Source organism: Delphinapterus leucas, chromosome X, assembly GCF_059928025.1.
Source record: "Delphinapterus leucas isolate spDelLeu-1000000601 "Yukka" chromosome X, BTC_Dleu_Yukka2, whole genome shotgun sequence".
Lineage (NCBI taxonomy): Eukaryota > Metazoa > Chordata > Mammalia > Artiodactyla > Monodontidae > Delphinapterus > Delphinapterus leucas.
Genome location: NC_143150.1, coordinates 112,492,771 through 112,636,949, shown reverse-complemented (window position 1 = coordinate 112,636,949; position 144,179 = coordinate 112,492,771). Strand labels below are relative to the sequence as shown.

At 39.6% G+C, this 144,179-nt stretch overlaps 1 protein-coding gene, 1 non-coding gene and 3 pseudogenes across 7 annotated transcripts; 1 reads left to right on the top strand and 4 right to left on the bottom strand.

Annotated features, from left to right (window-relative positions):
* Window positions 1–25,881: 25,881 nt before the first annotated feature.
* On the bottom strand, window positions 25,882–25,987 carry LOC115803573 (U6 spliceosomal RNA). The gene has a single exon (XR_004024307.1). It is a non-coding gene; the product is annotated as a U6 spliceosomal RNA (small nuclear RNA).
* A 10,122-nt stretch (window positions 25,988–36,109) lies between these two features.
* ZFX (zinc finger protein X-linked) lies at window positions 36,110–101,177 on the top strand. Of its 6 annotated transcripts, none has more exons than XM_089904666.1 (8): window positions 36,110–36,418; window positions 72,022–72,110; window positions 74,856–75,425; window positions 92,915–93,064; window positions 93,285–93,428; window positions 93,893–94,045; window positions 94,585–94,725; window positions 95,571–101,177. In XM_089904666.1, the coding sequence occupies exons 2-8, from the start codon at window positions 72,050–72,052 to the stop codon at window positions 96,752–96,754; spliced, it is 2,403 nt and encodes an 800-aa protein (XP_089760792.1). In that variant the 5' UTR covers window positions 36,110–36,418; window positions 72,022–72,049; the 3' UTR covers window positions 96,755–101,177. The 6 variants fall into 6 exon arrangements, with proteins under 6 accessions (XP_089760792.1, XP_022416146.1, XP_089760796.1 ...); XM_022560438.2 differs by lacking the exon at window positions 36,110–36,418 and adding an exon at window positions 44,302–44,414; XM_089904667.1 differs by lacking the exon at window positions 36,110–36,418 and adding an exon at window positions 44,711–44,787.
* LOC149744394 (uncharacterized) lies at window positions 44,314–45,211 on the bottom strand (annotated as a pseudogene).
* On the bottom strand, window positions 53,109–53,762 carry LOC115803566 (protein tyrosine phosphatase type IVA 1 pseudogene; annotated as a pseudogene).
* A 31,075-nt stretch (window positions 101,178–132,252) lies between the features above and the next one.
* LOC111167532 (ferritin light chain pseudogene) lies at window positions 132,253–133,528 on the bottom strand (annotated as a pseudogene).
* Window positions 133,529–144,179: the final 10,651 nt, after the last annotated feature.

The following is a 144,179-nucleotide window of genomic DNA, read 5'->3' as shown; positions in this document are numbered from 1 at the left end:
ATACGTTTATTTTTTCTCTTACATCCTTGCTGGACTCACTTATAAATTCTAGGAGTTCTTTTATAGATTGTTTTTACATAGACATGCATGTCATCTGCAAATAGGGACAGTTTTATTTTTCTGTGTACAAACAAGTTGCCTTCTTTTTTTTTTGTCTTGTTGCACTGACTAGGACTTCTAGTACTATGTTGAGTAAGGTGATGAGAGCAGACGTCCTTGCCTTGTTCCTGTTCTTAGGGGGAAAGCAGTCAGTCTTTCACCAATAAGTATAATGTTAGCTATAAGTTTTTTTGTAGATTTTCTTTATCGAGTTGAAGAAGTTACCTCCTATCCCTAGTTTTCTGAGATTTTTTTATTGAGGAATGGGTGTTGACTTTTTTCAAATGCTTTTTCTGCATCAATTGATATGGTTATGTGATTTTTCCTCTTTAGCTTGTTGATGTGATTTTTGAATATTAAACTAGATTTGCATCCAGAGAATAAACCTCTTGGTCATGGTGTATGATTCTTTTTTAAAAAATTATTATGGTAAAATATTCAATACACATAGCATACAATTTACCATTTTAGCCATTTAAAAGTGTACAATTAGTTGGGTTTTTTAATGTTTTTTCTTATGCATTTTTAAAAAAATGTATTTATTTTATTTTTTTATTTTTGGCTGCATTGGGTCTTTGTTGCTGCACGTGGGCATTCTCTAGTTTCGGCGAGCGGGAGCTACTCTTCGTTGCGGTGCCCGCAGCCTTCTCATTGCGGTGGTTTCTCTTGTTGCAGAGCATGGGCTCTAGGCGCGGGCTTCAGTAGTTGTGGCTCGCGGGCTCTAGAGCACAGGCTCAGTAGTTGTGGTGCACGGGCTTAGTTGCTCCGCGGCATGTGGGATCTTCCCGGACCAGGGCTCGAACCTGTGTCCCCTGCACTGGCAGGCAGATTCTTAGCCACTGTGCCACCAGGGAAGCCCGATTAGTTGTTGCTAAGTACATTCCCAGTGTTGTGCAGCCATCACCACTGTCTAATTCCAGAATGTTTTCATCACTCAAAAGGAAACCTCATACTCATTAAACGATCTCTTCCCATTCCCATTTCCCCCAGCCCCTGGCAACCACTAATCTGCTTTTTGTTTCTATGGATTTGCCAGCTCTGCATATTTAATATAAATGGAATTATACAATATGTGGCCTTTCGTGTCTGGTTTCTTTCACTTAGCATAATGTTTTCAAGGTTCATCCATGTCATAGCATGTCAGTACTTCATTCCTTTCTATGACTGAATGATATGCCATATTTTGTTTATCCATTCATCTGTTGATGGACATTTGGGTTGTTTCCATCTTTTGGCTATTGTGAATAGTGGTACTGTGAACTTTCACGTACAAGTTTTTGTTTGGACACCTGTTTTCAGTTCTTTTGGGTATATACCTAGATGTGGAATTACTGGGTCATATGGTAATTCAACGTTTTAACTTTTTGAAGAACTGCCAAACTCTTTTCCAAAGTGGCTACACCATTTTACATTCCCACCAGGAATCTATGAGGGAGGGTCCAAGTTTCTTCACATCCTCATCAATACCTGTTATTTTATGTTTTGCTATTGTTGCTGTTATGGCCACCCTAGTAGGTGTGAAGTGGTGTCTCATTGTGGTTTTGATTTGCATTTCCTAATCATTAATGATGTTGAGCATTTTGTCATATGCTTGTTAGCCATGTGTATATCTTTTTTTTAATTACTTTATTTATTTTAATTTTGGCAGCGTTGGGTCTTCGTTGCTGTGCGCAGGCTTTCTCTAGTTGTGGCGAGCGGTGGCTACTCTTTGTTGCGGTGCACAGGCTTCTCATTGCGGTGGCTTCTTTTGTTGCAGAGCACAGGCTCTAGGCGTGGGGGCTTCAGTAGTTGTGACACGCGGGGTCAGTAGCTGTGGCTCACGGGCTTAAGAGCGCAGGCTCAGTAGTTGTGATGCACAGGCTTAGTTGCTCCGCGGCATGTGGGATCTTCCTGGACCAGGGCTCGAACCCACGTCTCCTGCATTGGCAGGCAGATTCCTAACCACTGCACCACCAGGCAAGTCCCCATGTGTATATCTTCTTCGGAGAAATGTCTATTCAAGTCCTTTGTTCATTTTTTAAGTGGGTCTTTTTGTTGTTGAGTTGTAGAAGGTTTTTAAATATACTCTGATACTAGAACCTATGTAATTCTTTTTATATATTGCTAAATATCATTAATGACTTTACATCTATATTCATGAGAGATATTGGCAGTAGTTTTCATTTTTTGTACTGTTTTAGCCAGGGAAATATTAGCTTCATAACATGAATTGGGAAGTGTTCCCTGTTCTGTTTTCTGGAAGAGATTGTATGTAGTTGATATTAAGTCTTCTTTAAAAGTTTGGTATAAGGGTTTCCCTGGTGGCGCAGTGGTTGAGAGTCCGCCTGCCAATGCAGGGGGCACAGGTTCGTGCCCCGGTCCGGGAAGATCCTACATGCCGAGGAGCGGCTGGGCCTGTGAGCCATGGCCGCTGAGCCTGCGCGTCTGGAGCCTGTGCTCCGCGACAGGAGAGGCTACACCAGTGAGAGGCCCGCATACCGCAAAAAAAAAAAAAAAAAAGTTTGGTATAATTCTCTAATCAAGGCATCTGGTCCTCAAGATTTCTTTTGGGGGGATTTTTAAGATTAAAATTTCAATTTCTTTCAGAGTTACAGGACTATTAAAATTATATATTTCATATTAGGTGCATTATGGTAGTTTTTTTTTTTTTGAGGAATTGGTGCATTTCCTCTTAGTTGTCAAGTTTTTGTGTGTAGAATTGTTTGTAGTATCCCTTATCATCCTTTCTGTGTCTCCAAGGTCTGTAGTCATATCCCGTTTCATTCCTGATACTGGTAGTTTGTGTCCTCCCTCCCTTTCCCCTCTTCGGTCGATTTCTAGAACACTGAAATGGCTTTTGTCAATTTTATCCAACTTTATGGTTGCTTTTCTGGGAAAGGATTTGTCTTCCACCTTCCCTTCTCTACTGTAGTCTTTTTTTAAAACATAACTTTCTTTTCCTAGGTTAAAGAAGTTTCCTTTTAATTCTGATTCTCTTAAGGGTTTTTATTTTGTTTTATTTTATATTATTATTTATTATTATTATTTTTCTGGTTGCACCACACAGCTTGCAGGATCTTAGCTCCCCGACTAGGGATTGAACACGGGCCACGGCAGTGAAAGCGCCGAATCCTAACCACTGGACTGCCAGGGAATTTCCTATTTTGTTTTATTTTAAGTAGGGAATAATTGTTCATCGTCTCTTCTCTATCTCATGAAATGACTATATTTTTGCCTTTAACCTATAAAATATCATATTACTAGATTTTCTGATGTTGTACTCTTCTTGATGCGTTCCTCAAAAAGTTTTACTCGGTCAGAGCACATTACTTTTTTTAATGCGCTGCTGAAATTTGGTTTGTTACTATTTTATTCAGAAGATTTGCATGCATATTAATAAGCAAGATTGATCTAAAATGTTATTTTCTTTTACTATTTTGTTGGTTTGATATCAAGTTTATGTTAGCTCATAAAATGGGCTGAGTAACTTTTCCACTTCTGTTTTATGAAATATGTTGTTTAATATAGAAAGATTATTTTTCCTTTGAAGATTTGGTAAAACGTTTTAGTGAAACTGTGGGCTTGGTATTTCTTATCATGGAAGACATTTGATTGTCAGTTCCAGTTTTGGTAATTTATATTTTTCTTGAAATCTCTCCATGTCTTCCTAGTTTTCAAATGTACTGGAATAAAGTTATTCATAGTATTATCATATGTTATTAAAAATATCTGCTGTTACTGTTTGTTATACTTCCTTTTCTGTTCCTAATATTGTTTATTTTCTCACTCACTCCTCTCTTTCTGATAAGGAGACTTCCCGGAGTTTTTTCTAGTTGAGTAGTTTTGTCAGAGAACAAGATTTTGGTTTTATTGATTACTGTTTTGTTTTCTGTTATTAATTTGTGCTCTTACATACATTTTTTCCTATTTTTTTCTTTTCTTTCTTTTTTTTTTTTTCTAGTTCCCTGACCAGGGATCGAACCCGTGCCCTTGGCAGTGAAAGCACAGAGTCCTAACCACTGGACCGCCAGGGAACTCCCCTGCTCTTTTATTTTTATACTCATTTTTCTACTTCTTTTAGGTTTACTTTCTTCACCCCAGGGTCCTGAACTGAATATGGAACTCATTTACTCTCAGGCTTTCCTATCTTTGATTTTGCAACTATTTTTTTCTTAAATCAAGCCTCTTCCCCAGGAGCAGCCCCTGGAACTGTCCTGTTCCTTGAGGCTCAGGGTGTTTATTTTATTTTTTATTGAAATATAATTCACATATTGTTAAACTCATCCACTTAAAGTGTGTGATTCAGTGGGTCTTAGTATATTCACAAAATTGTACAACCAGTATCACTATGTCATTCCCAAACCTGAAGCCCCATAACGTATACCCAGTAGGCCGTCATTCCCAGCTTCAGCCCCTGGTAACCACAATCTCCTTTCTGTTTCTATGCATTTGCCTGTTCTAGACATTTAATATATATGGAATCATATAATATATGGCCTTTTACACTTGATTTCTTTTATTTAGCGTAATGTTTTCAAGATTCACCCATGTTATAGCCTGTATCAGTACTTGTGTTAGTTTCCTAGGGCTGATATAACAAATTACCACAAAACGGATGACTTAAACAACAGAAATTTATTGTCTCACTGTTCTGGAGGCTAAAGGTCTGAGATTAGGGTGTTAGCGGGAATGGTTCCTCCAGAAGGCTGTGAGGGAGAATCTGTTCCAGGCCTCTTGCCTAGCTTCTGGTAGTTGGCTGGCAATCTTTGATGTTTCTTGGCTTGTAGGGGGAAAACATTTAATCTTTGTGCGTCAAGTATGTGTTACCTAGGTGTTCTCAGTGTGATCTCTCCATTATAAAATTTCCCTTTCACCTCTCATCTAGAGGTTTTAGCCTCTACTGATAATTGTAACGTAAATCCATAACTTCATTAGGGGTGGCAAACTGTTGATTTTCTAATTCTCTCATTCTTTTTGGCCAGTGGGGCCCCTTCACGTGACTCCTGTGCCATCCTGGTAGCATCCTTGCAAGTTGTCCCAGGTTTGCCTTGTACATTTCCTTCCCAGATTTGGAATCAGCCATTTTGGAGCTTTCCTTTTTTTTTTTTTAAATTAATCCATTTTAGGATCAAAAAGTTATCTCAAAATACTGATTTTGCCACACCCCATACATTTTAGTATGTAGTACTTAAATTCTAAATCAGCTATAAATATTTTGTAATTTTAAAATTTACTCTTATTTTTATTTATTTTATTTTATAAATTTATTTTATTTATTTACTTTTGGCTTCCTTGGGTCTTCGTTGCGGTGCGTGGGCTTCTCAATGCGGTGGCTTCTCTTGTTGCAGAGCAAGGGCTGTAGGCGTGCAGGCTTCAGTAGTTGTGACACGCGGGCTCAGTAGTTGTGGCTCATGGGCTGTAGAGCACAGGCTCAGTAGTTGTGGTGCACAGGCTTAGTTGTTCCACGGCATGTGGGATCTTCCTGGACCAGGGCTCGAGCCTGTGTCCCCTGCATTGGCAGGTGGATTCTTAACTACTGCGCCATCAGGGAAGTCCCTGTTTACTCTTTTCAAAAAAAAAAAAAAACAGCTATATGTGAGATATAGTTCACATACTCTACAATTCACCCATTTAAAATGTAATTCAGTGGTTTTTTAGTATATTCATAGAAATGTGCAACCATCATCACGGTAAATTTTAGAACGTTTAAATCATCTCAAAAAGAAGCCCCATACTCTTTAGCTATCACCCACCCACTCTCATTCCCTTGTTCTTCAACTCTCTAGCCCTAATAACTGCTAATCTACTTTCTGTCGCTATAGATTTTTCTATTCTGGACTCTCACGTGAATGGAGTTATGTGTGGTCTTTTGTGTCTGGCTTCTTTCACTTAGCATAATGTTTTTGAGATTCATCCATGTTGTAGCATGTATCAGTACTTCATTACTCTTTTAAAAACTGCTTTATCGAGATGTAATTCACGTACCTTGCAATTCACCCATTTAGAGTGTACAATTCAGTGGTTTTTAATATATTCATAGATATATGCAGTCATCACCACAGTAAATTTTAGAACCATTTCTTCACTTCAGAAAGAAACCCTGTACCCTCTAGCTATCATTCCCTCCCTCTGAAAGCCAGCCACCCCCCCCACGGCACTAAACAACCACTAATCTACTTTCAGTTCTATAGATTTCCACAATCTAAACTTTCATATGACTAGAGTCATAATATGTGGACTTTTGTGACTGACTTCTTTCATTTAGCATGCTTTCAAGGTTCATCCATGTTGTAGCATCCATCAGTAAGTACTTCATTACTCTTTATTGCTGAATAATATTCTGTCGTATGGATATACCACATTTTGTTTATCCATTCATCCATTGATGGTCATTTGGGTTTCCATCTTTTGACTATCATGAATAATGTTGCTATAAACATTTGTATGCAAGTTTTTGTGTAGACATACGTTTTTGTTTCTCTTCAGTATATAGCTAGGTATGGAATTACCGAGTCAAATGATAACTATATTGAATCATTTGAAGAGCTGCCAGGCTGTGTTCTACAGTGGTTGCACCATTTTGTATTCCTGTCAGCAATGTGTGAGGGTTCTTATTTCACCACATCTTACCAAACTTGTTATTATGACCTTTTTTCTCCTTTGGCTATATTCTTTTTATTTTACATTATTTACTCTGCAACAGTTTTTGTTTTAAACTAAAGTCCATGGTTTATGTTACGATTCATTCTTTGTGTTATACATTCTGTGGGTTTTGACAATTGTAAAATTACATATATCTGCCATTACGCTATCATACAGAATAGTTTTACTGCTCTAAAAATCCCCTTGCTCCACTACTCATATCCTTTCCTTCCCCTCCATCCCTTGGCAACCACTGATCTTTATACACTCTCCATAGTTTGCCTTTTCCAGAATGTCATAGTTGGAATTCTACAGTATGTAGCCTCTTCAGGTTAGCATCTTTCACTTCAGCAATCTGCATTGAAAGTTCCTCCACGTCATCTTGGCTTGATAGCTTATTTCTTTTTATCACTGAATAATATTCCATTGTGTGAATGAACCACTGTTTGTTTATCCATTCATCTATTGAAGGACATCTTGATTGCTTCCACATTTTGGCAATTGTGAATAAGCTGCTGTAAACATTCATGTGCCAATTTTTTGTGTGGACATAAGTTTTCAGTTCATTTGGGTAAATACCAAGGAGAGTGATTGCTGGATCACTGTTTAGTTTTGTATGAAACTGTCAAACTATCTTCCAAAGCGACTGTACGTTTTGCTTTCTCACCTGCCATGATGAGTTCCTGTTGCTTATTGTGGCTTTTTGATTCTAGCCATCCTAGTGGGTATGAAGTGGTATCCCTTTATCATTTTGATTTGCATTCCCTGATGGCTAATGCTGTTGAACTTTTTTTTTCATTTTATTCTTTATTGAGGTAACATTAGTTTATAACATTGTATGAGTTTCATGTGTACATTATATTTTGACTTTTGTTTACACTATGATGTGCTCATCACCAAAAATTTCGTTTCCTTTCATCACCATACAGTTGACCCCTTTAACCCATTTCGCCCTTACCCCCTTCCCCTCTGGTAACCACTCTTCTGTTCTCTGTATCTTTGTGTTTGTTTTTGTTTGGTTTATTCATTTTTTTAGGGTTTTTTTGTTTTTTATATTCCACATATGAGTGAAATCATACAGTATTTGTCTTTCTCCATCTGACTTATTTCATTTTACATAATACCCTCAAGGTCCATCCATGCTGTTGCACATAGCAAGATTTCATCATTTTTTATGGCTCAGTAGTATTCCGTTGTATTTATATGGGTGCATACATGTATATATCACATCTTATTTATCCATTTGTCCATTGATGAGCACTTAGGTTGTTTCCATATCTTGGCTATTGTAAATAATGCTGTGATGATCATAGGGGTTCATATATCTTTTCAAATTAGTGTTTTTGTATTCTTTGGATAAATACCCAGAAGTGGGATAGATAGATCATGTGATAGTTCTATTCTTAATTTTTTGAGCAATCTCCATACTGTTTTCCATAGTGGCAGCACCAATTTGCATTCTTACCAACAGTATATGAGGGCTCCCTTTTCTCCACATCTTTGCCAACACTTGTTGTTTCTGGCCTTTTTGATAGTTGCCATTCTGACAGGTGTGAGGTGATATCTCACAGTAGTTTTAATTTGCATTTGTCTAATAATTAGCGATGTTGAACATCTTTTCATGTGCCTGTTGGCCACCTGTATGTGTTCTTTGGAAAAATGTCTATTCAGCTCCTCTGTCCTTTTTTTTTTTTTTTTTTTTTTTTTTTTTTGCGGTACGCGGGCCTGTCACTGTTGTGGCTTCTCCCGTTGTGGAGCACAGGCTCCGGACGCGCAGGCTCAGCGGCCATGGCTCACGGGCCCAGCCGCTCCGCAGCATGTGGGATCTTCCTGGACCGGGGCACGAACCCGTGTCCCCTGCATCGGCCGGCGGACTCTCAACCACTGCGCCAACAGGGAAGCCCTGCCCATTTTTTAATGGGTCGTTTGTTGTTGAGTTGTATGTGTTCTTTCTATAGTTTGAATATTAACTGCTTATTGGATATATGAATTGAAACTATCCTCTCTCATTGGTAGGTTGTCTTTTCATTTTGCTGATGGTTTCCTTTGTTACTCAGAAGCTTTTGAGTTTGATATAGTCCCATTTGTTTATTTTGAACATCCTTTCATTTGTTTATTGGTCATTTGTATATCTTCCTTGGAGAAATGTCTATTCAAATCCTTTGCTCATTTAAAAATTGGATTGTCTTTAGAACAAACACATGGACACCAAGCGGGGAAACTGGCGGGGGTGGGGGTGGTGGTGTGATGAATTGGGAGATTGGGATTGACATGTATACACTAATATGTATAAAATAGATAACTAATAAGAACCTGCTGTATAAAAAATAAATAAATAAGATAAAAAAACAAATTGGATTGTCTTTATTGTGTTGTAATAGTTCTTTATGTAGTCTGGATACAAATCTCTTAACAGATTTATGATTGCAGATATGTTCTCCAATTCTTTGGGTTTTCTTTGCATTTTCTTTTTTATTTATTTTTTCTTTTCTATTTATTTATTTTTGTGGGGGCCACGCTGCGCAGCATGCAGGATCTTAGTTCCCCGACCAGGGATTGAACCTGTGCCCCCTGCAGTGGAAGCACGGAGTCTTAACCACTGGACTGCCAGGGAAGTCCCCTTTCTTTGCATTTTCTTGGTGGTGTCCTTTGAAACACAGAAGTTTTTCATTTTGATGAAGTCCAATTTATCTATGTTTTCTTTTGTGGCTCATGGTTTTGGTGTCATATCTAAGAATCCTTTGCCAAACCATGATTTATTGTTAAACACATGAGTTCTTTTCTTTTTTTTAATACTTATTTATTTAGGCTGTGCTGGGTCTTAGTTGCGGCACGCAGGATCTTCATTGTGGCATGCGGACTCTTACTTGTGTCATGCATGGGGGATCTAGTTCCCTGACCAGGGATCGAACCCGGGCCCCCTGCATTGGGAGCTCAGAGTCTTACCCACTGGACCACCAGGGAAGTCCCCCATGAGTTCTGTAGTAGCATTTTAGTGTTCTAAACAAGTTTTTCAGCTTTATTGGGGTATAATTGGCTAAACATTTTTTAAATTTCTTTTTATAGTTCTTTTCCACCAGAGAGTAAGGTCTGTTTAATTTTTTAAAATAAATTATTTATATTTTTGGCTGCGTTGGGCCTTCGTTGCTGCGCACAGGCTTTCTCTAGTTGGCGGCGAGTGGGGGCTACTCTTCGTTGCAGTGCATGGGCTTCTCATCATGGTGGCCTCTCGTTGCAGAGCATGGGCTCTAGGTGCATGGGCTTCAGTAGTTGTGGCATGCGGGCTCAGTACTTGTGGCTCGCAGGCTCTAGAGCACAGGCTCAGTAGTTGTGGCGCACAGGCTTAGTTGCTCCGCAGCATGTGGGATCTTCCCGGATCAGGGCTTAAACCCATGTCCCCTGCATTGGCAGGCAGATTCTTAACCACTGCTCCACCAGGGAAGTCCGAGGTCTGTTTAATATTGATTCTTTGAAATTTGTTGAGACCTCAGTTGTCACTTATATCTGGTCATTTTTTATAAATGCTCTATATATGTAACAGAGAAGAATGAACAAAACTTTTTTGTTGGTGAGTTTATCTTGTGGGTTTGCTGATCTTTATATATTTGTCTTCAAATTTGGGGAATTTTCAGCCACTATTTCTTCAAATATTTTTCCTGTGCTAATCTCTTTCTGCTCTCCTGGGACTCCAGTGGTACAAATGGTAGACCTTTTGATATTTTTTTCACAGACCTGAAGTTCTGCTAAATTTCTTCAATTTTCTTTCTTTCCATTTTTTAGATTGGATAATTTCTATTGATCTATCTTCAAGCTCACTAACTCCTCTGTCATCTGTAATGGTTAATTTTGTGTGTCAACTTGGCTAGGTTATGGTACCCAGTGTTTGGTCAAAAATTGGTTTAGATATTCCTGTGAAGATATTTTAAAATATGTGATTAACATTTAATAAGAAGACTTTGAATAAAGCAGATTTTCTCTACAATTGTGGGTGGGTCTTATCTAATCAGTTGAAGGCCTCAAGAGAAAAGACGGACCTTTCTTGAGGAAGAAAGAATTCTGCTTCTAGACTGCTTTTGGACTCAAGACTGCAACATCAATTTTTCCCTGGGTCTCCCCCCTGCTCTCCTGCCCTGAAGATTTTGGATTTGTCAGCCCCCACTATTGCCTTAAGCCAGTTCCTTAAAATCAGTCAATCAAACCCTCTCTCTGTCTCACTCTCCATATATATATTCTCTTTATCACTGACGTTTTGCAGTTTGACTCCAATGTATCAAAAAAATGTACCCACAAGCTTCCAAAATGATCCCTAGAGGGCAGTGTTGTCCCCGTTGAGCCCATAGCACTTTTGAGACAATTGTCTCTTTTGACTGAGGTTGCTTTTTGACCAGAGACTGGCTGGGTTGTAAGATCTGGGCTGTAGATCTCCAGTTTCTCATGGTCTCAAAGGCTAGACTAATCCCCTTTTTATAGACAAAATGACATGGATTCCAAAATTTTAAAGTAGGGCATGTACCTGCAATCCACATAATCCTCATTTTATATAAACATAATTCACTAGATGAGCTCAGTAGAAGTAGATATGTGATATATATATATATATATATACATATATATAATGAGGATTTTATACATATATATTTTATATATATGTATTACACATTTACTTCTATTGAGCTCATCCAGTGAATTTTTAATTTTGTATATTTATCATCTAAAATTTCCATTTGATTAGTTTTTATAGTTTCTTTATACACTGCCGAGAACTACCTTTTCATTTATTTGAACAGTGTGTTTACCTCACAGAGCATAATTATAACAGCTTTTAAAGTCTTTGTTAATTTCAACATCTGCATCATTTTGGATTTGGCATCTGTTGACTGTGTTTTCCCTTGGGAATTAGTCACATTTTCTTAATTCTTTGTATGTCAAGTAGTTTTGGATTGTATACTGGATATTTTGAACCTAAAATAAGAATCTGGGTCCTGTTAAAGTCCTCTGATGGATGAGATTTTTTTTTAAAGCAGGCAATCAACCTAGTTAGGTTCAGTCTACAAGTTCTTGCTTACCTTCTGTGTGTAGTGGCCCAGCGTCAGTTCAGTTTTCAAAGCCATTGCGCTAATACTTGGGGCTTATCCTACATATGCGCTCCTCAAGGGTTAGTTTGAGTGGTGTTTCATATAATAGCTCAGTTCTCAAAGTCTTTGCTATGTTGCTTTGGGTCTGCCCCATGCATGCTCAGCTCAGAGGTGAGCCTGGAATTTCTGCTGGTTCATACACAGAATTAATGGATTCCCTTCTCCAGCTGACTCTGTGATTCTTTCTACAGTTTCCAGCTTTCGGGGGCACATTTTCTCAGACCTCTGGCCAGAAGTCTGGGGTTCCTTGGAGTTTTTCTCCTTGTACTGCCTACAGCAGCTCTGCTAGAGACTTCTCTGATCAGTGCTGGGATAGAATGTAGATAAAAATTCGGTAAATCACCCCTGTATGAGTCACTTCTTCCAAGTTTTGACTTCCCTTCTCAATTCACCTCCTTTGCTTACTTTTCAGGATTCTCAAGTAGTTGCTTTTGGTGTTCTGTTTTTTTCCCAGAGATTTTAGTTGTTTGAAGTGGGAGAGATAGACTGTAGTGGGCTTATTCTATCTTGACTGCCAGCAGAAATCAGTACATCCACAATATTTCTTTTAGTGAGAGTCTGTGAGTGGTAAATTACTTCTTTGTATGTCTGTAAATATCTCTATTTTGCCTTTACTCTACAATGGTAATTTACCTAGGTATAAAATCCTATGTTGCGGGCTTCCCTGGTGGCGCAGTGGTTGAGAGTCCGCCTGCCGATGCAGGGACACGGGTTCGTGCCTCGGTCCGGGAAGATCCCACATGCCGCGGAGTGGCTGGGCCCGTGAGCCATGGCCGCTGAGCCTGCGCGTCCGGAGCCTGTGCTCCGCAACGGGAGAGGCCACAGCAGTGAGAGGCCCGCGTACCAAAGGAAAAAAAAAAAATCCTATGTTGCTAATAATTTCCATTTTCACTTTGAAAATATCATTCCACTGTCTTCTGGTATCAGTTGATGGTTGATGCAAAGTCTGCTGATATTCTGATTTTCATTTCTTAGTGGTAATGCCTTTTTTCTCTTGTGGCTTTCAAGATTCCCTTTATCAAAGAAAAAGTACCCACAAACTTCTAAAATTCTCCCTAGAGGGCAGTATTGTCCCTGTTGAGCCCATAGCACTTTTGAGAAAATTGTCTCTTGACTGAGGTTGTTTGACCATAGACTGGCTGGGTTGTGAGATCTGGGCTGTAGATCTCCAGTTTCTCATGGTCTCAAAGGCTAGACTAATTCCCTTTTTATAGACAAAATAACATGGATTCCAAAATTTCAAAGTAGGGGTTGTATCTGCAGACCACATAATCCTCATTTCTGGGTTTATAGCCTATTAATCCCTATTTCTTTCACTGATTCATGGAAATCTGCAGCTTTCACTTAAGATTTTGGCTAGCTTCCTTCAGTCCTTAATTGCTTTGTATTTCTTTATTCCATTTAAGGTATTTAAAGATATTTCAGAGTAACTTAAAGCCACTTAAGGCCATCTCATTGTATCATTTGCCTCCCTTCCCCCAATTATCCATTCATTTATTTAACATTAATTGAGTTAATATGCCAGTTTCTATACTAGACCAAGGGACAGAGCTAAATAAAACCCAGACCCTTTTCTCAGGGTTCCCTCAGCCTCTTCAATGCATTATTAATCCAGAGAGAAATTTCATGACGTAGAGCAGTGTTTTAGGGAACATGTGAAGCTGTGCCAGAAAAGTTTTTGATTTAAATAACTTAGGGACTTCCCTGGTGGTGCCGTGGTTAAGAATCCACCTGCCAAGGCAGGGGACACAGGTTCAAGCCCTGGTCCGGGAAGATGCCACATGCCGCAGAGCAACTGAGCCTGTGCGCCGCAACTACTGAGCTGGCGCTCTAGAGCTTGCAAGCCACAACTACTGAGCCCACATGCCACAGTTGCTGAAGTCTGTGTGCCTAGAGTCCGTGCTCCCCAACAAGGGAAGCCACTGCAGAGAGAAGCCTGTGCACCGCAACAAAGAGTAGCCCCTGCTCACCGCAACTAGAGAAAACCCGCGTGCAGCAATGAAGACCCAACACAACCATAAATAAATTAATTTTTAAAAATAAAAGTGTATTAAATAACTTAATCTCTCTCTCTCTTTTTTTTTTTTTTGGCGGTACGCGGGGCTCTCACTGTTGCAGCCTCTCCCGTTGCGGAGCACAGGCTCCGGACGCGCAGGCCCAGCGGCCATGGCTCACGGGCCCAGGCACTCCGCGGCATGTGGGATCTTTCCCGACCGGGGCACGAACCCGTGTCCCCTGCATCGGCAGGCGGACTCTCAACCACTGCGCCACCAGGGAAGCCCAACTTAATCTCTTTCTTAGTGGGTGTGATCATTTTGGTCAGAAGAAACTTGTTCCTCAAGCTTCTATAAAGCCAGTCTTGCTACTTTCTATAAAATACATTACAGTAGAACTTCCCTGGTGGTGCAGTGGTTGAGAATCTGCCTGCCAATACAGGGGACACGAGTTCGAGCCCTGGTCTGGGAAGATCCCACACACCGCGGAGCAACTAGGCCCATGAGCCACAACTACTGAGCCTGGGCGTCTGGAGCTTGTGCTCTGCAAAAAGAGAGGCCGCGACAGTGAGAGGCCCGCGCACCGCGATGAAGAGTGGCCCCCGCTCGCCGTGACTAGAGAAAGCCCTCGCACAGAAACTAAGACCCAACACAGCCAAAAATAAATAAATAAATAAATAAATAAATAAAAATACATTACAGTAATATTTATTGATCCATGTGCAGGGTGGTTGTGAGATATTTTACAATATTTACTGTCAAGTCTCATTCAGCAGAGAAATTGTTACTGGAAATAGTACTTTTCGGAAATGTTGTTTTGTCAGGCTAAATTATTTGTTCTATAATATCTTGTGTTGAACCTGAAAGTATTAATAGACAAGTATTCAAAATGAATCTGAGTTTTTTCTTTCATCAGTATTAATAATACCATTTCAAGTGGACATTTGACAACATTTAATTTTTGAGCAGAAATAATAGAAATATAAATGTACTTGTATAATTTTGAAAATTAAATATTTGTTACCAAATATTCAAAAAAAAGGTTGTGGGGACTGCTCTGGCCGTCCAGTGGTTAAGACTCCGTGCTTCCACTGCAGGGGGCACGGGTTCAATCCCTGGTGGGGTAACTAAGTTTCCTGCATGCCACGGGGCACAGCCAAAAAAAAAAATCAAAAAACAAAACAAAACAAAAACAAAGAAGTTGATGGTTTAGGTTAGGGACATCTTTATTCATCATAAGTGGTTGTTCAGAGCTTGGACTTCGAATTTCTGTTTAATATGCTAATTAAAAATATGAAGAATCAAAGTGTATTTAACTGTTAAAAATTTTTTTTGAAGCATAGATGTGCCTTGTTTGGGGAAATAGATATTGTTAGTGAGAGGCAAATAATTTGTATGATAATTTTGCCTAAATCAAATTTCTGTTAATTGAATGCTATTCCAAAAATTTATTAGAGAAACTTATACATGAACAAATTTGTTTTAAACCATGAAGTACTATATTAACAGGAAATATTACAGTTTGTAATAACAATTTAAAGGAATCCTAGGGCTAAAAGTATTATGAAGTGATTTCATAGACTTAGTTTACTTAAATGAGCAAGGCCATAGAGAAAAAAAAAGAATGAATAAATGTTCCCATTCAAAGAGAGGAAGAATGGAAAAATAGAAAGGAGGGGAGATCCCTCATTTTCAGTTTTTCATTCACAATTTGGTGTGCAGTCCTCCAGGGGATAGAACCAGTAGTTCCATTACTGGTAAAAATATTAGGATAAAATCCAAGAAATTGAAAACATTGTAATATTAAAATGGAATTGAAAATATTCATGTAAATCCATCATTAAATAGTGTACTAGTTATCTATTGCTACATAGCAATATTTCCACACACTTAGAGGCTTAACACAAGACATTTATTATATCACACTTTCTGTGGGTCAGATGTCTGGGCATAGCTTAACTAGACGCTCTGCTTCAGGGACTAACAAAGCTTCAGTCGAGGTGTCAGTCGAGGTGTCAGCCGAGGCTGGTCACATCTGCTTCCAAGCTCACATGGTTGTTGGCAGGTTTATTCATTCCTTGCAGGCTGCTGAACTGAAGGCCTCAGTTTCTTGCTGGCTGTCAGCCAGAGGCTGCTCTTAGTTCCTCGCCAAGTGGCCTTCTCCATAGGCAGCTTACAACATGGCAGTTGTCTTCTTTAAAACCAGCAAGGGAGATAGTCTCCTTGTAAGGCTGGCATTAATCATACATACTATAATCATATATATTTGTGTGTGTGTATGTGTGGAATCATATGCATCCTGTCACCTTTGGCGTATACTACTGACTAGAAGAAAGTCATAGTTCTTCCCACTTTCAGGAGGAGGGGTACACACAAAAGTATGAACACCAGAAGACAGGGCTTATGGGGGCCACCCTAAAGTCTGTCTGCCACAATATGTGTGTTTTTTTTAGCTCTGTCCATTGAAGTGACCTAAAAGCAACGTCACCTCAGTAATAATGAACACCGCCTCGTGCTCAGGTTGTGGCCTCTGAAAAGCCATTCTGCCTTAAAGGGAAGCTGGGTGCTTTTGGAGAAATAGTTTATTCCAAGGCTGGGACACAGAAAGTACAAGGAAAGCTAGGGACATTTTGTTGTGCTAGAAATCCATAAAGTTCTTGAAGATCAATGGGGTTATGTTCCACTGGCCACAGCCATGACATTTAGAACATTATAAAGACTAATGGTGGCAATTAATTGAAATAAACGGATTCTATGAAAACCCGTGATTTGATAATGATGTTCAAAATAGAGAAAGTCTGAAAAATTTTATTTGTCACCATTTGAGGCAGCTATTAAATCAACTACTTACTATGAAAATTGGTAGTTAATAGTAAATAAGTAAGCATTTTATCCTGCCTTTTCAGTGGAATCTGTGTTTCAGGTAACCAAATATCCCCAGTTGATGAGGGAAGGTCTACTTCACAGAAGAATGCCAATTAGTAAATGTAGACAAGATGATAGATTTTGAAAAACATCACAAACTTTAAAGAAATTATCAGGATCACTATCATCATCATCATGGTTATCAACTGGTGTTAAACTGAATGGATGGCACTGGATGTTTTTAAAATGCAAAAGGAAAATGGTCACTTCCTAGTTTCAGGGCAAAAATATAATTGTAAAATGGAGGGATTAAGCAGTCATCACTTTAACCGAGTAATCAATCTTAAGGTTATTAATGGATTAACCATATATTATGTGTTTCCCCTAATGCAATTCAATATGAATACCCATCGCCTATAAAGTATTCTAGCCAAAAATGTTTAATAAGACTTTTACAGAAAATAACAAATAGAAGAACAAACTAAATAGCACCAAGAGGTAGCAACTAAACAAACCCAGAAGGTGGTATGTCCTCAGAACAACTGTAGGACCATCTCTCTAATAGTCAACACTGTAACGAAAGGTACCTAATAATTATATGCTATGGGTGGTCCTTGAACAGATAGTGATTGGAGCAAACAACTGATAAGGACATTTTTGTGTTATTTGGGAAATTTTTAATATAGTCTAGGTATTTGATGAAATGGAAAGACAGAGTTTGTTGACTTAAAAAAAGCAGGTTATAAAATAGCATGTACACTGTGATCCATTCTTGTAAAAAATACATACACACACACATAATAGTATAGGAAAAGATCTCGAAGTACAGGTACTAAGGTGTTAACAATTGTGGACCTCTGTTTTGGTTGGCGGGGGAGGGGGTTGTTTATGAACATCTTATTGTTGCTGAAACAAATTACCACAGATTAGTAGCTTAAAACAATACAAATTTATTCTCTCATAGGTTTGGAGGCCAGAAGTATAAAATGAGTCTTATGGGACTAAAATCAAGGTGTCTGCGAGGCTGGTTCCTTTTGGAGTCTCAAGGGGAGAATCCATTCCTTGCCTCTTCCAGCTTCTAGAGGCTCCTAGCATTCCTTGGCTCTGACTGCACATCACTCAGTATCTGTTTCGATCACCACATCACCTTCTCTGCCTTCTGATCCTCCTGCTTCCCTTTTATAAGAACCCCTGTGATTACATTAGGCCCACATGGATCATCCAGGATTATCTCTCCATCAAGGTCCTTCATTTAGGGACTTCCCTGGTGGCACTCAGTGCAGGGGACCCGGGTTTGATCCCTGGTCAGGGAAATAGATCCCACATGCATGCTGCAACTAAGAGTTTGCATGCCACAACTAAGGAGCCCACGAGCCACAACTAAGGAGCCCATCTGCTGCAACTAAGATCTGGTGCAACCAAATAATAAATAAATACATAAATAATAATAAAAGATCGGGACTTCCCTGGTGGTGCAGTGGTTAAGAATCCGTCTGCCAATGCAGGGGACACAGGTTCGATCCCTGGACCGGGAAGATCCCACATGCCACGGAACAACTAAGCCCGTGTGCCACAACTACTGAGCCTGTGCTCTAGAGCACGCAAGCCACAACTACTGAGCCTGCGTGCCACAACTACTGAAACCCGTGCATCCTAGAGCCCACGCACTGCAACTACTGAGCCGGCATGTTGCAACTACTGCAGCCTGCATGTCTAGAGCCCATGTTCTGCAACAAGAGAAGCCACCACAATGAGAAGCCCGCACACCGGGCTGCACACAACACAGCCAAAAAGAAATAAATAAAATATAAATAAATTTATTTTTAAAAATTTTATAAAAAGATCCTTCACTTAATCACATCTTTAAAGATTTATTGGAGGTATGAACCAAGATGGCAGAGTAGAAGGACATGCTCTCACTCCCTCTTGTGAGAACACCAGAATCACAACTAGCTGCTGGACAATCATCAACAAGAAGACACTAGAACTCACCAAAAAAGATACCCCACATCCAAAGACAAAGGAGAAGCCACAATGAGACGGTAAGAGGGGCGCAATCACAGTAAAACCAAATCCCATAACTGCTGGTGGGTGACTCACAGACTGGAGAACACTTATACCACAGAAGTCCACCCACTGGAGTGAAGGTTCTGAGCCCCACATCAGGCTTCCCAACCTGGGGGTCCAGCAACGGGGGGAGGAATTCCTAGACAATCAGACTTTGAAGGCTAGTGGGATTTGATTGCAGGACTTGGACAGGACTGGGGAAAACAGAGACTCCACTCTTGGAGGGCACACACAAAGTAGTGTGCGCATTGAGTGCCAGGGGAAGGAGCAGTGACCCCAGGGGAGACTGAACTAGACCTACCTGCTAGTGTTGAAGGGTCTCCTGAGAGGTGGGGGGTGGCTGTGGCTCACCGTGGGGACAAGGACACTGGCAGCAGAAGTTCTGGGAAATACTCTGGGGCGTGAGCCTTCCCAGAGCCTGCCATTAGCTCCACCAAAGAGGCCGGGTAGGCTCCAGTGTTGGGTCGCCTCAGGCCAAACAACCAACAGGGAGGGAACCCAGCCTCACCCATCAGCAGACAAGCGGATTAAAGTTTTACTGAGCTCTGCCCACCAGAGAAACAATCAGCTCTACCCACCACCAGTCCTTCCCATCAGGAAACTTACACAAGCCTCTTAGATAGCCTCATCCACCAGAGGGCAGACAGCAGAAGCAAGAAGAACTACAGTCTTGCAGCCTGTGGAACAAAAACCACATTCACAGAAAGATAGACAAGATGAAAAGGCAGAGAGCTATGTACCAGATGAAGGAACAAGATAAAACCCCAGAAAAACTAAGTGAGGTGGAGATAGGCGATCTTCCAGAAAAAGAATTCAGAATAATGATAGTGAAGGTGATCCAGGACCTCGGAGAAAGAATGGAGGCAAAGATCGAGAAGATGCAAGAATTGTTTAACAAAGACCTAGAAGAATTAAAGAACAAACAAACAGAGATGAACAATACAATAACTGAAATGAAAACTACACTAGAAGGAATCAATAGCAGAATAACTGAGGCAGAAGAACGGATAAGTGACCTGGAAGACAGAATAGTGGAATTCACTGCTGCGGAACAGAAAAAAGAAAAAAGAATGAAAAGAAATGAAGACAGCCTAAGAGGCCTCTGGGACAACATTAAATGGAACAACATTCGCATTATAGGGGTCCCAGAAGGAGGAGAGAGAGAGAAAGGACTCGAGAAAATATTTGAAGAGATTATAGTTGAAAACTTCCCTAACATGGGAAAGGAAATAGCCACCCAAGTCCAGGAAGCTCAGCAAGTCCCATACAGGATAAACCCAAGGAGAAATATGCCGAGACACGTAGTAATCAAATTGGCAAAAATTAAAGACTAAGAAAAATTATTGAAAGCAGCAAGGGAAAAATGACAAATAACATACAAGGGAACTCCCATAAGGTTAACAGCTGATTTCTCAGCAGAAACGCTACAAGCCAGAAGGGAGTGGCATGATATACTTAAAGTGATGAAAGGGAAGAACCTACAACCAAGATTACTCTACCCAGCAAGGATCTCATTCAGATTCGATGGAGAAATCAAAAGCTTTACAGACAAGCAAAAGCTAAGAGAGTTCAGCACCACCAAACCAGCTCTACAACAAATGCTAAAGGAACTGCTCTAAGTGGTAAACACAAGAGAAGAAAAGGACCTACAAAAACAAACCCAAAACAATTAAGAAAATGGTCATAGGAACATACATTTCGATAATTACCTTAAACGTGAATGGATTAAATGCTCCAACCAAAAGACACAGGCTTGCTGAATGGATACAAAAACAAGACCCATATATATGCTGTCTACAAGAGACCCACTTCAGACCTAGGGACACATACAGACTGAAAGTGAGGGGATGGAAAAAGATATTCCATGCAAATGGAAATCAGAAGAAAGCTGGAGTAGCAATACTCATATCAGATAAAATAAACCTTAAAGAATGTTACAAGAACAAGGAAGGACACTACATAATGATCGAGGAATCAATCCAAGAAGAAGATATAACAATTATAAATATATATGCACCCAACATAGGAGCACCTCAATACATAAGACAACTGCTAACAGCTATGAAGGAGAAAATCGACAGTAACACAATAATAGTGGGGGACTTTAACACCTCACACCAATGGACAGATCATCCAAAATGAAAATAACTAAGGAAACAGAAGCTTTAAATGACACAGTAGACCAGATAGGTTTAATTGATATTTATAGGACATTCCATCCAAAAACAGCAGATTACACTTTCTTCTCAAGTGTGCACAGAACATTCTCCAGGACAGATCACATCTTGGGTCACAAATCAAGCCTCAGTAAATTTAAGAAAACTGAAATCATATCAAGCATCTTTTCTGACCACAATGCTATGAGATTAGAAATGAATTACAGGGAAAAAAACGTAAAAAACACAAACACATGGAGGCTAAACAATATGTTACTAAATCACCAAGACATCACTGAAGAAATCAAAGAGGAAATCAAAAAATACCGAAAGACCAATGACAATGAAAACATGATAATCCAAAACCTAGGGGATGCAGCAAAAGCAGTTCTAAGAAGGAAGTTTATAGCTTTACAAGTCTACCTCAAGAAACCAGAAAAATCTCAAATAAACAATCTAACCTTACACCTAAAGGAACTAGAGAAAGAAGAACAAACAAAACCCGAAGTTAGCAGAAGGAAAGAAATCATAACGATCAGAGCAGAAATAAATGAAATACAAACAAAACAATACCAAAGATCAATAAAACTAAAAGCTGGTTCTTTAAGAAGATAAGCAAAATTGATAAACCATTAGCTAGACTTATCAAGAAAAAGAGGGAGAGGACTCAAATCAATAAAATTAGAAATGAAAAAGGAGAAGTTACAACAGACACTGCAGAAATACAAAGCATCCTAAGAGACTACTACAAGCAACTCTATGCCAATAAAATGGACAACCTGGAGGAAATGGACAAATTCTTAGAAAGGTATAATCTTCTAAAACTGAAACAGGAAGAAATAGAAAATATGAACAGACCAATCACAAGTAATGACATTGAAACCGTGATTAAAAATCTTCCAACAAACAAAAGTCCAGGACCAGATGGCTTCACAGGTGAATTCTATCAAACATTTAGAGAAGAGCTAACACCCATCCTTCTCAAACTCTTCTAAAAAATTGCAGAGGAAGGAACACTCCCAAACTCATTCTATGAGGCCACCATCACCCTGATACCAAAACCAGACAAATATACAAAAAAAGAAAATTATAGACCAATATCATTGATGAATATAGATGCAAAAATCCTCAACAAAATAATAGCAAACAGAATCCAACAACACATTAGAGGGATCATACACCATGATCAAGTGGGATTTACCCCAGGGATGCAAGGATTCTTCAATATACGCAAATCAATCAATGTGATATACTATATTAACAAATTGAAAAGGAAAAACCATATGATCATCTCAATAGATGCAGAAAAAGCTTGTGACAAAATTCAACACCGATTTATGACAAAAACTCTCCAGAAAATGGGCATAGAGGGAACCTACCTCAACATAATAAAGGCCATATACGACAAACCCACAGCAAACATCATTCTCAATGGTGAAAAACTGAAAACATTTCCTCTAACATCAGGAGCAAGACAAGGATGTCCACTCTCACCACTATTATTCAACATAGTTTTGGAAGTCCTAGCCACGGCAATTACAGAAGAAAAAGAAATAAAAGGAATACAAGTTGGAAAAGAAGAAGTAAAACTGTCACTTTTTGCAGATGACATGATACTATACATAGAGAATCCTAAAGATGCCACCAGAAAACTACTAGAGCTAATCAGTGAATTTGGTAAAGTTGCAGGATACAAAATCAATGCCCAGAAATCTCTTGCATTCCTGTACACTAATGGTGAAAAATCTGAAAGAGAAATTAAGGAAACACTCCCTTTTACCACTGCAACAAAAAGAATAAAATACCTAGGAATAAACCTACCTAGGGAGACAAAAGACCTGTATGCAGAAAACTATAAGACGCTGATGAAAGAAATCAAAGATGACACAGATGGAGAGATATACCATGTCCTTGGATTGGAAGACTCAATCTTGTGAAAATGACTATACTACCCAAAGCAATCTACAGATTCAATACAATCCCTATCAAATTACTAATGGCACTTTTTATGGAACTAGAACAAAGAATCGTAAAATTTGTATGGAGACAAAAAAGGCCCCGAATAGCCAAAGCAGTCTTGAGGGAAAAAAACGGAGCTGGAGGAGTCAGACTCGTGACTTCAGACTATACTACAAAGCTACAGTAATCAAGACAATATTGTACTGGCACAAAAACAGAAATATAGATCAATGGAACAGGATAGAAAGCCCAGAGATAAACCCATGCACCTATGGTCAACTAATCTATGACAAAGGAGGCAAGGATATACAATGGAGGAAAGACAGTCTCTTCAATACGTGGTGCTGGGAAAACTGGACAGCTACATGTAAAAGAATGAGATTAGAACATCTCCTAACACCATACACAAAAATAAGCTCAAAATGGACTCGAGACCTAAATGTAAGACCGGACACTATGAAACTCTTAGAGGAAAACATAGGAAGAACCCTCTATGACATAAATCACAGCAAGACCTTTTTTGATCCACCTTCTAGAGTAATGGAAATAAAAACAAAAATAAACAAATGGGACCTAATGAAACTTAAAGTCTTTTGCAAAGCAAAGGAAACCATAAACAAGATGAAAAGACAACCTTCAGAATGGGAGAAAATATTTGCAAACGAATCAACAGACAAAGGATTAATCTCCAAAATATATAAACAGCTCATGCAGCTCAATATTAAAGAAACAAATGACCCAATCCAAAAATGGGCAGAAAACTTAAATAGACATTTCTCCAAAGAAGACCTACAGATGGCTAAGAAGCACATGAAAAGCTGCTCAACATCACTAATTATTAGAGAAATGCAAATCAAAACTACAAATGAGGTATCACCTCACACCAGTTAGAATGGGCGTCATCAGAAAATCTACAAACAACTAATGCTGGAGAGGGTGTGGGAAAAAGGGAACCTTCTTGCACTGTTGGTGGGAATATAAATTGATACAGCCACTATGGAGAACAGTGTGGAGGTTACTTAAAAAACTGAAAATAGAATTACCATATGATCCAGCAATCCCACTACTGGCCATATACCCAGAGAAAACCATAATTCAAAAAGACACATGCACCCCAATGTTCATTACAGCACTATTTACAATAGCCAGGTCATGGAAGCAACCTAAATGCCCATTGACAGACGAATGGGTAAAGAAGATGTGGTACATTTATACAGTGGAATATTACTCAGCCATAAAAAGGAACGAAATTGGGTCATTTGTTGAGACGTGGATGGATCTAGAGACTGTCATATAGAGTGAAGCAAGTCAGAAAGAGAAAAACAAATATCGTATATTAACACATGTATGTGGAACCTAGAAAAACGGTACAGATGAACCGGTTTGCAGGGCAGAATTTGAGACACAGATGTAGAGAACAAACGTATGGACACCAGGAGGGAAAGCCACAGGGGGGTGGGGATGGTGGTGTGATGAATTGGGAGATTTGGATTGAGATGTATACACTGATGTGTATAAAATTGATGACTAATAAGAACCTGCTGTATAAAAAATAAAATAAAAAGATTAATTAATTAATTATTTTATTTCTTTTTGGCTGTGTTGGGTCTTTGTTGTGGCACCCGAGATCTTCGTTGAGGCACGTGGGATCTTTCATTGTGGCTCGTGGGCTGTTCATTGTGGTGTGCGGACTTCTCTCTAGTTGTGGCGTGTGGGCTCTGTAGTTGTGGTGCGTGGGTTCCAGAGCGCATGGGCTCTGTAGTTTGCAGCACGTATGCTCTAGATGAGGCACAAGAGCTCAGTTAGTTGTGGCGCGCGGGCTTAGTTGCCCTGCTGCATGTGGGAACTTAGTTCCCTGACCAGGGATAGAGCACACGTCCCCTGAGTTGGGAGGTGGATTCTCTACCACTGGACCACCTGGGGAGTCCCTAGTCACATCTTTAGAATCCCTTTTGCCATGTAAATGGTTCCAGGGATTAGGTCATGGACATCTTTGAGGGGGGCCATTATTCTGTCTACCACAGAATATTATGTTTTTACTTTTTATTTTTGTGTCTATTTTATAATTTTATATAATGTGTATGTGTTACCTAAAATGTGTAAGTTAAAACTAGAAAAGTGTTATAGTTTAATTTCAAGTGACATGAAATGTGGTTATTTATAAACTTTACCTGGCTCCATGTGAAGCTTGAGCTTCGCATCCAGTTATTTTCTTACTTTTTTTTTTTTTTTTTTTTTTGCGGTACGCGGGCCTCTCACTGTTGTGGTCTCTCCCGTTGCGGAGTACAGGCTCCGGACGCGCAGGCTCAGCGGCCATGGCTCATGGGCCCAGCCGCTCCGCGGCATGTGGGATCTTCCCACACCAGGGCACGAACCCGTGTCCCCTGCATCGGCAGGCGGACTCTCAACCACTGCGCCACCAGGGAAGCCCTTCTTACTTTTTATTTATATTAAATCATAAAATTCAAATTCACAGTATGTTGCTAGAAATGGCAGCAAGTGTTTGGTAGCTGGGTCAGAGACTTTTGTATATTGGATCGAACAAGGACCCATGAATTGAAAAGTCATTTCTCCCATTTATTGTCTCCCCCAGCCGCTAAGGGGATGAAGTATCAGACTCAAATTCTGTAAGGATGAATGTTTCACCTTAGGAGAGGGTCTCACTGGGGGCAGTACCACCAAGGGTATGCTTTGAAAACACATGGGGCTATTTTGGTTGTTACAGTGATTGACAGGAATCCCCTGGCAGGAATCCCCTGGCAGGAATCTCCTGGCATTTAGAGGGCAGGGGCCAAGAATGTCATATGTCCTTCAATGCATGTGACATTCACAGGGATGAATTTTTCTAAACCTTACATAATTTTCAAATGTTCCCCTAGCCAGTCGTGTGTATGAGAAACCTATTTGTGATTGTCTCAGCCTAAGCCTAACCTCATTTTACATGTAAAGTCAAAGTACTTTTTTCTTTTTCTAAAATTTACTTTTAAAAATATGGGACGCTTCCACAAATGTGCATGTCATTCTGGTTCAGGGGCCATGCTAATCTTCTCTGTATAATTCCAATTTTAGTATATTGCTGCTGAAGCGAGCATAACTCAAAAGTATTTTCTGAACAGTTTTAATATCCTGGAATTTTCCAGGAACGGAACTACTGTGTAAATTGAAAGGAGTGTGTGTTGTTTTGTTTGGAACGTTACCAAGAATGGTTTAATGTTTTAGAAAATCACACCAATGACATCAATGCCATTTATGGGCTGTGCTGGATATCTTCCATTTGCCCTTCGAGATTCACTCCACCCCTCTCTACCTCCCCTGGCCCTGGGAAGGGACTGTATCAACAGGTTTCCTAGCCCTCTAGCTTCTGGGTGGGTTCACTCATTGGAAAGCACGGGCAGGAGATCTGGAAGGTAAAAGGAGAGTGAGGTATGCTACTTGAAATGACCATCAAGAACTAGGTGTTATCTGATCCATGGAAACATAAAGTTGGATGTGACAGAGGTATTCTGTTTGAAAATGATAACGTTATATATACGATTGAGTCCAAGCTAGTCAGAAGGCACAAGTAAACTGCCTGAAGAGGTGTTTTAAACTCCTCCAGTACTTGTTCCTACCGATCAACTTCTCACTTAATCCGCATTTATGGCTTCCTAGAGAGTTCTCTATGACTGGTTAACAGAGAAAAAGCACAGGCCTGGTTTTTGCACAGTTTGCTGGAACTAGATAAAGGCAGAATGTAGCTGCATTCTAGCCTCTATTTTACCACTGAAAAATAGTGGTAAAAGAAAATATTCTAGGGACAAAACTTTGGGCAGTACGTCTTATTGTTCACTTCATGTGGAAGGAGAGATGGCCTCTCTTCTCTCTGGGCATAATATTATTGGGAGATACAATCTGACACAGCCCAGAGTGGCCCTGCTTGTTCTTGTTTTATATGGCAAGAATGCAAGGCCCTGACCACTTTACCTGGCTCATTTCTCAGGGCTGTGTTTGCAGGGAGCTGTCTTGAGGGATGAGGTGATATTTCCCTCTGGGATAAAGAGCAGGCTTGCTGTAAAAGATGTGAATTTCCCAAGGCCAATATCCTGCGGCTGTGACGCAGACATGCACTGTGTCCACCTGGCCCCTCTGCATGGCCCCCTGTTGGACCTGGGGATGTGGGGAACCCACAGAAATATGCTGACGGTGCTCATACTGCTTACTGTGCTGCTGGCACCCAGGAAATAGTAACAGGCTAACTTGTTAGCTTGTAAGTAGGAGAAAATCCCGTACCCTGACAAATATTTGTTACACACTTTGTGGTTGGTTTTACAAGCCTTTTGCATATTACATGACTTGAACCTGATTTCACATTGAGGGGTGCAACTCAGAGTTCCTCCTCTGTAGTTTTGGTCCCTTAAGGAAAAATATTGCCACTTTTATGTTTGAATGGCTTATTTTTTTTCTCTATTCAGGCAAAACTCCCCTGGCAGAAGTGTCACTGCATATCTGTTGGAAAAAACAGGTAAATTTTAATGACTTCATGAAACTATTTGACGAAGTTTCATAGCAAACAATACTAAGGACTAGGGGTGGGTAACATTACATGCTCCTATTCCAATTGTTTGTAATTCTATTTTGCCCCTTTCCTTTCCATAGTAAGTTTTAATCTTCTTAGAACTGTCCTTATTTCTCACAGTTCTAAATAATGGAATTTCATCATTTAGTCTGAAAAACCACAGGCCCTTCCTAACTGCTGGTGTAAGGAATCCCAGCAACAGAATAAGAAGATATTCTGGTTTCTTAAAATGTCCTTGAAAATGTTATTTCTAACAAAGGGGACTTGTAAGCCATCTGGAACTGAGAACTTATGGCTTGTTCTGTGAATGTAACCTTGGCCTTAAAAAGCCTGTTAACTCTTTTTGTTTGTATTATTTAGTAATATGTTTCCCTGGTAATGATATTTAAATCGACATCTCCATGGCGTAAAAGCTATGAATCCCTATGATTTGTCTTTTTAATATTTATTTTATTTATTTATTTTCCTTATGTTTTTGGCTGCCTCGGGTCTTAGCTGCTGCACACCGGATCTTTTTGTTACCGCGCAGTCTCTTCGTTGCAGTGCGCGGTCTTCTCTCTAGTTGTGGCTTGCAGGTTTTCTCTCTCTAGTGGCGAATGGGCTCCAGGGCGCATGGGCTCTATAGTTTGCGACACGCGGGCTCTCCCATTGAGGCGTGCGACCTCAATAGTTGTGGCGTGCGGGCTTAGTTGCCCCGAGGCATGTGAGATCTTAGTTCTCCGGCCAGGGATCGAACCCACGTCCCTTGCGTTGGAAGGCGGATTCTTTACCACTGAACTACCAGGGAAGTCCCTTATGAGTTGTCTGTCTTTCATAGCCAAGTGAAATAAAAATTTATGTACACACAAAAACTTGTATGCAAATGTTTATAGCATCTTTATCAAAAACTGGAAACAACCAGATGTCCTTCAACAGGTGAGTGGATAAACAAACTGGTACATGCATACAATGGAATACTAGTCAGTCATAAGAAAGAAAGATCTATTGATTCACTCAATAACATGAATGAATCCTTTTTTTTAAGTAGTAAAATATACATAACATAAGCATGGACGAATCTTAAATGCATTTTGCCAAGCGAAAGAAGCTAGACCCCAAAGACCCAAAAGTATTGTATGATTCTATTCATATGGCATTTTGAAAAAGGCAAGACTAAAGATATGTGTATTAGTTTCCTATTGCTGCTATAAAAAATTACCACAAGTTTATCCTCTTACAATTCTGGAGGCCAGAAATCTGAAATCAGTTTAACTAGGCTAAATAAAGTCAAGGTTGGGCTGGTTTCTTCTTGAACCTCTAGGGGAGAATTTATTTTCCATGCCTTTTCTAGTTTCTGGAGGCCACCTGTATTCCTTAGCTTGTGACTCCTTCCTCACATCACTCCAACCTCTTGCTTCCATCCTCATGTCTCGTACTACATCCTTTGACTTTCTTGCTGCCCTCTTTAAGGACCCTTGTGATTACATTTAGGACCCACCTGGATAATCACATCTGCAAAATCCCCTTTGCCATATGATATAATATTCAACCCTTGTGGGGATTAGGACATGGCTAGCTTTCCATATCACTATTTAGTTTACAACAGGACTAGGAAAGCAGATCAGTGGTTGCCAGGGATTGGGGGAGAGGGAAGGATTGAGTATGTAATGGGCTGCACAAGGGGTAGTGGATACATGACTCTACAATTGTCAAAACCTGTAGAATGGTGCACCACCAAGCATGAACTTTATGGTATGCAAATTTTTAAAAATCACTTTGGTCGTTAATGATCTCAGAGTGTGACAAAATAATTTAATTGTGTTCAAAATGTATGACAACTTCACTAAAGAGGGTAGGGGGAAAAGTTGCTAAGAAACTGAAAAACAGTGTTTTCAAGCTCATAGGTACAGAGAACAGACTGGTGGCTCCCAGAGGCGAGGGGTGAGGAGTGGGTGAAATGGGTGAAGGGGGTCAAAAGGTATAAACTTTCAGTTACAAATAAACAAGTCACGGAGCTATAATGTACAGCATGGTGACATTTTTTAAAATTTCAAATTCTAGTGATGTATTTTCATCTTTGATTTCTCTTGATTTGCATTTGTTTTATATATTTCCACTTCATTTACATGAATCTTTTTGTTTCATTTTGTGCTTCAGTTAATAATAGTTAATACTACTATATTGCATATTTGAAAGTTGCTAAGAGAGTAGATCTTAAAAGTTCTCATAACAAGAAAAAAATCTGTAACTTTGTGTGGTGATGGATGTTAACTAGACTTATTGTGGGAATCATTTTGTAATATATACATATATCGAGTCATTATGTTATATACCTGAAACTAGTATAATGCTGTTTGGCTATTATACCCCAGTATATTAAAAAAAAAAAAGAAAGAAAAGAAAGCCTGTGTTTTGACTAGGTAATGTAAGGCTACCAACAAAAAGAACTGTACATAAATACTGTACTCTAGTTGGTAAATAGATACAGAAATGTAGGTATGTCTGTATATGTAGGGTGGTATACTTAGATATAGTTCCTGGCTCTGACTGTTGAAATGGCCTAGAAACAGTGGCACCCCAGCAGCAGTAAGCACACCTAACATCCAAATCTTTGTTTCTAAATACCTTTCTCCCATAAATGGAATCAGGGCTCCTTGAAGAAATGGCTAATTCTAGCACTGGGGCAGGAAGATACAAGATGAGTACAGAATATCTTGTGGGAAAAGAGGAAAAAAAACAATAGGAGCCTACACTTGGCCTTTCTAGACCCCTGCTATGAATCATATGCTGTGATGTATATTCTGACTTTCATACTCTTGCTATAGTGTGTCCTTTCCCTGTAATAAACTGTACATTTGTAAGTTTTGTCATTTTGGGTCCTGTGAGTCTTCTTTAGTAATTGAACCCTGTTTAAGTGCCACTGTTGGTGCAGTTGTATCCATGTATTCAATTTTTGTAAAGGTTGCATGGGCACTGAGGGGGGAAAAATGGTATATTGTCTAGTATACATGTTTCTTTCCAGGGAGCTATTAAATAGCAAGACTTATTAATGATATTATTTTTTACTGAAGTATAGTTGATTTATAATATTGTGTTAGTTTTAGGTGTATAACAAAGTGATTCAGTTATTTTTTTTCTGATTGTATTCCGTTTTAAGTTATTGCAAGGTATGGAATATGATTCCCTGTGCTATACAGTAAATCCTTGTTGCCTAGCTATTTTATGTATAGTCGTTTGTATCTGTTAATCTCATACTCCTATTTTGTCCCTCCCTCCCTCCCTCTCCCCTTTGGTAACCATAAGTTTGTTTTCTATGTCTGTGAGTCTGTTTCTGTTTTGTATATAGATTCATTTGTATTATTTTTAGATTCCACATATAAGTGATATCATATAGTATTTGTCTTTTTCTGTCTGACTTACTTCACTGAATACAATATTCTCTAGGTACATCCATGTTGCTGCAAGTGGCAATATTTCATTCTTTTCAAGGCTGAGTTATATTCCATTGTCTATAAGTACCACATCTTCTTAAGCCAGTTGTCTGTTGGTGGGCACTTGTGTTGTTTCCATGTCTTGTATGTTATAAATTGTGCTGCTGTGAACATTGGGGTGCATGTATCTTTTTGACTTAGAGTTTTCATTTTTTCCGGATATATACTCAGGATTGGGATTGCTGGATCGTATGGTAGCTCTATTTTTAGTTTTTTAAGGAAACTCCATACTGTTTTCTGTAGTGACTGCACCAGTTTACATTCCCACCAACAGTGTAGGAGGGTTCCTTCTTCTCTACACCCTCTCCAGCATTTATTATTTGTAGACTTTTTGATGATGGCCATTCTGACCAGTGTGAGGTGGTACCTCATTGTAGTTTTGATTTGCATTTCTCTAATGATTAGCGATGTTGAGCATCTTTTCATGTGCCCATTGGCCATCTCTATGTCTTTTTTGGAGAAACGTCTATTTAGGTCTTCTGCCCATTTTTTGATTGGGTTGTTTTCTTTTTTGATATTGAGATGTATGAGCTGTTTGTATATTTTAGATAGTTACCCCTTGTCAGATGCATCGTTTGCAAATATTTTCTCCCATTCCACAGGTTGCCTTTTCATTTTGTTGATGGTTTCCTTTGCTGTGCTAAAGCTTTTAAGTTTGATTAGGTCCCATTTGTTTATTTTTGCTTTTATTTCTTTTGCCTTGGGAGACAGATTTAAAAAAATACTGCTGTGATTTATGTCAGAGAAAGTTTCGCCTATTTTCTCTTCTAGGAGTTTTATGGAGTCATGTTTTATAGGTAGGTCTTTTTTTAAAAATAAATTTATTTTATTTATTTATTTTTGGCTGTGTTGGGTCTTTGTTGCTGCACGCGGGCTTTCTCTACTTGCCGCGAGTGGGGGCTACTCTTCGTTGTGGTGTGCGGGCTTCTCATTGCAGTGGCTTCTCTTGTTGCGAAGCACAGGGTCTAGGCGTGCGGGCTTCAGTAGTTGTGGCACACGGGCTCAGTAGTTGGGGCTTGCGGGCTCAGTAGTTGTGGTTCGCGGGCTCTAGAGCGCAGGCTCAGTAGTTGTGGTGCACGGGCTTAGTTGCTCCGCGGCATGTGGGATTTTCCTGGGCCAGGGCTTGAACCTGTGTCCCCTGCATTGGCAGGCGGATTCTTAACCACTGCGCCACTAGGGAAGCCCTTATATGTAGGTCTTTAAACCATTTTGAGTTTATATTTGTATATGGTATGAGGGAGTGCTCTAAGTTCATTATTTACATGTAGCTGTCCAGCTTTCCCAACACCATTTATTGAAGAGACTGTCTTTTCTCCATTGTATAATCTTGCCGTCTTTGTCATAGATTAATTGACTGTAGGTGTGTAGGTTTATTTCTGGGCTCTCTATTCTATTCCATTGGTACACGTCTGTTTTTGTTCCAAAACCACACTGTTTGATTACTGTAGCTTTGTAATATAGTCTGAAGTCTGGGAGGGTTATGCCTCCAGCTTTGTTCTTTTTCCTCAGGATTGCTTTGGCAATTCTGGGCCTTTTGTGGTTCCGTATAAATTTTAGGATTGTTTGTTCTAGTTCTGTGAAAAATGTCTTGGGTATTTTGATAGGGATTGCATTAAATCTGTAGATTGCTTGGGGTAGTATGGCCATTTTAACAGTATTAATTCTTCCAATCCAAGAGCATGGGATATCTTTCCATTTCTTTGAATCACCTTCAATTTCCTTTATCAGTGTTTTATAGTTTTCAGTGTATAGGTCTTTCACCTCCTTGGTTAAGTTTATTCCTAGGTATTTTATTTTTTTGATGTGATTTTAACTGGGATTGTTTTTTACGTTCTCTTTGACATTTCATTATTAGTGTAAAGAAATGCAGCAGATTTCTGTGTATTAATTTTGTATCCTGCTGTCTTGCTGAATTCATTTATTAGTTCTAATAGATTTTGTGTGGAGACTTTAGGGCTCTCTCTGTATATAGAGTATCGTGAAATCTGCAAATAATGATAGTTTTACCTCTTTCCTTCCAATTTGGATAGCTTTAGTTTCTTTTTCTTGTCCTATTGTTGTGGCTAGGACTTCCAGTACTATGTTGAATAGAAGCAGTAAGAGTGGGCATCCTTGTCTTGCTCCTGAACTTAGCAGAAAGGCTTTCAGCTTTTCACCATTGATTATTATGTTGGCTGTGGGTTTGTTGTAAATGGCTTTTTTTATGTTGAGCTATGTTCCCTCTATACCCATTTTGGTGAGAGTTTTTATCATGAATGGATGCTGAATTTTGTCAAATGCTTTTTCTGCATCTATTGAGCTGATTATGCGGTTTTCATCTTTCTTTTTGTTAATGTGCTGTATCACATTGACTGAGTTGCATATGTTGAACCGTCCTTGTGATCCTGGAATGAATCCAACTTGATCATGGTGTGTGATCCTTTTTATGTATTGTTGGATTCGTTTTACTAATATTTGTGAGGATTTTTGCATCTGTATTCATCAAAGATATTGGCCTGTAATTTTCTTTTTTTGTAGTGTCTTTGTCTGGTTTTGGTATCAGGGTAATAGTATCTTCATAGAATGAATTTGGGAGTGTTCCCTCCTCTTCAATTTTTTGGACTAGTTTAAGAAGGACAGGCATAAGTCATTCTTTGTATGTTTGGTAGAATTCTTCAATGAAGCTGTCTGGTCCTGGACTTTTATTTGCAGGGTAGTAATCATATTGTTAAGCGTTTTTCTATCCTTCTACGTATAAATTTCTTTATAAATTTCAATGTCTTTTTTTAATGTCAAACTCTACTAATGTAAGTATTTTCATATCTGATTTCTCTTAATTTGTATTTGTTTTATATGTTTCCCCTTCCTTTACATTAATCTTTTTGTTTCATTTTGTGCTTCATTTAAATAATATAAAATTGAATTTTAATCCAATTTGTGAATCTTAATTTTTAATAAGGGAGTAGATTCCATTTTTATTTATCATGATCACTAATACATTTGTTTTATTATTCATGTCATATTTTTCTATGCTATTTTAATGTTTCCTTATTTTTTATTTGCTTTATGATTTTTAAATTTATTTTTCTCTTTTGAGTGTTTGATTTTATCTTTGTTTCTTTGGAAGGCCTACATATTCCTTTTGATGCTGGTAACTATGACTTTTTTTTTTAGCCGCACTGCGCAGCTGTGGGATCTTAGTTCCCCGACCAGGGAGTGAACCCCAACCCTTGGCAGTGAGAGCATGGAGTTCTAACCACTGGACCACCAGGGAGTTCCCTGGTAACTATGACTTTTAACTTTTTCAAAAGCATTTTGTGGGTCTGTGGAAGGTCATGTACATAGTATTTTATTTTATTTTTATTTATTTTTGGCTGTGTTGGGTCTTCGTTGCTGTGCATGGGGCTTTCTCTAGTTGCGGTGAGTGGGGGCTACTCTTCGTTGTGGTGCACGGGCTACTCATTGTGGTGGCTTCTCTTGTTGCAGAGCACGGGCTCTAGGTGTGCGGGCTTCAGTAGTTGTGGCTCACGGGGTCTAGAGCGTAAGATCAGTAGTTGTGACGCACGGGCTTAGATGCTCTGCGGCTTGTGGGATCTTCCCAGACCAGGGCTCGAACCCGTGTCCCCTGCATTGGCAGGTGGATTCTTAACCACTGCGCCACCAGGGAAGCCCCATGGTATTTTAGTAGCAAGAAAGTCGTCTGTTACTGTTAGGTCACTTCAGAAGGACTCTGGAGGCAACTTAAAGAAGATCCCACTAGCCACAGTTGCGATAATTTTAACATCAATAAAAATAACTGCATTGGGGAATTCCCTGGCGGTCCAGTGATTAGTACTGCACGCTTTCACTGCTGGGCTCAGGTTCAATCCCTGATCAGGGAACTAAGATCCTGCAAGCCACACAACGCAGCCCCCCCAAAAAAGAAATTGCAGTGGGTCGAAACACTTTGAATATGTTTGAATCATGAGGTTATAATACTACCAAACAAACTTATTTTTTGCCAAAAAAAAGAAACCTGATTAAGGTAGCAGACTTTCAAAGTGGTGGGGCAAGGAGGTTGGGAGCTACTCTCCCCAGTGAAATAACCATTTAACTAGTGAAAATTATTCTAAAAACCCAATCATTTAAAGTCTCTGGAATTTGTTCTAAGGACATGCAGTGAATAGAGAAACATGTATTCAAGAAAATCTACTACAAACCTTAGTAGGAACAATGGGAGTCTGTGGCATTTGAGCCAAGAACTGCTTTCCATCCCCAGCTCAGTGTGATGGAACCTCTATTCTTGGAAAATACAGTCAGAAAGGTGCAGCCCCATTTCCTCACAGCTCCCCGTGTAGAGCTATGGTTTCACCCCAGGAAGGGCAGGCCATTACCATCTCTCATCACAGCCAGCTGTGTGTTGCAGAAGGTATATCCAGGCAGGTGCAGGGCAGAGGGGTGGAGCTCTCTCCCCCTGCCCAGCCTCCGCTGTAGGACAGAAGTTCTACTACACGTGCGGGAGGCTGTGTAGTACTGGGCCGTTATCACTCCAGCTGGCTCACAGGGCAAATGTTCCATAGCAGGAGAAGCAAGATGAGAAGAGCACGGGCTACTACCCCTGCCCACTTACCCTCTTATAGAGCAGATGTGTCACTCTGGGAGAAGTGGGCCACCATCCTCCCCTCCCCCCAGCTCAGGTATAGTAGTGCACAGGTCCCCTTAGAACTTAGACCTGTGCCTGCCACACAGGGTGTGTTTAATATCTGTTCCGTATTATTGTGAAAGACAATTTGGCAGAGCACGCAAATCTTTGGTTACAATCTTTTTCTCCACAAAGTCTAGCTGTTGCTCCATTTTCTTCTGAAAGCTGAGGTTGCAGAGAAGCCTGAAACCAAACTGGTCTTGTTGCCTTATAGCAGAGTGGTTAAGAGCCCGGTCAGACTGCCTCGGTTTGTGTCCTGGCTCTTCAACTCACCCTGGATGTGCGACCTTGGGCAAGTTACTCGACCTCTCTAATCCTTACTGTCGTCATCTGTAAAGTGGGGCAGCTCCTAGACCTCCCTGTCGTGGACCCTTTGCATTTGTTAGCCAAACCATCCTTCCTCTCTTTTATTTGTCTATTTTTTTCTCACTCTAATCTGTTAGTTCTGGGACTTCTAATCACAGTGTCCTCAGCCCCTGGCCAAGTATCTTCCTCCCTCCTCTTGGCCACCGCGGTGGATCCAAGGGCAAGCACAGAACATAAAGACAACCGGTGTCCTTCTGTGGTGAAATCAGAAGAGGGACCCTGCCTTTCTTCCGGGGTAACTGAGCTGGGACAACGTGAGCCCAGAGCCGCGTGTGCCGCTCTGGGGGAAGCCTGCCTGCTCCCACGTGGAGTGAGAGAGCTGAGGCAGCTGGAGAGCACAGGGATCCTGACAAGATCGTCCGAGTTTCTGAATCCAGTCCACTTAAAGGCCAGCACCGCCACTTTACTGGAATGCTCGAGGGTTAAATGAGAGCGTTCACGGAAAGCACCAAGTGGCGTGTGGAACTCAAGGTAAGCCCTCAATTAATGATGACTTGTTTTCTCCTGCCGTAACGATCACAGGGTGTTTTCCCCTTGTTAAAAGTTGTTGCCAAATGTGTCTGCGTGTAGGTAGTTCATTTTCCCTGAAGTGTGGCAAGTTCTTGCGGTCTGCAGTTACAGGTCTTCCTCAAGCTTAGGAAGACCATTTTCTCGAAGATCTTTCATTGCGTGTCTTGGCTGGGAACAGCGAGTACCTGGGTGCTGGCGCTCCCTCTCTGTTCTCCGTATCGATCGATCATCTCTCTCGTCGTTCTCTCCTCCACCTCTGCCTGATGAGTTCCTGGGGGCGTGCACGTGGGTGACAGTGTTAATCCCAAGAGCGCTTGACTCCTTCCTTGTTCTACCCCCAACCCTCCTGGGCCACAGAAGGCCTGGGAGGACGAAGCCCCTGGCTGCCATGAGGCAGCGCCTTTATCCGGAGGGGTCCCCGGGGAGATGGGCTTTGGCCATTTGCCGGGCCAGGGCCTCTCTGTCTTTCTAGCAGCAGTGCTGGCAGGTACCTGCCATACACGACTTCTCAGTGACAGACTTCAGGCAGAGTCGGGGGAGGAGCGGCAGCTCTGCAGGATCCCACAGACCACTGCTGCACAGGCCTAGCCTGGGCGCTCAGAGGAAATGCAGAATCTCAGGCCCCATTCAGGACCCACTGCATCACAAGGAGCGTTTCTCACAACATCTCCAGGCGATTTGGTGCCCATTAACCTTTGAGAAGCTCTGCTCCAGAGCACAGGCCACTTTAACCCTTTTGTTCATGATCCTTTTGTTTTTGTTTTTTTGGTCTACTCACAAACTCATTCTTTACAGCAAAAACCTTCCCAGACTTTATCACCAGACCAGATCACGTCATGTTCTCTTTATTGCTTACTTCATCTTCATGTGAATTTTCCCTTAATGTAATGCTATTATCATAAAGTGGGGGCTCCAGTGCCAGGGACTAGGAGTCTTATATGCACGGTCCACACTTCACTGAAACTTTAACTTTACTAGGTCAGATTCCTGCTGTGTCCTTGGCTCGCCTCACCTTTTGGAGAATTACGAAACTTTCCACATTTCTGCCAGATGCTTCTTCCTGTTTTGTTCTCAGTTTGGGCTGTTTGTTTCTATTTGCTTGATGTCTGTATGCAAAAACAATCAAAAAACATTTGTGGTTCATGTAAACACAGAGCACAATTCAAATTTGTTCCATATGAGATTCTCTGAAGAGGAATTCTTATGTCCGTAGTTGGTGAGAATATTTTTGCTTTAAACTTAAGGTTAAATGATCGTTTCTTTTAGCATATTTATTTAATGTATTTTGGGGTGAAAAGTAATTATGTCATTAAAAAGGAGTCTTTGTTCAAAATGTGGAAGGTTTTTCAAGAGCTGCTTTAACAAATGTTGCTAGCTGAAAGGTCATTCTGTAAGATAGCTATGTTCTTGGCAAAAATTTAAAAGCATGAGCACATCAACAGTTGGCGAAGGAATGGGGAATTGGGAATTCTCTTCTGCTGGAGGGAATGTATATTAGTACAGTCATTTTGGAAAGTAATATTGAAAATGTACCATATCCAGCAATTTTACTTCTTTATACTCCAAGAGAAAGTCTTATAAATGTGGGCAAAGAGGCACTTACCAGGATATACTAGTATTTCTTAAAGTACTGTTGGTGTGTGGGCTTGGTTAAATTGCAGATTCCTCAGCCCTATACTGTACCTACTAAAAACCAGAATTTCTAGGAATTGAGGCCCAGGAATTTTCACCTTTAGCAAGGTGTTGTTCCCTTCCAAAATTGAAAAACATTGCTGTTTTCATAATGTTGTTCTAATTTTATTTATTTTATTGCTTAATTATGCTGTTTTGAAAATAAGTGGTGTTATATGGTCCACAGAAAAGTGAGAAAGGAAGCAACTAATATCTGTAATGCTTGCCTTACTCCAAAGAGTCTTTGAAATTTGAAGATAATTTTTGCTTTGTATGTTTATTTGTGTTTGTTTTTTAAACTTACTATGGAAAATTTCAAATATATACACAAAGAGAATAATGCATCAAGCCCCCATGTGCCCATCCTACAGCGTCAACAACTGTCTGCTCAAGGGCAATCTTCTTTCATTTATATCCCCCACCCACTTAACCCTCAACCTCTTTCCCGCCCCCAGCCTCCCAGATTAGCTTGAAGGCCATCTATCGTAGTGTATCATTTTATCTGTAAATATTTTGATAATGTATCTCTAAAAGATAAGGGCTCAAAGATATAATCACACCATCTTCACACTTAAACCAGATTAACAATAATTTGTTTATATCAGCATTTATCCAGTTAGTGTTGATAGCAATCCAGTCAGTGTTCACATTTTTCTGATTGTCTCATTTTTTTTGTACTTATTTGTTTGACTCAAGTTTAAAATAAAGTTCATATACTTCAATTGATTGATATATTTTTTATGTCTTTCCTCATCTGTTGGTTTTCCCTCCAGTGTTTTTTTCCTTATAATTTATTTGTTGAAGAAAGAAGATCCCATAGTGTTTCCCACCATCTACATTTTGTCGATTACATTCCCTGTTGTTTCATTGATAAGTTTCTCTATCCTTACATTTCCTGTAAATTGGCAAAGAGCTAGGGGGTTGATCAGGCTCAGGTTTGAGTTTTTTGGCCAGTACATTGTGTACTTCAATTATGAGGCTTATGTCCGGATGCCACTCTCGTTAGCAGCTATTGATGTTTGTTGCTTAGATCCGTTGATTTATTAGTGGTTGCAAGATGGTGACATTCTAATTCTATCAAGCCTTCTTCATGTATTAGTAGGAATACTTCTATTAAAAGAGTATTCCTTTCATCAACTATAACCTGAGGTATAGTTCATACAGGATAAGTACTACTTGATCTTTCCCTTTACTAGTTTTCAAAATAATGGTTGGTTCTCTAGTATTCTCCAAAGGTGATCATTTTTTAGATATCAAGGTATAATGCGGGGAGGTAGGGAGGTGGGAGGGGGGACAAAAAAAAAGATATAAGGCACATGCTATAAAATTCACCCTTTTAAAGTATATGATTCACTAGTTTCTTATATACTCACAAAGCCGTGCAACCATCACCACTAGTTGATCATTTTTATTTACTTATTTTTAAATTTTTATTATAGTTTTAAAATATTTATTTATTTAGGCTGCTCCAGGTCTTAGTTGTGGCACGCGGGATCTTTGTTGCCGCAGGAAGGATCTTTAGTTGCAGCCTGCATGCGGGATCTATTTCCCCGACCAGGAATCTAAACCCGGGCCCCCTGCACTGGGAGCGCAGAGTCTTATCCACTGCGCCAGCAGGGAAGTCCCTAGTTGATCATTTTTATTTGTTTTTTTTCTTTGTTTGTTTGTTTTGTTGTTTTTTTTTGCGGTACGCGGGTCTCTCACTGTTGTGGCCTCTCCCGTTGCGGAGCACAGGCTCCGGACGCGCAGGCTCCGGACGCGCAGGCTCAGCGGCCATGGCTCACGGGCCCAGCCGCTCCGCGGCATGTGGGATCTTCCTGGACCGGGGCATGAACCCATGTCTCCTGCATCGGCAGGCCGACTCTCAACCACTGCGCCACCAGGGAAGCCCCCTAGTTGATCATTTTTAAAAGCCTCATTATAAACTCAGGAGCATACTTAATGTGTTTTGAACCATAGCAATTATTCTTTTAACATTCAAATTTTTTCATCTTTAGCCAACTGGAGCCTCTTTAAACTGGCTCCTGAGACCTTTTGACACTTTTTCTTTTCTTTCTGTTATGAGGAGATATTCCTGGTTCATCTTGTACTTTTCTGCTCCAGCCCAGGAATCACAGGAACCCTGATTCCTTTAGTGGAAAATTGTATATAGAGGTCCCAATCTGGGTGCCTGGGGTGCTCATTATTACTGGTTATTCTAGACCTCATATATTGATTTTCACCTCTTTAGTGGAGCTAATTTGTTTGCTGTGTCCTGTGATTTATAATCCATGAAGTAGAATTTAGCTATTGGTGATTTTCAGGAATTAAACAATGTCTTATTCAACTGATGATTCGTGTGAAAAGTACTGTTCAAAAACCACCTAATTGTCAGTCATTGTTTATTTTAAAATTATTTCCCTTGGGGAGTGTGTGTGGTTTAAAGACTCAGAGTAGAAATTCTTACTTGGCATTAATTATAGTCAGCTGAATTCCAACATGATGCAACTTGCTCATGTTAAGATAAGTATCAAGTACCAGATAAATGGTAAATTTTTATAGGGCATGCTTAGTTCAATAAAACTATGGTCTCTCTAGGGGAAAGTAAATATTTTTTTAACCTTTGGGATACAATGTAATGAATTACCACAACTTTATTCAAGAAGGTCTGTATTTCTCATAAGCTAATAATTTATTGTTTCTTATTTGGATTTCCATCAGTCAGTGATGAGGAATGAAAAGCAACAGCCTCTTTTATTCTTTTTTTAACAGCTTCTTTTCTGAATAATCTTTTTCTGGAAAAATGATTGAAAGGCCTTGTATTATTCCTGGCTCAAGGACCTATAAACATGTCAGGGATTTTTACTTAAGTTATTAAAACACTGTCAAAACCTTGAGTAGTTGCTTTTAACTATCTAATATACATTAACAGCTCTGAAGGAACAAATAAATTTTAGCACATAACCAAAATCCCTTTGGCTGCTTTGAAACCATCTATTTTGTATTCACAGCATATGCCTTTGAAATGTTCTGCTCTCAATCTCCCTAAATAAAATTTCACTTTATTGTGTGTTTATTTAGGTGAGAAAATGAAAGCACTTAAGAATGTTTGTATTCAGCCATACACAGCCTCCTTATCCTGAGTTCCCCAAGGGCAAGCACCACATCTTTTTACTCCCTCTGCTCAGAATTCTCTAGGTCCCTAATACTAAAACAAGAAAAGTATCAATGCAAGAGAGGCTGCAGTAGGTCCTTTAAGTGCAAGGTCCTTTAAGTGCAAGGTGTCAGGGGCTTAATCACTTAGTGCTTGATTACCAAATGCTTTCAGTGATTTTAGGTGTCTTCAAGGTCCTACTGTGAATATTTTCACAACCTATATTGTGTTTTATTACATCGAACAATTCCTGATCTCTGCTGTTCACACTTCCTTTGAGCCTTCACTTTTATCACACAAGAATTTTATATTAAATGTAATTCCAGTAAAATGATTTTTATCATACACTGTTTTTTACAGCCTTCCATAAATGGATTTGAAGTACAAATTATTTTCCCTTTTATAAAACGCAAAAAAAAAAGTATAGCTGACCTCATCTGTACAGTCATCTATAGAATAATCTTTGTTGGACTCCAGTAATGGTTTATTTAATATAATTAATAGAACTAGGCCATCCTTTCCTTTTTTCCCATCAAAGTTAAGTCTCTTTATGGATGAAAAGTAATGGCAAAAGGCTCTTTAAAAGTATCGATACCTAAACTACTTCTGGTTTTGTAAATTGAGCAAACATCTTTTTTGTTTATGTTCCTTGACACTTTTTTCTTAAGTGCTAGTGGACTTAGAAGTATTTGATGGTAATTATGGAAGAACTAACAAGAATGCGGAAGTATTTGATGGTAATTATGGAAGACCTAACAAGAATGCTGACATTAGGTTGTGTTCATGTTGCTTACAGTTACATGGTTGATGAGACCCCGTCCTTGACATGCCATAGCATTAAAAGGAAGCCCTTGGAAAGTACTTAAACGCTGGTTATCAATATTTTGAAATCACATTAGTGTAGGTATACAAGCTATTTCTCTTTTTTTTTACTTGAAAAAAATATTAGTTTTATTTACCTTTCTGTGAATAGTCTATATCACAGCCCAGTGGAATTTTCTATAAGTGATGAAGACATGATATTTATCATTTAATTGCTTGAAAAAAATCAAGGTTAAAGCCTTGAGAGGAAATTTACCATCAAGTACTTTCTCAGAGATTACTTCTTTTTTACTACATTTAAAAATTTATTTATTTATTTATTTATGGCTGCATTGGGTCTTCATTGTTGTGCGCGGGCTTCTTCTAGTTGCGGCGAGCGGGGGCTACTCTTCATTGCGGTGCGCGGGCTTCTCATTGCAGTGGCTTCTCTTGTTGCGGAGCACGGGCTCTAGGCGCGCGGGCTTCAGTAGTTGTGCCTCGCGGGCTTTAGAGCGCAGGCTCAGTAGTGGTGGCGCACGGGCTCAGTTGCTTCGAGGCATGTGTGATCTTCCCGGACCAGTGTTCAAACCCGTGTCCCCTGCATTGGCAGGCGGATTCTTAACCACTGGACCACCAGGGAAGTCTCTCAGAGATAATTTCTTACTGTACCTTTGCTTTTCCGTTTTGAAAGCAATTTTATAATTGTAAGAGGTGTGAGGGAAAGGACAACTCGCATTCTGGGAGTTTTAAAAAAGTTATGACAGGAAACTAAAATACAAGGCCTCTGTATTTGAAGAGATTTCACACCAATATGCTATTTGCCTTATAACTTTTGTTTTATTTACTCTTTAGAAGTATACTTATCGGACTCCCCTGGTGGTCCAGTGGTTAAGACTCCGAGCTTCCAATGCAGGGGGTGTGGGTTTGATCCCTGATGGGGGAACTAAGATCGCACATGCCGCGCAGTGCGGCCAAAGAATTAAAAAAAAAGAAATATCTTTATCTAACATTTAGTGAATTAAACGAATAAAGCATATCAGATTCGGATTAATGTAAAGGCTACACCATTTAACGTTTAACTAGTAAGTTTTAAACATAATTTGGGTTCCAAGTTCAGTATGGAAAGAGCATAAAAATTTCAGTAACGAAAATGCAAAATACACATTTTATGGGTTGATAAATGTTTTATTTACTCAAATACATATTTTTCTTTCTCTCCTAAGTCTTTTGAAACTTTGAAAGACTTAAGTAGTTTGTAAAAAACACCCAAATCCCAATTCTGCTCCTCCCTCTGTATTTATTAAAGAATGTGAAAAGTTCATTATTTATGAAACAATCACACAAGACATATTTCATAGACTCTCCTACTTTGAAATACGGTTATAGAGAAAATATACACTAAAAATTCGTGTTCATTGCAATGTGCGAAACCAGTTTCAAAACGTAACCCTTATTTTTTCCGCCGTAAACTAATAAAATCAATTAGGTTCTCTGATTGAACGCTTATTTAGAAAAAAAATTAAACGGTTTGGTAGGTGCTCTAGGATAACCCTTCTCCCCCTCCTTTTGCCCACGCACCCATTTAGACTGGCAAGCCTATTTTCATTTTATTTCAAAGATTTTTTTTTTTTAAGCGAAGGCAGGGGACGGCGGGGGTTGCTAAATTTATCTTCTTCTCCAGCCACGGGGATGAAGAAAACACATTTACTGCGGGCGGGGGTCTGAGGGCCTGCAAACAACTCGAGCAGGCGCCTCGGCCAGGACTGGCGCGGAGAGGCGGTAGGTCTCCGGGGAGGGCCTGGGGGGCGGCCGCGGCCCACGGGAGATGGTAGGGGGCGGCCGGGCCGGGTGCGGGCCGCCTGCCTCTCTGCGGGGTCGGCGGACCACGGCCCCGCGCGGGCTTTACGGCCGAGGCGGCGGCAGCGGCGCGTGTGTAGCGGCAGCGGCGGCGGCGGCGGCGGCGGCGGCGGCGGGCGGGAGCGCGGAGGAGGTGGAAAGAAGGGGGGCGCTGTCACGGAGACTCCGGCCGCCGGAGACCCCGCCGCAGCGAGGCCACTGGGCTCCCCGGTTGCAGGGCGTGAGCGCGCCGACCGGGGCACCAGGGAGACACACCGGACGAAGGAGGGGGCCTATGTACCCTTCCGCATTTTCCTGGGTCTCTCTCCCGGGCGGTGACGTGACGTACTGACGGCGGGCCCGTGCCGGGGAGCTGGGCCGCTTTTTGTCAGCTCCGAGCTCGGCCCCTCCTCCCTCCCTCCGCCCGCCCCACCAGCCGGAGCCCGGCCCAGTGCTCCAGAGAAAGGCCGGCCTGCAGCACCCGCCACCGTCGCCGACCGCCCGCACGCCCGTCCGGTGAGTTCCGGGAGCCGCCGCGGCCGCGGGGCCTAGCGCGCGCGCAGGGGCCTGGTCCCGGCCTGGTCGGCGGCTCGCGTGGCGCCCTTCCGCGCTAGGCCAGGCGGTGTGGCGCGCCGCGCCGAGCAGGCCCCAAGGAGGCCGCAGTTAGGCCCGGGGAGGAGCCCGGCTGCCCCGCGCGGCGGCGAAGCCGCGCTCCGCAAACGGGCGGGGGTTGGGGGAGGGTCGGCCGGTGGCCCGGGACGCGGCCGAGGGGCCCCGGGTCGGTGCCGCGGCCGGCCCGGGGCACTGCGCGGGGGCGAGGCCTGGCAAGGAGGCGAAGGCTGCAGGCGTGAGGTGAAGGCCGCAGGCCGGCCGGGCCGATTTTCGCTATGTAAATATCGGTGAGGGGGGGAGGGACGGGGGACAAGATGGCGGCGGCTCGGCGCCTGCTGCAGGGGACGATTGAGGGGGTTGCTGGGAGGGGGAGCCGCCATCTTGAAGGCGGCGTCTGAAGAGAAAATTCCGCTACAGCCCGTAAGGGGGGGTCGGAGAGCGGGCGGCGGCGGTGGCGGCGGCTCCGGTGACGGGTCCCGGAGGCCCGGCACGGCAGCGTGTGCGCGCGGAGGGGGCGTGCTCGCTCCCCACAGCGGCCATTGCCCTCGCCGCCATGAAGTGCGCTCGGGCTGTAGGCGCTCGGCGGCAGCGCCACCTTCCTGCCCTGCCTACCGCAGCACCCGTGACTAGCTGCTGCTTCCGCTGCATTTTAGCCGAGCTGCCGCAGGCGGCCTTCGTCGGCTTCCGGGCGCTGGGGCCATCTCGTTACTCAGCGTCCCCGGCCCCGCGCCTTTCCCCCGCGCTTGTTACAGGTCACTTGAGGGTCCGCCCAGGCATGTGGACTCACCACGGCAAGTGGGACCCCAAGACATTTTATTTTTACCCCAGCAAAGTCACACGTGAATTAGAGTGCTTTAGATGCGGTTGTTTTCCAACAGCCACTGCCTTTTCGAGTAAAGAAAGAAATAAAGGAATAAAAATTTTTAAATGGATAGGAAAGAAGTTCTCACTCTTTCACGTAGTAAGGGGAAAAGTGCAAATTGCACAGCACGGAAACGGAGAAGTAAAAATTTTACGGAGTCGTTTGAATTTCATTAATTTGGAAACAACTTTCTAGAAAAGGTGCATTTAAGCTATTAGCGATCTGTTGGTAGTATTTACTTTTTTTCAGGAGTAAGAAAAGGGCAGAAGGTTTTATTTTCTTATTGAAGGACAACGTAATGTGATGCAGTATTTATTGTTCCTGTACCTGCTATGGTATTTAGTTTCTCTATTTGATTTGAAAAATTCTGAGGTGGAATTCCACTCCTTAAAGTAGTTTTGATTGCATACTACACTACTCTGAACTCGGTGCTAGGTGCTACGTAAGATCAAAAGGTTCTTGTAATGCAGACGGTGGCTCCAAGAAGTTCGTTGTTCAGAGGCAGATGAGATGAGGTGAAATGCACTGAAGTGCTGCCGGGAAGGTACAGCCAATTATTGGGGCTTCAGAGGAAAACGAGGTTAGGTGACATTTCGAGAAGGTTACTGAAGGATGGGTGGGACTTTGTTAGACTGAGGTGGAGGTGGGGAAAGGGCATTTCAAGGGTGAAGCTTCTTCAGAAAACAGCAAGTATCTGTACTTTGGCTGGAGTAGACGGTGTAGGTAGGGGAGTGGTGGCTAAATAAGGTGGATGGAGCTTGCTTTCCAGGTGGAGGGGCTTATACTCAATGGGGGAGGCCAGGGAGCCCTCAAGTAGTAGAGTGATGACACACCTGAGCCGGCTTTATAGTCACTTAGCCCTTCCATTGGCCTAGGAAGTTTCAAAGTTGAGAGATAGAGTAACAACCAGTGTTTCACTGCAGGAATGATTATCAAGAATGTTCAGAAGTTCAGACAATTTTGCTACTTTTTCAACAATCCATATCTAGTAGGCAGCTGCTCCTTTTTTCTGTCCTGATTTCTCACTCCAAGTAACTTTTTGCTCAAGAGTTATTATAATCTTTGTAGTCAACAAATGGGGAGGGGTTTCTAGCTTTTCTTTTACCGTGGTTGAAAATTACAGGACGAGTGCTGTGGGTTACTTCACGAAAATGAGGAATGAGCCTGTAAGTATCTCCATGGTAATTTTTAAACAAGTCAGTTTTGAAAAGTAGAACAGCGATGATTAAAAAGGCAGCAGCCTTCAGGTGGTCTTTTTAGAATCCCTGTTTTTCTGTGTGGTAAGAGGAACCACCTTTTTGATTAAGAGGGTAATAACTAAGGCTGTTTACTAAGCTAAGCCTTCTCATGTTTTGATTAATATTTGAACTATTCTCGATGCACAGTTTGGGAATGTGTTTCCTAGAATTTTATGATACGTAAGTTTATAGGTAGCATAAGTATTCACCAGAAAGTTGTTTCAGTTTTTCTATTTTTCCTAAACTGCAACAGGTCAGAGCAGTGATTGCTCCATGAGGGGAAGGGAATGAACTGAATATTCTCATGTTTATCTTAAAGGGCTATGGTTTAGAAAAGTTTGAGACACAGTGCGTTCTAGGAGGCTGACTAGAAGCAAGTTGCTAAAGCACTCTGTGGTCCTTGAGATGGTAAAGGTAAACGTAAACTTGAAAGAACCAGTTGCTTTATATCTTGACAGCTGGGAAAGACATAGAATTCTAAAAGAATCGTATTGCTGCACACGCAGTGCAGCGGCAGTACATGTTCCAGTACAGCAAGAGTGGATGATTAAGATTAAGAGTTGGACTTCAGTCGTATAGTTAAGAAGACAGGAGTGTATGGTTTGGAAGGATTTCTGTCGGAAACAGTTAAAGTGCTTTTTGCCTGAAAGGGTGGTCTGGAAAACTGGTGGAACAACAACTGTCTTGGATAACAAGACAGTTAACTTGTGTATCTTTCAGATAGATGCAAGTTTCCTTTTTTAAAAACATGCTCACAATGCATTGAAGAAAAACTTTTTTCCATATTGCTTTTTGTAAATGCTTCCTCTCTCAACCTACCTGGACTTGTATCGCCACTTATGACCTTGTTTGTACTATTTGTGTTTATGCACACTGGCAGTTCCAAACTTTTTCTTTTTTACTCTTAAACTCCTCAACCTGTCCTTGAAACCCCTCAGCCTCAGCAGAGATCACCTAATCTTTTACTTAAGTCAGAAAGATAGACAGCCACCTGATCTAAGCAATTGAATTTCCTTCCTTCCACTTCATATTCTTCCTTTGTCTCTCCCTAGGCTGTCCTCCTGTTCTTCACTTGTGGGAAGAATTGGCCTCCTTCAGGCCCAGATGCTCTGCCTGTGGGATCCACTGGTCCCAAAGGATGGAGCTCTGTCAGTGTGATTCTGCCATTTGCATCATTGCCCTCTAACTCTGCTGATGCCTTTTCCTCTCCTTATAAACATTCCTAGGTTTGCTCATCTTACAAAAACCTCAGCTGTCTTATCTCTCCTTTCACCAGCGTTTTCATTTCTTTTCATTCCACTTTTCCTAGATCCGCTGTTTCCCAAATTGGGAGACTTCTACAGCATGTCAGCAGGTGTGTTATATAAAAGTGTTCTTTGTTTCAGAAACTCTATACTTTCTCTGCCTTCTGTTATGGGATTTTCCTCAAGGTCAGTTGTGTGACCTGTTCTCTTGAGTCTTCTTGCATGGTTTTGGTGCCCTTTACCATGCCCATCCTCTCTAGTTTCTCTAGCATTGCCTACTGACCACCTCCTTTCAGGTGTCTTACTGTCTCAACATGGCTGAAACCAAATTTATCTGGAACATAGTAGATGCCCAGTACTATTTATTGGGAAAAAAACTTTTTTTTTAAACGCAGAGCCCCTAAAACAGCTCCTGCTTCTAGCTTTCTTTCTGTTTATGGCACCATCATTTTTCCAGGCTCATTCTTCTGTCTCATATAACAATGTAGGTATGTTTTAATATAGCATTTAACCTTTTATATTTTAGCTGTGTATTTGTATTTTTGTTATCTTTTCTAAACTCTGGATGTAGAGACAGGTTCTCATTCATCCTTGTCCCAGAGCATTACCTGGTACATGGTAATGACAGTAATCTAAAAGCAATTCTCTCAATTTTGGGGTGCAGAGAATTTTGTGTAGTTGAATCGTTTTCAACTATTCAAGCATCTGTCTAGTCACTGTATCCTTTGAGCAAGGGGTGTGCGTAGTAAGGCATATGCCACATAAGCTGAGTAGACCCTGCCCCCAGCGCTTAAGCTTGGGGTTAATATGGCCAGTGTATACTTAGTCCTGTCAAATTAGTTTTCCAAAGAACTTTTTATAAAATCCAGGAATCTTGTAACTATATTTTACTCAAAGGGAGGTAACATTTTAAGGAAGCTACGTGGCCTTGAAGAATACAGCCATTAGGATTGAAAAAATATTTAAAATTATGAAATATTTCAGAATTACTGAAAAGCAGGTATTGCCCAGATTTAACAGATATTAATATTTTATTACATATTTGCTTCATAACTTTTTGTGTATTTAAAGAAAGAAAACCTCACAGATTGAAGAGTGCCTCCCTATCCCATTCCTGTCTTGTCTTTGCCAGAAATAACCACTGTCCTAATATGTATGTACCACAAACAATGTCAAGTACTGCTTTATGTGTTTTAACTTTACATAAATGGTATCATACTGTGTTTATCATTTTATATATATATTTTTTCACTTAGCAATGTGTTTTTGAGATTTATTTATGTTGTATGTAGATCTAGTTTAGCGGTTCTCAAGAGTGTGCTCCAGGAATTCCCAGGGATCCCTGATATTCTTCCAGCCTCATTCTTTTGTACACTGCACAAGTACTGTACAGAGCCTCCACGAAATGTGATGTCATGATAGATTGAACACAGACGCAGTTACGGGAATCCAGCTGTCGTCTATTAAGCCTGTCCTTGAAGAGATTTGCAGAAATGTAAAACAGTGCTACTCCTTTCACAATTTTTTGTTTTGAAAAATAGTTATTTTAAAATGTTCATGTTTATATACAGTGGGTTTATTTTTTATGAATACTTTTAAGGTGTCTCAGATTTAATTTCTAATATAAACATCTCTAGATAGAACCCACATAAACAAAAACTCTTTGAGGTCCTCAATTTTTGAGTGTAAAGAGGTCCTGAGTCCAAGAAGTTTGAAAACTACTGATCTGGTTCATTCATTTTACTTGTATTTTAATGTATAAATATACTGTGGTTTATTTATCTATTCTTAGGGAGGGGCCATTAGGTTGTTAGCAGTTTTCTGCAATTTCAGACAGTGTTGTTGTGAGCATCCTTATATGGGGTTCTTCTCTCTTGGGATTATAGAAGTAGAGTCGCTACATTCAAGAGTCTGTGCATTTGTCAACTTTACTGGGAATTGCCAAATGTCAAATTGTGTTCCATTCGACACGCCCATCAGCTGTGTATGAGCCTCTGTTTCTCCAGACCACTGCCAAAAGATTAGACTTTGCAGTTTTTTCCAATCTTTTAAGTATAAATGGTATCTCATTGCTGTTTTCCTTTTGCATTTCTTAGATTACTCGTGTTGTTGAGCCTTTTTTCCCACGTCTTATTAGCCATTTGAGTTTTCTGTGACTTGCTTGTGCCTATCCTTGGTCCATTTTTTATTGGACTGTTGCCTTTTTCTCATTGGTTTATGGTTATTTTTATATTCTGAATTCTAATGGCCTGTAGTTTTATACACTGAAAATACCATTTCCTAGTCTGTGGCTTATTCTTTAGCTTTGTTTATGGAATATTTTTTTGTGTAGGACTTTTTAATGTGAAAGTAGTCAGTTTCCTCAGTTCTTTTTCATTTATGGTTTATGTTTTCTTGTATATGCAAGAAATTCTTCTCCTGCCCCAAGGTCATAATGATACTGTGCTTTTTCATATTTAGGTCATTAATTCATCTGGAATTTTTTTCTCTATTGTGTGATATACGGATCTGATTTTATCTTTATTTATTTATTTATTTTTTAAAGAAGATGTTGGGAGCCTTCCTGGTGGCTCAGTGGTTGAGAGTCCGCCTGCCGATGCAGGGGATACGGGTTCGTGCCCCAGTCTGGGAAGATCCCACATGCCGCGGAGCGGCTGAGCCTGCGCGTCCGGAGCCTGTGCTCCGCAACGGGAGAGGCCACAGCAGTGAGAGACCCGCGTACCGCAAAAAAAAAAAAAAAAAAAAAAAAAAAAAAAAAAAAAGAAGATGTTGGGGGTAGGAGTTTATTAATTTATTAATTTTCTTTTTTGCTGTGTTGGGTCTTCGTTTCTCTGCAAGGGCTTTCTCTAGTTGTGGCAAGCGGGGGCCACTCTTCATCGCAGTGCGTGGGCGTCTCACTGTCGTGGCCTCTCTTGTTGCAGAGTACAGGCTCCAGACGCGCAGGCTTAGTAGTTGTGGCTCATGGGCCTAGTTGCTCTGCGGCATGTGGGATCCTCAGAGACCAGGGCTCGAACCCGTGTCCCCTGCATTAGCAGAGAGATTCTCAACCACTGTGCCACCAGGAAAGCCCCCTGATTTTATCTTTTTAATATGAATTTGCCAAGTAGTTCAGCCTTTCTCCTCACTAATTTGTAATGCAACTTGTGAAGTTTATCGTATTCTCACATATATACATCTGTTTCTACTTTCTTCTGATTTCATGGGTCTGTTTGACTATATACCTATACCACTCTGATTTAACAATGATAGCTTTATAGTTAAATCTTAGTCAGTGTTCTGTTTCTTTGGAGTTTTAAAGCTATTTTCCTTCCTTTGTTTATTTTTGGGTCAGTTTGTTGGTTTCTATGAAAAACTGTTGGATTTTTATTGTATTTGCATCATATTTATAGAATAATATGTAGATACTTATAGATGTATGCTAAGTAGTGGAGCTGGGGTCTGAATCTGGGCATATTCTACTGCTTTTCATAAAGCTCTTGCACAACTTTTGTTAGATTTTTTGCTAGAAAAAAATTTGTATAATTTTTGTTATTGTGAATAGGATTTTCTTTTAGATACTGTTTCTGTATTGATCATGTAAGCTTGCTGAACTTTCGTATTACCATATTTCATAGATTCTGAAGTACATCCCGCCCCCATTTTAATATGACAGAGGTTCATACAGATCTTCATTTGATGGTGTCCTATAATCAGTGTTGTCCAGGTAGCAGTCATGATGTAGTTATTGTTTTTACATGCACATACTTGGTCAAGACTCTTCATTTTGTCATCACTTAAATGAGTATGTGCATTGTTGTGTTTTAATTTCACACCCAACAATACAACTGAAGGCAGAAGGAATTGTGAGGTGGGTGTCTTACTGGAAAGAAAATCACATAGATAATTATGGAGCATTTTAAGAAATGCTGCATCAGCAGCACTCTTGTTGGTAGAGAACAATATTGTTAGGAAAGATTGAATAGCTTTGAGTAGAAAAGCATTCCATAGTAGGACCCTGAATGTGAAGTTTTAGGAGTACTCTACCAATTTCTTTCTTTCTTTCTTTTTTTTTTTTTTGCATTTCATCATTTATTTAATGTTTAAGCTCTCACACTAGATTTTTACAAGCTGGTGAACACTGACAAATTATTTCCCCCACAGAACTATAACCACATGTTCGCAGACAGTATAAATATATGGTTGAGCTAATGTTAATACACATCACCATTTTATCAATTACATAATAAAACAAATTGTCAATTATCCAAATATTAAGTTACACAGCTCAAAAGGCATATAAAATATTAAATGTCTGCTCAATTCATTAGCAGAAACCCTTTTTTTTTTTTCCAAGAGAGGTTGGGAATCACACTTCAAACAAAAATAAAATGGTAAACAGCTTCAGATAAGTTTGAAAAAAAATTACAAGAATTTCAGAAATTTTATGATTAAGAATTGTTTTAGCTACAATAACAAAGTATTTCCACCTTTTAAAAAATACTTACTAAGTTAAAGCACATATTCTACATGTTCTACACAAGACAAAGGCAACATTTTACTAGAAATATTTAATAGCCCCCTCCCATTCTTTTTTCAGGCCCTCCCTGTAGGTTGTACCCCAAAGTGCAAACATTGAAATTAACTGTAAGGCTTTTTTGTCTGGAGACATTAAAGACGTGCTTCTTTTACAATGTAGATTTTCAAAATGGAGGTTTTCTATAACAGCACAAAATGAGATTTATAGAAAGACATTAAATAATCACTGTAAGACTTGGTTAATTAAAACAAACCAAAATGAGCAAATCTGATGTATACTGGTATGAATGTGGAAGACCTAAACATATTGTGAGCAAATAACATTATAGGCCCTACTTTCTATGTTTGAAATGATGGAAGGAATAAACCACATAAGGTCCAGAGTTTTCTTAGTTCCTGGGATTTTAGTTCTATGTGATACTAAAAATATATAAGTATTGTGCTGGGTATTTCGGCACCTAGTCTTTCTAAATTTCTTATATATTGATAAGATTCTGGCATGGAAACAGCTTTAAAGACATGACTCAATACTGCATGATTTCAGAAAAGGTCAATTGGTACAAACGATAATAAGCACATTTTAAATGCTGAACAGCAAGAATCCTTTGCTGTGTGTCCAAGGAGGTTGATCATAACCCAGACACAGAAGTTGCAATTCTGCCAGGCTTGTGGCCTGGTAAAACTGCTTTTCGACACTCCTGTGGAAGCTTCATCAGACTTCATGAAGCCATCGTGCTGGCTAACATGTACAACAAATTCCGTCCTGTCTAGGTTCCACTTCCAAGCAATGGCATCAGGCACCCCAGTTTTATTGAAAGCAACAGTTGTTCCTATGACCATTGGAGCTTTTGAAGCGCAGCCACATTTTAGGACGATACTTCTCCAAATACAAAAGTTGTTTGCTGTTGAAAGCTCCACGCTGCTTTTGTCTTATCAACTGTACTGCATCTTCATATTTCATTCCACCTTCAATTAATGCTAGGGCGACAAGCACTGGACCTCTCCCAAGGCCTGCAACACAATGAACGGCAATACAACAACCAGGGTCTTCGTGGAAGTTAATTGTCACGAGACTTAACCAATCATCAACAGTCTGGTTAGATGGTGGTGCGCCATCATCAAAAGGCCAATCGAGAACATGGATGCCTTCTTTCTCCACAAGAGTAGTGTCATAAGTTGCTTCACATATTCTTGCTGTTGTGGTAACTCCATACTTCTTAAGTTCCTCTATAACTTTGTTTAAGGTCGCATTGGTTGGATTAAGAAATCTCATGTTCTTATAAGTGACTTCCACAGGAGCTGGGTGGTTCATTCGAGCCATGTTAATTTAGTTAAAAAAACACTCAATAGGTTTATGAAAGAATTTAAAAACCTGAATACAGGAATGATGCAAAGAAACTGAGTCTACTTCAATATACTCCACTTGAAATTCTCAGTGCTTTTGAGTATGAAGTTGAGAGTAATGGGAAATGAAATGAACCTGCTAACAAGAAGCAGCAATTCTTCAATTCAGTGATACTGAGGCAATAGAAAGGAAGTGCACTGAGCTTTACCCCATGCAGGTCAGAACTCTTGTAAAAAATGCTCTGTGGATTTCAGTTCAACACTTCTGTGTCCAGGTTAACCACTCTTATGGGGGCTTCTTGGTAGAGTAGTAATGAATTTCTACAGTTCATTTGTCTGCACGGAAGTTGTGCTGTGCCTGGCAGTAATCTCCACTGCCCTTCAGAAACTCCATAAATGTATGACCAAGAACACCACAGAACTGAGGAATATGTCTACTCATCGAAGATTGTGGCCTAATCATACAGCCGGTCCTGAGGTGGCGGTGGTGGCAGGGCCAGGGCGGCAGCTTCGCGGGCAGCCGTGGGGTCACCGGACTCCCAATTTCTTTTGCTTCTATTTTTTCTTCTATATATCCACAGGATATGATGAAAATATGTCTAAATAAGTCTAAAAGAATTGTCTTGATAAATCTAAAATGAAATTTCTAGTTAATAAAGTATAGCATCAGTTTAACTGGCAGGATATTTTTCTTAGATGTAGGTAAAACAAGGATGCATCTTAAAATTGGCAGTATTTTTAGATTCAATGAAATGTGGGAGTAATAGATTATTACAGTTTATAATTCTTGTATTTTCTAAATAGGCGTGTGTGAGTAAAGATGTTTTATTTCTTCTTTTCCATTCCTCTTTGCCTCCTCTTTCTTTTTTGTTTGTTTTCTTTTTCTTCTACTTCATTGACTAATGCCTCTAGCACAGAGTTGCATGAAAGCATTGATAACAGGCATCACTGTCCACGTGCTTTAATGGAGTGCTTCTAATATTTTACCATTAAGGATGATATTTTCGTGTTTTTTTTTTTTTGGAGGGAGGAGATATTTATTAGTTTATGTTCTCTTTTACTTAGCATTTTAGAGTTTTCGTTGATTTTTTTAATGTTTTTGCAGCATCTATTCGTGTGATGAATTGTATTCATAGATTTTGTATTTTAAACTGTCTTTGGAGTCCCTGGATATTTGCATCCTTTTGCTATTGCCATGTACTTTTTCTTTTTATGCTAACTTCTTAAGATGTGTTGCGGAATAATTCTTCTCCTTTGAAACAAGTTGTATTTCATAGATATGATCTGTTTCTGGAAGCTTATAAGTCATCTGTGAAAATGTCTTTGCCTGGTGTCTTTTTTTGTGAGTTGTTTTTTGATTAATAGTTTGTTTCATGGTGATAAGTATTTTTGGCTTTTCTCAAGTTGTTGTTATTTATACAAAATGAACAGTATTCTAGAAAAATATAAAAATTCAGGTATATTGGTATAAAATATAGGCTTCTCTAATGACTTTAAAATGTCTAATTTCATTAATTTGTTCCTTTTTTTTCTGATGAGTACTGCCAATAACTTGCCTATATTAAGGCTTTTCAGATAGTTCTTTTTATTGACCATTTCTGTTTCTGCTCCATATGGTTAATATTTCTTTCTATTTTATTTGCATTTATTCTGACATTTAAAAAATTTAAGTTGGAAGTTTAGCTCATTAGTTTTAACATGTTTATTGGAGTATAATTGCTTTACAATGGTGTGTTAGTTTCTGCTGTATAACAAAGTGAATCAGCTATACATATACATATATCCCCATATCTCTTCCCTCTTGCATCTCCCTCCCTCCCACCCTCCCTATCCCACCCCTCTAGGTGGTCACAAAGCACGGAGCTGATCTCCCTGTGCTTTGCGGCTGCTTCCCACTAGCTATCGGTTTTACATTTGGTAGTGTATATATGTCCATGCCACTCTCACTTCGTCCTAGCTTACCCTTCCCCCTCCCTGTGTCCTCAAGTCCATTCTCTACATCTGCGTCTTTATTCCTGTCCTGCCCCTAGGTTCTTCAGAACCAATTTTTTTCTTTTTAGATTCCATATATATGTGTTAGCATGCGGTATTTGTTTTTCTCTTTCTGACTTCACTCTGTATGACAGACTCTAGGTCCATCCACCTCACTACAAATAACTCAATTTCATTTCTTTTTATGGCTGGGTGATATTCCATTGTATATATGTGCCACATCTTCTTTATCCATTCATCTGTCAGTGGACACTTAGGTTGCTTCTGTGTCCTGGCTATTGTAAATAGTTTAGCTCATTAGTTTTTAATCTCTACTCTTACATGCTTTTAAAACTATAAAATTTCCTCTGAACTGTAACTGGTACTATGAATTTTATGTGAATTGATTTTTTATTATTTAGTTCTAAATATATTGTGGTTTTTATAATTTTCCTATTGCCCATTGAATTATTGAGACTTTTCCAATTCAAGGAAATTTTTTTGGGGGGGGTGTTATTACCTCAGTGACATTTATTTCTAATTTTACTACATTATAGTTGGGGGACATTGATTAATAATTTGTATTTCTCTATACTAACAACAAACAACGTGAAAATAAAATTTAAAAGCCAGTACAGTTGATTGATTGTTTTATATTTTGTTTTAAAAGCTAGTAGTACAATTTATAGTAAGATCAGTGAACATCCAGTACCTTGAAATAAACCCAACAAAGCTTACTAAGACCTTTAGTGAAAGCATTACTGAGAGAAATGAAAGAACTCATAAATGGGGAGAGATACGATGTTCATGGATAAGAAGTATCAGTGTTATAAACATGTCAGTTTTCAACGAAGTCCCAATCAAAACCCCAACAGGCTTTGCTTTTTTTTTTTTTAAAGAAGAGCACCTTTATTTATTGGATACTTATTCTGTGCCAGTCCTGATGCTATTCTTGACATATCTAGCTCGTTTCATGCTCCTGACTGCCTTAAGTGGGAAGTACTATTCTTTTTTTTTTTTTTTTTAATAAACCAGTTCTCAGATTTATATGGAAATGCAAAGGGCCTGGAATAGCAAAGGCAGTCTTGAAAAAAAAAGTTGGAAAACTTACACTACCATATATTAAAGCTTATTATAAAGATGCAATGATTAAAATAGTGGGTGCAAGGCCAGATTGATCAATGCAACAGAATAGTGCCTGAGAGTAGACCTACATGTATAAGGTCAATTGATTTACAACAAAAGTGTGTTGGGATTTTGATTGAATGTAGAGGTTAATTAAGAGAGAATTAATACTACTGATCCAATATATTCAAGAGCAAGATTGATTTCTGTGTATATTTGTATTAAAAAAATCCCACTTAGAGTTTTCAGTTACTCTTACTAATGGTATTTTACATTTTTAAGTGTTACATAAGAAAGCTTTTGTCTTTAAAATAAAAAGCTTTTGCCATCAAGTATATTAATTTTAAACCAGCACATTTTATGAATTCATTCTGATATTAAGATTTTAGTTGATTCTCTTGAATTTCCTGGATAAGTCATATATAAATAAATATAATTTCTTTCAAATAATAATTATATCTTGCATTTCATTATCTTATCTAATTGCATTGCCTATCAGTTCAGTTCCCATACAGTTTTAAATAATAATAGTGTTAGTGGGCATCCTTGTCTTAAGTTTGGCTTTAAAAGAAATACTTTCAGTGTTTCACCTTAGTTTTAATACATGTGTTTTTGTTATAAAGTGATACTGATATCATTCTCCTATCTAAAAATACATGTTGTAACATGAACTAGTTTAAGATTTGCATGTGTAGTTTTTAAACCAGCTTTACTGAGAGGAAGTTGTTACAAAATTCACACTTCAAAAGTGTACAGTTCAGTGGGATTTTTTTTTGGTAGATTCAGAGTTGTGCTACCATCACCAGTAATTTTAGAACATTTTTATCCCCCCAGAAGGAAACCCTGTACCCAATTAGCAATCACCTCCCACCCCCAGCCCCTGACAGTCTACCTTCTGTCTGTATGGATTTGCCTATTCTTCATGTTTCATATTAATGGAATCCTGTAATATGTAGCTTTTTGCATCTGGCTTCTTAGCATAAGGTTTTCAAGGGTCATCTATGTGATAGTATGTACTAAGGTTTCATTCCTATTTATTGTACTTTTTCTAACTGTTAAAAAAAATGTCTTTCTCTTCCAATTTGACTAGTTTAAGTAAAAAAAAATGTTGAATCTCAACTTTTCAGCATCTGTTGAGGCACATCAGGATTTTCCTTTTTTGACCTGTTAATTCGGGCCATTATTTGGTTCCATCCTTGAATTCTAGAATAACCATACTTTGTCAAGGTGTCTGTGTGTGTATGTGCATGCACGTGTGCGCACGTGTGTGTGTCTATATATATATTATATGATGGATCACATTTGCAAAAACTTGACTTTGGATTCATAATTAACCATGTTTGTAGTTTGCTTACATTATTTTTGTTAGGTTTTTATAAAAACGGTAAATTAGTTTTTTTATTTTAAGTTTTGAATTTTATTTTGTTTTTCTACAGCACGTTCTTATTATTTATCTGTTTTATACATATTAGCGTATATATGTCAATCCCAATTTCCCAATTCATCCCACCAGTACTACCACCCCCCTGCCACTTTCCCCGCTTGGTGTCCATACGTTTGTTCTCTACATCTGTGTGTCTGTTTCTGCCCTGCAAACCGGTTCATCTGTATCATTTTTCTAGGTTCCACATATATGCGTTAATATACGATATTTGTTTTTCTCTTTCTGACTTGCTTCACTCTGTATGACAGTCTCTAGATCCATCCACGTTTCTACAAATGACCCAATTTCGTTTCTTTTTATGGCTGGGTAATTTTCCATTGTATATATGTACCACATCTTTATCCATTTGTCTGTCGATGGGCATTTAGGTTGCTTCCATGACCTGGCTATTGTAAATAGTGCTGCAGTGAACATTGGGGTGCATGTGTCTTTTTGAATTATGGTTTTCTCTGGGTATATGCCCAGTAGTGGGATTGCTGGGTCATATGGTAAGTCTATTTTTAGTTTTTTAAGGAACCTCCATACTGTTCTCCATAGTGGCTGTATCAATTTACATTCCCACCAACACTGCAAGAGGGTTCCCTTTTCTCCACACCCTCTCCAGCATTTGTTGTTTGTAGATTTTCTGATGATGCCCATTCTACTTGGTGTGAGATGATACCTCATTGTAATTTTGATTTGCATTTCTCTAATAATTAGTGATGTTGAGCAGCTTTTCATGTGCTTCTTGGCCACCTGTATGTGTTCTTTGAAGAAATGTCTACTTAGGTCTTCTGCCCATTTTTGGATTGGGTTGTTTGTTTTTTTAATATTGAGCTGCATGAGCTGTTTATATATTTTGGAGATTAATCCTTTGTCCGTTGATTCATTTGCAAATATTTTCTCCCATTCTGAGGGTTGTCTTTTTGTCTTGTTTGTAGTTTCCTTTGCTTTGCAGAAGCTTTAAAGTTTCATTAGGTCCCATTTGTTTATTTTTATTTCCATTACTCTAGGAGGTGGATCAAAAAAGGTCTTGCTGTGATTTATGTCAAAGAGTGTTCTTCCTGTGTTTTCCTCTAAGAGTTTTACAGTGTCCGGTCTTACATTTAGGTCTCTAATCCATTTGGAGTTTTTGTGTATGGTGTTAGGGAGTGGTCTAATTTCATTCTTTTACACGTAGCTGTCCAGTTTTCCCAGCACCACTTATTGAAGAGACATTCTTTTCTCCATTGTATATCCTTGCCTCCTTTGTCATAGATTAGTTAACCATAGGTGCGTGGGTTTATCTCTGGGCTTTCTATCCTGTTCCATTGATCTATATTTCTGTTTTTGTGCCAGTACAATATTGTCTTGATTACTGTAGCTTTGTAGTATAGTCTGAAGTCACAAGTCTGACTCCTCCAGCTCCGTTTTTTTCCCTCAAGACTGCTTTGGCTATTCGGGGTCTTTTGTGTCTCCATACAGATTTTAAGATTTTTTGTTCTAGTTCTGTTAAAAAATGCCATTGGTAATTTGATAGGGATTGCATTGAATCTGTAGATTGCTTTGGGTAGTATAGTCATTTTCACAAGATTGATTCTTCCAATCCAAGAACATGGTATATCTCTCCATCTGTTTGTATCATCTTTAATTTCATTCATGAGTGTCTTACAATTTTCTGCATACAGGTCTTTTGTATACCTAGGTAGGTTTATTCCTAGGTATTTTATTCTTTTTGTTGCAGTGGTGAATGGGATTGTTTTCTTAATTGCTCTTTCTGATCGTTCGTTGTTAGTGTATAGGAATGCAAGAGATTTCTGTGCATTAATTTTGTATCCTGCAACTTTACCAAATTCATTGATTAGCTCTAGTAGTTTTCTGGTAGCATCTTTAGGATTCTCTACGTATAGTATCATGTCATCTGCAAACAGTGACAGTTTTACTTTTTCTTTCCCAATATGTATTCCTTTTTCTTCTCTGATTGCCGTGGCTAGGACTTCCAAAAATATGCTGAATAATAGTGGCGAGAGTGGACATCCTTGTCTTGTTCCTGATCTTAGAGGAAATGCCTTCAGTTTTTCACCATTGGGAATGATGTTTGCTGTGGGTTTGTCGTATATGCCTTTATTATGTTGAGGTAGGTTCCTTCTATGCCCACTTTCTGGAGAGTTTTTTATCATAAATGGGTATTGAATTTTGTCAAAAGCTTTTTCTGCGTTTATTGAGATGATCATATGGTTTTTCCTTTTCAATTTGTTAATATGGTATATCACATTGATTGATTTGCGTATATTGAAGAATCCTTGCATCCCTGGGATAAATCCCACTTGATCATGGTGTATGATCCTTCTAATGTGTTGTTGGATTCTGTTTGCTATTATTTTGTTGAGGATTTTTGCATCTATATTCATGAGTGATATTGGTCTGTAATTTTCTTTTTTTGTAGTATCTTTGGTTTTGGTATCAGGGTGATGGTGGCCTCATAGAATGAGTTTGGGAGCGTTCCTTCCTCTGCAGTTTTTTGGAAGAGGTTGAGAAGGATGGGTGTTAGCTCTTCTCTAAATGTTTGATAGAATTCACCTGTGAAGCCATCTGGTCCTGGACTTTTGTTTGTTGGAAGATTTTTAATCACGGTTTCAATTTCATTACTTGTGATTGGTCTGTTCATATTTTCTGTTTCTTCCTGGTTCAGTCTTGGAAGGTTATACCTTTCTAAGAATTTGTCCATTTCCTCCAGGTTTTCCATTTTATTGGCATAGAGTTGCTTGTAGTAGTCTCTTAGGATGCTTTGTATTTCTGCAGCGTCTGTTGTAACTTCTCCTTTTTCATTTCTAATTTTATTGATTTGAGTCCTCTCCCTCTTGATGAGTCTGGCTAAAGGTTTATCAATGTTGTTTATCTTCTCAAAGAACAAACTTTTAGTTTTATTGATATTTGCTATTGTTTTATTTGTTTCTATTTCACTTATTTCTGTTCTGATCTTTATGGTTTATTTCCTTCTACTAATTTTGGGGTTTGTTTTTTCTTCTTTGTCTAGTTCCTTTAGGTGTAAGGTTAGATTGTTTATTTGAGATTTTTCTAGTTTCTTGAGGTAGGCTTTTATTGCTATAAACCTCCCTCTTAGAACTGCTTTTGCTGCCTCCCATAGGTTTTGGATCATTGTGTTTTCAAAAAATGGTAAATTCGTATTGTAAAAAGAATTGAGGAGGCTTTCCTCCTGTGTTCAGCTAGCTTTGGGAAAAGCCTAGAGCTTATTGAAAGGGTAACAGACATCTTCCCCGCCCCCCATTTTCTGGTGATTGGGTTCTCTATCTCTTATTGAGTTAATGCTTGTAAATTAACATTTCTCTTCAGTGTGCTAGCATAGAATTATAGACTGTTTTCTTACAAGTTTTTTACTTTTCCTGTATCTATGTGTTTTTTTCTTTATTTCAAATTATGTATGTTTGTGCTTCCCCCCAGTTTCCTCCTCTCTTTTAGATTATTATCTAGTAGTAGTTTCCTATCTCCCCAAATCCCTGAAAAAAGCAGGCATGGATTTTGTTGGGGCGGGGTGGCGGGGAGTGCAATGTAAATTAGCTGATTCCCTAGCTTTGCTCCAGAGAATGATCATGGGATTAATGCTGCTGATACTCTACCTGGCGCTGATACTCAGTGGAGCATGCCCATTGTTGGTCATGTGAGAAATAGGTGGGCAGGGGAGGGGGGATTAGATGAAGGTAGTCAAAAGGTACAAACTTCCTGTTATAAATAAATACTAGAGATGTAATGTGCAGTATGATGAAGGTAATTAACACTGCTCTATGTTATATTTGAAAGTTGTTAAGAGTAAATCTTGAGAGTTCTCATTACAAGGAGAAGAATTTTTTTTCTGTTTCTTTAATGTTGTATCTATATGAGATGATGGATATTCACTAAACCTATTACGGTAGTCATTTCATGGTGTATGTAAGTTAAATCATTATGTTATACATCTTACACTTATAGAATATGGAATGTCAGTTATATCTCAGTAAAACTGGAAAAAAAAGATGAGCAAACAGAGAAAGAAAAAAAGGAGCAGGTCTGCAGGTGTATTGCAAGCCAGCCCTTTCATTGTCCAGCCTGTTCTTTTTTTGTTTGTTTTATGATTAAAGGATTTATTAAGTTATAGGTACAAAATATACTGCTAATTGTATTAGCAGAGGATCAGTGTAAAAATGCTCCATAACTTTGTAAATGTCAGTTTAAAAATTTTGTTACAGTTGTTGAAAGGCCTGATATTATATTCTTGCCAGTATTTAAAATGTACAGAAAACATTGTTAGTGTCAGCATTGAATTTACAGAGCCTAACAGACCCAAAGTGATGTATTTAGGAAGAGCAATAATAGGAAGCATGTGTGTTCATGTAGGTGAGGGAAAGTGTAGGGTATTAGGTTACTATTTTGGTGCATATATATAGAATAAAAAAAAAAAAAAGATTCTGACGAACCTAGGGGCAGGTCAGAAATAAAGACCCAGACGTAGAGAATGGACTTGAGGACACGGGGCGGGGGGGGGGCGGCGGAGGGTAAGCTGGGACGAAGTGAGAGAGTAGCATTGACATATATACATTACCAAATGTAAAATAGCTAGCTAGCTGGAAGCAGCTGCATCGCACAGGGATATCAGCTCAGTGCTGTGTGACCACTTAGTTCTAGTTGTGGCAAGCAGGGCTTCTCATTGTGGTGTCTTCTCTTGTTGCGGAGCACGGGCTCTAGGCGCGCGGGCTTCAGTAGTTGTGACTTATGGGCTCTAGAGCGCAGGCTCAGTATTTGTGGTGGACGGGCTTAGTTGCTCCGCAGAATATGGGATCTTCCCGGACCAGGGCTCAAACCCGTGTCCCCTGCACTGTCAAGTGGATTCCTAACCACTGCGCCACCAGGGAAGCCCAGAAATTAACCTTTTAAAAATTTCCCCTGACTGTTTTATTTAGTTTAACTCTTCTGTGTATTGTGTAGTTTAAATTAACCTCCATATTATGTCAAAACAGTCTCCATCCTTTGATCACATCAAGTGTTTCACAAAGTCCACTCCAGTATACCTCACCTAAAGGTGGTTATTAGAGGGAATCATGTGAGTAGGATTTCTGTTCAGAGTGTCAGCAAAAGCTGATAAACTAAACTATTTTTTTAAAACTTCAAAAAGAGTGATCCAAGGAGATTTGTTAGACATTATGATATACAGTAGAGTTTTATGTAATGAACATGGATAAGTTATTGAGTACATTAAATAGCAATATTACATAAAGGAGGCCGTACTACTTTACATAACAAAAACTAGGTAGAAAGCGTATGCACTTCTTGGGACTTCCCTGGTGGTGCAGTGGTTAAGAATCCGCCTGCCAATGCAGGGGACACAGGGTCGAGCCCTGGTCCGGGAAGATCCCACATGCCGCAGAGCAACTAAGCCCATGAGCCACAGCTACTGAGCCTGCGTGCCACAACCACTGAAGCCCGCATGCCTAGAGCCCATGCTCTGCAACAAGAGAAGCCACTGCAATGAGAAGACCGCGCACCGCAACGAAGAGTAGCCCCCACTCGCCGCAACTAGAGAAAGCCCGCGCACAGCAACGAAGACCCAATGCAACCAAAAATTAAAAAAAAAAAGTATATATAAAGAAAAAAAGGGTATGTATTTCCTAACATCAAGCTACAGTCTTAAAGACAAAGGCATTTAAAAAGTGTAGTGCTTAGTGTTTGTAGCACATCAATGCAACTAACTTCAGAGGGTGTTTTGGCAACTCTTTAAAAATTTTCTTTACATTTTTTATTTTTAAAGCACTTTGTTGAGGTATGATTGACATATAAAAGCTTTACACATTTAATGTATACATTTGATGAGTTTGGGGATAAGTATACACCTGAGAAATCATCACCACCAGCAAAGCCATAAACATTCATCACCTCACAAAGTTTACTCCCACCCTGTCATCATCGTTGTCTTCTTCTTCCTCTTCTTCCTCTTCCCCTCCTTCTCCCTCTCCTTCTCCATCTTAGTAAGAACACTTAACATAAAATGTACCCTTTTAGCAAAATTTAAGTGTGCAGTACAGTATTGTTAGCTATAGACACTATGCCATATAGAGGATCTCCAGAACTCTGTATCCTTTGAACATTATCTCTCCAACTTCTCTTCCTTTTTAACCCCTGGGAGCTACCATTCTACTCTCTGCTTCTCTGAGTTTGTTTTAGAGTCCACATATAAGTGAGGTCACGCAGAATGGTTTTTTTTTCCTGTATCTGGCTAATTTCACTTAGCATAATGTCCTCTTCCATCCATCTTGTCACAAACGATGGAATTTTAAGGCTGAATAATATCCCACTGTATGTATATATCACATTTTCTTTATCCATTCATCTGTCAATGGACATTTAGGTATTTTGGCAACTCTTAATCTGAACGTGAATAGGGGCTTTGGAAAAATAAGACTTTAAGAAGGCTTGTCATTTTAGGTCCAAATATTTTATTTCCTATTTAAAAGCTCTTTAAAAAAATTTTTATAAAATTTGAAGTATAGTTAATTTGCAATGTTGTGTTAGTTTTAGGACCAAATTGTAATAGATTTTGGAAGTTCGAACTCTTAGACTTTAAACAAACAAAACCTTGAAATTACTGATTGGCTCAAATGGTTTTATGGAAAAAACTAATCTGTAACAAAAACTTGGCATTGAATTTTTGAGCAAAGTGTACAAAAGTTCCAAGTAGGACAGGGCAAGGAAGGACGGGGCTCTGACATTTACAACAGGAAGCATTTTCTCTTCCTCTTCTTGGCACAGAGGGTGGGCAAAGTTTTTTGAAAATAAAGTATTGTATTAGGGAGTAGAATTTTAATTAAAGCTATTAACTTAATCTTATTAATTATATATATATTTCCTTATTTTTTGAATGTTTGATCTGTCAGGTGTTGATAAGAGTTGTAACTTTTCACTACTATTGATTTTTTTTCAGTTTCTATCATAGTTTTTTTGCTTTTACATATTTCCATGCTGTTTTGACATACAAATTCATAATGACTTCAAATTCAAGATAGACTAGAGAAGACATACATTTATTTTTACTTCCTTTTGAAATCACATTGAGGAAGAAGTATAAAAATTCAGAGAAAAAAGAAAACCTGAGAGGTATGCCACTTGTAGACCAGAATATGATGAATTTCTGGTTGAATAAAGCAATTGGGAATCAGTTAATGGCAAAGCCCTAGCGAGCTTAGTGAACCTGTGGCCCTATTTGGAAAGTTGGAAGGACCATCCCAAAATTGTCATTCTGTCTTTTCCCCAGTGTCAAAAGTGGGAACATCCTAGGATAAAGAGCAAGCCATGGGCACAGCCAGATCATTAAAGTTATGGAAAGCCAAGCCTTTTACTTATCAGTATAGATGTCTCTAGTGGTTTTCCTCCTGAGCTAATGCCAAAAATTTGGCTCTCTGAATTGCAAATTCATCTATAGGAAATTCCAAAGTGGGTACTGTGGGGAGAAAGTTAAGGGCAGTGCTTTAGGTAGCTTGTGGTATCCTGAGGGATATCGGACCTCCAGTACCTGCAAGATGGGCTACTCATCCACCATAAAGGAAAGCCTGGCTAGTTACATGGTTCCTTTGTCTCCCTTGACCGCATTCTAGACAGGACTCCTTTGGTCAGAACTTAGGTTCATTGCTAGGTAAACAGGGATTCTCACTTGGGCTGAGGAAATACAGCCCAGCTATCAGAATGTAACTCTAGACCTTCATCTACAAATATGAATGGACAACCTGTAAGAACCGTGCTTTTGAGGAAAACCATCAGTCTGAAAGAGAGGCACCAAATTCAACAAACTGAGTAGTGAAACAGCAGAGGAGACAGGTTAATATAGGGTACAGAATAAACTTTAAAATCCTCAGAGATATTTGAGAAGATACAGTATCCACTGAAAAAAAGATTGCTGTGAAAAAGAAACTAAGTTTATTTTGGAATTAAAACATGATCTTTTAAGTAAAAATTCAGTAGATGGAGTGAAGATCAAATTAGCTTAGAAGGAAGAGTTTAGGGATTCTGAGAATGTAATAGAAAGACAAAGAAAATACAGGAGAAGAAGTTAAAGCAATATGGAGGCTAGATTTAGGAGTTCTTACATCCTATAATGGAAATTCTAGTAAGAATGAACAGAGAAAATGGAAGCAAGTATTGAAACAGAAGAAAATTTCTTGAGTTCAAGAAGGACTCAAATCTTTTGATTGGAAGATTCCCACTGGGTTCTGGATGTAAGACCACCAGAGCTTGTTAGAGTGGTAGCAGTGAAAATAAAGGGGACATGATGAATTTAAGAGTGGATGACTGTGAGACATTTAAGGGCTGAATTGGTAAGAGAAGTGAAATAGCATTCCAGATTTGAAAATTAGATATCTGAAGAAATGATAGCTGCATTTCCCACATTGAACAATGTGGGAAAAAATTCATAGCTTAAGAGGGAAGATATTAATCAGGCTTTAAGTGTAAATTTTCACCAGTTCCAGTTTCCTTCTAAGAAAAATTCTGTTACAGGTGGATCTGCTTTTGTTTCTGTTTCCTGTAGCTTGAGCAATTCCATCTAATCTGTACGATACAGTTTGGTTTTCTGAGCATGGCTTAAGGAGAGGAACTAGAGTCAAGTCATAAAATTAAAAGGCATGGAGTTTTGGGAAGACCAAAAGCAGACAAATGATTCTTGTATGCTTATGACAAAAAGCAAAGTGAAAATATAAGCCACCTTCCCCGAGAGGGAGATCGTGAAAGTGTCTAGGCATCAAAAGATATATTATCAGCAAGGTGGTTTGTGACCACCTAGAGGGGTGGGATAGGGAGGGTGGGAGGGAGGGAGACGCAAGAGGGAAGAGATATGGGAACATACGTGTATATGTATAACTGATTCACTTTGTTATAAAGCAGAAACTAACACACCATTGTAAAGCAATTATACTCCAATAAAGATGTTAAAAAAAAACAAATTATATTCATTATCCCAGATTTAAGACAGATAAAATGCCACTGCTATAGCTATTAACTTGGCATGGTATTTTTATTGCTTTATTTTGAAGAATTGAAGACAATTATTGTGAATTTTCTGAGTTTCTCTCAAACCGGTATTTCCCTTAAAATGGTACGTTTTTCTGTTGTGAATTCTTCCATAGCATTTTTAGAATCATGACTCCTGCATCTGGGAAGGGAATATTTTACGGAGCTTAAGGTGAGAGTGACGTCCCAGAAGTATTTTGGGGGCATTTGATAATCAGACTGAACATTAGTATGTGTTCGCCCACAGCGTTAGGTTCTTGGTTCTCTGAATGGGTCTGCTTATTTGTCTTCAGATTCAACTGTTCTCTGGGCTTGGTTCTTGCAGCAAAGGAAGGGGCACTTTGCATTACATCATCAGCTTGCGCTCCCCACCCTTACTTTATGACAGTCCTGAGAACTTTCCTGAGTAGGTTCTATCCTAAGAACATTGGTTTCATTCTGGTTGTGAGAGAGATTTACTTCTAACCCCACAGGGATTACAAAGTTGAAGTATAGTCATCTCTGCTTAGAAGTTCAAAACATGTTTTTTTCTGATTTGAGTTTTTATAATGACAAAATAGAAGGAAAAATAACCAGTCAAAACTGTTTGTTGAACAACTATTGCTTACCTGAGTCAAAATAAGGTGAGTGGACACCCTCCATTTGGGCCAGAATATCTGTTAGGAAATGGGTATGATGTGAAATGTTGGGAAATAAGTGTGTTATGGTAGCTTGGGTTAATATTTTAGAGCACCCTGAATTTTGGGGAACTGCCGAAGCTTTCTGAGCAGGGGAGTGCCATGATCAAAGCAGTACTTCCGAGGATTAGTCTGCCCACAGATTGCAGCAATGCCCTGGCATTTGGCACCAGCCCTTAGTTGTAGGTTCCTGGTCATTTGTTGTGGGAGTGGCAGAAAGCGAAAGGCCAGTTGAGAGGCTATTTTTGTTCCCTGGGGATCAGGAAATATGAAGCTGAGAATGGTGACAGTGGGAGTAAAAAGGGACAGATTCCTGGGAAGTTGTGGAGAAGGGAGGGACAGTCTGACAACCTGACGGAATATAAGCAGGGAAGAAGGAAAAGGCCTTAGTGGTCATGTCAGGAGAAAGCAAGGTTTTCTCCTGATGAAAATGTTCAGCATGGGACTTCTCTGGTTGTATAGTGGTTAAGAATCTGCCTGCCAATGCAGGGGACATGGGTTCGATCCCTGGTACGGAAAGATCCCGTATGCCGTGGAGCAACTAAGCGCGTGCGCTACAACTGTTGAGCCTGCGCTCTACAGCCCTCGAACCACAACTACTGAACCCACGTGCTGCAGCGCTGAGCCCAGGCGCTGCAACTACTGAAGCCCCTGTGCTCTAGGGCCCGCGTGCAGCAGCTACTGAGCCCACGTGCTGCAACTGTTGAAGCCTGGGCGCCTAGAGCCCGTGCTCCACAACAAGAGAAGCCACTGCAGTGAGAAGCCCGCGCACTGCAACGAAGAGTAGCCCCCACTTGCCACAACTAGAGAAAGCCCGCGCACAGCAACGAAGACCCAACGCAGCACCCACCGCCAAAAAAAAAAACAAAAAAAGATGTTCAGCAGACAGTCTGGTGGAAGTGTTAGGTACTACCCTGAGTATGTGGATTTGGGGAATCATCTTTGTGTAAATGCTAGTTGAAACCCTGGAATAAAGAAAAAGAAGAGAAGAGGGCTGAGTGTCCCACCCTGGGCAGGGTTGCAGTAGTGGGAGAGGAGCAGCAGAGTAAACAGCAGTTGGGAAGATGGGAAGAGGAATAGGATGTCACTTAAACTGAGGTAGGAGAGAATTTCAAAATCGAGGGGATTATCCATCAAACTCTAGTAGAAAAGCTGAGAAAAGGAGTTATTGTGCAGGTGGAGAATTCTTAGAGTTGATGGGTTTGGGTTTATGTAGGGAAATTGGGGAGAGGAGCCTTAAATACCTTAAGGAACCCCATTTATTGCCTTCTAAATTGGCTTGATTTCATGTATACTATGCCATTATGCTTAGAAAATTAGCTTATGTTTATCATTTTGTAATTACATTTTTAAAAGGGGAGAAAGGGTTATGGCTATAGGTGATTTTGATGGGGAGAGAGCAGTGACAGCTTATTCAGAGCATGTACATTTTCCATTTTTTATAGTTGAAATTTTTTTTTGTTTTTTGGTCCTTTTGTTTGAAGCACTTTGAGTAAATAACGTCAAACATGCTCTTTCCTGAAAATGAATAGAATATGTCTCAGAGTTGACAAGCTGAAAATCTGTTTTTTATATTAACATTAATTGAGTTTCTCATGGATATTTCATTAAGGAGTATATATATGTATATAAATGCAAGTTTGGCATCTGAAAATAAGACATAAATAATCATAATTTACAGCCAACAAGTAGAGTCAGGGAAAAAAGATAAAGTGCTATAGAAATTCAGAGGGGGGAGAGATTATTTTCAGCTTTTTCTTCTTGTGTGTGTGGGGAAGGGGACTTGGGGGAAGATCCAAGCAGAGATGATAGGGGAAAGGTGTTCTGGGTAGAAGAAACCCTGAGGCAAATATAGAGTTTGGGTGTTATGTGGACATGGGGCATTTTTGTTTGGTTGAAGTGTGTTCATATGGTGGTCAGGCAAGGTGCCTGAAGGAGAGTTAGGGAAGATAATGAGAGAAAGATAGTTTGCAGCTGGAACTTAGAAGATGGCAGGAGTTTCAACTTTATTTGCAGGCAGCAGGGAGCCATTAAACATTTTTTGAACAGAGGCCTGATATCACCTGGCTGATGCTTTAGAAAAATGATTCTTGTTGTTATTTGAAATTTTAGTAAGCAGCATGCGGCACTTATATCATCAGCAAAAAATGATAAAAGTAAAAGAAAGATGCATCTAATAGAACCATTTAGGTTGGATTAGAAAGTGAGAAAGTAGAGATAAGGAAACCAGTGAGGGAGGAGGTTTATGTAATATTCGCAACATGAGTAAGCCCTAATCCCTGATGTGTGCTCTTTGAAGCAATGATTAGTACTAAGTAGTATATTATTTGATTGGGTTTTTTTGTTGTAAGTTTTTGGCTTAAGTAGAAAAGGAATCAGTAAGGTCATTGGGGTGGCTTGCAAAAACTCAAGGTAGACTGTAGCTGGACCTCAGAAAGGTCTAGAACCAGGAGCTAAAAAGCTATTATTGGTAAGCCTCCCTTCCCTGCTCCCTCTCCTCTATTTCTCAGAGCATTCACTGGATTCTTTTTTTTATTATTATTATTATTTATTATTATTATTTTTTTGCGGTATGCGGGCCTCTCACTGTTGTGGCCTCTCCCATTGCGGAGCACAGGCTCCGGACGCGCAGGCTCAGCGGCCATGGCTCACGGGCCCAGCCGCTCCGCGGCATGTGGGATCTTCCTGGACCGGGGCACGAACCCGTGTCCCCTGCATCGGCAGGCGGACTCTCAACCACTGCACCACCAGGGAAGCCCTCTTTTTATTATTTACTTGTAAACTTTATCTCACTAGTCTAAGCTGAAGTTGGAAAATGGCCTTCCTCACCTCATATGTTCCAGCCGCCAGGAGAGGAGAGGGGAGAGACAGAGACAGAGAAAGATAGACTGAGTGACCTTTGCTCGTGGTTTCGATTCTCAGGGATAGGACTTTGATTTTATTGTGCTCAAAGATGAACTTATTTTTACCGTTTTATAGTTAGTGCCAATCAACTATGGCCAGGAGAGTATAAATACACTGCAGGAATTTACTTCTCTAGATTGGGGGATTAGTTTTTTGTATTTTTTTTGTGTGTGTGGCTTATTTATTTATTAAAAAAAATATTTTTTTTTTTGGCTGCACCGGGGCTTCGTTGCTGCGTACGGGCTTTCTCTAGTTGTGGCAAGTGGGGGCTACTCTTCGTTGCTGTGCGTGGACTTCTCATTGTGGTGGCTTCTCTTGTTGCGGAGCATGGGCTCTAGGTGCATGGGATTCAGTAGTTGTGGCATGCGGCCCCAGTAGTTGTGGCCCACGGGCTCTAGAGCGTAGGCTCAGTAGTTGTGGCACACGGGCTTAGTTGCTCTGCGGCATGTGGGATCTTCCCGGACCAGGACTTGAACCTGTGTCCCCTGCATTGGCAGGCAGATTCTTAACCACTGCGCCACCAGGGAAGCCCGATTGGGGGATTAGTTGAGAGGTCATTGTAAGTTAGGCAGAAATCCCAAAGGGTGTTTACTGTAATTATGCACTTCGAATCTTTAACTGTTGTTTAGCGTATTGGTTGAAAAATAGCAGACTACATTAAATTCAGAGAAGTAATATGAAAATTGTGCAGGAATTTCCTCCCGATAAGCTACAGAGTATAAATTGAACCTTAATAAAGCCGGTTACCCTTGTGGGCGTGAGGAGTATACAGAGTGAGAGGAGACCAGAGTGCTGGGGTGCTGGAAATGTTCTCCGGCTTGATCTGGGTAGAGTAGTGATTACACAGATTTATGCATGTGTCAGAATGCATCAAGACGTTTGCAGTGTGTATGTATGTACGTATGTATGTATGATGTATGTAAGCAGTATCTCAAAAAGTCGAGGCAAAGCTGACTTATTTGATTTATCCACCTTTCCTTGTCATATAGATGCCCATGTATCATTATGTTTTTGGCAATTTAATTTTAACTTTTCCCTTTTATTTCAGATAGACACATTTTTGATAGATGTTCATCTGTCACATAATTTTTGGTGTTTCAGAAATGTAAATAGTATGATGACATTTTTTAATACATATATTAAAAAAAGTAATACTTGGTTTACTTTTTCGCCTAATTTAGGAGCTGTGACTGATGAGAATTAAAGGCCATGGATGAAGATGGACTTGAATTACAACCACAAGAGCCAAACTCATATTTTGATGCAACAGGTATAACTACTGGGGTTGTTCCACTTCCCACCTACCAGATTTGGAGTTGGTTGTCAAGTGGAAAAATTGCTAGACGCTGTCATTGATATTTACACTTAGGTATCTTGTTATCCTATCAAGCTTAGAGATGTTAAAGTGAGTATATTATTATTCCCCTCCTTAAAATTTGGCTCCCTCATAACCAACACTCATATTCTTGTCAGTAACAGCAACATTATCAAAACCTTAGTGTTTACTTCAGTCCTGTTAAAGTTCTCCCTTCGAAAATATTCCTTGCTTACATCTCTTCATTCTACTTTCTTCCACATAGACCATTACCCGGCAGGTAAAGTATAAACCTAAGGCCCTCCATATTCTGACCCCATCCTACTTTAAAATCCTCTCTCTCGCAAGTTAGCAAAAGGAGTCTTACCTCACTCCCCAAACTGTACAAGGAGAATTAAGTTTATGAAGTTCTAAAAATAGGAAAAAAGTATTCACAATTTTGGATTACTCATGGTTCCAGTTATATAACATAGTGAAGTGATTATGCTAGGTTTTGTAATATAAAATGGTTTTGTATCACACTAATTAGCTACCCTTATAAATAAAACGTTAATGAGTTTTCCATTGGACTTGAAATGACTGTATTGCATACTAAAGAAATAGCAATTAACTTTATCAGGAAATTAAATATTAGCGATTTTTAATTTTAACTCTTCTTTAATCTCTAAGTCTATTGGGGGTTTGTGTATTTTTCTTAACAATTTGGGATAGTCTTTTGACTCACATTTGGTAATTTCAGCTTGATAATGATAAATGCAAAGTTTTGATTCTTTCTTCTTTAGAACATGAAGTATAATTAATGTGCTTGAAAGAGAGACTAAGCTCTTTGGAGAAAAAAGCACACCATTTACTAGCTTAATGTTGCCACAAGCAAGCCTGGATCATGGGCTAAGGGGTAGATTGAACGGCTGTTGCATTTTAGCCCTGATTGTTAACACTTATGGTGTTTGTTTATCTTTGAGCAAGTCACTTAATCTGCCAGGGCCTCCATTTTCATGTGTCCTAATAATAATGAAACCTTTCATTACAGTTTTTCAGAACACTTCCCATATATTCCCATTTGATCATCACAGCAGTCCTGTGAGGTATGCATGGCAGATACTACTGTCCTCATTTCACTGATGAGGAAACCGAAACTCAGAGGTTAAATGACTTGCCCAAGGTCACAAAACTAATAAGTGTCCAAATCCTGCTCTCTGATTTAGATTTTTCTAACCAGTACTCTTGCCACTAAATACTTTCATCTTCATGTCTGCAAAATGGAGATTACAGTGATCTATTGCTTGATGTTAATATTGAGAATATTGAAAACAGTATAAAGCATTTTGTAGAAGTTCTGTGGGAATTAAAGCAAGCACTCTCTATTATTTCTAGGTGTAAATAAAATGGATATTAACTGGCTTTAAGATTTCTTACATTTTTAAAGGTTCTTTGGCCCTTGTTGATTATTTGTGTTTGTTTAAAAAAAAAAAGCCATGTGTCTCTCTGAGGGCCTGGCCATTGACACAGAGTCATTGAGTTAGGCAGCTGCTTGGACTCAGCCTGGTCTGAGTCACATCCAGAAGCACTAATGGACTGAATAGCTTTTTAGGTAAGACTTTTATAAAATATTGTTTGCTATTCTCTGGATCAGGAGCCAAGGTACCAGATTTGTTTTATTTTATCTTACATTATGTTTTTGGCAAGGATATCTGATTTCGATTCTCATTTGTGGCATTTATTCAGAGTAGTATTTACTGAGCACCATAACCTGTGCAAATTGTGTGATCTTGGTGAAGTCATTTAATCTCACTGGGCTTCAATTGATTCAACCCTCTACCTTCACTTGTTAACTGCAGAGTGGACTAGAGTAGGGTTTCTTATGTTCTGAGGAAGTGCCAGGGGGATTGGCATATGGGGGGATGGGAGGAAGCTGAATGGAGGCGGACTACCCTGGTGAGGTTGGGGCAGGCCCCACTCCAACTAACCTCACCTTCCATTGCTCCAGAGCAACTGCACTTTTATTCATTTTATCTGTCTACAGAGGCTCCTTAACCAGTTGTCTTTCTCTTTAACTGTGGCCTTCTAGCCCTCTTTTTATTTATGGCCCGATTCTTTTTATATTCTAGATTCGGAGGATAGTTTCTGAATTTCCATAATCATAAATGGAGGATATGGGTGGGATATTGTTCTAGAACAAAGGAGGAGAAAGGGGAAATGAAGGGAAGTAAAAGAAAACATGGGAGAGATGGACAGGAGAAAAAAATATGAGTTGAAAGAGAGATGGAGCAAGAAGGGAAAGAAGTGAAAAACATATAATGAAGGAAAATGGTATATTTGCCACCTGAAGTTGCTTTACTTATTAATTTTTATAATCATCCCTTAAGTACCTATGCATATGGGTTTAGTTTTAGTCAGCCTAGAATATTACTTTCATGAATATATTTTTGTGTGTGTGACTGCCTCATTTACTTTGTTTTTCTTTTATTTCCTTACCTGTTAATTGATTTGGGATGAGTATAAAAGTTCTTGTATTAAGAATTTCTATTTCTGATATGATTCAAAAATAGATTATCTCTATTTCTTTAATCTATCTTAATGTTTGAGACAACTGAGGAGCTAGTTTGTTTTCCTGGTAGAAATTAAGTAACGTTTATATTAATTGAGGTAGTCATGCATGTCTACCTGAAATTTGTGATTTTAATTTTTTTTTTTTTTAAGGAGCTGATGCTACACACATGGATGGTGATCAAATTGTTGTGGAAGTACAAGAAACTGTTTTTGTTTCAGATGTTGTGGATTCAGACATAACTGTGCATAACTTTGTTCCTGATGACCCAGACTCAGTTGTAATCCAAGATGTTATCGAGGACGTTGTTATAGAAGATGTTCAATGTCCAGATATCATGGAAGAAGCAGATGTATCTGAAACGGTCATCATTCCTGAGCAAGTGCTGGACTCAGATGTAACCGAAGAAGTTTCTTTAGCACATTGCACAGTCCCAGATGATGTTTTAGCTTCTGATATTACTTCAGCCTCAATGTCTATGCCAGAACACGTCTTGACGAGTGAATCCATACATGTGTCTGATGTTGGACATGTTGAACACATTGTTCATGATAGTGTCGTAGAGGCAGAGATCGTCACTGATCCTCTGACAGCTGACGTAGTGTCAGAAGAAGTATTGGTAGCAGATTGTGCCTCTGAAGCAGTCATAGATGCCAATGGGATTCCTGTGGACCAGCAAGATGACGACAAAAGCAACTGTGAGGACTACCTTATGATTTCTTGTAAGTCTTGGGGTACAGTGGTTGTCAAAGGTGTTTTTGAAGGCTGTCTAACTTATATCAGGGGTGAAGTTTTCTTGACTTCTATAAAATTAAATCTCATGGACCTTCCTTCATTGTTGTTTCAGTTTGGAGCCTGTGAGATAACTCAAAATTAAGAAAAGTGGAATGGTACAGAGTAGAATCATTTCTCTGTAAGGACACAGTAGAAAGATGAGATTTCTTCAGTCTAGAGATCAGAGATTGAAAGGACTAGAACTGTACTTTGTGAAATCATGAAGGGTGTGATTAGGCTGTTACCAGCCTTCATTAGAATTAGGAACCCTCTTGAAACTTAAAAGGAGTTCAACTTAGAGGAAAAATATATACCCAAACTACTTATATTCTTGTATATGGATGTACAGTACTACTTATGTAGTACTATGTACTATGTAAAATGCTCTTTATGTAACAGATAGCATGGAAGAGAGCTCTGGCATAGTATTTAAACAAATATTCCAAAACATGATTTCAAGTATGATGGACTCATACTAGGTTATTGAAGAAAAGTAAGGTGTTTTGGAACACACCTCTAACATCTGGGAGAACAGCTATGTCTTCTTACAATTTATTTCTTGGTACCACTTTCAGAGATCCTGAGGATCCTAATCCTCAGTTGGATAGACCACAGTTCTGACCCAGTGTGGAAATTCTGATTATGCCTCTAGGAACTAAACTTCAGACAAATAAAGACTCACAGACTATTTGCTTATATAAATGCACGAGACCATTTGCTTTGCTTAAATACCTGTTATAAAACAGGAATTTAATATAAAATATTGGAGTCCACCAGCATTTTAGGAAATACCTTTTTTTTTTTTTTTTTTTGCGGTACGCGGGCCTCTCACTGTTGTGGCCTCTCCCGTTGCGGAGCACAAGGCTCCGGATGCACAGGCTCAGCGGCCATGGCTCACGGGCCCAGCCGCTCCGCGGCATGTGGGATCCTCCCGGACCGGGGCACGAACTCGTGTCCCCTGCATCGGCAGGCGGACTCTCAACCACTGCGCCACCAGGGCAGCCCAGGAAATACCTTTTAAAAGTTCTTAAGATTTTGGAAATCAGAGAGTTCTTCGTGTAAAGAGGAGGAAAATGCCTTCATTCAACACGTGTTTACTGTGCCCCTACTATGTGTCAGACGTTTTTGTAGATAGTACAAATATGGATATGTGCTAAATAAAAATTACACAGGGTTTCCCTGGTGGCGCAGTGGTTGAGAGTCCGCCTGCCGATGCAGGGGACACGGGTTCGTGCCCCGGTCCGGAAAGGTCCCACATGCCGCGGAGCGGCTGGGCCCGTGAGCCATGGCCGCTGAGCCTGCGCGTCCGGAGCCTGTGCTCCGCAATGGCAGAGGCCACAACAGTGAGAGGCCTGCGTAACGCAAAAAGAAAAAAAAATTACACAAACCATTGTCCTTGGAGAGCTTACAGTCTACAGTGGGAGAGAAAGATAGGTTACACTGTGATGCAGAGGTGTGACTAAATTGCTGTGGAGACAGAATGGAGTTGCTGACCTTTGAACTCAAGGATGAGTTCCTAGTTTTGCAGGATGAAGAAGGACATGGATAGGAGGGAGCCATTCTAGGCAAATGGTATATAGTATGTCAAAAAGGTCTTGGCTTCTGTTGGGAATAATGGGAACTTTAGGATGTACTCATATCTTTGTGCACTTTCTGTTTATTTACTTAAAATAAATTTCTAGAAATAATATTGCTGGATCAGAGGGTATACATATTTATAAGTCTGGTTATATTTGCCTCGGTATTTTGCCTAATATAATTCCTTCCACCAAGTTTATGAGAATGTCCCTTTCCCTACACTCTGACCAACATAGGGTATTGTTTTCCATTTTAATTTTTGCCACTCTGACAAGGAAAAATGTAATATCCTGTTTCAAGTTTGAATTTATTTTAGGAAGGTAATCCTGGTAGTAGAAGTTGGAATGGTTCCTACATGAGAGAAGTTGGAATGGTTCCTACATGAGATAAAGAAGATCCTAAGTACCTTCATAGTAATGGGAGTAGAGCAGGGGAGCTGGATTTAAGAGAGATCAGGAAGTAAAATGAATGCGATTTGGTGATAGATAGAATAGGGGTAAGGATTTGAGGGAGAAAGAATTCAAGGAGGACACTAAGGTTTCTGCCGTGGGAGATTGGGTGCCTGGTTATGCCATTACCTGGGAGGAGGAATAGATTTGGTGGAAAGAAAATGTTTCAGGACCTGTTAAAAGTTTAGGTTGCTTGCTGGGGACAATCTGGTGGATGTTTTCTGTAGGCAGTTGAAAATATGAATTTGGTGATTTTGAGAGAGTTTGTGACTAGAGGAAGGAATATGGGACAACGGAATATAGGTAGTACCCTATGTGGAAATGGGTGGTGGTCCCCAGAGAGTGCTTGTCAAAAAAGAGTGTCAAGTATGGATCCTTTGGGCATTTAAGAAGTAGGCAGAGGAGAGCCTATGAAAGTCAGGAGGTTTTAGGAAGAGGAAGAGGAGAAAAATCTTTAGAATGTTTTTAACACTGTCAAAGATAAGCAGAATTTCTAAGAGTGTTAGTTACTGAGGAGGGAGTGGGCTTTTTCGTTAGGCAGTTAGGAGGTCATTGATATCTTTTTTTTTTTTTTAATTATCCTTTTTGTTTTATTTTTGTGGGAAGGCAACTTTATTTTTTTTAATTTTTAAATTTTTTATTATTATAACTATTGGGTGTAATATAGGCTCAAGGATGTATAGTACAACATGGGGAATATAGCCAGTATTTTGTAATAACTATAAATGGAAAGTAACCTTAAAAAATTGTATAAAAAGTTATTGGTATCTTAATTAGAATAGTTTCAATAAAGCATGGGCCAGTGGAGAAGAGATAGAGGAGATAAGCTGTAATGGATTGAGAAGTTGGTGGAAGTGGTGGAGTAGGTGAAGCAGTTTGTATAAATTGCCATTTTGGTCAGTGAAGGGACAGAAGAAGCAAGAGTACAGCTTTTGATGGTTGGATGGATGGTGGAAGTGTGTTGAGCATATATGTAGGTTTACAGGTGCAGGACACAAACAGTTGAACAGAGACTGAAGATATAGGAAGGGCTAACAGTTGGAGCAGGTTCCAGAGCAGAGGAACGGAGTAGGGTCCAGGGCAGTGGTGGAAGGCTGGTAGGTGAGTCCTAGAGAGAAAGAGTCCCCTTCTCCGAGACAGGAAGGCAGTTAAGGATCAGGAAAATTGGAGAGCCTGGGCCTGGGACAGTAAGTTTAAAAGGAGTGTTTGAATGTTGGGAGCTGTTTTCTCTGTGTAGCAAATTCACCTGCTAATATAGAAGGACTTGCAGAGGTTGGGTGGGAGTTGAAGGGTAGTGGCAAAGGGTTGAAAAGCCTATGTCGTATGGGGATGGGCCAGGGCAGGAAGCTAAGAACTTACAGATTGCTGAACGAACTGCAGGGGCCAGCTGAGATTGGGAGACCTAAGTTTGTATGTAAGATGCACTATTTAAATGAAAATGCTATTTTTAAATATAACTACCGGATTTTCTATCCCACGACTAGGCAACCCAGGGGCAAGGCTGGAGAAAGGAGGGAATTGGGTTCATTGTGCTTTATGAGGGGAGGAGGATCTGGTGAAATACTTGAGAAAGCACTCTCTGTTCTTGACTTCTCTTTCCCTTTTCTGTCCTTTCTGTCTTAAACTTGTTAGCTAAGGAGTAAAGTTCATGGCATTAGTTCGACCTTCAGCTGCACACTGTCTTTTACCTTTATTACTCTTGTAGGAAGTCAACCCTCCAAGAAAGTCATCCAAAAAACCAGACGTTTCGTTAGTAATGGTTGACATAGTGTAGTAGATTCTTGTATTAGAGCTCAGACTTACAAAATTTTTATTAAAAATTTTATTTATAGTCATCTTTTTTTTCAGGCCCTGGGTTTGTGCTAATTGATATAGATTTTAATGTTCCTGAAAAAGTAAATACAGATAGACACAAACTGCTCTTGTACTGTATTTTAGTATATTTTATATATGTACGTAAAATACGTATTTTAGGGCTTCCCTGGTGGCGCAGTGGTTGAGAGTCCGCCTGCCGATGCCGGGGACACGGGTTCGTGCCCCGGTCTGGGAAGATCCCACATGCCACGGAGCGGCTGGGCCCGTGAGCCATGGCCGCTGAGCCTGCGCGTCCGGAGCCTGTGCTCCACAACGGGAGAGGCCACAACAGTGAGAGGCCCACATACCGCAAAAAAAAAAAAAAAAAAAGATGATAAAGTAGCAAGTAGTAGTGTCATGGGTAGTGTACATTGGCACAAACATTCTTTGTCACAGTATAGCTGCCTTTGAGGTCAGGATGACCTCTTCATCTAGTCTTTGCTCTCTAGATGTTGTGATTGCTTCTAAATTGATTGTATGTTTCTTGAGGACAGGAACTGTCTATTGCATCTTAGCTACTTATGTATATTCGCCATCAAATCCTTTGGCATATTAGATGTGAAATATTTGTTGAATAAATGAATGCTATAGCTGAAAGTCTGTGGACATCACGCCTCATCCAAGGTATTAATGACACATTTCTTCCCTACCAGTAGCTGTGGCTGTTACTTGGTTCTGGTCGGGCTAGATATGGTGGCACTGCTTTATGGTACTTAGGAGTTTTCTGGCTCTCTGAAAGGTGGAGTGTTTGAATCATCCACTTGTTACTCAAATTGTTTCTTAGTTCTCCATGAATCTGAGACAGCTGCCAGGCATCCCTAATTTCTTTGCAGTGGTCTTCACCCTCCTACAGTTTCACTCTGCAGCTGCATAGTCAAGATGCTATTTTGTGAAACATCAGTTTGTACAATAGGGAAAGTTGGAGAAGATCTGGTGATGATGAGTCAGGCACTGCCTTATAACAGCTGCAGGAAACAAAATATTCTTTGGGTGCCTCTGATATTAATATGATCAAGGAAATGTCACTCTAGGTCTTGTTGACATCTCTCATGTCTTTTAATTAGGACAGTTAGGTAGGAGATGAATGGAAGTTAGGTGTTCCTTTCTAATCCTAGATTCAATTTAAGTTTTGGAATAAACTTTTTTTTTGGTAATAGGTTTTCATACACATACCATACTGTTCACCCGTTTAAAGTGTGCAATTCAGTGGTTTTTGGTATATTCATAAACTTGTGCAATCATCCTCACGATCAATTTTAGAAATTTTTTCATCTCCCCAAGGAGAAACCTCATATCCTTTAACTATCACTCATATTATCCCTCTCCATCCTCTCCAACTCTAAGCAAGCCCTAATCTACTTTCTGTATTTGCCCACTCTGGACATTTCATATCAGTGATAATCCTATAATATGTGGTGCTTTGTGTCTGGCTTCTTTCACCTAGCATAATGTTTTCAGCATTCGTCTATGTTGTAGCATGTATCAGTACTTCATTCCTGAATAATATTCCATTGTATGGGTATACATTTTAGTCTTTTCATCAGTTAATAAACTTTTGGGTTGTTTCCACTTCTTGGCTGTTAGGACTTCAATCAACATTTGTGTACAAGTTAGGACTTCAATCAGCATTTGTGTACAAGTTTTTGTTGGATATATGTTTTCATCTCTTCTGAGTATATATGTGGGAGTGGAATTGCTGGGTCATATGGTAATTCTATGTTTAACCTTTTGAGGAACTGCCAGACTGTTTTCTAAAGCAGCTGCACCATTTTACATTCCCACTAGCAGTGAATGAAGATTCCATTTTCTCCACATCCTCTCCAGTACTTGTTAATACTTTTTGGTCATAGCCATCCTAGTGGATATGAAGTGTGGTATCCTCTTGTGGTTTTGATATACATTTCCCTGATGGTTAATGATGTTGAGCGTCTTTTCACGTGCTTATTGGCCATTTGTATGTATTCTTTGGAGAAATGTCTGTTCAGATCTTTTGCCCTTTTGTAAAAAAAATATATTTATTTGGCTTTGTTGGGTCTTCGTTGCTGTGCGCGGGCTTTCTCTAGTTGCGGTGAGCGAGGGCTACTCTTCGTGGCGGTGTGTGGGCTTCTCCTTGCGGTGGCTTCTCTTGTTGCAGAGCACAGGCTTCAGGCACGCAGGCTCAGTAGTTGTGGTGCACGGGCTTAGTTGCTCCGCGGCATGTGGGATCTTCCCCGACCAGGGCTCGAACCCGTGTCCCCTGCATTGGCAGGTGGATTCTTAACCACTGTGCCACCAGGGACGCCCATTTTGCCCATTTTTAAATTGGGTTATTTGTCTTTTTTTACTGAGTTGAAAGAATTTTTGATATATTCTAGATGCAAATCCCTTATATGTGATTTGCAAATATTTTCTCCTGTTCTGTTGGTTGTCTTCACTTTTTTGATAGCGTCCTTTGATGTACAAGTTTTAAGTTTTGATGAAATCCAGTTTACCTAAACAGGCATACCTTGGAGATATTGCGGGTTTGATTCCAAACCACTATAGTAAAGCAAATATCGCTCTAAAGTGAGTCACATGAATTTTTTTGGTTTCCCAGTTATGTTAACACTATAGTGTAGTTTGTTACATGTGCTTTAGGTCTTAAAAAAATGTACATATCTTAATTAAAAATATTTTATTGCTAAAAAACGCTGATCAGCGGCCATGGCTCACGGGCCTAGCCGCTCCGCGGCATGTGGGATCTTCCTGGACTGGGGCATGAACCCGTGTCCCCTGCATCGGCAGGCAGACTCTCAACCACTGCGCCACCAGGGAAGCCCGAATTGCTGTACTCTTAATTCTATTCCATTGATCTATATGTCTATCCTTATACTGTTTTCATGTTATCAGAAATGGGTAGTGAATTTGTAAAATTTACTACCCTGAATATTAAAGTCTGAATTTTAAAGGCCAGGCAAAAATCCATAAGTGAGTTTTTAAAGGTTTAGCAAAATTAACAAGTTATGGCAACATAGTGTGTACTTATGGAAAACCAGCATACTTGGGTATGTGTGCTTACTGTTGATAGTAACACCAAAGAAAACAACTAATATGCCTCTGGAGTATGGGGCTTCTCCTGCCAAAGCCCGATCACTTGGCAGAGAGTCTCTGTTCTAATGTAAACCTTTATGGTGCTTCATTTCTAATACACATTTTAATAAAATATGTGCTTTCAGTTATTTTAAGCAGTTTTAAAGAAGACAAACATTAACAAAAATTATAGCAAATAATTTAATCTTGGAACCTTTAAACTAGTTGGGTTAAGTGAAAGTTTATCAACATTTTTAACATGTTTATTGTAAACTTGGAAATTTTACTTGGTGCAGACCATAACTTTAATAAAACTTTTTGATGACAGTGAGTGTGGGGTAATAACATAGCTGTGTTCTCTCCATTTAGTTGTTTTTATATTCTAAGGTCAAAGACCTTTTCACTAAGATAAGCTTGTATTCAAAACACCATGTTCTGCAGTATGCAACTGCTTTTATAAAAGCTGAATGTTGATATATCATTAGATTGGTTAGTTCTTAACTAATGCTTGTTGAACTATTTTGGTGTAGTAGCATATATATATATATATAAAATTTAAGTCCATTTGAATTAATATTTCAAGAAAGAGTTCAGGTACTAATGTGTGCAAAATGCTCTCAGACTCATCAGACCCATCTTCTAATGGCCCTTGAGTCAGTGGGCATTTCCATCAGAAGATATAATTAAGTTTGTTTGGTGAGGTTTGTTTTTAATAAAGTTCTCTTTTTGGGCAAAAATGTTTAGGATTGTGTTTATGGTTTGATTGTTATCAAGTCAATATAGACAGTTTTAAAAAAATTTTAAAACTTAAGCTTTTTTATCCCAAGAATTATTTAGCTGGAGATTTGTAACAAGTTGGTAACAATAAAAATAGGTAATAGTAAACCTTCAATAAATAATATCTTTGTGCCAGGACTTACTATATAATTTGTTAATTATAGCAACCTTATAACGTTGGTGTTACCACTGTTTTACAGATTGGGGAACTGAGGCTCTATTTAAGTAACTTGTCCAAAGTTACACATCCAGCTAGCATTAGGGTGAACATTTGAAATCAAGTGTGTTTTATTCCAAAATGTCTAGTCCCCACTCTCACATTGCCCTTCTTCATGTGTGTGTGTGTACAAAGTTAATACTACAGAGCAGTAGAGTTTGGGATAAATAGTGCTTATTGGTGGACAGAAGAGGCAATAGAGTTCCAGTGATTTACTAAAATTTGCAGTATTACTGCATACCAATTTCAAGGACGTTAGGAAATAATTTAGAGGAGGCGTAAACATTTTCTTATTTAACCCATCATAGCAGAATCTACTCAGGCAGCCTCCAAACCTTTTTCCATTGTTTTTCTACCTCAGAAATGTTATTTTTTTCAAATTTATGTTTACATGAGAAAAAGGAATTGTGTATAAACTATTATTTTTATACTCTTGCCCATGTTTACTTTTTCTTGTATCTTTATTCACAAACATTTATTGATAAGCCACGATAAGCTAGGAACTGTGCTAGCCGTTAGAGATAAACAGTGAAAGTCTCTGACTTTAAAAGTTCACAGTCCTGGAGAGAAGACAAACAGAAGCAGATAATTACAGTTTAGTGTGAAAAGATATATAACTGGATGTACAAAGCATTTTGGAAGCACTAAGGGAAAAGATGTTGGGAAATTTTGGGTACACTTGGGTGAGCTAAATGCTATGAAAGTGTTATTAGCCAAAGTTCTGTGGAAGCTTGGTTGAAGACATAACTGAATTTATTTCATCTCTACTCCTGTGCATTTCCTTCCCTCTTACATTGTTTTGAAGCAAATTCTGCTCGTCATTTCATTCATAAGTATTTCAGTATATAGTTCTGAAAGATAACGATTTAAAAAAAAATAAACAGTAATACCATTATCACATCTTTAAAAAATAATGTGGGATGAACTTAATTTGAAGAGGGAATGAAATGTTCAGTGGGCAGCCGAGGAGGGAGGAATGGCAGAGAGGAGAGCATGTTTATTTGGAGGGAGCTGGGAAAGATCTGTGAGTGTTCAGAGACTTCTTCTTTGGGGTGCAAATAATGTCTCTGATGAGGTGAATGGAGAAAATGATGAGAAGTGAGTGGCAAAGTAGGGAAAGGCACAGTCATAAGGGCTCTTGAATATACTAAGAAGCCTGCTCTGCCTTTTTGATGTGGGGAGTTGTTAGAGGGTTGTAAGCAGATTAATAGTAACATGATTAGATTTACAGTTCAGAAAAGTAACCTTAACGGCGCTGTCGAGAGCAGACGAGGTAAGAGTAAAATCAGAAACCAAAAAGGCACACTATGGGAGGAGGTTGTAGTAGTCCAGCTGAGGAACAGAAGATGATGGTTTGAAATAAGGTTCTATCAGTAGAGTTTGACGGAAACTGCTTCATGACATACTTAGAAAGTAGGATTTGGATTAAATTTAGGGTTGAGGAAGAGGGAGGGTTTGAAGCTCCCTCTCAGGCTTCTGGCTTGTGCAGCTGGGCAGATGGTAAAACCATCACTAGAAACGGAGCACATTAGACAAGCTGAGGGTCTGTATACATGGTTGCTGCCTGCCGCTGTCTACTGTACAGCTACAGTGCCAGCAGCACCCCACGGATGCAGTTTGTGGTGGCCCTGGCCTTCTAGTTTAGGTATTTTGACCAGTTGATCTGATGTTAGCTCCTCATTAAGCACAACTTTTGTCATAGTGTAGACATCCAATAAAAAGTTGTTCGGGGAATGAATGATAAATAAATCCAAATCTCTATATGTTTAATGCATAAACTCTGAGGATTAGTACAATCTAATGACTTGTTTATTGATTCTAGGGGCTGTTAGTACAGGAGACATGGTTAAATATTTGTTTATTCCTTTGTTCTGTGGGCTGATTGCTGCATGTGTATGTGTCTTACCATTTTTTTAATATATGCGCTCTATCAGTTTTCGTCCTTAAACCATTTGATAAACCACAATAAAATTGTAGAATTTAAAAAATACATATCCACATGGGAATGTTTCTGAAATGTGAGAGAAGTCTTATTTATTGAACTAAGACTATTTTAGAGAAGATGTCTAGCTTGTTCTGGTAAAATTCAAAAAGGTTTGTGTTAATCCATCTAAAATTATTGTCTTTACTGTAGGCATTCTGAAATTTATTTAGAAATCAACACTAAAATTAGTGAATTAAGCTCTCAACTTAACGTCCAATCAGGATGTCAGATTTATACTAAGAATAAAGTGCTCAAATAAGGTAAAGATGTTGTAGTCCTTCCCTCTCCCCACAACAAGATTTTGTTAAAAAGTCTACATCTTCCAAGTCTTAGAAGCAGTTGGAGCTTCACATTGGCCTTGTGATTCATGTTTACTGTTTATCTGCTTGAGGCCTAGATAAAAATTGTCTGATAGCTTTTGCCCTTGGAACAGATATCTGATTACTTGGTGGGATAATGGAGTTGGTCAGTGGAGAGAGGGGAGGAGAGAGGAAAGAGGGAGAGGGAGAACATGGCTGTCCTTTCATAGGGATCCTAGGGAAGCAACATGGTGTATGGAAATAGCACCTGTAGCTTAGAGTCAGCCAGCCTTCAACTTGGATGCCATTCCTGCTTCTCAGCAAGTTACTGACTTCACTTTGGCCTTAGTTTCCTTATTTATGCAAAGGCAATAATACTACCTGACCTACAGAGTGGTTGTGAGAACTAGAGGTCATGCGCACCAGGCATCCAGCACAAAGCATGCCTATCAGTAACTACTGGCCATTGGTGTTATCCACACAGAGTATCTCTGTTGGTGGCATCCACTGGGCTAGCAAGACTAACTCTGGACTGGCTTCATTCAAGACCTTCCTGTTGTCCCATCAGGGGATTTTGGGGTAAAGGCAGGCAGAGGGTGGGACTGTAATAGTCATTCCTTTTCCCCCTGAATTGGTTAAGAAGTCAGTTCTTGCTTAACTAGTTCTTAATTAACTAGGGGTCTTAGACCAATTCAGTGCAATTTGGCAAATATTTTTCATTAATTATATCTCTGACACCATGCTGGAGATCACTGTAACTTAGGATAGGCACTTGAATGTCTCTGTTGCATTAATTCCCTGTCTACAGAATGAGACTAATTTCATTAAGCCTTTGAACCCCTCTAGGAAAATTTCAAGAATTAAAGGAGATCAGATTATAACCAGTTCTTTCAAATCTTTTATAGGCTATATAATAAAATTAAGATGAAATTTTAACCTCAGAAGGAGGGTTCTTGAGGAGGAAGGTAAGAGTGGGAGGTCTAGGGCTTCCCTGGTGGCGCAGTGGTTGAGAGTCCGCCTGTCGATGCAGGGGACACGGGTTCGTGCCCCGGTCCGGGAGGATCCCACATGCCGCGGAGCGGCTGGGCCCGTGAGCCATGGCCGCTGAGCCTGCGCGTCCGGAGCCTGTGCTCCGCAACGGGAGAGGCCACAGCAGTGAGAGGCCCGCGTACCACCAAAAAAACAAAAAACAAAACAAAAAACAAAACAAAAAAAAGAGTGGGAGATCTAAAAGTGATCTTTTTTGCTGTACGCAGCCTCTCACTGTTGTGGCCTCTCCCGTTGCGGAGCACAGGCTCTGGACGCACAGGCTCAGCGGCCATGGCTCACAGGCCCAGCTGCTCCGCAGCATGTGGGATCTTCCTGGACCGGGGCACGAACCAGTGTGCCCTGCATTGGCAGGTGGACTCTCAACTACTGCACCACCAGGGAAGCCCGAATACCAAGTTTTTATTCCATAGTTTTTCTTTTGATTGGATTTTGGTTTAGAGGTTAAAAAAAAAAATTGAAGTGATTAGGTAGTAAGATGACTGTTGGACTCATCAGAGTAAGTTAGAATAGGCTCTTGGTTCCGAGAAGCAAATTCCCTCTTCAGCAGCAATACTGAGGTACGGTTTTATGAAAAGGCTTGGTTTCCCACCTAGACATCAATCCTAACATTTATAACCTGGCACTCTTGTTAAACCTTTAGAAAAGATATGTGTATTCAGGCTGTCCCTTGAAGTAACTTATTTAGGAACTAAAATCATCTTTATTTTTCTTTCAAATTAAGAAAATAGTCTGTTTCAAGATCTATCAGGTAGCTTCTGGTTCTGAAAGGCTGGGGTTTACTGACTGATCCATGTCCTCCTTGTGGGTACTGGTCATATAAAGACTTCAAGCTTAATTAGACTTTGTCATTGAGACTGATTATGCCCTTATAGCACGGGTTTTCTTTCTTAATTGTTTGTGCCTTCTAAGAAATACACTATCAAGTTTGACTTCTCCAGTTTTTTTTCTTTGAGTTCTCCTTTTTCCAGTGACTCCCCTCTTGAAGCTTTCTGTCTTTCTGATCCATTCTGGATTAGTTGCGTTTTAGGCTTACTATAATGCAGACAGTTTTCTAAAATTTTCCTTTTATCATTTCCTGAGACTAGTCCACTGTTTTCTGGATCCCTGTGCCATGTTCTTCCTTGATTTACTCCCTTATTTTACTGGGCCACATATTGAAATAACTTCCTAAGGAGTCTAGATTTGTATACTAAAAGTATTTTTTCTACCCTTTAAGTTGATTGATAACTTGGTTAGGTACGGAAGTCTAGGTTGAAGTGAATTTTCCCTGAGAATTTGTGATGGCATGTTTCACTGTCATCCAGCAATTGGTTTAGAAGCCTGATGCCATTTTGATTCTCATTGCTTTGTAGATGTTTCTTTTTCTTCTGGAAGTTTTAAAGATCATCTCTTTATCCCTGTTGGTCTGAAATATCATAGGGTTTTGTTTAGTTAGGTGTGGATCTTTTTTCTTTTCTTTTTTTAATATTTATTTATTTGGCTGCGCCGGGTGTTAGTTGCAGCACATGGGATCTTCGTTGCGGCATGTGGGATCTAGTTCCCAGACCAGGGATCAAACCCAGGCCCCCTGCATTGGGAGCACAGAGTCTTACTCACTGGACCACCAGGGAAGTCCTGTGGGTCTTTTTTCATGTGTTGTGTTATCATGCATAGTGAGCCCTTTGAAGATTCATGTTCTTCAGCTCTCTGAAATATTATTTTATTTAATATCAATATATTGCAAGATGAATTAAATATATAGTTTCTGAATTGCGCCAACCACACTTCAAGTGCTCAGTAGTCACATGTGGCTAGTGCAGATATATGGAACATTTCCATCATCGCAGAAAGTTCTCTTGGTTAGCACTGACCTGAAGGCTCAGTGAAATTGCAAACATGATCTCTTAAAACTCAGAGAAGAGGGCTTCCCTGGTGGCGCAGTGGTTGAGAGTCTGCCTGCCGATGCAGGGAATGCGGGTTCTTGACCTGGTCCGGGAAGATCCCACATGCCGCTGAGCGGCTGGGCCCGGGAGCTATGGCCACTGAGCCTGCGCATCTGGAGCCCGTGCTCCGCAACGGGAGAGGCTGCAACAGTGAGAGACCCGTGTACCGCAAAAAAAAAAAAAACAACTCAGAGAAGAGATACAAAGGTTCAAAAAATGTATTACAAGACAATAGAGGCAGAAAACAAACTGACAGAATTCAGAAAGAAATTGAAAAGTAAAAATATGATCAAGATAAAAGCTACCACAGAAACAACTATAAGCATAAATATGCCTCAGTATATATAACCGGGGGCAGAGGGACACCTGGCTTTAGAAAATCACAAAAATGAAATGGTTAAAAAAAGATATAAATGATTATGGAGAAGATGGATAGATATGGGAGACAGATAAAGGAGACAAATGCACATAAGTGAAATTCCAGAAGGGAATAACTGATGAATTAGAAAAGTATTTATAATGGAAGGAATTTTTCTGAAATAAAGATTGGACTCTTCAAGGAACTTTCCTGAAATAAAGATTGAATATTTCTTTCAAGAAGTTGACAGAATGATAAAACCACTAAGTCATAATCACAGTGATGTTTAGTGAACTTTGGGGATAGAGTATTATAGGGACATCCGCACAGAAATACTCAGTGCTAGAAGACAGTGGAACAATCTCTACAAAGTTCTGAGAAAATGTAACTTAAGATTACGGTACGCCTGTATTTTGCTATAGTTTTGCTATTGCTAATGAGATCGTTGATAAGCCAAATTTTCTTCAGCTTTCAAGTTTAAAATACCAGATGAGATGTAAAGATGATTATTACATAAGGCTTGAGGAAACTGTGATGCCAATTTTCTTTTTTTAAATAGAAAAAACTGGGAAGAAAATTTACTACCTAATGATGCAATATCTGGTTAGTGAGACTATTGGTGATTTTTTTTAATAGTAAATTTTATACAGTGAACATATATTTCTTCAAAAATCAAAAGATGAAAATAGAGGTCTGAGTTCTAAAGACAGGTACCTCTTCACTCTCTCTCCCACCCCTCACTTATTTACTGACTGGGCAAATCACGTATCATCTCAGAGCTTTCCTTTCTTTATCTGGAAAAGGTAAGAATCAAATGAAATAAAAGTACACAGAAATGCTAAGGAAATTGAAAAGTACATAGAAATGCTAAGGAAATTGCAAAATGCTATGCAAATGGTAGTTATTATTAGAGGTGGCCTTAATTTCCAGAAGTTATGCTCTTCTATTTTGGAGAGGCCTTATTCTGAAGCTTTAGTTCTTCATTACAGCATTATAAAAAGGCACTTATGCAGAAATCATACGTATGATGACTCAGTTTTATCAAAGCCTTCTTTGTCTGTTTTTAGAAATTCATTTTTAATGGTAACTTTAAAATCACAGTGAAATGTTTAGTACTTAACAGGACCACCAAAATGTTGTGTTTTTTTTAAAAAAACAAATCACTTCTGTAATATTTCATATTCAGAATAATTTCATAGGTTGAGTTAGTGGGACACATTCTCAAGGTGAAAATCTGAAGGTGAATTCTACTTTTGTCTAATAATAGAATAGCTTTGCTAGGCTTTGGTAAGTCTGTATATTTCAGATGTGTTTCCCACACATGTATGAAAGCGAACAAATGTCTTACTCTAAGTTACAGGTAAATGCATGACATTTTGCAAGCTCCACAATGATTGGATTTTGGTCATCAGAGGTTTTATCTTATGAGTACCAACAAACTCAACATATGCAAAAACAGCTAGCTTGACTTTGTTCTTTGTAAACACAAGGACATTTGATTTTCCAGTACATGTTAGAATCAGTTTTGACAAACCTTGCCAAAAGAGGCCAAGCCTCATCAACAATATCAAACTATTCAGAGATGAGTTCTCTGAAGACGTACAGATTTATTCAGGACTCTCCTGCTAGTTTGGTGAGATCTTCAGCCTTCTAATGCCATCTCAGTTTGAAGTTCCAAAGCCACCTTTAAGAAAATAACAGTGGCCTTGTCAGCTGGGTATGTCATAGAAATATTTAGCTTTGAAAAAGGGTAAGTACACATCAGGCCAGAAATAAGGACATAATGTCGATTCTTTCCCTGTACAAGTCATTTTTATAAAGCATAGTCAAGATACTTGAATTTAGGTAGTTATACTCAGTTCAGGGAACCTCTCTTGGTTCTTAAAAACCACAGAGAATTTAACCAGCTGGTGTCTTTGAACCTTCATATCGGTAAGCTTGTCCTGGATCAGCTCATTTTCTCTAGCTTCTCAAGCTCTTAACCCATCTGCCATTCTCTTACTGGTGACCAAGGCCCTTACCTCCTGTTTCATATCCACAGTTGAAGCCACCAGCCATGAATTCTTCCAACTTTGTGCATTACAGTCTTCCTTTCCCTTTTCTAAACACAACATAAGCTTCATTCTCATCCATGTTTAACTTCTCAGGTCTCAGAAGGATAGCGTATTTCTCCTCCTATTTAAGGAAAATTCCTTCATCTTTATGCCTTGTTTCATCTTCTCCCTGTTCTTCTGAGATCTTGATCCCAAAATTTCACCAGGTTCTCTGGCTTCAGCCTCTCACTTTTTATTGTATTTTCTCTCACAGACTGAGCATGCTCGAGTATTTTTAATCAATTAAACAGAAGAGTCCTTGATCCTGCAATGCATTCTAGTTTCTACCCTTTCTTCTCCAGTTTTAAGTTGGACTTTTTGAAGAAATTCACACCTTCCATTGAATCCTCAACCCCTCTAATCTGACCCTATATAGTCTTCACTACACTGCTCTTCAGCAGGAACACCAGTGACTTCCAGGTTACTGTTGTCAGTGCAGACATTCCCCTTTGACTTGGGTGCATGCTGCATTATTGCCATGGGCCTTACTAGGATTCTTGGAAATTCTAACTCCCTAGCTTCCTTTATGACCTTCCACCAACCTGTCCAGCTTTCCCTTCTCAGGTTCCTTTGTGAACTCTTCTTCTTGTCCCTCCCTTAAACCATGACATTCCCTAGGATATCCTCAGCCCACTCTTTCCTCACACTGCAGGTTCTCATTGTGATCTCAAGGCTTAGTTAACATGGAACCGATGGCTCCCGTATCTGTGGGTCAGCCTTCAGCTTTCAGATTTGAGTATCGAGCAGCTGACTTCACATCTCAGTCATTCCTTGAACCATTGATTCATCAGTATTCTGAGTGTCTGCTATCACCAGACTCTGTCTTAAAAGACTGAATAATTAAAATACAGATTCTGCTCTATCAGTGGGAAAGACGGAGGCAACACACCCCTAGTGACAACACAGTGAATCGTATACTCTGCGAGAAACAAGCAAAAAGTTCTGTGATCACGGAGGGATAGGGACAGGTACTGGCTCTTAGAGCTTTTAGGGATGTTACCCTTGGACCTTAAGTTAATTAATTAAACATGCAGAAGAGAGATACTTTCTCTAATTTCCTTCCATTTCTTCCCCCAGTCATTCAGTCACCCATATCAGAAACCCCATGGTTATCCTTGGCTCCTTTTGTCATGTTCAGTTTTCAGTTGGGCACCAGGTTCTGCGATTTCAGTCCTAAGATACGACTCAAGTGTAGCCCTCTTCCCCATCCATACTACCTCTGTCCTAATTTTTGAGGCCTTGTCACCTGTTACCTGCATTATTGCAGTAGACTCAAAACTGATATCTCTGCTTTATGTTTTGATCCCTTTGAATCCACCTTTCTCAAGGCCAGCATGGTGTAGCAGAAATGGTGATCTGACCTTGTCACTGCTCTGCCTAAGAGTCTCCCACCACCTACAGCAGAAGTCCTCAAACTGCTGATCAGAATCCCTGGGGCAGGGTTCCTTTAAATCTGTCTATCAGGCCCCACCCCTGCTAATTCTGATTCTGTAGAACTGCTTGGTGAGGGCCTGTGTTTTTAAGTTCCCTGAGAGATTGTGACACCTGACAAGACTGAAAAACCTGCCTACCAGGGTCAAGCATGAGCCCCTCTGCCTGGTTGTACAAAGTCCTCCGTGACCCGGCTTTAGTTTAGCAGTCAGCCACATTTCTCACCATGTGCTGTGTGTGTACTTGTTTAGGTAAAATCATCCAATTTTATGTGAATCAAGTTAGAGATTATATTTGTAAAAAGGGCTTTTGAAAATGGTAACTTTTATTTAAATATCTGCTATTATTATTTGTCATGTATTTTCCTGCCTTTTTAGTGGATGATGCTGGCAAAATAGAACACGATGGTTCCTCTGGGATGACCATGGATGCAGAGTCGGAAATCGATCCTTGTAAAGTGGATGGCACTTGCCCTGAAGTCATCAAGGTGTACATTTTTAAAGCTGACCCTGGAGAGGATGACTTAGGTAAGAGGAAACCTTCAGCATAGTATACCTCCTGATCAAACAGTTCAGCCTAATTATTTTTTGGTGGTTTAGACTGAGAATATTTGTAATCTTTTCTGAAGATAACATTTTAAGCAAGGGTTCCAATGTAGCAGTAGAAAAGTATGTAAAATGTAGTAAGTGAAACAGGTGGAAATGAAGTCTTCACATAAATTCTTGGAGCCTTCATCTTGTCTGATAGGTGGCACTGTAGACATTGTGGAGAGTGAGCCTGAGAATGATCATGGAGTTGAACTACTTGATCAAAATAGCAGTATTCGTGTGCCAAGGGAAAAGATGGTTTATATGACTGTCAACGACTCTCAGCAAGAAGATGAAGATTTAAGTAAGTAGGTGGCCTTTTTGTGGGAGAGAATTTTATGTTCCTGTAGCTCTATTTTTTTTTCTTTTTAAAAAAAATATGGCCAGTATCGGAAGGAAACAAGTAGGATTATTGTAGAGATTATTATTCTGCTGTATTTCAAGGGAAACATCAATGACTTATTATGTGTGCTTAGAATGTTGCTTTAAAAACAAATTAAGGAACTATATTCAGTATCCTATAATAAACCATAATGGCAAAGAATATGGAAAATAAGATTATTTAAAAGCACATTATGGGAAAAGCCAAGAAATGTAAGATTCATTCAATAAATATTTATTGAGTGCTTACTACGTGAAAGCTATGTTCTAGGTATATAACATGTGAACCTTCTTTCTACTTGTCTATTAACTGAATTCAAGTGAAAATATCTTTTCCTGTGATCTCTGTAAACCTGGTCACACAAGTTTCTATAATTTTCTACTCAGATGTTGCAGAAATTGCAGACGAAGTTTATATGGAAGTGATTGTAGGAGAGGAGGATGCTGCTGCCGCAGCGGCAGCCGCTGCTGCACATGAACAGCAAATCGATGACAGTGAAATCAAAACTTTCATGCCAATAGCATGGGCAGCAGCTTACGGTAAGTCGCGTTGCAGCTCTTGGGATTGAATTGGTTCTTGAACATGAATTCATGATTGAAAACGGTTTCTGTGGTCTTAGGTTTCAGAAATCTGAAATACCGGTACCCTGTAAGGGTTATTTGATTTGCATAAGAGTAGAGGAAGATTATAAAGTCTACTTTTTGTCTTTATTTTTAACAGGAATTTCCTTCATGTGTATATTACGTAGAAGGAAGTACTGCAAGAAGTACACAGGCTTTCAAGCTGAAACTTTTCATCTTGATTATATGTGGCCCATGACTTTACAATTTTGGGAGACAACAAGGGAGTCCATGGCCATGGGGCAAAATGCTGACATGTGTTTTTTAGATTTGGAAGCTAGGCATTTCCTATGGTCTTTCTATAATAAATGTGGTCATAAAACCCATTACCTAGAATGGGGAATTTCTGTCATTCATGAGTATCATGGCTAACTTTCGTTGTTATAGCTAATAAAGAGTCCCTAATTCTTTATAATTTATAATACTGTATAATTTTGTTTTTTAATGCGCATTGTTAGGTAATAATTCTGATGGAATTGAAAACCGGAATGGCACTGCAAGTGCCCTCTTGCACATAGATGAGTCTGCTGGGCTTGGCAGACTGGCTAAACAAAAACCAAAGAAAAGGAGAAGACCTGATTCCAGGCAGTACCAAACAGGTGAGGGCACATGAGTTCCACAGCGCAGCGTGCTTTGCGAGCTCTCAGATGAAACTCTAGTATGTATCCCCAAAGGTGTTGTGATGACATTTTAGCTGCTAGACCACATAGAGCTTTTGTGTATTGAATTTGAAAATATAATTTTAAGAATTCAGTGATATTCATGAATGATTTCCTTGGATTAAAAAAAGAAAAAAGGGGGAGCGGGTAAAACATGGATGAAAAAATTCAAAACTCAGGTGATTTTTATGTGGATATGAGAAGAAATCCCTCAAATATGTTGGAAGCATTAACTTTTTTTAAAAACCAAATATATTTAAAGAATCTGATTATGTCAGCATAAAGCAGGAATACTTTACAGAGCAGCAAGGCAAGTACTTCAGTTCTTGTGACATATTCTTGTCTATTCTTGTATGCTGATTTGCATATTAAAATTCTGTAGACATATTTAAATTGACATAAGTTATATTGTTAGAATAACCAAAGCAGAAACTGTGATTATGAAACTTTGTTTTTATCAATAATTTCCCACCAATTTCTCAGTTGATACAGCTGCAGTCACTAGTTGGTAGAAGTTACATATATATTCATTTATTTTTTTTTAAACTGGAGGGAGTGAGGTTGGTACAGTCATACTGAATGGAGTTTCCAGACCAGGTTCTCTTTTTGATGAGGCTGCTGTATCTCTTATGTTGAAAAATTGTAAAAGGAATGATGCTAAGTAGCAAATAGCCTAACATAGGAGTACTTGCCCAATAATATTCAGAACACATGCTTTAAATTCTTGAAGAAACCAAAACACAACTTGGTTTGATCACTCATGCTCCTTTCTTTTCCTTCCTTAGCAATAATTATTGGCCCTGATGGACATCCCTTGACTGTCTATCCTTGCATGATTTGTGGGAAAAAGTTTAAGTCGAGAGGTTTTTTGAAAAGGCACATGAAAAACCATCCTGAACACCTTACCAAGAAGAAGTACCGCTGTACTGACTGTGATTACACTACCAACAAGAAGATAAGTTTACACAACCACCTGGAGAGCCACAAGCTGACCAGCAAGGCAGAGAAGGCCATCGAATGCGATGAATGTGGGAAGCATTTCTCTCACGCTGGGGCTTTGTTTACTCACAAAATGGTGCATAAGGAAAAAGGAGCCAACAAAATGCACAAGTGTAAATTCTGTGAATATGAGACAGCTGAACAAGGGTTGTTGAATCGCCACCTTTTGGCGGTCCACAGCAAGAACTTTCCTCATATATGTGTGGAGTGCGGTAAAGGTTTTCGTCACCCATCAGAGCTCAAAAAGCACATGCGAATCCATACTGGGGAGAAGCCGTACCAATGCCAGTACTGCGAATATAGGTCTGCAGACTCTTCTAACTTGAAAACGCATGTAAAAACTAAGCATAGTAAAGAGATGCCATTCAAGTGTGACATTTGTCTTCTGACTTTCTCAGATACCAAAGAGGTGCAGCAACATGCTCTTATCCACCAAGAAAGCAAAACACACCAGTGTTTGCATTGCGACCACAAGAGTTCGAACTCAAGCGATTTGAAACGACACATAATTTCAGTTCACACAAAGGACTACCCCCATAAGTGTGATATGTGTGATAAAGGCTTTCACAGGCCTTCAGAACTGAAGAAACATGTGGCTGCCCACAAGGGTAAAAAAATGCACCAGTGTAGACATTGTGACTTTAAGATTGCAGATCCATTCGTTCTAAGTCGCCATATTCTCTCAGTTCACACAAAAGATCTTCCGTTTAGGTGTAAGAGATGTAGAAAGGGATTCAGGCAACAGAATGAGCTTAAAAAGCATATGAAGACACACAGTGGTAGAAAAGTATATCAGTGTGAGTACTGTGAGTATAGCACTACAGATGCCTCAGGCTTTAAACGGCACGTTATCTCCATTCATACGAAAGACTATCCCCACCGTTGTGAGTACTGCAAGAAAGGGTTCCGAAGACCTTCAGAAAAGAACCAGCACATAATGCGACATCATAAAGAAGTTGGCCTGCCCTAACAATACTTCTACAGACTTTTGTAGAGATGTTGGCCTTGAAGCAGAAAATTCATTTTAAAGCCACAGTCGTTCACATACAATACTGTATATTGATTTATGCTGTGTACAAATAGAATTATTGCTTCTAGTTGACTTTTTTTTTTTTTACCATTTGTTCAATAGTGTGTTCTGAATTCTATTCAGTTTGTTTAATAAATGGGGAAAAGCAGCAGCAAGCAAGTTGCAGCAACAAGCAAGTTGCAGCAACAAGCAAGTTGCAGCAACAAGCTTTTAATAAAGTAATCCCTGATTCTATACTGAGTTTTTCTATCTTAGAAGTTTTATATTTATTTAAATATTTACCTTGCTTACCTTGATGGTACTTTTCTAAGACCATTTAACTTAAGGTAATTTTAGATTGGTAACTCTGAAAGTACTCATGTTGACTTATTTGTTTTTCCCATAAATTTCTCACAATAAAATTGTCAGAGACATCTACTAATATAAATGGGAGATTTTATGGTCAGGTCTAATTATCCTAACATGGGAGTCATTTACTCATCTTGTTTTAATATTTTCAGACCACATGACAATGAAAGTTTCCATTTGAGCTTTTGTGTCCCTGGCATCGCTGAGTAAAGAGCAGTGGCTGGGTTTGTGTTTACCTTTCGTTTTGTTCAGACAGAATATACTTTTGGGGGTGCTTTCTTTGGAGTATTTACATCTTTTGTCAGCATAGCAAACTTTTAGAAAACTTTATTGAAAAATTTTGCTTGATCCTGTTGTATTTTGTCTTTGCTGCTTTGTGTTGGAATGGTTGTGTGCTACAGATGAGACTTACTGAGGACTGCATTTGGAATCTCCTAGAGGTAATTCGTGGCTTGTAGGATCTTTTGCAACTTTATATATGTAAATGTACCCTGACTTATGTATATGCACATATATATAACATGTATCTGTGTGTATTGCTTATTTTACATATTTATACACACAGCCCCAAGTAGTAGTTGTTGAAAATCTATAATGAAAAGTATTAAATTTACAATAACATGAAAGATGCAGGGATGCATGAGAGAGCATTTTGTAAATCATGCTCTTTGGAGAGACTACTCAGGTGAAGAATTAGAAGGAAAATAAGGACACTAGTATTTTTAAAGAGTAAAGGTATTTTCTTTTAAATATCTTTGGTAACTGAAAAATAGAAGTTAAGATGTTTCTAGATAGAATGTTTTCATATAACTTCAGCTCCATGCCTTTATATTTTTCAGAAAAGCTAATGAGAATCCAGGCATAACTCCCTCAGTTCTCTCTGAGAAGCCCATGAAGGGATTCTGTGTCCCCAAGTGAGGGGACTAAGGAAGCAGTTGCTCCATGTACCACAGAATGGGTGCTAATTACGACTTACACTGGGCAAGTTCAGCCTGCTCTGTTACTTCTTCGTTACAGCTGGCAACCTTTCAAAAACTTAACACTCAAGCTGGCTTTGATTAGAAGATAAAGGTGTGTGTTTTAAGTGCATGAGGAAAATCTGAGGCCTTATTTGGAACGTCACCAAGTCTTTCACAGTTTCGTTTTTCTTTGAAAGTTAACACTTTTTAACAGAGAGTTCTGAATCAGAGTCATAAATTCATAAAGTGAACTTGGTTAGTTAGAATTTGGTTATGTTAAGATGAATCTTGGAGAACTGAAAACAGGTTTTGGGATCCCTTAAACTGGCTATCGGCACATGAGTATCTGGTACATCATGGGAGATTTTGGAGTTTTCTCCCCACTTGTTAGCTGCCTTGCCAGTTCATCATGGTGTTCCATCCCCTTTGTGCTATTAGGTTTTTAGCTTTCATCTTTCTCTTTGTTGTTGATATTTGTATGCAAGAGTTATATTTATAGGGTTAGAAATCTAATATTTGGTATCTGGCAAGCCTCTGAAGTGCTAGGTTGATTTAGTCCAGTTCTAAATCAAGTGCTTTAGGCTGGTATAACTCCATCCTGAATGCCAGTCAAAGCCAAGGCATAGGGAATGCCTGTGCCCTCTTGGCCCCCGTAATGTGCTTTTTTTTTTTTTTAGAGTAACTTAACCATCGTGTGATTCATTGCCCTGCAGTACTATTGAAAGCTCTGTCTGTTTTTTTGTGAGAACCTTTAAAATCTCCCTTAATTTTTATTTTTCCCAGAAATAATGTAAAAGAAAACACTTAAACGAAAGTGGAAATTTATTGATTTTAAAACATCCGTAAAAATTAATACAGAAAATATCAATTGGTCATGTATATTTTTTTAAATAAACTGAAAGATAAAGAACACAACAATTTACACACTTTATATTTCTCTTACATGGTCTGGAATCATACACAGTTCTTTTCTTTTTAAAGCACAATATTGAAACCTTTAAAAGGTATTTAAGGGTTTGGTCAAGTGAATATGGTAAGGTGTATTTGTCTGTATAAAGAGAAAAAAACAGTAGTCATTGTCATGAACTGACATTAGTTACAACCTAGTTTTAATTCTTAAAACAATTTTGATTAGCAAAGCTAAAAAAAAATGGTTGTTTCAGTTAAATGTTTTAAAGAGGTACAGATTTTTACAAGGACATAATATAAGTTATTGTTCTGTAGAAATATCCTTAAATATTGTATGTCCCTCCCTCTGTACACTTTGTAAAAAAGGTAAAATACATAAAAAGAAAATCATATAGGGATGTGTGACATTATTGTAATTGTGTACTTGAGAATAACGTGCAAAAATAAAAATCAGAATATTTTCCTGTTAATGTTTAGTCTATTTGATACCAGTACTAAGTTAATGCTTTTTCTTAAGAAAAAAAAATGTACAGTTTTTGTAAACCTAATAAACATCAAAAGCAGTGGATTATTTTCATTTCCCCATTTCTTAATTCCTTATATGCAGCAGTGGAATGCGAAATGCTTGATCGCTTTGAATTTTGTGACTTGGATTTAAATACTAATAATATTTCAGTGCTGCGAATTTGCAAGTAACATTTCAGAGAAGTTAAGAGGTGATTGGTGAGTCCTTTGATGAGCATGTCCTTGAAATTCATTTTTTCTTTTATCTTCATAAAGGATTTGTTTTATTAGCATCTCTAATTCCCCTGAGATAAATTTTCCCATGCATAAAGTGGTTTTTGAGAGCACTTATTTCAGCATCAGTCCACAGCCCAGCCCCACAGCAGAAGCCCTGCCCTAGAGTTACCCCTTTGTGCCCAGTTTGGAGGGCTTTAGTAGACGCTAACATACTAGGGAATGATCACTGTTGTAATAAAAATCGGAAGTTAGGTAAAAGTTATCAGGACTCAGAAGAAAATAAGGAAATAGATTTGAGCCATCTTTGATTTTTAAAGATGAGATCCTGCAGCTATTTAACTGTTGGAACAAGTGTTTCCCTAATAGTTGAAACACTAATCAAAATTTGAGGTAAACGATCAAGAAAACATGGTGAATGTCACTGTCCAGAGCCATAAAGAAGGCAAAACCGCACCATGCTGAAAAACTTAATTGTAGTAAAACACCTGACAGATAACATCTTGCTGGTCTGTGATGCCAACCAGTCAGAATAGTGTACTGCTCAGTACTCTGGGAATCTCAGTATTAACAAGTTCCTTTATTTCTCACAAATTCTAGGATTCATGGAAGGAAAATCTTGACCAGTTGAAATCTTGAAAGGGTGATAGTTCAGGGCAGTGGTTTGCAAAGCCTGGCAGCAGCGGCAGCATTATAATCACCTGGACTTTGTTAAAGATGCAAATTCTCAGCCCCACCTCAGACTCACTGAATCAGAAACTGGGTGTGGGACCCAGTGATCTGTGTCTTTACACCTCCTCCAAGTGACTCTGATGCATGCTCAAGTTTGGGAAGCGCTGTTTTAGAGCACTTGAGGAACTTAAAAAATTACTGGTGCATTCATTTTGTGTAGTAGACAAGACACACATACACACACACACACACACACACACCCAAACCCCAGAAGGAAGCAGTGATGGTGAAATGGGACTCAGTTTATACCTTCACTTTCATATCACTTTAGTCCTTTTGAAATGTGAGCCTGTCAGCCAATACATATATCTTTTAGTACACATGTAAATAGCCTGTATGTATTTCATAAATCTTGTATGACCTCCCCAAAGTTACATTCCCCAAAGATAAATAGAATTCGGAGGAAGATTCACCAAGTAAAAAAGAAGGACTGAAAAGTGTGTGTTGAATTGGCCCAACATTACTTAAGTAATTCATATCTGAAAAACTATTTTGCCACATTCTGCAGCTGTTTAGATAAGGTCAAAATTAAGTTTGCCCTTTTGGATTTTGTTTTATCTTTTGTGTATGTATTGTTTGCCTTTTTCATAAAACAATTCTTGGATTTGTTATATATTGTTCCTGTTATTTTTGACATCTTTGCTATTGTAAATAAATTCCTATTTTGTTTTAAGTTACCCTAGTGGAGTGTTGGCTATAGACAAGGCATACACACACACACACACATACATGGACATGAGGCTTAAATCACACAGTTAATAAATCCCCAACACGGTATAAGCTGGAAGTGATGTGACCACTTCAGTAGTTCAGCACTTCTAGCACCAATGAAAGTATCACTGTTGCACGTAGATACAGCATCTGCACCTGCTCGGACTTTAAAATCATTTTAATGGCCCCTGAGATGGAAATTCTTAGTCAACCAAGTTTGAAGTCAAAGTAAAAAATCAAGAATTATTTTCCTTTACTTGGTTTTTCCTATTCTCTTGGTCTCTTGTGTTACTTGTGTTGCTGATATTGGTGAACACAAGGGATTTGGCGTTGTAGTGACGTGCTGGTGTTGTAAAGCGACTAGGATAGTTGGCTACAGAAAACCTGCATAGGACTTTTAGATGGTGTTTATTCATTCATGATGTGAACTACCACAGAAATATCTAAACACATTGATGAAAACGGAATAATTAACTAGACGTATATTATTTTACTTTTCAAGAGAGGCCAATTTCTGCTTTTCCTTCTTGCTTGTGTTTGGCTTTAAATGCAGAGCCCATTTCCTTTTGCCTGAACTTTGAAATAAGGGGAGGTATTCCAAAGCCATCTGATGGGGTTTGGAAGGTTCTAATCACATCCGTCCTCCTCTCTGGTTTCTAACCACATTGAAAATAGACATAAGAAGAAACCACCCACTGGGTGTGTGACTTCATATAGTAAAGCTGGATTGAGAGACCCAGAGGCCGAATTTCCCTAGGAGGGAAATGGATTTCCAGTCTAGGCCCTGACTGATGCGGCCAGTCACAAAGGTGTGGGGCCCACCTTACCCTCCGTGAACTATAGAGAGACTGCTTGGTCTCCTACCAGAGAAGTGGAGCAAACGGGATCGAAGGGTTGCAGCATCCTCCCCAGCCCTCCCGGGGGAGGCAGAGGAGAGGTCCCTTATGCCGTTCTCATAAAAAAAAAAAAAAAAAGGGTTAGTCCGATTCTGGGTTACCCTCTGGCATTGGCCCACTAGCAGAGGTCTTTACCTTTGGCCTTGCATATTCGTGTCTGTTTTCCTCCTCTCGAGGTGGTGGTTGTGACAGACTTTCAAAGGTGTAGTTCCTGTTTCTCCCAGGGTAGTATGCTTCAGTTTTTCTTCAGAAAAAGCAACTTCTAAAGGGCAAATTTATTTAACTATACAAAGATGGAAATCTTGCAAGTTATTTTTATTGCATATTTTCATAACAAAATTTGGAAAAATGATGATCCGCGATGCCACTTTGCTTTATTAAGGGGCTTGTTCATCTCTGTTCTCTCCCAATCTTAGTCCATACACATAAATCTTCTATGTGTCTTGTAACCACAGCATTGATTCTATTCTATGTTCAGCAATTTTCAAACATCAAGTGTTTCTGAAACTGTTGTTTGACTTAAAATTTTTTTTAATTCACATTCTTTTTGGAGAGAATATGGAAAGTTCAGGATGATACAGAGAACAAAGTAAAATGCCTTCCCCTCTTATCCCATTACCCAGAACATTATTATCCTTTAAAAAATATCTTGACTGAGTTTTATTAGATTTTTCAGTTGTAAAATACGTTATTGTAACATGCTGTAAATATAAAATAAGTATAAAGACAACTTAATGATCTATCTCATCCCTACACTTCCTTCAAGCTGACTTCCTTGAGGTAATCATAGTTAACAGACTGTATGCCTTCCCTTCATGCTCATACAAAACTGTACAAAGATAGATACATAAAGAGAGCAAGACGACGTTTGGAGGAATGTAAATTTTTTTGACAAAAATGAGATTATGCATCTTTGCAAGTCACTTAATATATCCTATCCATCCCTTTGGGAAAGTAGACCAAGCTCTATCTCATTCTCTTTAATAGGTGAAAAACTTGGCCAGAGATTGTACCCATCATAATATAGTCAACCTAGATACTGTTAGAGAAGAGAGAAATCTATTGATCTTTATATACTTTTCATGGACCCAGCTACTTTACCACGTAATCTTCCCAATTCTAATTCGCTTTAGTAGTCTTTTGAATTTCTGCGTGTGCAGTCATATTGCAAAAAGATGTCAATTATTTCCATTTTCTATTTTAGGTTAGCTAGAACTTCTAAAACAATGCTGAATAGTATATATTATAGCAGGCATTTCTGTTACTCCTGCTTTTTTTTTCCCTTTTTAAAATTTTTTAATTAAGGTAATTGATATATTACATTGTATTAGTTTTAACTCCTGCTTTTAATGGCAATATTTCAGCACTTAACCGCTTAGTATAATGTTGGTTTTGGAAAAGTAGTGTTTACCAAGGTTAGTTTCCTTCCACTATTATTTTACTTAGAGATTTTATTAGGAATGACTAATTAATGTTATCAAATGTCTTTTAGCGACCTATTGATATAATTACTTGATTTTGTTGATGTAATGAAGTATACTGAATTACATGGATGGGTTTTCTAAAGTTAAACCATATTTGCATTTCCAGGATAAAATCATGCTACTTAGGTAATTTTTATTGTTCTTTAAATATATATATATATATATATGTATGTGTGTATATATATATATATATATAAATTTATTTATTTGACTGCGCCAGGTCTTGGTTGTGGCATGTAGGATCTAGTTCTCTGACCAGGGATCGAACCTGGGCCCCCTGCACTGGGAGCACGGAGTCTTATCCACTGGACCACCAGGGAAATCCCAGTTCTTTAAATATATTGTTGCTTAAATAGACTAGTATTTTATTTAGAATTTTTGTATCTATGTTCATAATTCTGGTGTTCTCTTGTTTTGTACTATTATCATCAGGTTTGACTATCAATGTAAAGCTAAGTCCATAAGATAAACTTGGAAACTTTTCCATAATCTGGAATGGTTTAAAAACCAGGGGCATTAAAAAAAAAAAAAAAGAATTAAAAAAAAACCCAGAGGCATTATCTGACTTTTGAGGATTAGATAGAACTCAGTTGTGAAAGCGTTCGGGTCTGATGCCTCTTTGTAAATGGTAAGTTTTTACTTTAACGACCTCTTATACACTAATTGGTCCACCAGCTTTCCTTCTTAAATAAATTTTCGTATCTATATTTCCCTTGGAAATCATCCATTTCTTCTAGTCAAACATTAATGTGCATTCACGTCACCTAGGGGAGGTTGTGAAAATGCTAATTCTGATTCCGTGGGCTTGATGTGGGGTCCAAGATACTGCATTTCTTGCAAGCTACCTGGAGATGGTGATGCTGGTTCATGGACCATATGGTCCAAGCCCTCTAAGAATTCAGTGGTTTTCAATTTTGATGGAACATCAGAATCACGTGAGGCAGCCTTTGACCTACCCAGTGCCCAGGCCACACCCCAGACCAACCAAATTAGAATCTCTGGGAGGGACTTAGGCATCAGTAATTTTCCAAGTTGCTCAAGTGATGACAATGTGTGGCCAAGGTTGAGAACCACTTTTCTAGATTTTCTATTTATTGCCATAAAGATGCACAAAATGTTCTCATAATTATTTTATTCTTTTGCATTTCTGGTGATACCTCCTTTCTCATCCTGAATGTTGTATATTTTTTCTCTCAGTTTTCTTTAAACAGACTTCCATAGGTTTGGCTGTTTCATAGATAATATCAAAGAAACAGCTCTTAATTTTATTTATTCTTTATATTTTTTGGTTTTGTATTTAATCAATTTCCTCTTGCATTGTTATTAATTTTTTCCTATTTTCTTGTTTATTTTATCTAGTTAAAATGTCTTATGTTTCATACTTCATTTATTGTCATTTCTTTTCAAACGAACTCCTTGAAAGCTGCATTTCCTCTGGCGTACAATCTTAGCTATGTCCATTACATATGAATTTTTCTTTTTCATAGCTTTCTAGATAGTTCTACATATCACTTTTTATTTCTTCTTTACAATAGTGTTTAACTTCCGAGTAGTAAAAGTGTTTTTATTAATCTCTTTAGTGTTGATCTCTAGTTTTATTGGTTTGGGTTCATAGTATAGCCTGTATATCCTCTACATTTTTTGGAATTTTATAGTTTTCTTTTTGGACAAGGCATAATAAGATTTTTGGGGGGGGGGAATAGAATACAGGCGTATTAGTATAATGTATATTTTTCCATTACTGATATAAATTTATAGATAAAATTGAGCTTATAGTTTATATTTTCAAATCTATATTCTTGCTACTTTTTGACTACCTGATTTTTATTATTTATTTTGAATTTTATTTTATTCATTTGTTTTTTATACAGCAGGTTCTTATTAGTTATCTATTTTATACATACTAGTGTATACATGTCAATCCCAATCTCCCAATTCATCCCACCACCAATTCATCCCACCACCACCCCTGCTTCTCCCCCTTGGTGTCCATGCATTTGTTCTCTACATCTGTATCTCTGTTGCTGCCTTGCAAACCAGTTCAGCTGTACCATTTTTCTAGATTCCACATGTATGCATTAATATATGATATTTGTTTTTCTCTTTCTGACTTCACTCTGTATGACAGTCACTAGGTCTATCCACGTCTCTATAAATGACCCAGTTTCATTCCTTTTTATGGCTGAGTAATATTCCATTGTATATATGTGCCACATCTTCTTTATCCATTCATCTATCAGTGGGCATTTAGGTTGCTTCCATGACCTGGCTACTGTAAATAGTGCTGCAATGAACATTGCGGTGCATGTGTCTTTTTGAATTATGGTTTTCTCTGGGTATATGCCCAGTAGTGGGATTGCTGGGTCATGTGGTAATTCTCTTTTTAGTTTTTTAAGGAACCTCCATACTGTTCTCCATAGTGGCTGTATCAGTTTACATTCCCACCAACAGTGCAAGAGGGTTCCCTTTTCTCCACACCCTCTCCAGCATTTATTGTTTGTAGATTTTCTGATGATGTCTATTCTAACTGGTGTGAGGTGATACCTCATTGTAGTTTTGATTTGCATTTCTCTAATAATTAGTGATGTTGAGCAGCTTTTCATGTGCCTCTTGGCCATCTCTATGTCTTCTTTGGATTTTTCTTTCAGTGACCTGCTTATTTATATCCTTTTTAAATTTCTGAAAAAATATTAAAATCTCCCATCATATTGGTGTTTTATTCAGTTTCCTTGTATTTCAAGTTTTGCATTACGTATTTGGCATCTGTAGATTTTCGTTACATAGATATATGACATTTCTTCATGACTGTACAGAGCATCAATTTTTGTCCTCTTTAACGTTTGATCTTGAATTCTGTTTTGTCTGATACGTGTTTCCTATTTCAAAAACCCTTTTTTATCGCTTATATTACAAATCCTCAGTCACGCTATCATCATCTATTTATATGTAAGCGTACATTGCAGGATTCATTGCTACTGTTGTTTCTTATTCATCTTTCCCCATTTGACATCTCTGTGCTGAATAAATTGTCGTTTGATTGACACGTACCAAATGTTTGTTCCCTCATGTCTGGTATGTGGGTGTATTATATTCTTTCTGAGGCCTTGACTACCCCAAAATATCTACTTTTGCCTTCCCAACTAAGACAAATGCTATCTTAGTTGGGAGGTATAAACTTTTGGTCACAGGCCCTTAGTTGGGAGGTATAAACTTTTCACAGTTAGTAGATGTTTCACTGGTTCTCTTTTGTGTATGTTGCCTCTTCCTTTGTTTCCTAAAGTTTATATGGTTTTTAAAAAATCTGTGGAATTCAGAAATGTCATTACTATATATATATAATATATATATATAATATATATATATATATTATATATATAGTGTGTGTGTGTTTGTGTGTGGTGTTTTAATCATGTCTGGAAGTTATTTGTTGAGCCTTTTCTTGCTGATGGGTCAAGTCTTTCTTTAGCTGAAGGAAATTTCTATATATTATGTGTGTAATTATTACTTCTCTGACTGGCATTTTGCTTCTGTGAGTATTCGTATCATTCACATATAAGATCTTCTGGATTTGTCTTATGGTCATAAAATGGCGCCTAGAAGAAAGAATCTTTTAATTCCACATCCCACCATGTGATTATTATTGTACTGAAAACTTTAAATGTTTGAAACCTATGTCACTTGAAGAAAGAAGCTAGAGAGTGGTAATGTTTGTAAATGTGTAGCTTGTCCTCATGGACTAACAGTGCTTCTGAGTTATTTTTATCTAGTAGGAGGAACTTCAGTCAGAAGTTTCCTGCCATAAAATAACAGCAGTCTGGGTACCCCTTTTGCCTCAACTTTAAATAAAGAAGCATGTGAAAAGATCTTAATTAAATGCTTAGCACATAGTGCTGGATAAGAGTTCCCCATATCCTTTCTCAGTATGTTATAAATCTTGTTAAGCTAGCAAGAATGAGAGCATTTATTGTCACAGACATTGCCATTATTTCTGAATATTTTTTCTCACATTATTCAAATTTAACATGCAGTGCCAAGCTTTGTTTCAAAATGAACCCATTTACGCTCTCACCAGTAAAATATGAAAATATTAAGTTTTGGTGACAATGTGTATGAGAAGTCCCATTGCTACACTTTCTCACCAAAGCATATTTTCAGACTTTTAAGTCTTGCCAACTTTGTGTGTGTAAAAAACATTACATTGAGGCTTTAACATATCCCTAAATATGAATAATGTTGAGCATCTTTTCACATGCTTATTGATCATTCATGTTACCTCTTCTGTGAAAGCCTGTATGGATTTTTTTTTGCCCATTTTTCTGTTGGATTGTTTGCCTTTTCCTTGTTGATCCATACACATTCTTTATATATTCTTGATATTAGTCCTTTGTCAGCTATGTGTCATTTAGCAATCCCTGCAAATATCTTCTCTTGCTCTGTGGCTTGCCATTTTACTCTTTCTATTGTTTTGTTTAATGAACATAGGTCTTCATCTTAAAGAACTAAAATTGAAATATTTTCATTTTGTTCAGTGCTTCATGTGTCTTAGGAAAGCCTTCCCTTTCCTACAGTAATGAAGATACTCTCTGACGTTACTTTGAAAAGCTTTAAAGTTTGACTCATCACAACTAAGTCTTTAATCCACAGAATCAGTTTTAGGATATGTATGAGTTAGGCATCCAATTTAAGCTTTTTCAATTTCGAATTGATACAAGTTCAACTCTTTATTGAAAACCAATACTGTCTCCACTGATTTTCAGAGCCAACTCTGTAATATGGAAAATATTCCTACATATGTGGGTCTGTTCCTAGGTTCTCTGTTTTGTTCCATTTGTCATTTGTCTTTTTCTGCAACTATACCACACTGTTTGAATTACTATAGTTTTAAAAAACATCTTAAGATATAATTCACATACTATAAAATCCACCCATTTAAAATATACAATTCCATGCTTTTAGTATAATCAAAGAGTTGTGCAACCATCACCATGATCTAAATTTAGAATATTTCATCACCCCAAAAGGAGTCTTGTACCCACTAGCAGTTATTCTCTGGTCCCCCTCTCCTCCCAGCCTCTGGCAACCACTGGTCTATTTTCAGTGTCTATAGATTTGCTATTCTGGTCATTTCAAATAAATGGAATCATATGACATGTGCTCTTTTTGGCTGGCTTCTTTCATTTAGCATAATGTTTTCAAGGGTCATCCGTATTGTGGTATGTGTCAGTAATTCATTCTTTTTTATGACAGAATGATATTCCATTGTATGGATATACAACATTCTGTTTATCCATTAATCAGTTAATGGACATTTGAGTTGTTCCACTTTGGGGCTATTATTTTTTTAATTTTATTGAAGTATAGTTGATTTACAATGTGTTAATTTCTGCTGTACAGCAAAGTGATTCAGTTATGCATATATATACATTCTTTTTCATATTCTTTTCCATTATAGTTTATCACAGGGTATTGAATATAGTTCCCTGTGCTATACAGTAGGACCTTGTTGTTTATCCATTCTATATATAACAGTTTACATCTGTTAATCCCAAACTTGCAATCCATCCCCTCCACCCTCCCTCCCCCTTGGCAACCACAAGTCTGTTCTCTATGTCTGTGAGTCTGTTTTGTTCATTTATGTTATAGTTTAGATTCCACATATAAGTGATATCATATGGTATTTGTCTTTCTCTTTCTGACTTACTACATTTTGGCTATTATGAATAATGCTGTTATAAGCATTTGTGTACAAGTTTTTGCACGTATGTGTATTTTCATTTCTCTTGGGTATATATACTTAGGAGTGGAATTGCTGGGTCATATGATAATTCTATGTTTAACATTGTGAGCAACTGCCAGACTATTTTCCAAAGCAGCTGCAGGAGTTCACATTCCCATCAGTAGCATATGAGGGTGCCAATTTCTCTATATTCTTGCCAACACTTGTTATTGACTGTCTTTTTGATTATAGTCATCCTAATGGATGTGAAATTTTATCTCATTGTGGTTTTGATTTGCGTTTCCCTAATGACTAAGGATGTTGAACATTTTTTCGTATGCTTGCTTTCCATTTGTATATCTTCTTTGGAGAAATGCCTATTAAATCCTTTGCCCATTTTAAATTGGGTTATCTGTCTTTTTGTTGTTGAGTTGAAAGAGTTCTTTATGTATTCTGGATACCAGTCCCATGACTTACATAGTTTAAGAATAATTCTTATATTTCTTAGGGCAAGTCTACCCATTTTGTTCTTCTTCAAGTGTGTCTTGGCTTTCCTGGTTCTTTGCAATGCCCATATACTATAAAGTTTGGGGGCTTATTATGTGCTTACAAATGTATCATTCTTAACATTTTCCTTTTTAAAAAATATTTTTACTTATAAAGTTATGGTGTCCTCATGTTTTAAAATTAATCTCTTGTAAGCAGTATATAAGCAAAATTTTTAAAATTCAGTACAATTTTAGTCTTGTTAACTGTAATTGTTTTAATGTAGTCAGTGATATATATTTGATATTTGTCTAACCTGCTGTATATTTTCTACATTTTTATTATAAAAAATTTCAAGCATAAACAAAAGCAGTCAGAATAGGATAATAGCCCCCCACTTACCCATTATCCAGATTCAATAATTATCAATATTTTGCCAGTCTCCTTTCATCTATCCCTCCCATCCCATTTTATGCTGTATTGTTTTAAAGCAAATCCTAGATATCATGTAGTTTCACTGATAAATACCCAAGTATGCTTCTCAAACAGATGGCATTAAAATAATATAACTACTACACCATCATCAGATGTAGAAACATTTACAATAATTGCTTATCATATATTATCCAATCCATATCCAAATTTCCCTAATTGACTCTTATTCAAATAACAGAAGTTTGCTGAGTACTGCCGTATCTCCTAACTAGTTTGGGACATTAGCCAGGTTAAAATCAGTAAGTGCTATAAACCAGTTTATGTTGTTCTTGTCAGATTTCACCACCAGGGTCATAGATGATCTGTGTGTGGAATGTATACACAGCTTGTGTAGAAAGGTTTGAATTAGCTTACAGCTTAAACCAACCCAAGCAAGCCAAGTGGAGACTGAGTCCAGGTATGGACTGAGGAAGAGTGGATACCTTCATGCTTCGAGGGTCACAGATTACTATCTACAACTTGACCCTGAACTTGTGGTAAACATTCCTGGCAGCAAATGCAAAAACAACAAATGTTGTATACAACCATTAAAAAAAAAAAAGTTCTTCACCCACTCACCCACCCGATTTTATGGAATTAATTTTTCAGAGAAATCAGGTCGTTTGTTATATGGAATGTCTCACAGACTACATTTGGCTGGTTGCTTCCTCTTGATGTCATTTAACTTGTTCTTCTGTTGCTCTTATTTCTTGTAAATGGGTAGTTAGATCTGAAGCCTTGATTAGATTCATATTCATTTTTTTTGGCAAGAATACTTAATAGGTGGTGCTGTGTGCTTCACATTGCATCACATTCTTAGGCACATAAGATCTGGTTTTCCCACTTTTAGTGATTATTGAGTAAATTTAGATGCATATTTACCTTTCATCTATTTAATTGCTTTAATTTGGATTTGTTGTGTTTTACTACTCCACTTTTCCCCTTCTGTTGGTCTGCCAATAAAAGAAATTTCTTTTACTGTTTTAATAATGGTTACCCTGGACATTACAATGTGGTTTCTTAACTTATCAAAGTCAAATGTTAATTGGTACTTTTATATTCTCCGAGAAAATGTAAGGACTATAGATTAGTCTCCCCAACTTAAATGCTACTGTTGTCATATATTTTAATTCTCTGCCTGTTTTAAACCCTAGATATAGAATACTAGGTTGGCAGTTATTTTCATTATATTGTTTTCTGGATTCCGTTGTTCCCATTGAGAAGTCAGCTGTTGACCTAACTATTGCTCCTTGGAAGGTAATCAGTTTTCTTCCCTTCTGTGTGCTTTCCCCACCCCTGTAATTCTGCTGCGATATGTCTGGGTGTGAATTTCTTTTCATTTATACTGCTTAGGATTTGTTGGGCTTCTTGAAACCAGAGATGAATGACTTTTGTGATCTCTTCAAATGTTGCTTCTTCTCCATTCTCTCTCTCCTCTCTTTCTGGGAGTCCAATGAGATTATATTTTAGGTCTCTATATTGTATCCCCTGTGTCTTATTCTTTTTAAAATATATCTTCCATCCTTTAAGTCTCTCCATGCTTCATTCTGGATAGTTTCTTTTCACCTACCAGTAATTCTATCATTGGCTGCATGTAATCTGCTCTTAACCCTACTATTCTTTTTCTTTTCATTTCTTTTCTTTCTTTTTCTTTTCTTTTCTTTTTTATGGTCATGTTTCTTTCACTCAGCATGATTGTTTTGAGTTTCATCCATATTGCAGCATATACCAATAGTTCATTCCTTTTAATGCTGAGTGTTATTCCGTTGTACGGATATACCACTATCATTTTATACACTCACCTGTTGGTGGACATTTGGATTGTTTACAGTTTTAGGCTATTACAAGTAAAACTGCCATGAACATTTATGTATTTGTGCAGACATATGTTTTCACTTCTTTTGGGTAAATGGAGTGATTGGTTTGTATGGTCTATGTTTAACATTTTAGACACAGCCAAACTTTTTTCCCAATGTAGTTGGACCAGTTTACAATTCCACTAGCAGTGTTGAGAGTTCTGGTTGGTCCACATCCTCACCAATGCTTGTTGTGGTCATTCTCTTAGAAATTGTAGCCATTTTAGTGGTTATGTATTGATATTAAATTCTTTTTTAATTTTATTTTATTTTTAATATTTTTTAATTTTTATTTATTTATTTTTTTGCGGTACACGGGCCTCTCACCGTCACAGCCTCTCCCGTTGTGGAGCACAGTCTCTGGATGCGCAGGCTCAGTGGCCATGGCTCACGGGCCCAACCGCTCCGCCGCATGTGGAATCTTCCAGGACCGGGGCACGAACCCGTGTCCCCTGCATCGGCAGGCGGACTCTCAACCACTGCGCCACCAGGGAAGCCCCTATTTTACTTTATTTTAAAATAACACAGTACAATTGACTTTTTGGTGTAAAAGTCTAAGAGCTTTTTAGATATTAACGTATAATAAGAATGATTCTTTTTTGTTTTGGTGTACAGTTCCATGAGCTTTAACAAATGTATATGTTTGTGTAACCCCTGCCACAAACTGGATGCAGAAATATTCCATCATCCTAAAAATCTCTCTCAGCCTGCCCCTTTGTAATCCTACCCTCATCCCACCCCTAATCCCTGGCAGCCAGTAATCTTCTCTATCACTATAGTTTTCCCTTTTCCAGAATTTCATATAAATGGAAGCATGCAATATATAACCTTCGAAAGTGGCTTCTTTCACTCAGTGTAGTGCCTTTGGAACTCATCCATGTAATAGTTTGTTCCTTCTTATTGCTCAGTAGTATTCCATTGTAAGGCTGTACCACAATTGTTTATTCATTCACCCATTAAAGGCCATTTGGGTTGCAATTATGATTTGAGTTGCTGTAGACATTGATGTTTTTGTGAACATAAGTTTTCATTTATGTAAGGTAATTACCTAGGAGTGAGATTCCTGGGTAATGTGGTAAGTAAGTGTATGTTTGTTTATAAGAAACTGTCAAAACATTTCCTGGAGTAGCTGTACTATTTTGTATTACCATCAATGTATGAGACTTCCAGTTGTTCTGCATGCTTGTCAGCACTTGGTATTGTAACTTTTATTTTTTTAGCCATTCTATTAGGTGTGTAATGCTATGTCATTGAGGTTTTAATGTGTATTTCCCTAATGACTAGTAACTTTGGCCTTCTTTTAATATGCTCATTTACCATCCATGTATCCTCTTTGTTTCAGTGCCTGTTAATGCATTTTGTGCATTAAAATTTTTTTAACTTCTTTTCTAATTTTTAAAAATTGAAGTATAGTTGATTTACAATATTGTGTTAGTTTCTGGTGTACAGTAAAGTGATCAGTTATACATATATATATATATATCTTGTTTTTCAGATTCTTTTCCATTATAGTTTATTACAAGATATTGAATATGGTTCTATGTGCTATACAGTAGGACCTTGTTGTTTAGCTATTTTATATATAGTATTTTGTATCTGCTAATCCCAAACTCCTTATTATAAACTCCCTCTCCCCCTTTCCCCTTTGATAACCATAAGTTTGATTTCTATGTCTGTGAGCCTGTTCCTGTTTTGTAAATAAGTTCATTTGTATCATATTTTAGATTCCACATATAAGTGATATATGATATTTGTCTTTGTCTGACTTACTTCACTTAGTATGATAATCTCTAGGTTTATCCATGTTGCTGCAAATGGCATTCCTTTTTTACGGCTGAGTAATATTCCGTTGTATATATGTACCACATCTTCTTTATCCATTCCACTGTTGATGGACATTTAAGTTACTTCCACATCCTGGCTATTGTAAATAGTGCTGCTATGAACATAGGGTTGCATGTATCTTTTTGAATTATAGTTTTCATCTTTTCCAGATATATGCCCAGGAGTGGGATTGCTGGATTATATGGTAGCTCTATTTTTAGTCACCATGCTGTACATTAGATCTCCAGAGCTCATTCATCCTGCATAACTGAAACTTTGTACGCTTTGACTAACATCTCTCTATTTCCCCTACCCTTATCTCTTGGTAACCACCATTCTACTTTCTGCTTTCATGAGTTTGACTTTTTTAGATTCTACGTATAAGTGAGATCATGCAGTATTTATTTGTGTGTGTCTGGCTTATTTCACTTAGCATAATGTCTTCCAGTTTCATCCATGTTGTTGCAAATGGCAGGATTTCCTTCTTTTTAAAGTCTGAATAATGTTCCATTATATATACACATATCACATTTTCTTTATCCATTCATCCATTACGGACACTTAAATCGTTTCCATATCTTGGCTATTGTGAATAATGCTGCAATGAACATGGGAGTGCAGATATCTCTTGGAGATACTTATTTTGTTTCCTCTAGATATATACACAGAAGTGGGATTGCTGGGTCGTATGATAGTTCTATCTTTAATTTTTTGAGAAACCTCTATACTGTTTTCCATAATGGCTGCACCAATTTACATTCCCACCACGAATGTACAAAGGTTCCCTTTTCTCTACATCCTTGCCAACACTTGTTATATTTTGTCTTTTTGATGATAGCCGTCCTAATGCGTGGGGTGATATTTCACTGTGGTTTTGGTTTGCATTTCCCCGATGATTTGTGATGTTGAGCACCTTTTCATGAACCCATTGTTCATTTGTATGTCTTCTTTGGAAAAATGTCTATTCAGATTTTTGTCCATTTTTAAATTGGGTTATTGGTTATTTTGCTATTGAGTTGTATGGTTCCTTATATATACTGGATATTAACCCTTATCAGGTGTATGGTTTGGAAATATTTTCTCCTCTTCCATAGGTAGCAACATTTTGTTGATGGTATTCTTTACTGTACAGAAGCTTTTTAGTTTGATGTAGTCTCACTTGTCTCACTTTTGTTCTTTCTGCCTGTGCTTGTGGTGTTGTATCCAAAAAATCATTGCCAAGACCAATGAGAAACGGATTTTCCCCTATGTTTTCTTCTCAGAGTTTTATGGTTTCAGGCCTTACATTTAAATCTTTAATACATTTCAAGTTACTTTTTGTGTATGGTGTAAGATACAGGTCCAATTGCATTCTTTTGCATGTGGATATTCAATTTTCCCAATACCATTTGTTGAAAAGACTATCCTATCTGCATTGTGTGATGACTTCTTTCAGCTTTTGTAAGTCTGAAGAAGTCTTTATTTCCCTTCATTAAAACAAAAATATTTTATTTTTAAATTGTTTTATTGGAGTATAATTTCTTTACAATGTTGTGTTAGTTTCTGCTGTACAACGAAGTGAATCAGCTATAAGTATACACTATGTCCCCTCCCTCTTGGACCTCCCTCCCATCCCACACCTATCCTGCCCATCTAGGTCATCACAGAGCACTGAGCTGAGTTCCCTGTGCTATACAGCAGGTTCCCCCTAGCTATCTATTTTACACATGGTAGTGTATTTATGTCAAACCTAATCTCCCAATTCATCCCACCCTCCTCTTCCTGCCCCACCACCCCTGCCCCTGTGTCCACACGTCCGTTCTCTATGTCTGCGTCTCTATTTCTGCCCTGGAAATAGGTTCATCTGTACCATTTTTCTAGATTCCACATATATGCGTTAATATACGATATTTGTTTTTCTCTTTCTGAGTTCACTCTGTATGACAGACTCTGGGTCCATCCATGTCTCTGCAAATGACCCAATTTCGTTCCTTTTTATGGCTGAGTAATATTCCATTCCATTCATTTTTGAAAGACATTTTCACTTGGTATAGAATTCTAGGTTGACTTTTTTTCTTTTAATACTCTAAAGATGTTTCTTCACTGCTTGCATTGTTCCAAAGAGAAATATGATGTTCATCTGTTACGTAAACATGTTTTTGTTCTTTTAAAATTGTCTGGCTGCTTTTAAGATTTTCTCTTTATCACTGATTTTGAGCAGTATGATTATGATGTGCCTTGGTACAGTTTTCTTCATGTTTCTTGTGCTTGGGATTCACTGAGCTTCTTGGATCTGTGAGTACATAGTTTTAATTATATTTGGAAAATTTTTGGCTATTACTGATCTGCTATTAATCCTATCCAGTGTAATTTCATCTCAGACATTGTAATTTTTATCTCTTGAATCTCGATTTGAGTCTTTTTTTTTTAAAACATGTCTTCCATGTCTTAACTTCTGAGGGCATGAAATACTGTTATAACCCTTTTTAGTGTTCTTGTCTATGAATTCTAACACCTGTGTCATTTTGGGTGGGTTTCATTGATTGATTTCCCCCCCCTCCTCCTTTTGGGCTGTATTTTCCTGCTTCTTTGCATGCCTAGTAATTTTTTTAATTGGACACCAGGCATTGTGCATTTTACCTTGCTGAGCTTTATTCTGTGACACGGTTCCTTGGAAACAATTTGATCCTTTCAGGTCTTGTTTTTAAGATTTGTTAGACAGGATCAGAACAGTGTTTAGTCTAGGGTTAATTATCCCCTCAACTGACCTCAGATTCCTCAGAGTACGCTGCCAAATTCCTTGTGAATTCTGAGGTTGTCCGGTCCGGTTAGTGGGAACAGGCAGTATTCTTGGCCCCGTGTTAACTCTGAGTGCTGTTCCCTCTAATCTCTTCATTTGATTCTTTCCCTGGCCTTGGGCAGTTTCCTGACGTGCCTGTGCTGATTAGCACTCTGCTGAATACTCAAGTGAGGCCCTGTGCAGAGAGCTGGAGTTCTCTCTCTTTTTGCAGTTCTCTCCTCTCTGGAATTCATTCCTGAAGATTCTAGCCATTTTGATCTCCCCAGATTTTCAGCTCTGTCTCTTCAACTCGGGGAGGTCACTGGGCTATCTCTGAGTTCCCCTTCCCTGCTCCATGACGTGGGCACCGAAGACAGTAATGTGGGGTGCTCCTAGGGCTCACCTTGTTTGTTTTCCAGCTCTCCCCATCGCTGTCATTTGTTGCCTAATGTCCAGTGTCTTGTAACCCAGTGTTTCATATATTTTTTCATCTTTTGGTTGTTTCAGATGGGAGGGTAAATTCAATCTTCTTACTCCATTTGGCCAGAATCCTCCTAATAATTTTTGATGGAGTGTTTGACATATATATGAAAACTTATAGAGATAATTTGAGTCTCTGTAAAGTGTTATTTTCGTATAGAATTGTTTTACTTTAGCTTTAGGCTGGCAGCTGAAAAAGAGGCAGTTCTCCTTAATATAATCAGGGATTAAACTGATTCGAAGCGGAGAGTAAGTCTTTTTGAGCGTTTATTCATTTCTGATTCATCCTTATTCCTAATATATGGCCTTTCAGAGACTCCAGCTAAAAACACAGAGTATTTATCAGGGTCCCTTTTCCTTGGTGGACCCTAACCCCTTAATTTCCCCCCATCCCTTTGGGACTATTGGAAGCACTGCTCAGCTCCTCAGACCATGAGTCATTGCTTCTGCTAAGCTTCTCAGCTTTTCAGCTGCTGTTTTTAAAATCAGTAAATGCCTTGAAGGGAAAAGCAGCCAGCAATGAATGCTGGTCTCATCTTTGTGTGTTTCTCATCTTTTATCTTGCTCTCAAGACCTCATTGCATTCGCTCTGATACCTTCAAACAGATTTTTAAAAATATCTTACCTAGTTTTTCCGGTTGTACTTGGTTAGAGAGTTGGTATGCAACAAGTTAGTCCACTGTTGCCAGAAATAGAAAACCTACCTATCACTTTTTTGTTGGTTACTTTACTTCATCAAGGTGTTTGAAATTTGCATTGTATTGTATAATTACAATTTCCACTTGTTTCGTGTTAGTTCAAATTTACATACGTATGATGTTCATCACCAGTCGTTTCACCATTGCAGTGCCATTTTTGAGCTCTTTATTTTGATTCAGCATTAGGTTGTTTGGATTCTATTCCCAAAAGTTTTTCTCTGGAAGCCTCCTTTCCCTGTTTGAACTGGCTTGGTTTCTCTCCACGTCTGTTTGTACAGCTGCTATCCTCGAATTATTTCTACTTACTGTTTTCCTGGTTATATGTACTCTTTCTTTAATGTCTTTCTCTTTCTAGGCTGAAAAATTACACAGTCACATGTTCTAAATTCCTGAAAAGGGTTTGGGAAGGTAAACTTTGAGTCCTTGCATGTCTGAATATGTCTTCATTCTGTTCTCAATTTTGATAGTTGAAGCTGTATTATTTCCTTTCATGTAGCACTTAGAGGCAGTGATGAGAATTCTGAGAATAATATTATTCTAGTTGCTTTGAAGGCAATATATTTTTCCTCTTTGGGAATTTAAAGAATCTTTTTCTTTATTCTTGGTGTTCTGAGATTTCACTGCAATAAGTCCAGATAAATATTTAAAAATTTACTGTACTTAGCATTTGACTGGCTCTTTAAATATGAAAACTGTGTCTTTTTTTCACTTCTGGGGAATTTTCATCTCGCTTATTTTATTATAGTCTCCCCTCTATTGTCTTCAGTTGTGCTGGAACTTTTATTTGATCATAGCTGATACTTCTGGATCTGTCCTTGTTCTTTTAACTTTTCTTTAACATTTTAATCTCTTTTGTTCCCCATTTGCACTGTGTTCTAAGAGAATCACTCAGAAAAACTTGTTCTTCAGCTAATCATTAATTTAAAGTTATTTTGTGTATGCTGCATCTACTGTTAATAATTTTAATTTAAGTAAGGGCCTTATGTGATCCATTTATTGCAAGGCATCCATCCAAAGAAATCTAGGTCAGCAGGCAACATTCATGATGAGTAATTTACAGCTTTACTTGGTCTTTTGAGAAAAACCAAAGAGGAAATGCATTTTTAATGCCTACCTAACATCTTTTTTTTAAAAAAATTATTTTTTAATTTGTTTTTGGCTGTGTTGGGTCTTCGTTGCTGCTTGCGGGCTTTCTCTAGTTGCAGCGAGCGGGGGCTACTCTTCGTCGCGGTGCGTGGGCTTCTCATTGCAGTGGCTTCTCTTTTTGCGGAGCCTGGGCTCTGGGCACACAGGCTTCAGTAGTTGTGGCACGTGGGCTCAGTAGTTGTGGCTCGCGGCCTCTAGAGGGCAGGCTCAGTAGTTGTGGCACACGGACTTAGTTGCTCCACAGCATGTGAGATCATCCCGGACCAGTGCTTGAACCCATGTCCCCTGCATTGGCAGGCGGATTCTTAACCACTGCACCACCAGGGAAGTCCTTACCTAACATCTTAAATATGCCTTTTCCCCACTGCTGCTTCCCCAATACACTTTATAGACTGCTGGTAAGAGAGCTCTGAACATCACCTTCCAACCTTCTCAAATCCCCTCCAATATCTGGTCCATACAACTTCTTTTTTGTCCCCCCTCCTTGCTCTTCTTCTTCCAACTTGGAATCTCTATGTTCTCTACTTAAAAAAAAAAAAATCTCCTTATGCATTACCTGTGGATTCTCCACAACAAATGAAAACCCAAGAGCTGCAACATGCAGAAGAATCTTTCTCCATTAGAAACTTAACATAGTGAGGTAAAATTGTGCATACTCATACTCTAAGGGAATTCCCCGGCGGTCCAGTGGTTAGGACTCTGTGCTTTCACTGCCGAGGGCACGGGTTCAATGCCTGATTGGAGAACTAAGATCCCACAAGTTGTGCGATGCGGCCAAAAAAAAAGAAAGAAAAGAAGGAAATAAAATTGTTGTTCCTGCGACAGTTTTCCCAAGGAGGTATTTCAAAGTCTCTGTGAAGAGAATCCTGGTATTTAATAGTGGCACCCAGAGACTACTTCTCTTCCAGTTCAGTCTCCATCCTTCTCTGGGTGGTGTTAGTTTAATTAGTTTTTTGGCTTCCGGGAGACCATGCCAGGCTGAGCCTGATTGAGTACACCATGATTCCTTCTTACAAACCTTAGAGCCAGGGAATGGCACACTCCACGGTGTAATGTGAAAACGAGGAGACACTCACCAAGTAGATGATGTTCACGTTTGCAGGCTGTTGTTGGATGGCCATCCTCCTTAACAACTTGAAACAAACCCAAGCCATATAGTGATAGAATCTCCCCATGTTTAGAGGTAGCACTTTCAACTTCATTTCCATTTGTCTCCATTTCCAAAATGCCATGGTATGGATGGTCCAAAACTCACTGCCATCCCTCTTCTGACTCATCTTTTCAACCTAAAGCAAATTAGTGGGTGTAGTCTCCCAACTGAACTCTTGGGAGGGAGCCCTACTCGTGTTTCAGACTCTGCTTTATCCAAACCACTGGGATTTTGCTTATCTTGGGTACAATTTCTTTTGCTTTTAATCTTTATTGGGGTATAATTGATTTACAATATTGTGTCAGTTTCAGGTGTACAGCAAAGTGAATCAGTTACACATATACATATATCCACTCTTTTTTAGATTCTTTTCCCACATAGGCCATTACAGAGTATTGAGTAGAGTTCCCTGTGCTATACAGTAGGTCCTTATTAGTGATCTATTTTATATATCAGTTTCTTTTTTTTTTTTTTTGGCCACACCACGCGTCTTGCGGGATCTTAGTTCCCCGACCAGGGATTGAACCCAGGCCCTCGGCAGTGAAAGCACGGAGGCCTGACCACTGGACCACCAGGGAATTCCCACAGTTTCATATTTTTGAATCACCTCTCTCCCCAAGATCTACACTAGAATCTTTAGCCTGAGCTTTATTGTTAAATCTTGCTTTTGGTGAACATGTACGGTAACCTTTTTCTCTTCCTCAGATTAGCTTCACCAACAATGAGAATTCTGAAGTTTAATGAAATCTCAGATGGCTTAATAAATCTTGACTATAATTTAGGATTACAAGCCCTTAATTCGGGTCAGAGGTTCTCAACCCTAGTTGCATATTAGACTCACCTGGGATCGTTTAACGGGTTCCCCTGCACAGGACTCAGGCCAGGCCAATTGAACGGTGTACCTCTGGGGGAGGGGCCAAGGCATCAGGATTTTTACAAAGCTCCCAGGTGACTCCACGTGCTGCTACGGTTGAGAACCTCCGCTCCTGGTGCTTCTGGCCCTTCTAGCCTTGCTGTCTTTGCCAGGAGACGCCTGCTGTAAGAGGTGTTCCAGTCTGAAGAAGTAAGTAGTGCCTTTCCCCCTTCTCACTAACGTGTGCTAATAGATTGGGCCTATGAATTGAGGCCATTTTCCATTCTGCTGTTCTCTCTAGGGTTGCGAGGCAGCTCTCAAACACAAACAAGCAGACAAACAAACGATTTGGTGACCTAGGGTCCATGAACAACCCTAACGTGAGAGTCATTTCACTGATGCTCTGTTCTTGCAGCCTCTGCCTGTGTTCCGTTTCATCAGCATCTCTAGTCACAGATCAGTCTTTTGATCTGGTACCTTAAGAGGTACTTCTCACCAGCTGATGATGTTTCTGGTAGCAAGTACTCCATCCATATCAGTGATGCCAAAGCCTACATCATGACCAGCCTCAGAGTCTGCTAAGTCCCAGGGGCTGATGGCGTGGGTGGAACCTAGGAGGGCCCTGAGCGAATACACTGCAAACGTGTCAGTCACAAGGCCCCTGCCCCCATCCAGGAACAACTTCCATTTTGTAAGAAACTGGCCATCTGTGGAGGTTATGTTTTAAATGACATGTCATTTACAACTTCAGACTTTCTCCATTTGGTAGACTTACATAATGCTGCATATGTTTGGGTTTTCGTTCCAGTATATACACTTCTAACAGCATATTCTCCCCCAGATTTGCCACTCTGACTTCAGACCTCACCCTGGCCCTCTTTTGGGCCATCTGGAGTCAATGTCAGGTCTATCGTGGCCTTTGTCTGGGTGACTCTGTTCTTTACCATCCTTGATCTGATAGTCTAATGTTCATGGTGAAAATATTTTCTTGTTCAAGTTTAACACAAAAGTTTCAATCTGAAGTCCAGCTGGATATCACACCTTAAAACTCAAAGATGACTGATAGCTCCCCAAATGTAGTTCAGTCCCTGTATCCCCTGCTATGCTGGGGAAGGGACAGGACGGTCAATAACTACCTCATGCATAACCCTTCCCTCTCTTTGTCTTCTCCTTGGGAGAAAGTGAAGTTTTGTAAGTGATCGGAGAGGTGAAAGATGTAGTATACACACACCCTCAGCCAAGCAAACACGTGGAATTGGTTCTTTACTTCATAATCCAAGACATCTGGAGTGTAAAGGAGAACTTGGCTGGTTGTCCTCATCCATTCAACTCATCTCGTGCACCTGTGTCCTGCTGCTGGTAGAGAGCAACCTCCTTGAACCATTTCCAACATCTTCGCCCCTTCCCCATATTCCTTGATCTTTTTAGTATCTCTGTCACGGGTTGTCACGCAGTTCCTCTTTTGAATGGGGGCGGGAAAGAAAACTTTAGGTCCTGAAGGTGGAAGTGGACAGTGGAAGAGTTCATTGTGCTGCTGTGATCTGTAGGAGAAATAGTCCCAAAGCAATCAGATGCTTCTGTGGAGGATAACTTCCTGTTGCTGTATGTTTTGAACCGAATTATGCTGAAAGAGTTCATGGCTCCTTCTCAGCTTTTAATTACTTTTTTTTTTGCTGTGCCATGCGGCATGTGGGATCTTAGTTCCCTGACCAGGGATCGAACCGTGCCCCCTGTATTGGAAGCGCAGAGTCTTAACCACTGGACCACCAGGGAAGTCCTTTAATTACATTTCTTAAAAAGCCTCCTCCTATTACCTCAGCCTTGAGATATTTCAGGCTTCTCAAGGTGGAATGGAAATGAAAAAACACATACACACACACGCAACTATTCCTCCATTAATACCAGAGGCAACTCTGGTATTTCTTGTGTTGGTTGAGCTTGGTGCCTGTTTTTTATGGCGATGACTTTCCTCAGATGTTCTGTGATTTTTGCGTGCTCATGTTTTCGTTTGAGAGATCCTGTTTGTATGGCTGTGATGCTGGCTGTGATTATGGAGCTTGTTTCGAGTGTTATAGGGCCTCAGTGGAGTAGGGGATGTTTGGCTGTGTCTCTCTCTGTTGGGGATTGCTGGCTTCCCGGGGCAGTTTTAAGGAGAGACTGCATGTTGCTGCTGTCCGCTGCTCAGCACAAGCCCTTGGAGAACACAGGATGAGAGAGAGAGACAGAAAGAGGAGAAAAACTCCATATGTGCACATGTAGTTTTCAGATTAGCCACCCAGAAGATTGTTCAGCCCCATGGCAATGTCCCATCTGATCCACTAATAATTCACATACTATAGGCTGCAAAACACTGATAGATGACCCTTAATTTTTACAACAACCAGAGATTTTAATCTTCATGAAGAAAGATTGAAAAGTCAAGTGATGCATCATGATTGGTGTGGCCATTTTTCTGGGAGTATAATATCTTGTTAGGCACAAATGACCACATGTTGTTGAATTTATCAGTTGTGATGCTCACTTGAGGTGCTCTTAGCTTAAAATGACTGCTCTCTTAGTAATACTCAGATCCTGGCTTACATGCAAAAACTTTACACATCGTTATGATATAATTGGCCACCATATGTGTCAAAATCTGCAACAAAATTTTAAAAAGAAAATCACAGAAATCACTTAGAGCTGTCGAATTGTACTATTTTTGTTGAAAATTAATAATCAATATTGTATATGTGATAATTCCCTATTAACAATATTCAATTGACTTAAATCTCTTTATTCTCAGGACAGGTTGTGTCAGAAGGTGCTTTTCTCAGGGGAATGGGTATCAGCTCACAGGGAAGTGTGCCATCTACTGGAGTTGCTAATATGCCCTCTAACACCACCAGGAATTCTTTTTCAGGGCTCTTTGGGATACTAATATTTCCTCCATTCCTGGGCACTCCCTCCTTCCCCACCAGCAGCCCCATTTTTACACAGCATAAACAGAGCACGGAGTTCCCATGCGGCCGTGTAGCAGCTTCTGAACTGAGTCCTAATGATGCTTGTCTCTCTATGAGTGTGCGCTGCACTAGTCACTTGCTTCTAATGAATAGAATATGACAAAGGGGTTGGGAAAGCCCTTCTCAAATTAAGTTACAAAAGAGTGTGACCTCTGTCTTGGTCACAAACTGTCTCTCTCTGGTGCCTCTTGCTTGTCATTCTGATGAAGACAGCTGCCATGTGTGAGCTACCTCATGGAGAGGTCCACATGGCAAGGAACCGAGGGCGGCCTCTGGCCAACAACCAGTGAGAAACTGAGGCCCTCAGTGGAACTGAGACCCTTAGTCCGACAGCTTGTGAGAAACACAATCCTGCCAACAATCATGTGAGTGAGCTCAGAAGCAGATCCTTCCTCCACGGAACCTTCAGATGAGGCTGCAGCCCCAGTCACCATCTTGATTGCAACACTGTGAGAGACCCTGGTTCCTGACCCACAGAAACTGTGGCAAAACAAATGTTTTGAACCATTAAGTTTGGGGATGATTTGTTATGCAGCGGTAGATAACTAATTCAAGGGCCGATACCGACTCAGTAATTCTGATGGATTTTCAAAAGCTTCAGAAAGTTCTTGTTAGAATTGGCTTAATAAGCCTCATAAAGACGCGCTCCTGTGACTGGCTGGTTAGCCTGTTAGACCTTGCGTCTCCAGGGGAGTACTTCTGGAACTTCTGGGGTCACTCGGTCTGTAGTCCTACAAAGAGGATGTCACAAAAGACAGGTCTTTATCATACACCAGGTGAGTGAGCATTTTAAGGTAAGTATACTTTCCAGTGTAACGTGTTGTTTTTATCATTAATTTTCAGTTGTGAGAATAAAACACGAACACATTCTCCTGGTGAAAATAAGTATGTTACAGATAAACTCCTCTTTGACAGTAATCTGATCTAGGTTCTTCTCCTCCCTACCTCTCCAGTCTTTATTGTGAGTTTGGAGTAAATCTTTCTAGAACTTAAAAAAATTATATAAACATGCATGTGCTTGTTTTTACAAAAAATAACACTCTCTTGCAATATCATTCACTTTTTTCACTCCTCCTTGCTTTTTTTTTCCACTCAACCAGTTTTGAAATCCCTGTTGATATATGTGGATCTAGTTCATTCTTAGCTATGAAATGGAAAACACCACATTTTACTTATCTATCTCGTACTGATGACCTTAAGTTGTTTCCAAATTTTCACTGTTATACACAACACTGCAGTGAACATTTCCTACCTGTCTATGCCAGAGTGTGTTTTTCTGGGGCAGACACCTATGAGGGGAAGAGCTGGGTCATATAATATGCACATCTTTAGTCTTAGCGACATTGCCAAATTGCCCAACAAAATGGCTGTGTTAATTTACACTTCCTGTAGTAATGAATGTGCCTGTTTGCTCTAAATCTTGCCAGAATGCCATATTTCCCAGTCTGGTGAGAGAAAAACAACTTCACGTTGTTTTAGTTCGCATTCCTCTAGTTATTAATGAGGTTGAAAATCTTTTCATATACTTATTGGCAGGTTTTCTCCATTTTTATAGGGTTCCTATGAGAGCAGCTGTGTGTGTGTGTGTGTGTGTGTGTGTGTGTATGTGTGTAGCAGGGGTTGGGGGAAGGGTGTGAATTTGAGCTTGGATGCCAACTACCCAGGGGAGTTTCATTCCCGTTCTGAGAACATCAGCTGCCCACTGCTGATAGCACTGGGAGGGCTTGTGAGAAATTGAGATCACGTGCAGCCTCTCCCTTTGGGGTGAGATAGAGCCACTGGTTTCAGCTAGGACGTTAATCGAGACAGCCCTGGGGGTTATCTGGTACTAAAACTGCTCGTCTCTTCCCAGCACTGCTGTGTGAATGCAAACACAAGGGGGTTATGATGTTGGCTTAATTAATTGCTTCTGATCAATGCAAAATAGTTTGCTGCCCCACTATGGGGGCAAGGCAGAGGATGAATGGAACTCAGGAAGCTCCCCTCTGTAAAAGTTAAAGACTACCGGATGCCTAAACAGGCAAAACAGACAAGGGCAAAGATGCTCAGGAATTCAAGTTTGGGACGCCTCACACCTGCAAGGCAAGAGTAGTTAGGATTGTGTGATGGAGGAGGGATACCTCACAACTAGCGGCAAAAACAAAGCCTATTGCTGATCCTCAAGTTTGCCAAATATGTGTATTTATATATTTTAAAGAATTTCTCAAACCTTTGACTGACTTCTCTCTCAATATAAATGAAGATGGATAAACTTGTGCTGTTTAGACCATAGGTTCCAGAATTGTGTTGGAATTAGAAGGCGAACAGATCTGATCCAAAGATCTTTATCTTGCAGCTGGATGCAGAAACTGAGGAGACCTTGGTTTCTCTTTGGGAAGTGTGAGTTCATTTTATGTTGTAAGGGGAAACAATCACGTTATTTTAAACAACAGAATTTTTGGAAGGGTATATATGGGAAGATGGGTTATGTGAATAATTAGTGACCAAAGGGATGGGCTGTTTCATGAGGAGGGGGGTACCACCCAACATTCATTCAACCCTCCCAACAGCAATCATGATTATTTCTGGGCAATTCCCTAGGTGTGTACAATCTTGGTGGAATGATAAATCGAGGATCTGGCAGAACTCCTGCTACAGAGGCCCCTGAATGCTCCATCTGCCAGATTCTTCCTCTAATTTCTGCAATAGAGCCAAAATGTCAGCATGTTGCCCAAAGTATGTGAGGGTGACTCAGTCTTCTGGAACTTTTAATCCTTTAATCCTCAACAGAGTGAAGCAAATCAATTCATTCATTCCAGTGACTGTGCTGGGAAAGGTTGTCAACCTACTCCAGTTACAGAGACTCTCTGGAACTCCCTGGTTCTGTTTTGCTCCGTTGCATGAATATACTTCAATTTATATACCCTTTCTCTATCAACATCTGGAGGTGTCTCAAATATTGCCGCTGTGAGGATCCCTTTTTTTTCTCCCATTAATTTTACTTCAGTAGCTTCAATTCTCTATCCCTAGCTAATGAATGGATAGATTTTTGTCACAAGTGTTTTATTTATAATACATTTAAATACATATGTTTTAATTTCTTTTTATCGCTCTTACTAGATACATATATTTCTAGGAAGAAACAAAGTAAGCTTATACCCCCCAAAAGAGAAAATATATCTATAGTTTAAGTAAAATAGAAAAAATACCAAGCTGTAAAAAATGCAAAGTTGGGAAAAATTTCTAATAATCATATCCAACTCCCAAATTGTCTTTCATTGCCAAACACTGCACCTAACTAAAACATTTAAAATTTAGTAATAGCACGATTACTTGATTAGTTTTATTTTGTTTCTGTAATTAATAATCTTAATATTACGAAAAAGACAAAATTTGGATAAAGACAAAAATTGCAATGAAAATACACAAAGCAGGACTTCCCTGGTGGCACAGTGGTTAAGAATCCGCCTGCCAATGCAGGGGACACAGGTTCGAGCCCTGGTCCAGGAAGATCCCACATGCCATGGAGCAATGAAGCCCGTGCACCACAACTACTGAGCCTGCGCTCTAGAGCCCACGAGCCACAACTACTGAGCCCACGAGCCACAACTACTGAAGCCCATGTGCCTAGAGCCCGTGCTCCACAACAGGAGAGGCCACCGCAATGAGAAGCCCGTGAACCGCAATGAAGAGTAGCCCCCGCTCGCCGCAGCTAGAGAAAGCCCGCACGCAGCAACAAAGACCCAACGCAGCCAAAAATAATAAATAAATAAATTTTTTTTTAAAAAGGAAGAAAATACACAAAGCAATGTTGGAGTTAGTTTTATAGCTTGTGATAGCATCATAGACAAAAAAAAGAATCAATGTCCTTTGTTTTGTTTAGCGACCCAAAAATTGGGCCAAATGCATTGCCCTTGGAAATGTCTAAACTGTGTCTTCTCTATCCCTTTGCCTGTTAGTTCAGGGTAAACTTAATCAGTATGTTTCTGATTTATTGTCACATAGGTCACTGAAAAGTTGTTTCTAAAATGTTAGTTCATAACAAATGAGCTTTTTGAACCATTTAAAAATACTTTCATGATCTTGTATTAGAGACCAAAAAAGTCATGTTTCTCTAGATGTCATTGGACTGAAATCCCAGTGAGGAGAAGTTTAACTTTAGAATTCTAAAAGTCAGAATAGATTTTCAACTTGAAAAAGCACGTCTTCTACCACTATTCTTCAGTGTTATCCAAGCTTCTCTCCCGTTCCATGGATCTGATATTTAAGAAATTGAACTTTGACTTCAATTTAAAGGCCATCCGAGTGCTTCTCTTTTTTAAAATTGAAGTACAGTTGATTTACAATATGGTGTTAGTTTCAAGTGTACAGCATAGTGATTCAGTTTTTCTTGCAGATTATATTCTAATGTAGGGTATTATAAGAAAACGCTGTGAAGATTCTTGTTCTTCGTTTTTGGTGTACATGTTCACACATTTCTCTTGGGTATACATCCAGGAGTAAAATTGCTGGGTGGTACTTGTAATAGAGGTAAAACATGTATCTTTAATAAGTAAAAGTCTAATGTTAAATGGTAATTTTGCTTGCTCCCAGGACTATGCAGGGACCATAGAATGCCCCATTATACCCCCTCCTGGCCTATATGCCATTGCAGTTGTGTCTCTTAAGCCTTTCAAAACATTATTATTATTGTATTGTACAGTGAGTATTTTTTTGCCTTCTTTAATTTATTTTTATCTATTTATTGAAGTATAGAGTATTTACAATGTTGTGTTAGTTTCTGGTGTACAGCAAAGTGATTCAGTTATACATATACATATTCTTTTTCATATTCTTTTCCATTATATTTTATTGTAAGATATTGAATATAGTTCCCTGTGTTATACAGTACGACCTTATTGTTTATCTATTTTATACGAAGTAGTTTGTATGTGCTAATCCCAAACTCCTAATTTATCCCTCCCCCACTTTCCCCTTTGGTAACTATAAATTTGTTCTCTATGTCTGTGAGTTTGTTTCTGTTTTGTAAATAAGCTCATTTGTATCATATTTTAGACTCCACATATAAGTGATATCATGATATTTGTCTTTGTCTTAGTATGATAATCTCTAGGTCCATCCATGTTGCTGCAAATGGCATTATTCCATTCTTTTTATGGCTGGGTAATATTCCACTGTGTATATGTACCACATCTTCTTTATTCATTCATCTGTTGATGGACATTTAGGCTGCTTCCATGCCTTGGCTATTGTAAATACATTTCATATTTATTCTTGAAGGATACTTTCACTGAGTATAGCTTGTTAGGTTGGCTGTTATTCTCTTTCAGCTCACAGAAATTAACTTCCTATTTTCTTTAGGCCTCTGCTATTTTTGTTGAAAAGTCCACTGTCAGTCTGTTTCTCCTTTGTAGGAAATGTATCTTTCTGCAATTTCACTGGCAATGTTGACCTTGATCACCTGGTTGATGTAGTGCTTGCTAGGTTTCTCCACTATAAAGTTACTTTCCCCCCTTTTGATACAGTACTCTTTAGAAGAAAGGCTAAGCACAGCTCACACTTAAGGGGTGAGGAGTTAAGCATCACCTCCTTGAGGGGGAGTATCTATATAAATTATTTGTAATTCTTCAGTATAGGAGATTTGTCTATTCTCCCCCATCAACTTTTTTTTCAGTTGTTTATATCAGTATGGACTCATGGATATTTATTTTATAAATATAACTTTAGGTTGTAGTTCAGTATTACATGATTTGTTTTGTTTCTCTTGCCCAAATTGTTCCAGCTTTGACAATTGGTAGCTCATTCAGGTGTTCTCCTGTATTCCACTGACATACCCCCATCCCTTTTTTTTTTTTTTGAGCACTTCCTTACTTTCTGGCACTTCAAGATGCTCCAGGCTCATCTTGTATTTTTCATGCGCCCGTTTTTTGTTTTTTTGCAGATATTTTCAATAATGTATTTTATTTCTTTAAATAATGTAAGCATTTTTTTTCAATTAATCTCTGAAGTTTTGGTAAGTCTGATTCTGCAGTCTGTTGTTTCAACTGGTTCCCACTCATGGTGACTTGTTCTCTTATATGTTTGGTTAGTTTTACTTTATACTGATTACTGTACTTGAAATTTTATTTTGAAGATTCACTGAAGCCTAGAATGAAGCTGCTTTTCTCCAAAAAAAAGTTCTCCATTTGCTTTTTCTTCATGGGGTAGTCCCAATCTGGAACCACTTTAAATCAGGTACACAGCTCTAATTTCCCAGAACTACTCAGGCACTGTGAACCTAAGCTTTAAGTTCATGGTCACAACTTGACAGGGAAGGAATTTTTTTCCTGCTCTAAATATCACCAAGCCAGTGGGGTCCCAGCTTAACATAGGAAAGGCCTCCTATTACTTTCTCTACCTTGGGCTGTTTTGCGTCCAAATTTCCCCATTAAGCTGCTAAAACTGAAGCACAAGTGTTCCTTATTAGCAAATCCCATGGGGGTAAAAGCGATCCTGGGCTTTGAAACTCTGTTTCTTTCTATAGACTCCTGCTTTCTCTTGGTTTTTGGCCTGGTATTTCCTTGCTTTTTCATTAGCTTTTAAATGCTCTTAAGGTTTAAAAAAATCTATTCATGTGTTTAGTTGTTTGTTAGTTATCCATATTTTTAAAAATCTATTCATGTGTTCAGTTGTTAGTTATTCGTGTTTTTAGTTGATTGGTACAAATAATACAGCCCATCTTTCCTAGAAATAACTTTTTCAATCTAGTGACTCTGTCTTTCTTCAGTTCTCTAAAATTCTCAGACATTATCTCCTTCAATATTGCCCCTTCCTGATTTTTTCTAGTTTTACTCTCTGGAACTTTCATTAAATAAGTCCTGGTGCCTCTCAACCTACTCTCTTAGCTCTTAATTACGTCCTCATATTTTCAATCTTTTTATCACTGTGCAGCCTCTGATGAGTGATTCCCTCAGCTGTCCTCTAAGTCACAAATTCACTTTTTCCACCCATTATTTTGTTTATCTCAGCATGTTGGGCATTCGTCAGTTTGTTCTCAGATTCATTCCCCATCCTGTTCCCTGATGCTCTGTTCCCTCCGTATTGCAAGGACCTTCATATCCCATGATCCCTTCTATGTAAGTTTGCGTATTTCTCTCCCTCTGTCTCGGCTTTGGGTAACGTCTCTGGAAGTGACTGTGTCTCCTCTTTGCCTCCATCTCCCGCCAGAGAGCCTCACCTTTCAGGGCCGCAGCACCTGCTGTGTTTCTAGTTCCCATCAGCGGGCTGTAAATGCTGGGTTCTGCCAACACAACTTCCTTCTGTTGTCCCTTCAATCATACGGGCGGTAGCAGCTTCCTGCTGTTTTTTTGTTTGTTTTTTGCGGTATTTGGGCCTCTTACCGTTGTGGCCTCTTCCGTTGCGGAGCACAGGCTCCGGACGCGCAGGCTCAGCGGCCATGGCTTACGGGCCCAGCTGCTCCGCGGCATGTGGCATCTTCCCGGACTAGGGCACGAACCCGTGTCGCCTGCATCAGCAGGCAGACTCTCAACCACTGCGCCACCAGGGAAGCCCCTTCCTGCTGTTTTTAATCTCTGGGATGCCTCACCATCCCTCCTTGGCTTCTCCGTTCCACCATCACCTGTGTCATAAATTCCTTGTATAAAGTTCCCTCTGTTGAGGGATTTTTCTTTTCCTGACTGGACCTTGACTAAAATGCCATCTAAAAATTATTTGTGTGTTGTTTTTATTTTTTAATATGTATTTATTTATTTATTTTTGCTGCAAAAAGCTTTGTTGTTTCCATTTGGTCCAAGGCTTGGGAGAGGGCTCCAGGGTGGTTAAAAGCTGCCTAGTGGGACTTCCCTGGTGGCGCAGTGGTTAAGAATCCGCCTGCCAATGCAGGGGACACGGGTTCGAGCCTTAGTCTGGGAAGATCCCACATGTGGCGGAGCAACTAAGCCCGTGTGCCACAGCTACTGAGCCTGCGCTCTAGAGCCCGCAAGCCACAACTACTGAAGCCCACGTGCCACACTACTGAGCCTGCGCTCTAGAGCCCACGTGCCACAACTACTGAGCCCACGTGCCACAACTACTGAAGCCTGCACGCCTAGAGCCCGTGCTCCGCAACAAGAGAAGCCACCGCAACGAAGCTCGCCGCAACTAGAGAAAGCCCGCACGCGGCAACGAAGACCCAATGCAGCCAAAAATAAATAAATAAAATAAATACATTTATTATTTAAAAAAAGCTGCCTAGCGGCTGCAGAGTGCAACTTCAGGCCAAAGCCCTGACACCACAGGGGCTCCTCAAAGCCCGCTGGGCTCCGGACGCTCCTACTCGTGCTGGAGGGCGAGCCTTTCGACGAGGGACTCGCCCAGCCCCACCTGGAGACCAGCCGGCCTGCGGAGGTTGGTCAGGTGGGCGTGCATCTTCTGGATGAGTTTCACCTGCTCATCTAGGAGGCGGCTCTCCAGGAAGTCACAGAGGCGGGGGTCTGCGCGGGCAGAGCCCAGGCCGTGCAGGTCCACAAGGGCCTGGTTCAGGTTCTCCTCCGCGAGCACGACGGCTTCCACAGCGTCCTGGGTTTCACCCCACTCATCCTGAGATGTTTCTGCACGTCCTGGAAGCGCGGCTGCCGCGCTGCTTTTGCATTTTCAAGAGGCGCTGGGCGTCCTCACGCTTCCCCTCGGCCACTTCGCGGAAAAAGTGGCCCAGGCCCTCCAGAGCCGCGTCGTGGTGGTGGAAATAGGAGCCCAGAGAGAGGTAGGTGCGGGAGGCCGGCAGATGCATGTTGACCAGGCGGTTGACAGCAGCCTCCACCTCGGCGGAATCATTCTGACGAATCTGGGAGCTCGTGGTGGATCGGTAATACGGAGTTAAGTTCAAAATATGGTGTTGGCGGTCCCGGTGGCTGAGGACAGCTGAGCGGCTGGTTCCGAAGGTTGCGAGTGGAACACAGGTTGGAGGTGGTCAGAGGCGGGAGCGAGGGGCGCCCCTGGGTCTGTTCTGTCCAAACACTGTTGTAGCAGGAGATGGAGCCGCGGGAGTGCCCAGCGCACTGCCTGTGTGTTGTTTTTTATCAAGAATCCCATCTGTTCTTGATTCGTAGCACATGCTTTTGTTTGTTGATTTTAAATACACTTATTTTAAAATCCTTTCCAAATTGTTCTATTATTTCGACTTTCTTTTATATGACTCCTCTTAGATGTTGGCTTCCTTTTGCGGGTGTTGGGTTTCATTGTGGCCTTTGTAGGTTTTTTTGGAACGCTCATCTTCATGGAGGCTTTTTTTCTCTCCCATTCGCTGTCCCTGGAAAGTGGTTTTACGATGGGCTTCAGCCCAACGTCTTGAGGACCGAAGTCAGTGGCTCAGGGCTTTTGCTCTGTGGGCACATCACGCTTCCAAAGCAGGAGCTCACACAAAATGCATACCTGGTGGCTGACTGTGCAGTCTCTCTGCTTTCTTGCTCTATCAGGGGCAGTTTGTTTCCAGTGGATAGGTGGGCCTTGTTCAACACCTTCACATATAGCCGGGGGACCATGAGCGGTGTCCCCACTGGGAATGGGGGTGTGTGGGTGTTCCTTACTCCTTGGTTGGATTTGAAATTCCAGACTTGTGGTCAAAAGGTACCAACTTACAGTTATAAGATAAATAAGTACCAGGGAGGTAATGTACACCATCATGACTGTAGTTAACACTGCTGTGTGGTATATTTGAATGTTGATAAGAGAGTAGGTCCTAAAAGTTCTCATGACAAGGAAAAACACATTTTTCTTCTCTTTTTGTATCTATATGAGCTGATGGATATTAACTTATTGTAATCATTTCACAATTATGTAGGTCAAGCCATTATGCTGTATACCTTAAACTTATACAGTGCTGTATGTTAATTATATCTCAATAAAACTGAAAAATGAAAATTAAAAAATAAATAAAGCAGAAAAAGAAATTCCAGACTTTACTATCTGGGTCAGGTTCTTCCGGGACTCTATGGGCCCACATTGTTCAACTTGTCCTTCCTGCTGTGGGTTTCCACTTCCCTTCTGGTCCACGATTTAAAAAATCATGTCCCTGAGTATTTTTTTAAACACTGTATCTATCATTTTTACATTTTTGAAACCGAGTGAGGGAAGTTTAGCATACATTCACCCTGAGTCAACACAGTTTTTAACCACAATGTAGTTTAAAGCCTTGCTGCTCAAAGTGCCTTCTGTGGAGTGTGTTTTTTAATTTAATTTAATTTAATTTCACTATTTTATTTTATTTTTATAAAATTTTAAAGGTTACTTTCCATTTAGTTATTCCAGAATATTGGCTATATTCCCCATGTTGTACAATACATCCTTTAGCCTATTTTATACCCAATAGTTTGTACCTCTCACTCCCCCACCCCATATTGCCCCTCCCCCTGCCCCACTGGTAACCACTAGTTTGTTCTCTATATCTGTGAGTCTGCTTCTTTTATGTTATAGTCACTAGGTTGTTGTATTTTTTAGAGTCTGTGGAGTGTATTTTATTTTTCTGTTTTTTTAAATTGAAGTGTAGTTCAATTACAATTTTGTGTTAATTTCTGCTGTACAGCAAAGTGATTCAGTTATACATATATATACATTATTTTTCCTATTCTTTTCCATTATAGTTTATCACAGGATATTGAATATAGTTCTCTGTGCTATACAGGAGGACCTTGTTGTTTATCCATTCTATATATACCAGTTTGCATCTTCTAATCCCAAATCCCCAATCCATCCCTCTCCCACCCACCTCCCCCTTGGCCACCATCAGTCTATTCTCTATGTCAGTGATTCTATTGCATAGGTAGGTTCATTTGTATCATATTTTAGATTCCACATATAAGTGATATCATATGATATTTGTCTTTCTCTGTCTGACTTACTTCACTCAGTGTGATAATCTCTAGATCCATCCATGTTGCTGCAAATGGCATGATTTCGTTCTTTTTTATGGCTGAGTAATATTCCATTGTATATATGTACCACATCTTCTTTATCCATTCCTCTGTCAGTGGACATTTAGGTTGTTTCCATGTCCTGGCTATTGGAAATAGTGATGCTGTGAACATTGGGGTGCGTGTATCTTTTTGAATTATAGTTTTGTCTGGATATATGTGCAGGAGTGGGATTGCTAGATGATATTGTAGTTCTATTTTTAGTTTTCTGAGGAAACTCCACACTGTTTTCCACAGTGACTGTACCAATTTACATTCCCACCAACAGTGTAGGGGCTTCTCTTTTCTGTGGAGTGTATTTTAAGTGCAGAATCTCAGGCCCACCTGAGACCTGCTGAATCAGAAATGGCTCTTTAACAAAATGCCCGGATGAGTCATATACACATTCAAGTTCGAGGAGCGCTCCTCTGAGGGTCAGTTAGTTTCTGTATAACCAACCTGGACAAAATGAGACCCTTAGAAGCTTTTATTTCCCTAAATTTCACCTCTTTCTTCCTGTCCCACCAATTCCATGTTGATATATCTTGAATTTTCGTTACAGTTTGCTGTTAAGGGACATAATTTTTATAAGCAATAATAGCTTAAATTGAGCACATATTTTCCTTATTTCTTTGCTCTCCATTGCTTCTTGTATCCTATCACTTTTTTTTTTTTTTTTGGCAGCACCATGCAGCTTGCGGGATCTTAGTTCCCTGACCAGGGATTGAACCCCGGCCCTCGGCAGTGAAAGCACAGAGTCCTAACCACTGGACCACCAGGGAATTCCCCCATCACTTCTTTTAGTTTCATTTTTCTCCTTGGTGAAGTTCTCTTGGAGCTTCTGGTATGACAGCAGTTTTGAGTCCTTGTAATCTGAAAATGGTCTTTATTTTGCCTTCATTCTTTGACAAAATGAATAGATATAGAATTCAAGGTTGAAAGATATTTTCCCTCGGCACTTTGCTGGTATTACTCTATTGTCTTCTTGCATCCATAAAGAAAAGAAAAACAGAGAAGAAACATTTTTATCATAAAAAATAATTTTACAGAAAAGTCGAGGGAATAATGTAGCGAACTCCCATGTATTTATCACTTGACTTCAGCGATTAACAGTATTTTTGCATCTGTTTTGCTGACAGGAAATCTCACGTCAACCGCATTCTCATTTTTTTCAGATCTTTTTGTTCTGGTAGCTTTTAGGGAACTCTTCATCCTTCTAGTTCTGAAAATTTGCTACAGTATCTAGATGTGCTTTTTTTTTTTTTTTTTTTTTTCGATACAAGGGCCTCTCACTGCTGTAGGCTCTCGCGCTGCGAAGCACAGGCTCCGGACGCACAGGCCCAGCGGCCATGGCTCACGGGCCCAGCCACTCCGCGGCATGTGGGATTCTCCCAGACTGGGGCACAAACCCGTGTCCCCTGCATCGGCAGGCGGACTCCCAACCATTGCACCACCGGGGAAGCCCTAGATGTGCTTTTTATCATTACTGATTGCACTCAGAGCTCTGTCTCAATCTGACTTGTGTTTGGGTTCAACCTTGGGAATTTCTTGACTTTTATCTTTTGGATGTTGCTTCGATTATCTCCTTTTGGAAATAACTTTTAGAGAACTCTTGTTAGCTACTGAATGTTTCTTCCATCTGTCTTTACAATCCTCTTCATTCTTTTCATCCCTTTATCTCTTTGTGCTGTGTTCTGGGAAAATTTCTCAGTGTAACCTTTCAGCTTCCTAATTTATCCTTCAGCTGTGTGCAAGCAGCTCTTCACTGGTATAATCAACAGCTACAGTTTTTGGTGCGTCAGCTTTTAATATTTTAGGGTTACCATGCTTGGTTGTGGCATTCTGTCCTATAGGAAAATTCTCCTGGGTGCATCCTGAGTGGAGATGGTTTTGCAGTGGGCCTAATTTGCAGAGGGGCTGGCCACACAGGAGCATGGTGGCTGTAGTGCGACCCTGGCCTTCCAGTGGTGAGGGCCACCATCCTTCTTAGGTGAGGAGGGTCTTAGTTGTAACTGACAGAATCCAAGAGCTACTTTAAACAGAAAAGGGCTTTTATTTCTACTTTTTGTTGGGAACTGAAATAAATTATTAAAGGGCACTAATATACTCTATACCTTCATTAATTTTTACATAGGTATACACTTGTATAACCACACCCAGACCAAAATATAGATTATCCCCAGCCTTCCATAAGTTGTTTGTGTCTCTTCCCAGTGAGTATTCATACCATCCTCCCACCAGAGGTAGCCATTTCCTGTTTCCATTACCACTGATTAGTTTTTCCTGTTTTTGAATATTACAGAAATGGAATTACACCATGTGTACACGTCTGACCTCCTTCGCTGAGCATAATGCCTATGAAATTCATATTCATATATTGTTGTATATAAAGTTGTTAGTCCTTTTATATTGCACTGTAACATTCTGTTGAATGAAAAGATCACAATTTATATATCCATCCTCCTATTGCTAGACATTTGGTTTTTCTCCCGTTTCTAATTCTGCTGAATAAAGCTTCTATGAATATTCTCCTTTGTGTCTTTGGTGAACATATGCATTTATTTCCTTTGGGTTACAAACTCAGGAAAGAGATTATTGGGTCATAGACTGGGCATACATTTAGCTTTAGTCAATGCAAGCAGTTGTTTTCAGAGTTGGTTGTGCCAGTTTACATGCCCATCGGCAACGTATGAGAGTTCTAGTTCCCCCACAACCTTCCCAGTACCTGGCATTGTGAGTCTTTTTCTTTTTAGCCATCCTGGTGGGTGTGCTGTGGTGTCTCATTGTGCTTCTAATTTGCATTTCTCTGGTGAGTAATGATGTTGAGCACTGTGACAGATAAGATTTTCCAAAGTTTCCACAACTCCCATCCCACGTGATCTTACAATGGCACCATGACACTCTTCCCATCAGAGGCAGAGTCCGTGTACTCTCCTCTTGAATCCTGTGACTATGGTGGAAATGGTGACATGTAACTTCTGAGGGTAGTTCATAAAGGCATTACGGGTGTACCTCTTTTTATTGCACTTTGGAAAAAAATTTTTTTTTAACAAACGGAAGGTTTGTGGCAACTCCGCATGGTCAGATGATGGTTAGCATTTTTTATCAATAAAGTATTTTTTAAAATTAATTACTTAATTTATTGGCTGCGTTGGGTCTTCATTGCTGCGCACAGGCTTTCTCTAGTTGCGGTGAGCGGGGGCTACTCTTTGTTGCAGTGCACGGGCCTCTCATTGTGGTGGCTTCTCGTTGTGGAGCACGGGCTCTAGGCGCACAGGCTTCAGTAGTTGTGGCACGTGGGCTCAGTAGTTGTGGCACGTGGGCTCAGTAGTTGTGGCGCACGGGCTTAGTTGCTCTGCGGCATGTGGGATCTTCCTGGACCAGGGCTCAAACCCGTGTCTCCTGCATTGGCAGGCGGATTCTTAACCACTGCGCTATCAGGGAAGCCTTAAAGTTTTTTTTTTTTTTTTTTTTTTTGGTGGTACATGGGCCTCTCACTGTTGTGGCCTCTCGCGTTGCTGAGCACAGGCTCCAGATGCGCAGGCTCAGCGGCCATGGCCCACGGGCCCAGCCTTTCCACGGCATGTGGGATCTTCCCGGACCGGGGCACGAACCCGTGTCCCCTGCATCGGCAGGCGGACCCTCAACCACTGAGCCACCAGGGAAGCCCCCTAAAGTATTTTTAAATTAAGGTATGCACATTGTTTTTTTAGACATAATGCTATTGCGCACTTAATAGACTACACTGTAGTGTAAACCTAACTTTCATATGCCCTGGGAAATCAAAAAATTTGTGTGACTCGCTTTATTGTGCTCTTTGCTTTATTGTGATCTTTGCTTTATTGTGGTGGTCTGGAACGGAACCCCCAGTATCTCTAGGTGTGCCTGTGCCCGGTTCTTTTGGGACACCCTCTTGGAGCCCTGAGCTTCCACATAAGCAGTTCAACTAACCTGAGGTCACCGTGTTGTGAAGAAGCCCAAACTAGTCCATACAAAGAGACCATGTGGAGAGGTCCTGAGACTACATGAGAAAGATCCCCAGCCAGCCCCCAGCTCTAACCACCATTTGGCTGCAACCGCATGAGACACCCCAAGCCAGAACCTCCCAGTCAAGATATTCTCCAGTATTTGATTGCTGTTCTCAACTGGGGGAGGTTTTGCCCCCAGGGGACATTTGGCAATGTCTGGAGACATTATTTTTGGTTGTCACAACTAGGGGCGGGGGCTGTTCCTGGCATCTAGTGGGTAGAGACCAGATGCTGCTAAACATCCTACAGGACACAGGACAGGCCCCCTCCCAAAGAATTATGTGGCCCAAATGTCAACTGTGCTGAGGTTGAGAAACCCTACTTTAAGCCATGGAATCCATTAAGTTTTAAGATGTTTTGTTCTACGGCAAAAGGACTGGAACAAGCACACAAGCAGAAAGGGGATTTATTAAAGAAACTTAGATAGTTCACAGATCTCTGACAGGGCCAGAGAGATGGGCTTAAAGGTTATTCAGCCAGCAGTAATGGTCAAACCATACCACCAGGTGAAGACCCCTGGACATGGACCCAGAGTTTGCATCCATGATGCTGAGGACCGGATACCAGGACCTCTGAATGCTGGAAGACAGTGCCACCCTCACCAGAAAGTGGATTCCATATGTTTCCTGCTTCTTCACGTTGCTCACTTTTGAATCAAAGTCTTACCTTGGTATGTCTGATGGAAGAATCCTAGGTCACGTGTAAATCTGTCTGCAAGAGAAGCTGACAAAGCAAGTTTTCTGGCTTCTACAATGGAGGCAGGACCAACACAGGAAAGGTGTTCCAAAGATGCTGGGAAGCCACAACCTTGACAAAATCCCCTGATAATTTGTTGTTTTAAGCTTGTGGTAAACATGATTGATGATGGCTGTAGAATAGTACGTGATGACTCTACCATAAGTTACCGATTCTTTTGTTAACACATTTGGACTATTTCTAGTTTTTTTGTTAACTTTAAATAATGCTGTGATATTATCAGACATTTGGGCTGGAAATTTTACTTTAGAGATTTCTTTTAATCCCAAAGAAATAACTTTAAAAACCCCAGTTTATTGTACAAAGGTACTTACGACTTTATTATTTATAACTACTGAAAACTGGAAATGGCTCAAGCATCTAAAACCATGGAACAATGGACTAATTTGTGATATGATAACAAACTTCTTTGATTTCCTGGGATGGTATTAATTCCAAATATTAGGCCACGTTGTCTCCATCTGTTTGTTTATACTCTGTCAGACCCTGTGTCCAGTTTACTTTGAAAAATGTAGTCACCGTGACTATGTAATTTTGTTATAATGGAATTTTACAATAAAAATAATGACTTTATAAGTTCTATTGGACTAATACGTAGAAAGTGGGTACAAAATGTTTTATGGAAAAACCAAGATATAGGCGTCTCGATATATTCGTTACAGCCATGTAAAATTAGGGCTTGCATAATGTGAAGGGTCCTAAGAAGGTTGCCTTTTGTTTTGGGTTTGTAAAGTTAAGTACAGAAAAATAAAAGGAAATTCCCCAGTGTTTGTATTAATCTCTCAGCATCTGAAGAGCTTGCCCAATAGGTGGCACTACTGGATAAGAGCAGATAGAAACTTTTCCAGGCTGCCTGTAAGCAGCGTTTCTCAAACTTCCGTTGGCATGAGAATGACCTGGTTAAAACACAGCTTGCTGGCCCCTTCCCTCGCAGGCTCTGATGTAGAGGTCTCAGACATGGCCTAAGAATTTGATTTCTAACAATTTCCCAGGTGAAACTGATGCTGCTGGTCTGCGGACCATGGTTGAGAAACGCTGCCTTCACGTGGAGCTCTTTGGAGTGTAGAACAGTTAGAACGGGCTTCTTCCCTCTTTCCTCATAGCAGTCCCCTGGCTCACCTCACTGCCACGGTCACCCCATGTCAACAGAGGAGTAGGGTGGCCACTCAGAGGTGTGGGGGGGCCCTGCTTGACCCTCTACATCCCATCTTCCATTTGAAGGGAGCAAATGGGCAAGGTGGAGGGAGGGCTCTTCGTCTCTTGCTTTCTGGAGGCACCGACAGACCTCACACTGGGGTCCAACACCAGCCAACGCAGCAAATTACTAGTAGCCTCAGTTGCTACCCGGTGAACAGGATGGGGTACCTCCTGTCCTGCAGCAGGCATCTCGGGATCTTTTGCACCCTCCTCTTCCCCGACTTCTGTGAACACTAATCTTACCAAGAACCTAAGCTTTGGGTTAGCTCATTGCAGGCTTTGTGTGTCTTGTGCTCTAACTACCGAATAAAGAACTTGTCCCCCAACTCATAAGCAAAATTCAGCACTGTATTTTTGAAGAACTCCTCAAATTTTCAACCTCTCCTCCCCCTAGTTTCACTCTCTCAGCTGAGCTTGACCTTGCTTCCTACTTCACTAAGAACATGGAAAGAATTAGAACTTCCACGAGTTCCCAGCACCATAACTACCCAGCCCCCTGCGTCTGGCCCCATTTACTCTGCTTCCTCCTCGGTAAGATAGATGACTTGTTGATGCTCCCGGCCAACAGCAGTCCCTCCACCTGTGCACTAGATTCCATTCCCTCTCAAGGTCATGGCTGCTGCCGTCCTCCTCTCTCTACTGCATCACCCAATTTATCCCTATTTACTGGACTGTTCTCACGAGCATACACATGTACTGTTATTTCTTCTGTATTAAATAACAGAGTTGCTTCTGTTCGCTGTCTCCAGTTTCTCTGCTACTTTTCTCCCATGAGCCCACCCAGTCAGGTTGTGTCCCCATCTCTCTACCAAAACTGCCCTAGTCACAAATGACCCCCACTCGGGTGAGTCCAATGGTCACTTCTCAGTCCTCGGCAGCAGCACTTGACAATATGGTCACTTTCTCGAAACCCTTTCTTCCTCGGCTCCCACAATACCCCACTCACCCCTTTGTCTTTTTTTTTTTTCAAACAACTTTTTATTGAAGTATAGTTGATTTACAATGTTATGTTAGTTTCTGGTGCACAGCGCAGTGATTCGATTTTATATATATAACATATATTCTTTTTCAGATTCTTTTTTATTATAGCTTATTACAAGATATTGAATATAGTCTCCTGTGCTATATCGTAGGTCCTTGTTGTTTATCTATTTTATACATAGTAGAGCGTACCTGCTAATCCCAAACTCCTAATTTATCCCTCCCCCACTTTGGTAACCAGAAGTTTGTTTTCTATGTCTGTGAGCCTATTTCTGTTTTGTAAAGAAGTTCATTTGTGTCATATTTTAGATTCCACATATAAATGATATGGCATTTGTCTTTCTCTGTCTGGCTTAACTTCACTTAGTATGATAATCTCTAGGTCCGTCCATGTTGCTGCAAATGGCATTATTTCATTCTTTTGTATGGCTGAATAGTATTCCATTGTATATGTGTACCACATCTTTATCCATTCATCTGTCGATGGACACTTATTGTCTCGTCTTTTCGATCACTCTTTCTCATTCTGTTTGCTGGTTTCTCTTTATCTTCCCAACTTCCAGGTGCTGAAGTGCCTAGCAATCCAATCCTTGGACCTCTTTTGTGTCCACTCTCACTTTCTGAGTGATCTCATTTAATGTCTTAGGGCCTTAAATACCATCTATATGCTGATAACTCTCCAATTTCTAGCTCCAGCCTGGACCTCACTCCCAAACTCCAGACCTGTATATCCAACTGCCCACATGATATCTCCACTTCAATATGTGTTAGGCACCCCCATTATCTCTCCCAAATAGAGTCTTTGATATACACTGACCTTACTCCAAGATACTCCTGCAAACTTCACCGCCCCAGAGGCAGCTCTGCTAGTTCATAGCCCAAAACCTCAGTGTCATCCTTGATTCCTTTCTTTTTCTCACAACCCACATCCAGTCTGTCAGCAAATCTTCTTGGCTCCGTCTTCAAACTATATCCAGAATTCAGCTGCTTCTCCTTGACCTTTGTCCCTGCCTCTAACTGCTACCATGCTGATCCCAGCCCCCAGCATCTCTCACCTGGATTATTGAAATAGCCTCGCAGCTGGTCTCCTAGCTTCCGTCCTTGCCCACCTGCATTCTCAACACAGCAGCCAGTAATCGTGAAAACCCAAGTCAGATCAGGTCATTGCTTTGTTGAAACCCTCCCCTGCATGTTATTCAGAATAACACCCAAGTCCTTAGGAAGACCTACTAGGGCCCTACATGGTCTGCCCCCTGGAATTCTGATCTCTTCTCCATTACTCCTCCCCTTGTTCACTCCAGCAGCGTGCCTGCCATACTTCACTTCAAGGCCTTTGAACTTGCTTCTCACTCTACCTGGATTTCTCTTTCCTGGATATTTATTTGCATGGTTCTCTCTCTCTCTCTCTCTCTCTCTCTCTCTCTCTCTCTCTCTCTCTCTCTCTCTCTCTGTCTCTCTCTGTCTCTCTCTCTCTCTCTCTCTGTCTCTCTCTCTCTCTCTCTCTCTCCCTCCCTCTCTCTCTCTCTCTCTCTCACACACACACACACACACACATTCTGAAAAAATTTCCCCCAAACCCCCTTCTCAGTAGACTTTGAACAAAGCAGATTACCCCCCATAATGTGGGTGTGTTGGTTCACAAACTAGCCCCTGTACACTGAAGAAAGAGGCAGCCCCTCCAGATTAGTAGGTGGCAGGTTTAACGAGCAAGGGAACTTATCCACGAGGCTTGCCTTGGGTGCCACCAGATGAGCAGATCTCTGCACCTGCCTACCAGAATCTTAAAAGTCGACATAGAGGGCTTCCCTGGTGGTGCAGTGGTTGAGAGTCCGCCTGCCGATGCAGGGGACACGGGTTCGTGCCCCGGTCTGGGAAGATCCCACATGCCGCGGAGCGTGGCCGCTGAGCCGTGGCCGCTGAGCCTGCGCGTCCGGAGCCTGTGCTCCGCAACGGGAGAGGCCACAACAGTGAGAGGCCCGCGGACCGCAAAAAAAAAAAAAAAAAAGTCGACACAGAGGCTGCAGCCTTGAAACCAGCTCCGTATTAGAACAGCGGGCAGAAGGCACACTCCAAGGACAAGGAACGGGGTGAGGAGACTCTGACTGCCCGGGTCCAGCTCTGTGGCTCAGCCGGTGGCCACGTTCTCTCCATGACCTCCTCCAACAAGGTGGGCCTCATTTAACCAATTGAGGCCTTAAGTGAAAAAGACTGAGTTTCCCGGCGAGCAATCTGACTCAAGACTGCAACATCAACTCTTCCCTGCGTCTCCAGCCTGCTGGCCT

What these genes read in the sequence shown, in the direction of transcription:
- ZFX (XM_089904666.1), top strand. Translation starts at nt 72,050, where the DNA reads ATGGATGAAGATGGACTTGAATTACAACCACAAGAGCCAAACTCATAT. An exon ending in GCAAGAAGATGAAGATTTAA is followed by an intron (nt 93,429 to 93,892) that starts GTAAGTAGGTGG and finishes TTTTCTACTCAG; the next exon opens with ATGTTGCAGAAATTGCAGAC. An exon ending in AGCATGGGCAGCAGCTTACG is followed by an intron (nt 94,046 to 94,584) that starts GTAAGTCGCGTT and finishes GCGCATTGTTAG; the next exon opens with GTAATAATTCTGATGGAATT.